This window comes from Melozone crissalis, unplaced genomic scaffold (assembly GCF_028551555.1).
Source record: "Melozone crissalis strain CALT ecotype California unplaced genomic scaffold, PUWL_Pcris_2 ptg000010l_1, whole genome shotgun sequence".
NCBI lineage: Eukaryota > Metazoa > Chordata > Aves > Passeriformes > Passerellidae > Melozone > Melozone crissalis.
This window is the reverse complement of record NW_026535788.1, coordinates 5,825,433-5,965,560: the sequence shown is the minus strand read 5'-3', so window position 1 is coordinate 5,965,560 and position 140,128 is coordinate 5,825,433. Positions and strand designations below refer to the sequence as shown.

Sequence of the window (140,128 nt, the reverse complement as noted above, 5' to 3'; positions counted from 1 at the left end):
GCTGTGCAGGTGCTGGGGTGAGGGACAGAGCCCTCACGGGGAGGGGCGGAGCCGCGGGGGCCGAGCTGGCAGCGATTGTTCCTCTGTGTTTGTGCTCCGCAGCTCCAGCCTGGAGCGGGGTTTGCTGGGGCTGCCACAGGGAGCCCTCAGGCCAGCCCTGCCCGCAGGCAGTGTCAAAATCATGGAATATCCTCAGCTGGAAGGACCCACAGGGAGCATCAGTCCAGTCCTGGCCCTGCACAGGCTCAGGGTCGTGGCCCTGCTGGTTCCCAACCCCACCAGGGCATCCCTGGCCAGCCCCAATCCAGCAATGGAGATTTCCTGCCCCAAGCACACACTTGCCTTTTGTTCCTGGAGCCTCTACTCCCTAGCAACTGCTCACAGGGATTTTCCCCCACCCCATGTGTGTTCTGACAGATAATTAACCTTTCAGCAGCTCGATTAGCCAGGAGCTGCTGCAGCCCTTCCAGATAATGCAGCAACGTCCCTGGAAAACCACACTTTTTCTCATCCCAGCTTGATTTTTAAAAGAAAACATCAGTCAATCAACACTTCATTCTTGATCACATGACCTTTGTGTGTGTCGATTCTGGGTAACATGAAGAAAAGACAACATTTGGCTTGTGGCTAGTGGCAATTTATTGTTTTTAAAAGCTTTTTATTTTTTTAAAATCACCTATAACTTGGGTAAAACTGACACTATTTTTTCAGAGCTGTGGAGGTATTTTAGTGTTCCTATTTGCAATGTTTCAGGGAAGTCTGCAATTCTAGTGGTGATTTTTTCCTTTTCCTGAGATGTGGGATACTTTGAGATAACAGAACATTTCCCTGAATGCATAGACCATATTGTGTTTGAGGGTAAGAACAAGGAGATTTGGCTCAAGATGAAGGGGCATAAAATGAGTAAAATCTGGATCTCTTTGCATGGTTGTAGGAGGAAAGAAGAAGGTGTGATACACATTTGTAGCATTAGGCTCAGACAGGGAAATAAGAAATAGGATTTGGCCTAAGGATGCTTCTGTAAAGCATTTAATCACAGCAGCCTAGACAGCCTTGTGTGTTACTCATTAGCCCTCGTTTTTCTAGCTGTATTTTTCCTCTCTGAACTCTGTAGGGTGGGATAAGCAGACTTTTAATAAGGCCATTTATACATAAATTGAATCTAAAGTTTGTCACAGCTGTCTGTGCTGAGTTTTTGTCTCTTGCAGGGTGCTGGTGGAGGCTTAAATATTCTGACCTATGTTGCTTCTGCCCCCCTTTGCTTTTCCCTGGCCAGGGAGCAATCACCCAAAGTGTTTGCATTGCCAGAGATCTCGCTGTTGCTTTCCCTGGGTTGCAGCTGTATTTACCCTCCCATCTCTGCCACTCCAAGCTTTGTTCCCAGAGGGACGTGGAGTCTCCTGGCTTTACCCAATGAGCAGCTTCTTGTGTTTGTGCTTTCCCAGGTGCTTTCCCAGCCTCAGCAGCATCTCCCAGCTCCTCAGAGTCCCTTACTGCCCTGAGCTTGCCATGGGCTGTTCTTTCACTGGTTGGCTGCTAAAATAGCTCTGCTTCAGAAAGGTCATTTTCCAAGAATTTAAAGGGAAAATTGCAGATATATTCTGATGGGTTAGAATCTGTGATGCCCTGGGCTTGCTGAGGAAGGTGAACTCCTTGAGATGGCTGCAGCAGAGCTGTGCCAGCCTTTGAGCTTCTCTGCTCTCAGTTTCAGCAGAGCAATCCAGGCTTTACCCCCCCTGCCTGAGGGTCTCTCAGGGCTTTAAAGTTCCTGCAGCTGAGCCCCCTCTTCAGTGGCTTCTTCTGCCCTCTATCAGGGTCTCTGTCTGACAAATCATAGACTGTTTTAATAAAGATCATCCAGCGCCACCCCTGCCATGGGCAGGGACACCTCCCACTGTCCCAGGCTGCTCCCAGCCCCGTCCAGCCTGGCCTTGGGCACTGCCAGGGATCCAGGGGCAGCCACAGCTGCTCTGGGCACCTGTGCCAGAGCCTGCCCACCCTCACAGGGAGGAATTCCTTCCCAATATCCCATCTAACCCTTCCCTCTGGCAGTCTGAAGCCATTCCTCCTTGTCCTGGCACTCCATCCCTTGTAAATTGTCTCTCTCCATTTTCTCGTCAGCCCCTTTAGGTACTGGAACACCCCAATTAGGTCACCCTGAAGCTTCTCTTCTCCAGGCTGGACAATCACAATTCTCTCAACCTTTCCTGACAGCAAAGCTGCTCCATCCCTCCAGTAGGAGGATGAGGAAACAAAGAAAAATTAAAAAGCAAAACCTTCTTCCTTCCCTGGATCACACCTCTGTTTCCTTGCCATGGAACACGTCTCTGTTCCCATGTGTCTGGAAATTGGATGCACAACCTGCACAACACCAAGAATTTGGGCCTCTGTGAGACGTCTCAAGTTGGGAATCTTAATTACTAAGCCCTCTTGAAGCCCTTGCTGTAAACACTTCATGGTTTTTCCTATCAGGATGGGCATCTGGCCAGTGGATTTCTATTGTGCCCCCTCCCTTTAACATCAGGATCTTCAGAAGAGCCCTTCCTGGCAGTGGTGGTGAGTGCTGGGCTGCTCTCAGCTGTTATTTCTAGGGTCAGCTGCCTGATTTGCTGATCCAGAAATCCCAAGATAAACAAGCAGGCTGGCAGGAGGGTGCTGCCCTTCAGCACTGCAGCTGGACTATCAGAACCAGCATTTCCAAACATCAGGGGGATCCACCCTGGCTGGAATGTGAGGCTGTTTGCTCTGGCTTGCTGCTCCCTGACCAGACTTGTGTCTGGGGCTGGGCTCCTCTTGAGTTTATCTGTGCTTGGGTGTTAATTCAGGGGTGAAGGATTGTTTTGTTCAGAATCCAATGGAATTATCGAGACCTGAAGGTTTCAGAGCCTCCCAATCTCCTGATGGGGCTGAGCTGACAGGGCTGGTCCAGCCCAGAGCCTCTGCTCTGTGTCTGTGAGCAAGGGGAAGGAGGGCACTGCAGAATGACTCAGTCTGCATGAATTGTTCTGGCAGGGCCTGACCCTGATGTATTCAGGTTTATCCAGGCATGGCTGAATGAAATGGAATGGTCTGGAGTCCTGTGATGATCTTTGCCCAAATTACAGTGAGGTTTCTTTCAGTGGAAGGCTGATATTTAAGTCCCTTCTATTTCTTTACTTTTTCCGAGGTTTATTTCCTTCCTTCCTCCCAAGTTTGAAGGTTGGAGGGCCATACAGGTGTTGTTTTAGCTTTCCACAAAAAAAAAAAAAAAGAAAAAAGAAAAAAAACCATAAAAAATTAAGACATAGAAGAAACCTGCCTGTTTTCATCATCCACAAAATTCCAGGCAAAACACGTGTACCTTCAGCTATTCACTGTGGAGTTCAGTAGAGACCATCAACCCCCAAAGTATTTTGGAAATAAATATGTTGTGAGGTGTATAGAAGCCTTGGGAAGATGATTTCAGAGCTTGCTTAGGATTCTCCTTTTCTTTCTCCACTAGAAATGCAATAACATTTATCACTAAGGTGGAAGAAATCCTTCTTTCCTCGCAGATAGGCTCCTGCAGGAGCATTAGTTCTTTTTTTTTAGTTTTGCAGTAAAGGAAGATACTTTTTCCTCAGCTGTGAGGAGTGAATGGTGAAGTGTGGCTGTTTGCAGTCGTTCCTCTTTTGGGATGACTTCCAAGGGTTTTACTGCTGTGCTGCCTTGAGAGAGGGGCAGCCTAAGCTAAAGAGGGAACATAAAAGGTCAGAAGCTTCAGTGGGTTAAAATACAAGGAGAGATTTGCGCCTGTCAAGTCAGCACAGCAGCGGGAGACAGTGTGAGGAAAACCCCATGTGGGAACAGCAGACACTCCTGGAGCTCTGTCAGCAGTGGCTGTTCATGAATTGGGGCTCATGATGCTTTAAGGGGTGCGTTGGGAGCAGGCTCAGCCTGACTGTGGGGACTGTCACCCCCCATGCCATGGGCTTGCACTTCCCATGGAGAGCACAAACAGCTGCAGGCAAAGTGTGGATATCAAACTGGTGGTGGCACAGAGAGCTCAGCAGGGCCTAGTTTTGGTGGAGAAGATATGTCCTCAGTCAGTGTAGATGAATAATTGTGGGCAGGCCCTGGCACAGGGTGCCCAGAGCAGCTGTGGCTGCCCCTGGATCCCTGGCAGTGCCCAAGGCCAGGCTGGACGGGGCTGGGAGCAGCCTGGGACAATGGAAGGTGTCCCTGCCCATGGCAGGGGGTGGCTCTGGATGACCTTTAAGGTCTCTTCCCACCCAAACAAGGCTGTGGTTCCAGGATAACTGCATTCTCCAGCGTGGTCCTGGCTGGAGGCTCGAGAGCAGCTGAGCAAGGCACAAGTGGCAGCAAGGCCAAGTGTTTGTCCACACAGCAGGGACAAAGTGTGGCCAGCAGCCACGTTACTCCCCCAGAGGGCCCCTCATTGTGTCCAGGACATCATCACAAAGGGGAGGTTTGTGGTGCTGAGGAGGGTGGGGAAAGGAGCCTGCTGCTGCGGTAAGTGCGTAAGAGCGATCAAAAGCTGGCCCTTCTGGATAATTGATTAATTACTCTCATTTTATTAGGCAATGTATTAAGTAGGGTTCAGTGCACTAAAAACTCATTAACTGGGGCAATCAGGGACAAGCACAAGGAACACATGCAATTTGATTTTCCCAAGGGTTGCAAAATACTCTCACATACACACAAAACCCCTTTGAAGTCCCAAGGCGTCCTATCCTGCAACCTGGAGGAGCAGCACAGCTAAACTGCTCCACCTAGGCCTGGCTGCCCTGCAGAAGGGCTGTCAGGACCCTGCCTTGGGAATTCTTGGGACTTTGACATTGTGATGGTCACAAATAAAAGATGCTTGTATAGTTTGCTTTAGGGCTGCGGGAAGAGTTGGGAGTCCTCTCCACAGCCCCATGGAGGAGCAGGGGTTGTAGAGAGTCCAGAGGAGGCACCAGGATGATCAGAGGGATGGAGCAGCTCTGCTGGAAGGAAAGGCTGGATTGTTCAGCCTGGAGAAAAGAAGGTTTGGGTTGACCTCATTGTGGCCTTCCAGTGACTGAAGGAACTCAAAAGAAAGATGGAGAGAGACTTTCCAAGGGCCTGGAGTGCCAGGACAAGAGGGAATGGTTTCCCACTGCCAGAGAGAAAGGTTAGATGGGATCTTGGGAAGGAATTCCTCCCTGTGAGGTAGGGAGGGGCAGGGATGGAATTCCCAGAGGAGCTGTGGCTGCCCCTGGATCCCTGGAAGTGTCCAAGGCCAGGCTGGAGCACCCTGGGACAGTGGAAGGTGTCCTTGCCCATGGCAGGGGCTGGAACAGGTTGATCTCTAATGTCCTTTCCAATCCAAACCATTCTGTAACTCCATGGTGTGAATGGACACAAGTCCATAGCCCAGGTTTGGAATACAGTTCTGCCAAACTTAATTTGGGTAGGAGGTTCTGGCAGGGTCTGGGTAGTACCAGAGTCTAATAACTCCCTAAGAAAGCCACCCTCATCCCCATCCTCCTCATCTTCCTGCCCAGCAGAGCACTGCCTGCTGCAGCACAAACCAAATGGGAGCTGGATCTCAAATCCTCTTAGCAAATCTTTGTCTGGCTTGTCAGGAATTGGGGTTGGCAGCCTGTTATCAAACTTGAATATTCTGTAGAGATTGGGACCCTTCCTGATGGGAGTGATGAGCTGCAGGGTGGCTCAGTGGGCTCTTCCCCCCTCGACACCCGTGCTCTGCAGTGCAGAACCATCGGCTTAATACACTGCTGAAAGGTAATTCTGCTGTTCAGGGTGCCGGATACAGCTCAGGAACAAGGGTAGAAAATGGTGTGTATTTATAGGGCTCTCATCAAGATATATGAAATATAGAATGAAATGTTTTCCCAGAAGAAAAGCTGAGTGTGAGAACTGCAGACAGATTGGAGCAGGGCCTGTGGTGGGGCATGGAGAGGCTGCAAAGGTGGATGCAGCAATTATGATGAAGGCAAAATCTGCTGACAAATTGGCTGGTTCCCCTTTTCCCTTTCAGTGAGGAGTGACAAATGGTTTCATTTATATTACTTCCTACATTAGACAACAGCATGGCCCAATGCCTGAAGATCCATCTCTGAATGGATTTTAATGTGTTTTCTTTTGAGAGGTTCCCAGTGAATTTTGCCTTTGGTTCTAGTCTGTTAGGTCCCTGCAATGTGGCGTTTGCAAGAAGGAAGGATTGCAGTGCAATTAAAATTCCTTGTTCTTTTTCTTTCTCCTTACTGGAACTCCTGTGTGAGGAGTGGATTGTTTCTGTTTGGAAGATCCAATTAAGATTCAACACTGAAAGCCTTAGAGGTGGCCTTTACAACTCAATAGAGGTGGAGCAGGAGTGCTGCAGGATATATTATTTATTCCATATTCTTAAAGAATTTTCACTTGATATGACAATTAGAAATATAATAAACATAGATAGGAATAACCCTTTGGTTTACAGCACTGAAAATGTTGTCTGTACTTTCCAAAAATGGGATTAACCAAATATAACTTGCTCTCTACGCAGAAGAATGCAGAGACTTTTCTCAGTAAATATTAACATTTTAGTTAGCTCTGATTCAATTCTCCCAGACAGTGTTGAAAATTTTAATCAGGCGTTATTTTTAACTGTGGCTACAAAAAATAGCTAATTTCTAGGAACAGGAGGGTAGTGAACAGAAATTGTGAGCATTTGGCTGTGTCTTCTTCTTTGGATTTACCCACTGACACATCCAAGTTTTCTCAATGTGTCTGTTCATCAAAAGCAGCCCGTGGTGGATCTCTGTGAGTGTTTTTGGTCTGTGCTGTGTTGATGAGTGTTCAGCACCCTGAACCCGCCCTGGTGTGAGTCCCTGTGCCAAACATCCCCCACCCCTTTCCGGAGGCCTGAAATCTGACAATCCCGGAAATCCTGTGTTCTCCCTCGGTAAAATCGGCACCAAGGGATTTCTTTCCTCCCTCGCCTTCTTTGGGCTTTGGAGATTTGGGCTTTGGGCCCATGCAGCACCAGTGATGCCCTGGTTTTAGTTCTGTCTCACCACTAATGGACAGCAGAGCTGTGTCAGCTCCAGCTCCTCGGGAGGGGGACATAGGCTGAGCTGAGAATATTCCCTTTAATATGTGCTTTATACATGGAAATATTTGTTTAAAATCACCCAAAACCCCTGTTGAAATGAAAACACAGGGTATCACTAACTCTTGGAGGGGAGCAGTACCAGGAGATGCAGAATTTCTGTTCCATTTTGGGCAAAACAGCCTTTCCTGACCTGGTGTGCTGGGATTTTGTTTGAAAGATCTGAGGTCAACTCTAAACAATTTGTTAAATAAAACTGAGTGAATCAAAACGTAAAGTTTCAGGTTGCCATCTGATAGGGATCATCTCCTCTGGAGGCCAAGCAGGTTGATTTGTACTTTTGTAGGATCAAAGGAAATGTTTGCAGAGAAAGTTCTTACTCCAAAATTAAGAGCCGCAGTTTAAGAATCACTTAACTACCTGCAAAGATAATTTCGATAAGTATTTTATAAATATTTGGATAACTTGAGTAAATTGATATATCAATCTTTTAATTCATTAATTCTTTAGTGATTAGAAAATTAGACGTGGGGATTAAAGACAAAAAGACATAATAACAAAATTAATTACTTAAGACGTCTATTGCATTAGGCATTAATTAATCAGCATCTCAAAAATCAGATTTAAGAAATATTAGTGCTAAGGCAGTTATTTACTAATAAGAACACGTACACAACTCAGCACCAACAGAATTACCTGAAATATCATCAACATCAGAAAATCCATGAAAGTGCAGTCAATTTGGTGGAGCAGGATTTTAAAGCACATAAGTTTTTGCTCTGAAACCTCCTTTGTGCCGAACTGACACAGCAGTGCATCCTCTGATGCTGGTTTTGTTCTTTCTGACGGGGATTTGTACAAGACTTCACAAATGGTGCACATCCAAGGACGTTTCCCTCAGGTTTTTATTTATTTAATTGATTCGTGTGAGAGCGGAAATTCCTCAGTAACACAGAGAACAGAAGCAATCCAAGGTGAAGGCCGATTTCGGGAGAGGCTTGGCAATGGGTAACCAAGGCAACATGGCCTGTTTGGAAATCAGTGCCTGCAGCAGCCCCCCCTTTTGTGTGCAGAATGGTCAGCGTTAAAAATTAGGGAAGACAAGGTGAGACATCTGAGGCAGACAAAATCATCAGGCAGGGTGTCAGTGGTGATTGTGTGGGAGCTGGACAAGCTGGGGATGGATGGTCGTTGCTGGTGGAGTTATTGCTTCACAAGGGGTGAAAGAATCTGGTTCTGCTAATCCAGAAATTAAAATAGAGATTGCAAGATTTTTGGGTAAAGTGGTCTCAGTCTGCTCTGTTTTTACACTGTGAATCTTTGGCAGAACTCAGGCAGCAACTGTTTATTAATAGAGGGGGGAAATGTAGCCCAAAGCCTTCCCTGAATGGGAAAATTCCTCTGGGTCTGATTTGAATCACTCAATTGGACATGGGGATAAACAGGAGGGAGACACAAGGAGTGTTTTAAGCCATTTCTGTATTCCCATCATCTGTTAAATGCCCCGGGGGTAAACAGGTATTGTGGCTGCTTTAATTTACATTCACACTGTGATATTCTTTGGCTGATCGTGTCTTTCTTTTCACTGAATGTCCCTTCAGCATCTCTCCTGGTCAATACAGAAGTTGTGATTTTAGGCTTTTAGGGAATGATCTGTGGAGTAGGGAGATGATCTTGTATGGATGTATCTGAACCAGACCTTAGCTTTGGGGTTTCTTACAATTGCAGGGGGTTGCTCTCTGTCCCAGCCAGTCCTTCTGGATCAGCATTCCCCAGGGCTTTCCCGTGTTTATGTGGGGACAATCAGATCTCCTGGGAGATGGGCTCAGTTTTGCTCCAGCACATATGGAAACTGCGACCTCTGGATCAGCAGCCAACAACGCTGAATTCATTCCACACGAGCCCCATCCAGGTGCTGCTGAAGCTGTGCCAAACCCAGGCCCAGGGGCTGAGTCAGGGACTGAGTACAGCTCTGCAGGAACCTCGTGGCCAGGTTTGGGGGTGGTCCTGGACACCTGAGAATCCCTTGTCACACCTTTGTCACACTGCTGGCCAGTGGGATTACATGCCAACGCCAGCACAGCTTTGCCCTGCTGGAAGTGGATAAATCCACAACTGATAAACTGCCTGGAAAAAGGCATTGGAGGAGGTGTCTGTACCCATGGATGTTTTTATTGCCAGGTGCTTTTTGTCATATAAAGTGAGCCCAATCTTTCATTGTGCAGGAATGGGTGACTGTTTGGCTGCTTCAGCACCTGGAGAGTGATGGGGTGAATGGTTGTGCTTTGTCTTTAGCTGGGCCTTGTTTCAGTGAGGTTTAAGCTGAAATTCAGTGATCTACAGTGAGAATTGCATGGAGAGGAGGGTCTGTTGGTGCAGTGGAGCTGATGGGAGTTCACACCCTGCAGGATGGGGACACAGAGCCCCGATGTCTGCAGGAGCTCTCTGGCCTCTCTGGAACTGCATTCTGCTGCCATTGCTATAGTAACTTTCTGCCTCCTGATTTTGTTATGAATGGCAGTGGGAAAGCCTCCTTGCCGGCTCCAGCTGATGCCCTGCTGTTCTAAACATCCTCACGGCTCGCTTTCCTTTTTAACCCCTGAGTGCACAGCGCTTTTTAGCCGGGAGTTCCTTTGTGAGCTTGTGCTTTCTTCCTTTGTCTCTGCACGCTCCGCAATGAACCGTATGTCCACAGCACATAAAGAGGGGAAATTTGGGAGCTTTGTACAGTTGGATCTTTGCAGGAGGGAAGGCTGGTGGGCATTCTGGGGAGGCAGCAGCTTACCGTGGTGTTTTTTGCAGGATGAACCAGAGCCGGTAGATTCCGCAGCTGCCGGTGCTCTGAAGACTCAGTGCTCCTTTATCACTGTGCAGACATCCCCTCTCCAGACACAATGCAGCTCTTTTCCTTCTGCCAGCACTGCTCTCCCTCTGGGAGCTGCTGCTGCCATGGAAAACATCCGAGACCAGGGATGGTCTGTCCTGTAACCAGTGGGAGCAGAGGGTCGATGTCCCACCGAAGGGACGGGGCTTGTTCTGCTTAAAGGAAGAGAGACTCCTCCAGAACTGGGGAAGGAGGTCAGAAATTGGCCCTTGCTGTCACATTAATGGTCTTTGTTTAGGACAGAACTCAAAGAACCTTGAAAATGACCCAGTGCTACAGGCTGCACACACACAGGGTCTCCCAAAGAACCGTGATGGGAGAGAAAGTCACAGGTGAGAGAGACTGAATCAGCTCCAAGGAGGGGACGGGTTTCCAGTGACCACATTCCTTGTGTTCTCATCAGGAATCGAACCCAGCTTCCCAAATTAATTATTCCTATAGATAGTGGTGGCTGATTGCTCCCAGCACCCTGAAATTTATCCTCAGTCAGAGCATCTTTTCTATCAGACCTGATCATTTATTCCCCCAGCAGGTATTGGTGAAACATTCTTCAATATTTGCCTTCACTTAGTTTCTACTGCTGTTTGTTAAAGTTAGAGAGTGGGAATATATTTTGGGCTCAGGGAATGTGTCCTGCCTTGAGTTGAACAAGAGAGATACACCAAAAACTTATGTGCTTTAAAATCCTGCTCCACCAAATTGACTGCACTTTCATGGATTTTCTGATGTTGATGATATTTCAGGTAATTCTGTTGGTGCTGAGTTGTGTACATGTTCTTATTAGTAAATAACTGCTTGCCTTAACACTAATATTTCTTAAATCTGATTTTTGAGATGCTGATTAATTAATGCCTAATGCAATAGACGTCTTAAGTAATTAATTTTGTTATTATGTCTTTTTGTCTTTAATCCCCACGTCTAATTTTCTAATCACTAAAGAATTAATGAATTAAAAGATTGATATATCAATTTACTCGTTATCCAAATATTTATAAAATATTTATTGAAATTATCTTTGCAGGTAGTTAAGTGATTCTTAAACTGTGGCTCTTAATTTTGAAGTAAGAACTTTCTCTGAAAACATTTCCTTTGATCCTACAAAAGTACGAATCAACCTGCTTGGCCTCCAGAGGAGATGATCCCTATCAGATGGCAACCTGAAACTTTACGTTTTGATTCACTCAGTTTTATTTAACAAATTGTTTAGAGTTGACCTCAGATCTTTGAAACAAAATCCCAGCACACCAGGTCAGGAAAGGCTGTTTTGCCCAAAATGGAACAGAAATTCTGCATCTCCTGGTACTGCTCCCCTCCAAGAGTTAGTGATACCCTTTGTTTTCATTTCAACAGGGGTTTTGGGTGATTTTAAACAAATATTTCCATGTATAAAGCACATATTAAAGGGAATATACAAGCAATTTGTACTCTTTTTGAAACACTGGTACCAAGTTTATGGGATGCTAAGGCAGCATCCTGGATCCTCTCATCCTCACTGTGGCCCATTCCAAGTGCTCCAAGTCAGCAGCGATGGAATCACAGGGATGTCTGGTTTGTCAGGAGTGCCATCTGCAAGGTTATGGAGAGGAAAAGCAGAGCCCAGGCAGGAGTTAACTCTCTGGGTGATCTGGGAGGCAAACTGATTTATGAAATAAAAGCTTGTAATGCAGTTTAATAAGATTAAATTTATTTAATAAGTGCAACATTGGTTCATTGCAGCAGCAACAGCAATGCCCCAGACTTTGTGCAGAGCAGCACAAAGAGATCTGAGGCTGCAGGGCTGTGAGTCTGTTCAGTCCCTTTTCTTACCACTGCTGCTGCTCCTGCCTGGAAATAGGGGCAGGGAACTGTGAGGGCAGAGCAGTGGTGGAGGAGATCCCCAAAGAGGGCTGGCTGCACACAACAGGAGCCTGGCCCAGTGTCTTGCTCTGTCCCAGGCTGTCGCTGTGGTTGGAGGTGAATTTGAATTTCTATGCCTCATTTCCCATGTGTACAGTGAGGCCAATAATGCTGCCTTTGTCTGTGGGACTGTTTAAAATGTAATGAGATGAGATTTTCAGAAATGACAAATGGTTTTGGGGGCTGTGTGTGAGTGCCGGGATGAAGGCTCTGCAGAGGGCCCTGGGCTCTCCTGCTGGGCAGCGTGGCCTGATTGGGTTTTCAAGCTGTGTCAGCAAAATGAAGAACCTGAGCAGTGCACAGACAGCCCAGGGCACATCACTGCTTGAAGCTGAAGCTTGAAGCTTCTTCTTAGCTTTAAATTAAAATTCAGCAACACTAAGGTATCCTTCCAGTTAGCACTAGCTCTCCCAGACATCACATGTGGAGAGGAGAGAAATCTTTGTGAAAAAAAGAGAGAAAGGGGAAGTTTTCCTGTTATGGGATTTAATGACTTGGTTTGATTTTTGCTTTGATATTTACAGCATAAAATTTTCAGCATGAAGTTTTTGTTTAACTGTTTGTCATCCCTGTTCTTCTTTCTGACATTGAACCAAATCCCAGTTCCCTGGCAAAGGAAATCTTTGATTGAGACCTTTGGAAAAGGCTGCTGCTTCTGTGTATGTTTATAATATTATACAGCTCATGACCTGCTGCAATAATGATCTGAAGCATATAGGAAGCTTTAGTTCTTTCTGTTTCTTGAAAATGTTGCACTGCTTGAAAATCTGTTTTGTGTAGTTATTTGCCATTTTTTCCAGTTGGAAAACAAAATGTACCTGTCTGGCACTGTGGACCAGTTTAGCCATAGCCATTGGATTTCCAGTGTAGCAGCTCTTTCTTCTCCGTTACCGCCTCTGGTTGGCACTTTTATTGCAGAATAAAACAGGACAGTCTGTTTACTTCTATTGATGGACTCAAGACACCTTTCCTCTCCTTCACCTGGGTTCACCAGGTCAGTGATGTGTGCATGTAAGCCAGCAGGGCATTCAGAGGTGTTTTACAGAGCCTACCTGTGCAGATAGGTGCCCTGTGTTTAAAATAGGCTCTAAAGCCATCCCCAAACATGAGGTGAAGCTGCTTAATGCAGCTTAATGGCTAAGATGCTTCTGCACTATGAACTGGTGGAGATTCCAGCCAGTGCAGCTGATAAACAGAACCATCAGCACAATCAACACCTGCTGAACCCACCTGGGCATTTTCATCCAGCATCCCTTCCTCCCCTGGGGCCATGGACCCTCCCCCTCTTTTCTTTCAGCTTGTGGAGTTCAGATATGCACAGTGAATTCCTCACAAGGGAGAGGGGAAGGATTTCTGTGCCTGTGTGAATATGTGATGAATATTCTCAGCTCTGAACCAAGTGTGGATTCTGTTGCTGCCTCTGGGTGCTCAAAACTGGCTCCAGTGCCCAAGGAAGCCTTCCCTGAGCCCAGCATGCTGTAATGTAAGTACCACATGGCAGGTGAAGTCCCAGGATATCATTATGTTATATTGAAGTATTTTTATTCCAGTAAAAGGCAAGGTGGTTTCACTGAATGGGAAGTGCTGCTCTAGAATTGTTAGGGAAGAGCAGGGACAGGAGAGAGGAATTCTAGAGCAGCTGAAAGGAAAGGTGAGGCTGAGCTTCACCCTTGATGCAGTTGCAGTATGTTAATCCAAGAAGAAATTTTTTTTTCATGAACCTGGGCTCCTTCTCCTGTTGAATTTACATCTGATTCTTATTTTTAGTGCTGTTGTGCCCTGTCCCAGAGGAACCCAGGGAGCTGCCAGCACTCAATCACAGGCCAAGCTGTGCTTTATGACCTTTGCTATTATTTTTGATTATTATTTATTAACTTTAGCACTTGGAAGGTGTGTGAAGTTCACATGGATGACAGCTCTGGCATGTCTGCAATGGGAAGACCTTATCTGGGGAGATGGGGAGCAGTCAGGAGATCCCAGTTACAGGACATAAACTGATATTCACTCACTCCTCTTTGCTTTTTGGCCAGAGCTCCCTGCCTTGGAAGGTCAGATTTTAAGCCATGTTCCAATAGTAAAGGTTGCCATTAAAAATTCTGGGTTCTTTTTGAGACAATGCTGGAAAAAAGTTCAGATAATTTCCAGTCCCCAAATCAATGGCTATTTCCTGCCCAGTACCAGCTCCACATGAATGTCAGTGATGGTGAGCCAGAAGCTGTCATATTCTGAGAGAGGAGTTCAGAGGAAATGTTAATATTTAATGTTGCTTTTTTGTGGTTAGAAGGGTGAGTTCTCTTAATGACAGTGTCTGGAAGAAGCATATCTCTGTCATCAGCTGTAACTCAGCTGTGGTGGGGCTTCCAAATGTCACAGGACATTTATGGATCTCAAGGAAATAAAAAATTTTGGAAATTCTGTCCTAAATATTGAACACTTCTGAGAGATTCCTGTTGCTTCTGTCCATGATCATCCTGGAAATAGCTGAGAAAAATCTGATTTTAGGGCGGGCTGGTGCCTTTCACATACTGGATTAGTGAGGAGCGATTTTGATAGCAATGAGGCTCTCCACTCCCTCTGGAAGTCACTGAGAATTGTGGGCCTCATTTCCATTTGGGCCTTTGGAAAATCCTCTGGTAATTGACCCAATATTTGTACTATTGCATGGACCAAAACTGTTTGCATGGACTAAAACCCACTGGCAACAAAATCTGAGTGGCAGAAATTTTCTAGGGCTACTTTATGTTAGCTGAGGTCGCTGAGGAAAAAAAACATAAAGGAAAAGTGAGGCATAGGATAAACAGAAATAAAAAGGACCGTGGAAAAAAAAGATCTTTGTCTCAGCATGTGAATGGACTGTATTCATTTATCAAAAGACTTTCTGCTGGTCTTTAATGTTCCTGAAATAATGTGTCTCGTCTTTGAGTGCTCACCGCCAAGAAAAGCCGTCAGCCACTCCAGCAATTATCATATCCCAAAGGGAAGCTGGTTAATGATTTCTCTGTGGACAACTTGGTCTTTCAGATTTTATGCTCTGCCACAGCAATTTCCAATCCAATGAAGCATTTTAGGATTTGGTTGGATTTTTAATACTCAAGGAGTATTCTGGAAATGGCAGTTATTCAGTGCCACCTCCTGATCATGAACCTGTGCCTTAGAAAACTCAAATCCAGGGTGGCATGTGGGGAGCAGCAATGGGTGAGGCAGCACTCAGAAAGAGGGAAGGTGGCTTTCCCAGCTTCTGGCCAGGCAGGGGAATCATTTTTGCAATGGCACATGCAGCAGGTTGATGCTTTTAAGGGCCGCATCATTTTGTAAGCAGCGCTGGTTGTAGAGTTCAGCACAGCCTAAAACAGATCCTGGCTCTGAGCATCCCTAAAATGTTGTTGATTTACATTCAAGGTTTGTTGAGCTTCTCTTTGAGAATCAGAGTGGTTTGGCTTGGAAGAGACCTTACAGATCATCCCCTACAGAGATCCAGGCTGGAGCTCTCTAAGCCATCCCTTAAATTGCCACAGTGGCTTGTGCCAGGCTCTCTTTGCACATTTTCACTGGAGAATTGACTCAGTGGAGTTCTGTTACAGAGTTCTGCTTCTGCAAATACCCAAATTTCACTGGGATTCTGCTTTGCATGATAAATCTTGCACCCACTGGAAGTATTAATAATTAATTATTTGCAATAGGAAGAGCCCCAGATTTGGAAGTAGTTGCTGTCATTTAGTTTAGTAATGGCAATTTAATGGTGGAATATACTGCTGTAATTTCTGTCTGGGTTCTTAATTGTTAAATAATGAAGAAAATTCTGGATTTGCAGCAATTATCTCACATAAGGATGGAAGACAAATAACACAACATAGAGCTTATATTGCCTTGTTTCTAATTCAAATCAAGTTTGATTGTTCAGCCTTGGAAGTAACTGTGAGAATGAAATGGAATAAAGCAACATTAGACATTTCATTCATGAGGAGTGGAATCAGAGAATCCCACAACAATTTGGGTGGGAAGGGACCTTAAATCCCACCCAATGCCCACCCCCTGCCATGGGCAGGGACGCCTTCCACTGTCCCAGGCTGCTCCAGGCCCTGTCCAGCCTGGCCTTGAACACTTCCAGGGATCCAGGGGCAGCCACAGCCGCTCTGGAACTCTGTCCACTCCCTCACCACCCTCACAGAAAATAATTTTTTTCCTAATATCCAACCTAAAACTGCTGTCTGTCAGTTTAAAGCCATTCCTCCTTGTCCTGTCACTCCAGGCTCTTTTAAAAGCTGGGATTTCTTGGCCAGATGGAACAGGTGATGAGAAATTGCTGGTCACCATTGGTGTGACACAGAGATCAGTCCTGTGCCCCTGAGTTTTTCCAGTCAGATTCCAGGGCTCTGTGCATGAAGGAGGTCTCGGTATGAGAGTAAAGAGACAATTTTCCCCTTGTTTGACAAGGAGCCAGCCCAATGCCTATCTTTGTGCTCACATTTCCTTTCTCTCAGTGTAAAGTTATTTTTGCAAAAGAAAATTGTGCAATTCAGGGTCTTCATGCCATCCTTCTCCTCGTCTCTGCCAAGGTGGGGATTGTCTCCTCTCATGGGGGGCTGAGTGCTGAAGGCAGGGAGTACTTATGGCACTCAGGACTTTTGTGCAGGAGCATAAAAGGATCTTAAATTAGGCCAGTTCTGCCACTCTCCTCTGCAGTTTCAGGTAAGCGCTCTATTCATCCCTTTTCTGGGGTGTTGTTCCTGGTGGAAATCACTTGCTCCAAGGTGTCCAGAGTTTTAGGATATTGAGAAAATCTAAAGATATCTTTCTACTTAGTTTCTCCCTTTTGTTCCTTTTTTCAATTAATATATCCATATACCATGTTATAAATTTAACCCATTTTCATGTGCTGCTAAATGGTTTATCTGCAAATAAGCATTCAGCTTATTCTGCTCTGCACACCCTATAACTGATAGAGCAAGAACTAATTAATGTTCATTACAGGAGCAGAATAAAAAGCTGCTGCATGGAGACTGAAACTACCAGTGTGATTCCAACTGCCCTGATCAATTTCTAAGTTTGTGTTTAGATTTCTGCAGTGTTTCCCCACCTTTGTAGGGCCGAATATGAGCAGTCTTCTGAGGAATTTTCATATAAACCAGGTTTATGAAATTCAAATCAGAGTCAGTGTCATTCTCAAAGTAATTCTCAGTGAAAATAGAAACCCTGTGGGATTATTAAACACATGGATTATCAGCTGCCAGTGATTTTTCAGTAAAATGTTGTTATTTTCATGCTTAGAGTATGGGCATATCCAGTTGCTGGCTTAATATGTTACTACTCAGGAATTGTTCTGTGTTATGTAGGTGTGACCTCAAACTGAAATATAAATTCCAACATCCCATATTCTCTTTATGATAGCAAAGTTGATGGGAATCTGATAATACCTTACTGGAAATTCTGGAATCTTAAACAAGGCTTGTGTGTCAGGCATTACAGAGGTTTAGTGGGACTCATGTAGGCAATAATTTCTATGTCTGGTCCCAAACTCAGTGATTTTGAGGGTCTGAGTTCTCACTGCACTGGCTGGTGCATCTTTACTCATGCTAAGACTTTTCCTGGAGGAAGAAATATTTGAGGAATAAAGCTGTGGAATCATGTAGACACATTTAAGTGTTCCAGTTCAAGTGTAACAGAATAAATAGAATTTGCTACAGTTGGGAGTTTTGCAAGATCTGATACTCGGGTTTCATAGGTGGAAATAAAAACTTTTTTATGGAATTGCATCCAGCTGGGACTTTTGCCTCAGCAGCATTTACAGAAGGCATCAGCCTGAAGCCATGGGAAACAGGACACTGAGGGGGGACACCGAGCCAGGTCACGGTGAGGAGAGTGGGGTCAGGGGAGCCAGGATGCTGATAGAACTGTCCTGCATCTGGTCAGGCTTCTGCTGCTTGTTCTCAGCTGGTTCTGGTATATAAGGTGGAGTTCTGAGCTGATGATTGGACCCTGCCCTCAAGGATCCCTACACCTGGTTGTGTTTGCCACGCCCCAGCTCTTTAGATCTTGCCCCTCAGACGGTGCAGTTTCTGCATTTGTTATCTTGCCATTAAAGCTCTTTAATTTTGGGCAAGTTCACTGTACCCATTGATCTGTTTTATGCCACACTTCCCCTGGCTGAGCCAGATTAGGGATCACAGTGAGCCGGACTGTGATACCTTTTTTAATTGCCTCCTTTGTTTTTTCAGTGTCCATGAAAGGACCATAAAAACAGAAGTAGTAGACAGACACTGTGAAATACCCAAAAAGGAGAATAAAGCCAAAGGAGGATGTCTTTTAGCAGTTCAGTAATTTTTTGGAATGCCTGAATTTCCTCTGGGTGATTGAAATCATCTTTGGTTTGATACAAGAGACCAGCCAGAGTCTCAGCAGATCAGCAGACACAGGTGAGGTCTTCAACAGAGTTGCCATAAGCCCAGCTGGAAATACAAACCCTGAAACTGAAATTCTGCTCAGTGTGTCCTCAAGTGCCTGTGGAAAGGGGAAGCACTTGGAGATTGATATTCATTGTGAGGTTATCTGTGTGTGGTAGGGTTATTGTAAAAGAGTCAGATCTGTACAGCAGGAAAACTCTGCCTGTGGAAGTGACTTTAACCATTTGGAGGTTTAGTCCTGTCTGCAGGATTTCATTCCTGTCTGGATCCCTGCACAGCCTCTGCTTTCCTGACAGATCCTTCCCACCCTTCCACAGAGCCTGTGCCTGTGGCCATCTGAGCATCTTCCAGGTCTGTGCCAGGGGATGAATGAGCTGGATTCCAGGCTGTCCCTGAAAGCCGCTGCCTTCGTCTCAGCAGATTTCAGAACGTGTCAACACAATCGCTCCACGGCTTTCCTCTTGCTGGAGCCTCCACCAACGCTTGCCGCAGCTCCGGTGCTGCCTGATCAGCAGTGCTGTGGCAATTAATATTTATAAACCTTAAATAAAACAGCACTTGTGTGTACCTGAGAGACCATCTGTTGGGCTCCAGTCCCCAGCCAAGCACCTGAGATCAGCGTGGCTGTAACCCTGCTGGGTCCTTGGGGATGATCCCAGCAGGGGAAGGAGGTGGGGCTGTTTCCCTGGAGAGCCCCTGGCTTTGGATTCCCCCCTCTTTCATTAGTTACCAGAGCACATCATCCTCGTCCTCCAGGGCCAAACTGCAGGGTTTTTTTTTTTTTCCTTTTAGTCTGGAGTCTTTTATCACTGCACTGTGCATTTATTACTGGGCTTTGCTCAGCTGTGACCTTGGCTTTGGTGGTTGTCCGCCCTTTGGATACAAATGCCTTGATTTGGGCGTGGTTTGCAGGGAGAGATGGCTCTGGGATTATTATTTTTTAAATACACCTCGATTTATTTCTTTTAGTAGTTTTTGGGGTTGTTTTTTTTTTTAAATCTTGCAAAGGTGCTTGGTAGCCATTTGAACACAGATGCCTCTCAATTAACAGTTAATGCATGCATGTGCAAAGATGCCTATCAATGAATAATGCATGGGAATAAGTAGCCTGGCCATTGGGTTTGGCCCGCACAAATATCACATATGGATTATCCTGAGGGCCCCAAATCACACATGAAAAACATATTAACATGCGGAGACGGCCACGTTCGACCTATTGTGCGCTGCACTTCTTACCTTTGTGACCAGACTGGCTCTCTTCCCACGTCCCCAGGGTCTCCCAGGCTCGCAGCTTTGGTGGACTCTGCTCGAACCAGCCCTTTGGGAATGACCCCAGACCTCCCTCCACCCTGCCGGCTCCGGAGCGGCTCGTTTAGGTACAAACCCTGGGGAATAAGTCCCAGGTGATGCCAGACACGCGTGGCAGGCGCTGGGTTGGAGCCCAGCAGCGCAGGGGCTGCGCGGGCAGCGAGCGCGGCCGGCCCTGACCCGCTCGGCTCCGGGCGGGTGGTGCTGAAGGGACAGCGCCGGGGCCGAGCCCAGCCCCGCCGGGGCCCGTCCCTCCCTGGACCTCATCCCCTCTCCCTTGCGCCCATCTCCCTCTTCCCCATCTCCTTTGCGCTACATCTCTGCTCGCCCTCTATCTCCGCTCTGCTCCCCACCCTCGCTGTGCCCCATCTGCTCTCCGTCCCCCATTTCCCCTTTGTCCCCCATCTTCTCTCTGCTCCCACCTCTCCTGGCCCCCATCTCCCCTTTGCCCATCTTCCCCCTGCCCCCATCTTCTTTCTACCCCATCCCTCCTTTCCTCCCCATCGTTCCTCTGCTCCCATCTCCCTTCTGCCTCCCTGCCCTCTGCCCCCATGTCCCCATCTTTGTCCCTTTGTCCCCATGTCCCCTCGCCCCTGTCACAGGGTCACGGTCACCACGGGCAGAAGCTGCGGGGCTGCTCTGTCTCTTCCTCTAGGAACCTGCCCCCAGCCCCAGCCGCCTTTGGCTGCCTCCCCTCATCTCCCGCAGGGAGGAACCGGGGTCTCCTGGCACTGCAGAGGCTTCACTGACTCGCAAGGTCAATAATTTTGGCTCCTGGAGGTAAGTCCCGGTTGCCAGCTCGTTTTCCTCTCTCCCCTGGTTCCCACATCCCTCTCCCATCTGTGTCTCTGTTTCATCCTCTCTTCAGTGCCATCCATCAGCCCTTTTCCCCCCTGAAGAGGGTCTGCACCCACGACGCCCGAGACCCAAAGAAGCTGAGTCAGCGTTCTGCTCCGAGCCCCACTGACCCAGCTGCGATCCCAGCTGCTGCCGCCCTCCGGCTCCGCGGCGCCGGGAAAGTGAGGAACAATGGGATTCCCGGAGCCCTCCACCATTGCTGGGCTGGGGGAGGCAGGGAACCGGCTGGTGGGAGGAAGGGAGGAGGGAGGGAGGCAGAGCCCCTTCCTGCCCTGCCCGGGCAAGGGGAGCAGCCGGAGGGGAGGAGGTGCCCGGTGCCCATCAGCCTCCTGGAACAGCGAGATCCGCACGCCGGGGAAGGGGAGGGGGAGAGGGTGGGTGCGAAGGGGGTTGCTGCTCCAACCTGATCGAGTCCATTTGCCAGTTCACCATTCGCATCACTTCCGGAGCAGTCCTCAGTTTCTGCTGCAGAGTGAGCTTTTTTTTTTTTTTTTTTTTTTTTTTTTCCCTTCTCTCTCTCTCTCCTTTTCCCTCCCTCCTCATCTGGATGCTGGGAACTTGAAGCCTCCTCCCTTTATTGCAGCAGGATCTGCCCCATCCTTCCTTCAACTTTGCGCTGCATCAAAGAGAGAGAGCGAGCCACAGGCTGGCTGGTGCCGATGGGGGCAGGGGACGTGCCGGGCACAGCCCTTTGCAGTTGATGTTGCCGTATCTCTAGGACCCAGATCTGTCTCTTTGCTCTCGCTTTCCTGTTCCCCCTCCCCATCTCTTCTCTCCGTGTGTGTGTGTGTGTGTGTGCAGGATCCTCCTGGTTACCGCTGTTGTTATTCCCCCTCAGCAGGGAGACCACCCCAGCCATGGCTGAGAGGAAGCAGAACGGGCGGCAGGGCGAGGAAGAAGAAGTGCCAGCCTTCTTCAAAAACCTGGGCTCGGGCAGTCCCAAGCCTCGGCAGAAATTCTGTGGCATGTTCTGCCCGGTGGAAGGCTCCCTGGAGAATAAGACCATCGACTTCGACTCGCTCTCGGTGGGCCGCGGATGTAACAAAGTCGTGGCAAAGCAGAAGGATGTTGCCCACCTGGGTCCGGATGCTCCGTCCGTCTATTCCAAGCAGAGCGGGAAGGGAGGGGAACCATCTGTTGAATTCGGGAGAAAGGTGGAGATCAGGAGTGCCACGGGGAAGGAGGCGCTGCAGAACCTGAACGACAAGGTGGGTGCATGTATATATAGAGATATATTTATATATATATATATATATTGTGTGCGGTGAGCTCGGGCACGCGATAGGCTGCAGAGGGGACGGATCCTCTCCACCTGCAGCCGCTGGCTTTTATGTCCCCTGCATCCGTGTGGCCGCCCGTGCCTGCCCCTGGGCAGCAGCATCTCTCGCAGAGCTTCACTCCAGAGCTCGAACGCTGTCCGTGTGCTCTCTGCAGGTGTACGAGAGGGGGGCACAAGAAGAAAGAAGATTCCCCCCCCCCCCCCCCCCCCCCACTCCCCCGCACTCACAAACACCCCGCCCTGCCCTCCCGAATGGGGAGAAACAGCGACTTTTCTCTTTCTTGGGCGATTCCCCCGGCACGGAGGTAGGGAAATGCCCCACCCAGGCAGGGAATGCAGCTCACGGAACAGAAACGCGATTGTGAGCAAAGAACATCAATGAGCCTCCACCTACCGGGATCAAATCCCTGCAGGCTTCTCCTAGGGGGGACTCTGCCCCTGCTCCCAGGGGAGCACAGGCACCGGAGCGACCCCGGGAGCTGCATTTCAATGCCAATTTTCATCAGGGCTTCTGGCTACAGTGGGAATTTTTGACTCGGGAAGATCTGGGACTTTCACAGGAATGTGGCATCCTCGTAGTAACCCAGAACTCCTCCCAGGATTTTAAGACTGCTGCAGATACTTCTCATTCTCTGGATTTGTCAGGGTGTAATAAAGCCCATCTTCTTCCAGAGGCAAAACCCACTGAACCTATAGATCTGCCTGACAATGCCCATCTGCTTTCCTCAATAGATCGATTTAAACCAGCTTTACTCAGCTGTGAGCCATGAAATACTCAGTGCACAGCCCTGACAGTGCTGGCAGAGGTTGGAAGAGCAGAAATGAATGAATGAAGTACCCACCAGCAGCCTGCTAAACTCCTGGCATAGGGCAGGAGTTTCTCTGAGTAGTCTTCCAGTGGGCATAGAGCAGTGCTTTCTTCTGGAAGCTGCTCCTAGGATATGCCTTCTGGTTTTTAAATCTGATCTGGATTGTGTATGATGGGCAGAAGTCTGCCTGGAATTCAGAATATGGGCTAGTTCACCACTTTCTCCTGCTTTCAGAAACATGAAGTATTACTGGAGGTAATATAAAAATAGAAATTAATCAAATGTATTAGTTATAAAATATGAACTAGAGGCTCATCCTCCCCAAATCAGCTCCTGCTGCAGTGACCTAAGGGCTCCATCCAGCCACATTTCCACATGTGAACCACTGCTGTCACAAAGAGCTTACAAAGGCAGGCACAGATTTTCAGAATTCCCACACACCAGCCCCAGTGAGAAGCAGGAGGAGGATGTGCTCCACACTGCTCCAAACCTGCTTTCCCAAGCCCAAACAAAAAATTGCCACTGCAGATGCCTGAAGTTTACTCTGATCATGGTGAAGTGTCTACTGATGGAGTAACTTTCCAGGATTAATTAGTCTTGTTGGACCAATCAAGGTGCATTTCAAGAATAAAGGGCTTTTTCATCTTGGAGAATCAAAGGTTCTGCAATTCATGACATTTTAAGAGCTAATTTTGGACAATCTGATATTCTGTGGGACATAAGTATAGGCAGGATATACATTAACTCTGAAAAGATAAATTATTTTCTGATTAAATGGTACCAGTGTAATAAAAATTTAAGTACAACATTGTGCAAAATCAGAATCCACTGAGAATATTAATAATATTTTTTGAAGTGTGGTTTTGGCTCTACTTTAAAGATTATTGTCTAAATGTTAACTGAGGGGATGAAATAATGGGATGGTACAAAACATTTGAGTTGTTTCTCATTAGCTTTACTTAACACTGATGCCAATGGATTGTGATGTGAGGGGTGGTGAGCGCTGGGGTAAGTGAAGTCTCTTGGGATAAATGTCATGCTATGGATTGGGAAATTATTTCAGGAATGTTTTAGCTTTGGTTTTCCAGATGACTGCACCCATAGCTTGAATCAATGGTTAAATCCTCAGCAACTAAAATTGGCTTTATGGGTTTAAAACTCAGTCATCCTTTCTGTCACATATAGAAAGATCTTGTCTTAAACCCCTTTGAAATAGTTAACAAAGCAATATGGACAAGCTATTTTTTATATTTTTCTCTGAGGTCTCAACTGTCAAGAGGATAAAAAAGGGGATGTAATTATTCCACATTAAATTGCAATATATTGTTTTGTGGGGCAAGATAAGGGCAATCAAATCTCTCTGTGTCTGTCTTGCCTGGGACATTCTGCAGCCATCTATCATGTGTTGCCCCTGGGCTGTGCTGCCTCATAATTCAGGGTTAAGATCATCTCTGGAGGCACCAGGAAGGCTCAGCCTCAGTTCCAGCAGCATTTGCAGCTCCATCTCTCGTGGCCAACTCAACAGGTCTGCAGCTCAGCTCAGAGCCAAGCTCTGCTGCTTCCAGCTGCCAGGCCTCAGAGAACTGGCTGTGCTTCTGTTTCCCATCTGAACTTTCTCATCTTCCCTGTTTGGGCTGTTCCTGTTCCTGGAGCTGTTGGTTCAGTGTCTGGGCCCTGTTCAGTGCTCTGAGGCCCTGACCCCAACCCTGGGATGTGCCAAGAACATAATCTTCAGATGTGGGATTCCTTAAACAAGGCAAGAGGCCCGTGGCCTGGCTCTCGGGAGCTGCTGTGCACCTGCAAGATCAATTTCTGCAGTGGGATTTACCCCCAGGACAATCCAGATTGGAAAAGCCGTCCAAGACCATCAGGTCTGACCTTGCCCAATGGCCACCCAGGCCAGAGCTCTGAGTGCCATGTCCAGGCCTGCTTTGGACCCCTCCAGGGATGGACACTCCAACCCTCCCTGGGCAGTTCAATCCCTGAGCCCCCTTTCCATGGGGAAATTCCTGCTGTGCCCACCCTGAGCCTGCCCTGAGCCCCCTTTCCATGGGGAAATTCCCGCTGTGCCCACCCTGAGCCTGCCCTGAGCCCCCTTTCCATGGGGAAATTCCTGCTGTGCCCACCCTGAGCTGCCCTGGCCCAGCCTGAGGCCGTTCCCTCTGCTCCTGTCCCTGTGCCCTCCTGGCAGGAGCTGGGCAGAGCCACAGGGGCCCCCTGAGCCTCCTTTGCTCCAGGCTGAGCCCCTGCCCAGCTCCTCAGGGATTCTGCAGCCCCTTCCAGCTCCCTCAGCCTCTCCCCAGCTCTATTGCCCATCAGCTCTGCTTTGTAGTCAGTGCAGAAGCTGGAAGGTTCCTGGTTTCAGAGCAGGGACTGCTGGAATGGCATCCCAGGGCAATATTCCCCTTTTCCTTACATGACAAGTCTTGAGAGAGGGGCATTCATCTGGGGTTCAAAAAACTTTGGCCATTGATTTCCTGAGCTAGGTCATTTCTCCTAGTTTATCTCTCAGATTTCCCATATCTGTAATTGCTATTCCTTCTGTCTTTCTGACCTATTGACATTTTTGGGAGAGAGACAGTATTTTAGGAAACATCTATGGAGAAAAGCAAGGTTTAATTGCAAGAGAGATCACAGGGCTTTAATCTGGTTTGCAGAGAGAGCCTGAGTAGCTGCTCACACCCTCCAACACCAGTACAAGACCTGGGATTCCGGATCTCTCCTTCATTTGCCATCTCATTGTTACTCCAGTGGTTCAGGTGTTCCTCCTGTGCACTTTTACATTCCTTTTTTGCCTCCTGGTCCTTTGGGAAGCACAGAGCACTGTGTATAAACTGCTGGTCCAAACCAACAAAGCCTATTGTAACAAATAGCAACAATGAATAAACAGACAGTAGGAAAATGTTTTTAGTTTGGAATTGATAGGAGGACTCACTTGCAAAACACTGTCATGAAGCTTGCAACATGACTGGACTTTTTCCTAAAACCTCAAAGCTCTCAGGATCATGGTTGTTCATTCCTGGAGAGAAATAATGAATAACAGGATGTTGTTGAGAGCTTGAATAATCACAGACTCTGGAACATTAATGGAACTGTTGTCTAAAACAAAGGAGCTGTTCCAGACAGCTGGAAATGCAGTCCTGAGTTTAATTTGTTACAATGCCTGCAATTTTTCTAGCCTTGTTTCGACAATCATTGTTTGCAAAATAATCATAAGGAAGGATGACTTGCATGTTCTTCCAATGGGTCAGGATGGTTTGTGGAAACAGTGAGGAGCAAAAATGCCAAAATCCTCTTAACTTTTTCTCAAAGCCATCATTCTGCACAGCTGCTGTTCTCTACATCCAATGGGTGTCTAGTGGAGTGGTTTTCTATGCAGAATTTACTAATACCACACTTCCAGGCAGGAATGAAGAAGGGGTTTTTATACAGGGCCAGCGGATTATTTGGGTTAAAGATTTGATGAGAAAATTTAAACACTTGGAGCCAGATCTCCCAGCTCAGCTTGGAGCTGATGCAGGCTGCATCCCAAGGGATAAATTCAATTACTGGCACGTGGGAGTGGCAGTTTGGTGTGCCACTCTTATGCCACCTCCCTGGACACAATTTAACAGGCCCCATCTGGTGTTAGTAGGTGCTGAGCAGTCATTTAGGGCCTGCCTGAGATTTTCTACCTGCAGGGCTGTGTCTGACTCCCTGTATAATCCATCTGTCTTGTGGCACATCAAATCCGGGTGTTATCTCCTGGGATGTTGTTGCAAAGTTGGAAAATGACGCTGTCAACAAAGTTCAGGTAGGATGGGGGCATGTGTCCCCATGAACTCTCTTAGCTTATAAAACAACAGCATTTGGGAGCAAAAAACCACCAAAACCCAAACCTCTTTGCACTTCTGTGTGATTATCAATGTCCTGTCCTGTGATCCCCTCCCAAAGAGCAGGAATGACTCTCAGGGTGGGAGAATACAGGTCAAAATTCCATTTTTTTCTCTGAGTCATGATCATCCTGCACCTCAGAGGAAGGCAAAGCAGGGACAGCAGTGGTTGAGAGCCTGATGCTTTGCCCTGTAGGTTTCTGGGGAAGGAGAAGAGATTATAATGTTAAAAACCTACAATCACTGAAAACAGACATTTCTTAGTACCTGCCCATGCTTCCCGTGGGCCTGGGGGTGCGAGACAATGAAAGGGAGAGGCAGTGACAGTGAGGCCTGAATGTCCCATGCCTTTGTTCCAGAAATTCTGCATTTAGCTGTGCTGCAGGTCAGGGCAGGATGTGGCTGTGAGTGGTTTGGAGAGAATAGCACTTTTTTTCTGTGAATTGTATAACCCCTGACAGAGCAATCCCTGTCTAGAACCCTGAAGAGAGCCTGGCTCATTCCCGGTACATGATGGGGAATTGTTTAATTGCTGCTGGGATTGTTTAAGGATAATTCACATCATGGCACTCAGGACATTTCCTCTAAGAAACACACTCCAACACTAACAGCCTTCTTAAAATGCTATTTTTGAGCCTCCTGAAGGGTTCTCTGGATTTTAAAAGAAAGAAAATCAATTGGAAGGTTAATTTTAATTTGCAGATCGAATGTACATTTTGATTGACCTGTTTGTGTGGCTAGAAAGTGAATCTTACCCTCAAAAAAAGTGATAGTCTGTATGCAAAAAAAAAAAAAAAAACAAACAAACCAGGTTGTTTCTCTGAGAAGCTGTATGATTTTCACCTCCTCATAGTAACATTTGACCCCCCATGGTCATTTCTGTGCTATGAGTCTTAATTTTAATTTTCTCCTCTAAGATAATAAAGCAAGAGATGCTCATTGTCAAGTTTAACTCCTCTCAGTAATTTAATTTACAGTGATTAAAAAAGGACAGTTCTTTCATAATCTTTTGGGAAGGACAGATGTAACTCCTCCTACCATGTATCAGTCTGGATTTAATTCTCCCTACACTTCCTAGGATACAGGACATTCCTGGATCCATGGAAAACTCCTTTAAAATCGTTGAGAGTTGCAGCTGATGCAACAATTGGCGTTGGCAGGATCATGACAGAAAATTAGGGCCTGATGAGTGAACTCCTGAAAGCTCTTTTGGCCCAGTTCATTTAAATCCATCTCTGATTCCTCTTTTCATTAAGTTTTAAAATGGATATTTCCATTTGCAGGTTTTTAAATTTCATGGCAAAATGCCATTGTGGACACACCTTTAAGTATTCAGTAGGAGTAGAAGCAATTTGGGTGTTGCAGAAATTCTGTGGGCTTTGTTGCCATTACACTAAAATTCCACAAAGGAAGAAACTCTTTTTAATACTACTTCTCCCAACCATCCAGTAACTTCACAGTGGGAATAAAATTCTTTTCCAAGTGCTTTATGGTAGTTCACAGAATCTCTGAGTTAAGATTCAGAGCTGATGTAAATTGATTTCTTCTGATGCCTGTGCTGATTTATTTCAGCATAGATTTATTTTGATGACTTTAGCATAGGTTATCACTGCACAAAGGCTCTCACATTCCTGTGCCATTTTCCCTCTAGACCTTTGCAGGATACAAATTTAGACATATATATGCTCCTTTAACATGAAATAAGTTTCTGCTGCCAAGAGCCTCACAAGTGCTGCAGCAGGATGGCTCAGGGACACTCTTGTCCTTCCCTTTATTAGCATTGATTAGACAGTGCTCATTTATGTGACACCTATAATTTTATCCTGTTCAGCCCCCTGTGTGCAGAAGAGACCTGTGGAAGACAAAGTGCATCAGCATTATTCAGATATCCCACCACTTCTCAAAATATCCTAGCACTGTATAGGGCAGCAGGGCTGCATCCAGCCTGGATTTAACAAGGAAGTTCAATTCTCTTCTTTTAACAAAGGACCCAACTCCTGCCTCTGATGTTTCATCAATAGTTACTTTTCTTCATTTAACTTGTGGGGGAATTTATGCAGGAACTAGAGATTTACCAGAAGAATTACTCAGAGAATCATGGAATGGTTTGGGTTGGAAAGAACCTTAAAGCTCATCCAGTTCCAACCCCTTGCCATGGGCAGGGACATCTCCCACTGGACCAGATTGCTCCAAGCTGTACCAGAACTAACCAAAAAAGATGCACTTAGGTAATTCCAGGCTGTTCCCCACTTGTTTTCGTCCTAACACTGTCAATTAGCTCTAATCCTCTCCTCTCCTTATGTGAGATTATACAATAGGCAATTTCCACTCCTTACCTTTTTTAAGCAAGGCTAAATAAGCCAGTTTGCAACTACAGTAATTTGAAAATTACTTATTTTGACGTTTTAGCTCATTGTTAAAAGCAAAGAAAATTGGGGCATATTGGTGTGCTGTAATGGAGCTAGGAGACATGCTTGGGAGCTTGTTTCTAGTCCTAAATCATGGAAGTTTTAAAAATTCGATGCTGTGTAGATGTTGCATCTTCAACAAGTGTGGTTTTCCAGCCCTTTAATCTCTGAATTTATTTCATTCTGAATTACTTAGGTTCTTGCAACAAGGTGATGAGAAAGACAAGCTAAGTGTCACCTTAAGATTGGTTATTGCTTTCTGACCCTAGTCACTGCTGAATCCAAGTTATGGAATACATGATTATGGAATACTCAGCGTTCAGGAACTGCTGCTCTGAATTAAGCCCATGTGCAGTAGGAAGCCTTTTTAAAATAAAAAAAAAGAAAAATTGCAAAAGGTGTATTTGGGCAGCTGAGCTGGGCTCTAGGCGTGTTGGTGATCCACTGCCCAAGGCCCGGGTGCCACCTCCCAGCCTTGGGCAGTGTGTGATCCCTCTCTGGTACCCTCCCACCTGCAAACAAAAGGCATGGAACCATTCAGATATTAAACTGAGGAGGAAAACAAGCATCAAAGAGAAAAAAAGAGGAACAGTTGCACTGTCTAAATTTAGAGACATGATGTAGATTCCTGGTGCCATGTTCTGAGCAAAAATATGCTAAGGTTTCAAAACTTCTTCAAGCACACATCAGAGGCTCAGGATAATTCATTCAGGGTTGTCTATTCTAATCATTAAATCAAAATAAACCCTACAGGCTGACAAATTAATCATTTTGTCACTGTAATAATGAGCCACTTTTTCATTTGTTGCTAATTGGATATTAACTGATTGACATATCATCTCCTTAAGTATTGTGGGATATCCTACCTATACCCAGGAAAAACGACTTTTTGGAAGGAAAAACGGAAGGAGCCGTTAAATCCTATATTCCTTAGAGCTTCCTGTGAAGAAACGAACATAAAAGGTCCTGATAGGAGTCTCTTTGAACAGATGATGTTTTTATAATGATTTATTGCTCTCCTAGACCAAAGGTTTCATTTCCTACTGGCTGTGCATGGTGTGTTTGGGTATGTAGAGATTACAATTTTGTGGCAGGCAAAGATGCAGTTTGTGTGATGTGAAATTCATCGTGAGTGACAGAAGAAGGTAAGTCTTTGATCGTTAATTATCAGTTATAATCTTCAAGCAGAAGTGAATTTGTGGTATTGAGTTCTCCAAAAATTGTGTTGTACCTTACCCCAGCACAGCTGATGTCAGAGGAACCTGCTTGGCCACGGATCCCACCTCCTTTTCCTGCACTGGGACAAGTGTATTGTAAACAACGAGGAGATATTTATGCCATTTAATGCATTTCTTTCCTTGAAGTACCAGCTTATGGAGTTCAGGGACTGAGAAATTTGACTCCAAGTGTGACTGAAACATGGAACACGGAGTTGGCAGCATTGGAGTAGTAAGGAATGGCCCGAGGCACCATGGAGAGGACCCCCCCGCCCGGGTGCGTAGCTCTGAGCCCACATTTCCCTGGCACTAAGGTTTCAGGTTAGTGACCACAGGTGTCTGTGGGGGGTTGGATCCGGGCTGCATTTTCTAGACGAGGTGTGGGAGAAGGCAGACTGGGAAAACAAAGCGTCGGGAGTGGCTTCAGATCTTCATTCCCTCCCCCGCCCCCCCCCCTCCCCAGTTTGCTAATTGGGAGCGCCAGAAGGGTGGGGTAGGACAAAGAAGATGGAAAGCACCGAGGTCCCCACCGGGCATCCTCTCGTGCGGGGCTCGGATGGGGGCTGTCCGCAGCCCCGGGAGCGGGCGTGGCTCCCGCTCCTCCGGGATGGGCACAGCCTCGGCGGGGTTGCACGGGGGTGTCCGCACACCGGGAATAGTGGGGCCGTTCCCGCTCCTCCCGGGGATCTCGCAGCCCCTGCGGGGATTAAAACGCGGCGTTCGCATCCCCCGAAGGGCGCATTTCGCAGAGCCCCGCGGCTGCCCCGCCCAGCGCTGCAGCTTCGCTAAGCCGGGGCTCGCGGGAAGCTTTGCGGTGGGAGCGGGGGGCCGGGCGGGCGGTGCCTGGCGTGTCCCGATGGATTCCAGTCTGTGTATCCCGATATATCCCGATATATCCCGAGGTATCCCGATATAGCCCGACGCCTTCCCGGCCCCGTCCCTGCTCCCGCGCCCCGGACCGTGGTGCAGCCCCTCCCATCGCTCATTTGCATTCCGGCGCGTCCCTCGCTCTCCCATTGGGCGGAAGCCGCCGCTGATTTGCATCCCCGCGGGCACTCAGCCAATGGCGCAGCGCGCCGGGCGGACGGGGCCCGGGAGCGGCGGGGGCCGCATGCGCGGCTGCCGCCCCGGCGCTGCTCGGGGCTGGGCCGGGCTTGGCTGGGCTGGGCTGGGCCGGGCTTGGCTGGGGCTGGGCCGGGCCGGGCTCCGGGCGCAGGGAAGAAAGGGAGGCGCGCAGGGTTGGCTGCCTCTGCCGTTCCGGCCATTGCGGCGAGCACCGATCACCTCTCGCACCGCGCCCCCCACCCCCGCTCCCCTTCCCTGGGATCGCCGTGATTTGACCTCGGGGGATTTATTTTTGTTCTGTTTTTTTTTTGTTCTGATTGGGTATTTTTTGTTTGTTTGTGTGGGGGTTTTTTTTTGGTTTTTTTTTTTTTTTTTGATCTACACATTGGTGAAGGGGAGGTTGCGGAGCAGTTGCTACGCGGGAGACAATAGCGGTGTAGCAGCCGCTGCGCTTCTCTTTAAAAAACATATAACATTACTGAATAAATACATCGGGGGTTGATTTCCCAAGATGTCTTATCAGGGGAAGAAAAATATTCCGCGGATCACGGTGAGTGGAGCGCAGGGGAATAGCGGCGGGGAAGGGGGAGGGGTGCGCGGGGATGGAGCCCTTTGTGTGCCGGAGCGATGCGGGGCTGGGGCAGGATAATGGGATCAGGGATAATGCGGCGCTTCCTGTGCTGCAGCGCCGGGGGGGCCGGGGTCGGCGGAGCTGAGCCCGGCCGGGGGCGGATTCAGCGGCATCGCCCGCAGCAGCGCAGCGCCGGCCCCGGACAGCACCGCGGAGCCCCGCTCGGCCCCTGGGGCTGTGCCCGCGGAGGGGTCCCTGCCTGGGGCTGTGCCCGGAGGGGCTCTCCCTGCCCTGGGGCTGTGTCTCGGTGCCTTCCCGGGCGTTCCATCCCCGCCCGCCCCAGCCCGGCCAAGGGCGGCCCCTGAGGGCATCAGCTCGGGACCCCAGTCCCCGGCGGGCTGGCGCTGGGGATTTGCCAGGATGGGCTTTTCTTCTCCGGGAAGCTTCTGGCAAGGCGCAGGTCTCGGTGCGGTCCTGGGGGAGCGCGGAAGGAGCCGTTATATAAACCCCTCCCTCGGTCTCCTTGTTGAGGGAGCCGATTTAGGGCAGGTATTGCAGATCCAAGGGTACCAACTTTGGGTTACGTAAGGTATCCTCGACTGACGGGCTGCTGGAGCTGCTTATTTTTTTGGACGCGGGAGTTTTTCATCCTTGGCAGCGCTTCCGCACCTTCCCCACGGACACACCCTTCCCCGTCCTCCTTCCTCATCCTCGGGGCAGGAAAAGGAGCTCTGGAACGGGGCTTTGACGTGTCGGGGTTGGGCAGGAGTCCCTGGATTGTACAATTGCAGTGCTTAAGGAAGGCAGGGGATGTGCAAAATGGTTATTGCTAAATGGTGCATTCTTCTTTTTTTAAATTATTTTTTCTCTGGAAAAGGGGAGTCAGTTTCCCTCCAAGAGCCCAATGGTAAAGAGTTTAAAAAGCTGCCTCTGTTTTAAGGGCGATAGAGGTTCCTGCTTGAATCCCTGTCACGGGCCAGGAGTAGCATGACGCATTTTTCTTCTGGCTGAACGCTCTGATTTATTTTCTGTGCACCCAGTCCTCCTGCAAAGGAGTAGGAAAAATCAGATTCTGCTGCTGTTTACTGTTGTGCAAACCTGGGATTATCAGCCGAGGTTAACGCTGGAAAAAGGAGGATAATGCATGTGTGGCTGCCCTGATTTCACTGCTGAATAGACACAGACACACACTTGGTGGCAGGCCCTTGCAGGGATGTGAGCTGCATGAGCTTTTGTCTCCAAGGTGGTTGAGATGAGCAAGAGGATTCGTCCTGATCTCAGAGCCCTCTCAAGAGCCCTGCAGCAGCCCTGGTTACTGCCAGAAGCATCATTAAAATCTTCCAGGCTGCATTTTGTGGCCACTTTACATATCCATTTTTCTCTTCTTCTTCCCTAATTGATGCCCAGTGCATGAAGACTTGAGCTGTTGGTGACATCCATGGCCAGGCTTTCCCATTTTAAAGGCATGAGGAGCCTGCAGTGGAGGTGGGCATCAACACTGCAGTATTTCTGGAAATGGTAAACATGTAGGACAGTTTGCTGGAGAGGCTGGTATTGAAAGACAAGTGGGTTTTTCACACCCCACATTAATTCACTCAGGCTTATTGGCATTTGCAGCAGCTCCTAAATTTAAATTTTGGGAGTTTCTTTTTATTTGAAATCAGTGGCATTATCCAGGGGAACTCTCCACTGCAGCAGGAGGAGGAAGGAGAAGCAGAAAAGGAGGGATGTTAAGCAGTGTTACAAAAGATGGATCTAATTGTATAAATCAGTATCTGATGCAATTCTTGGAGCCCTTTTGGTGTTAAAAGAGCCGTGTCAGTTGAGAATTGGGTGCTCCAACTCTTCAGTTTTATTATGAGGAATTTGGGAAAATGCCTGATTGTTCCTTCTTTCAACGAGTGGAGTTGGCGCTTCAAAATCAGGGCCCTGAGCATCCCCGTCACTGTTTTAAATGTATTTTTCTATAAATTCTTACATATATTTTCTCTAAGTCCATGGCATCTCTGAGTTAAAAGTCCAGCTTTTGATTTCCCCAGCCTTTGGCTGTGCTAGTATTGCTTTGTTCTCTTCCAAAGGTGTTTCTGTGAGAGGGGAAAAAAGAATCAGAGTAAGTACAAGCACAGCTCTGAGGGCCAAAGGTGTGGTTTAAACCAAAGATTCACAGCATGTATGTGCTTTGCTTTAAATATTCATCTGCTGTAAAAATGCATCTGTAATGTGGAGAATGAAGGAACCAGGGGGATGTAGCAGCCACTTCTAACTCTCCTCCCCATCAGGAGCTCTGCAGTGGGTCTCACTCTTGTTTATGACTACTGCAAAAAACCCCCCAAAAACACAAATAGCAACATTTTTTTTTAAACCTAAAATCTTGTGGAAGCAAGCTGTAACCTGGGCTGGGATAAAGTCGTGCTGCCTGATAGCTGCCTTTTTATAATTACCTTCCTGTTCCTGCCAAACTGTCTTCTATTTGGAGGAAATTTTAATGACTGTGTTGTATATCCTTCCCTTAACCCTAATTTGCTGAATACATGCGTATTTCCATCTGGTTCTGCAGTGGTGCTCTGGATCCACTGCATCGAAACATCACTGAACTGGACCAAAGGAGTTTGTTTGTGTTGTGCAACCCCTGGCAACAGACTTTTGGGCCGTTTCCCTGACAGCAGTTGACTCACATTTGGCCAGGCAGTGACTCCACTTTGTGGATGCGTATAGGAAATTTTGCGCACGACCAAGGCGGAAAGAAACAAGAGATGTGGTCCTAAGGCATCCCTCCAAGTGCTGTTCAGTGCTGCTGCTGCCGGTGATGGTGGCAGGCTTCAGGTGGGAGTGAAGCTGCCAGAGTAGATAAGATCACTGGAATCCACCTCTTTCCTCATTCTGATTTTTGGGTTTTTTTTGGATCATCAGTGATGAAAGGCCTTGCAGATGAAATAAAGCATTTTATCTTTCCAGTTGAAAGTGCAGCAGTTGACTCGTGTTTTGATGTGTGCTGGTGAATAATGCAGGGGTTGTTGCCTTCCCTCCTCTTTCATCTCTGGAGTGACACTGCAGGCTGTCAGCTCTCCCATTGAATAATTGTGTCTTGTGTTGTGCTTCTTTTGTTGTAGAGCGATCGTCTTTTGATCAAAGGTGGTAAAATAGTTAATGACGACCAGTCCTTCTATGCAGACATTTACATGGAGGATGGGTTGATAAAGTAAGTGAAGCCTCATGGTGGGATTGGGTATGTACAGAAATGCACTGCAGATTGGCTGGAATAGCTTAATCTCAGAGAGATCTATTCAATTACAGTGAAAAATGAATATTTCCACGTCCATCCTGGTGTTTACTGAAGGAGCTTTAAAAGCAGGGTATTAAATAAATAAACAGCCGGGCCCAAACCCTGCTGGCTCCAAGGAGGTACTTACATGTGCTTAACTTTAGCCATGAGAGCAGCCCCATGCTGAGATGACACATGTGTTTGAAGTTATCTGTGCTGTAAAGTTTCACTGAGTTATGACTTCAGATATTTTGAATTCAGAGTTCAGCATCCTAACACAATTCTCTTTTAGACTTGGAGGCTGGACTTGGGTGACCTCTGGAAGTCTCTTGCAGTGCTGACTTCTCTGGGTCTGTGATGCAGAGATCACTCCAACCCCCCTTCAAGTAAAAAAGGACCCTGAAGTGGAAGAGGTTCAGACTTCTTTCTGTGTTTTCAGGCCTGGAACATATGTTCCTGGCACGTTAAATGTGTTACAGATTTCTTTGGAAAATTATTCCTAGGAAAGAACAGACAAGCTAGAGGTTACAAACAAGGAATTTTCCTGTTCTGGCTAAACAGCCAGCACATGTGCTTTTTCAATCAAGGTTAAAAGTTAAAGGAGCTAGCCAGAGACAGCTAATTAATTGCATCCACTACTGCACTGCTAAAAATAGGTCTGTGAAGAGCTGGACTGGAGAGACCTCTGAGGGTCTCACCAGGAGTTTGGTAACCAATATCTGCCCGGATTTAGGTTTGTGTAGAGACTCCGTAATACTTACATAGGAGAGGAAGGTAGAAAATAAAGAAGCAAAAATTCTTTCAGTGTTCCCAAACCAGTAGCTGTTAGAAAGCTGGAATCCAGTGTTGAGCTGCTGCTTTCAAAAGTCCAGCCCCTGGAAAGCTGTGTGGGGTGCAGTGATCATCCGTGACCTACACGGCCCCTTCCAGAGGGGCTCCTTCTTTTCCTTCCTTTTAATGTTATCCCAAAGTCCTGAAGGAATTGCACACTGAACTCACCGTGAGGCAGCTGCTTCCACGGGCAGCATAAAGCACCCTGAGCCCTGTGCATGCTGATCCTGTGCCCTGCTTTATATGGAAAATACAACTGCAGCTCAGCTAAGTAGCACAGGGGTGTTTGTTTACAGGCTGCTTACCTGGCTGTGCCTGACCTGCTCCTCAAAACCTCTTTCCCCAGGCAAATAGGGGAGAACCTGATCGTGCCAGGGGGAGTGAAAACCATCGAGGCCCACGGCAGGATGGTGATTCCTGGAGGCATCGACGTCCACACCCGCTTCCAGATGCCAGAGCAGGGGATGACATCTGCTGATGATTTCTTCCAAGGGACCAAGGCCGCATTGGCTGGGGGCACCACCATGATCAGTAAGTGCCTGTTTTCCTCTTCCAGCAAAGCTGGGCTTTTCTTTTTCCCAGATCAGAACAGGAGCTTTGGGAGTCACCTTGTCCTGAACCAGTGGGTGATGTCTGGCCAAGTTGCTGGGCACAGCTTGTGGGAATAGGGGTGGAAAAGCAGGACCCCAGGATTTCCTCATCTTGCACTTTTCACTCATTTCATTTGTCTTCCCTTGCTGGTGGTGTGACTTCAGCAGGTTTTGGGTCTGCTGCTGCTGAAGCCAGTTGTCTCTGTGACGCCTGGCTCCAGAGTGAGGAGCAGATCCCCCACATTCCTGTGCCTTGGTCCCTTGTCTGTGGAAAGATATCTATTGTGTTTCTCATACCCAGAAGCCTGATGGCAGTGTTCATTGTGTCTTTGAAATCTGGACCACTTATTTCAGGATCTGCTTTAGCCACCAGGATTTTTTTTAGTGTAGCTCCACTTGGGCTCATCTCCTCCTTTGGAGAAAGAGAGGAATTGTGAAGTAAAAATACCTCAAAATAAAAAAGACAGGCAGACTGACTGGTGTGCTGGCAGCAGGATTAGATACTTTTGGTGTCTAATCTAATCCCTTCGGCCTCTAAAATGCCTCAGGAATTACTTCCAGACTATCTGTTCCTGCTTATATTTGCCACAGGATCTTAAAACTCCACAAGCAAGTCATAGTCATAACCTTGTAATGTTGTTTGAGCCAGAGGAAAAAACAAACCCCTCTGTTGCAGGGCAGCTGATCAGGTGTAAAAATCTGCCATGGTGTCCCAGGCTCGGTTGCTGCCTGTGGTAATGAGGGATAAAGATGTGAAGTGATCCAAAATCTGAGCATCTCACAGTCTTTCATGTACTCTCAGATGCTGCCACTCCACAGGAGGGGAGTTCAGATACAGAGGGATAAAAGAAGCTGTTTCAGAACATGTGTTAGTGTCTGTTGTCCAGTCTGTGGGTATAAGGAGATCTTGGGTACAGCCAGAAACCAGCTCAACTCTCCTCAGTTCCAGCCAAGCCCTGCATGGACTGGAACATCCTCACCCCCAGAGTGTGACTGTGAGCAGTCCTTGGTCCCTGGACTTGAATGGGTTGAGGAGGCTGGAAGTTGGTCTTAGTTAATGCTTCAAAGAAATAATCTTAAAATAATTCAGGAAATTATTTTTCATAACATTTGCACTTCAGAGTGTGAGGTTTTTGTCTGAAGATAGCCTCACCCACACAGGGCATGTGGCTGTGGATGATCCCTTTGTGCACACTAATACTGAATTCTCCTTCAAATCTTTGCTGTCAATTTAAACCAATAGCACTGAAATGGTTTTTTATTTTCAGCCTCACTTCATTGACTTTGTTTCACTGGTTGTTCCTTTGTTAAAGTACCTGGTTCACACTTGAGTTATCATTTTGTTCTTCGTTGTTAAGTTGAATTAGATCAAAATAACATTCTCTGTCATCTGCATCATCTGCATGTGACCTTTCAGCAGCACTGTTCCCCTCGGTGGCAATTTTTGAAAGTAGAAATTGGTTTGGCAAATTTTTTATGGAGTAGCCCTTTACTTTGGATACCTAATTTTACCTCTGCAGAGCCTCCTGTTTCAGAAATCCTTTATGTGTGTAAATATTTATTGCCTTTATGGCTGTGATATCTGAATACTTCACTAATGACAATGTAATGCTTTTCTGAGTTAGGGAGGTGGGAGGAGAATACCCCGTTTTACAATTTTTCCTTTTACAGCTGTGAAAATGAGCATAATTTGGATTATAACCATGAGCAAACCATTTAGAGGAGACTAGGGATTAAACTTTACCATCCTGAGTATCTCAGGTAACGACACCAAAATACAAAACCATCTCTAAACAACAAAAGAATCCTCCTGAGATTGCAGCAAGGACTAATTGTACTAAATAGGATGATGGAGAGACATTTCTGGTAGGTGAGAATCAGCAACTGGAACAGCAGAAAGCAGGATGAATGATTCAGAGTAGACTTCAAAGCCTTGGAGCCTCTGCCCTGTGTCAGCTCAGCTGTTTCTCTGAGCAAAATTGCCGCATTTGGAAAAGTTCTTCCACGGGGAAGCTCTGGTGGGTGGCCCTTGGGCTTCCCCAGAGCAGGTGGGAGCTGTGGTGGATGGCGACATTTTTGCTCTTATGATTAAGAGGACAATATTTGGTGAGCTGGATTCACAATATCACAAATTGCAGCCTGGAAATGACACTCTTATCTCATTGAAAGTTTTAAATGCTGGGATTTTGCAAAGGGAATCTGCTCCTTCCATGGACTTGTATCCAGCTGTGTCTCTGTTCTTCAGTCTTTTTTAGGAAAAAGCACCTCTTTTTGGATGTGAGATCTGTGGAAAAAAACACCCAATTTACTCATTAGTGCTTTTACCAAACTTGGTATGATTTATTTACAAATACCTTTACTCCATCTGTTTCTCTGCTCTATGCATAACCCTCACTTTGGGCACACAAATAGCTTCCTTAGCTTCATGCTTCAATTCATTTCACGTTTTTGTGCTGGAGGGCACTTTAAGGCTGTTTACTTTACAATCATTTTAGGGAAATATTTATTTTGCATGCAGTTTTCAGTGAAATTGAACCAAGAACCTTGGATAGGTTTCCACTGATGGTTGGTTTATAAAAATTGTGGGTGAAATTCTGACTTTGGTGAGTTTTGGCATCAATCTGCAGCGCCAGGAATCATCTGGAGGATCTGCTTTGGTGAACCTCATTTTCAGCTCAGATCAAATTCAATGTTGCCCCTTTAATTCTCATGGCAGACACATCCAGGGGATGCACAGGAATGTAACCTGTTTTATCCCAGCCCTGTCCTCATTTGCTTGTTCCCCTCTAAATTCATCCCTGCAGCATCAGGGAGGGGGAATCAGATGGGTCCTGCTGTCAGATGGAACAATTGTACGTTTTCTGTGGCACCAGGGGAGATTTTTCCTGGTGGGAAGCAGATCTAGCTCCAATCCAGGAGCTGATCAGGGAAAAGGGGCTGGGGGTGAGGGTACAAACCTGCCCTTTTGTCTCTCAGTCCCTTGCTTTGCTGAGCCCTCCCTCGGCTGCTCCGCTCGGGAGTTAGGGCTGATTGCTTGTTCTGCTGGCTCCCCTGAGGCCATCTGAGCAGGAATTCCAGCTATGATCCTTCTGTCTCTCCCCTCTGCAGTGCCAAAGGCAAGGCTCCAGCTGACTTTGCTAGCAGAGGAACAAACAGAGTTGGTTTTGCCTGAAATGACGTATTGTGATATCTTTGTTTTTCTGCAGCGACAATTTGCACAGTCCTTTTCTTGGTCCCCACCTTAGAAAAATACTGGTGTGGGTATGTCAGCTGAAAAGCCCTCCCTCTGGGCTTTAGGATAACATTGCTCTGGGAAAGAAACTTGGATTCTCGCCCTTTTGAAATGTCAGAATGCAGTGTTTGGGCATTAAGTTGAAAGGAGAATTCCAGAATGCTCTGCAGAGGATTTTGATGGAGAGGAGAGTATTAGATATGCTCCAACCTGTTCTGGTTGCTTCTGTAAACTTTCCTGTATTCCATGGAAAGACAACAGTCCTTCCAGAGTTTTGGAAACGGATTCTGTCTGAAGTTGCCCTTACAAGAGGCTAAAGTTTTGGTGAGCTAAAAATGGCATTTTCCATGGACTCACAAACCATCCTGAGTTGTAAGGGATGGTCTCCAAGGATCACCAAAGCCCAATGCCTGCCTCTGCACAAGACACCTTTTTTGAGTCCCTGTTTTCCCAACCTGAGCTAGGTTAATACCCCAGGATATAACCCAGTCCCTGGAGCTGTTAGAGGAGGAAGAATCCCTGCTAGGAACAGGGTGGCCTCTTGGAGCCTGCTGATGGTTTGGTTGCTGATTAACTGTGATGGGTGAAATCCCCATCAAAATCAGTGGAAAAACTCCCCCTGATTTGAGCAGGGGCAGGATTGCCTCTGTCTGTTCCCAGCCCTGCAGAAGGGATGAAAAAGTTAAGCTCTGTATATTTACTGGCTCTCTGATCCCTGAGCCTGTTTAATGTCCCAGGGAGAGCTCCATCCATCCAGGCCAGCTCCCACACACATTTGAGCCCCTCCTCCCAGACTCTGCTTCTTCTCTGGTATCTGCTGTCCTTGGGTGAAATCTCTTGCTGACATTGCCTCTCTTGACTCAGTCAACCACTGTTATAATCATAGAGAGAAATTACAGTGAGAGAAATTATAGCTTTTTCTGGCCTGGTGGCTTGGAAGCCAAGAGCCTTTTGAACTCGAGCAGCAGTTATCCTAATGACATGGGGAGGGAAGGCTGGGGAGGGGAGCCTGTGTATCTTGGGAACTTCAGGAAATGAAGGGGAGCCTCACATGGGCTGCTGTTGGCTCCCTAATTCCTGACCCTGAATTAAAGAGCTCCTGTGGGCCGCATGGCAGGGGTTTGGGCTGCCCAGCCACAATCCGACTCAATGTGAGGTGACACCAGGTCTCCCAGGTCATTCTGAAGATCACCACCTTGCTGGAAGGAGATGTTGCTAGTCAGGAATGATTCTTCACCTTTTGGGTTTTGATCTAAGTGGGACAGAGAATGCCCCAAAGGAGATGAGACTCTGTGACAGTCTCAGCGTAAAGTGGGGTTTAGACAGGAGGAGGGTGTGGGGTGGTATTTAAACCCTCCAGTGGAGATTAAATTCTATTCTGCCTGACTGCGTGCATTTATTTGGTGTTATTAGGGTTAGTCCTGTGCTGGTCTAGAGTCTAAATGGTGAGAGGAAGAGGAGGGAAGCAGAGACAGAAGGGGGTGACAGCAGTGGTCAGGTCGTGGCTGAGCTGCAATTATAAAACCGAATGTTTGCATCCAAGAGCAGCGACCACAGAGCTGCAGTGTCTCCCCAGGTCCCTGGCTGTGTGCACACAGCACTGCATTGTTCCACAGGCACCAGCCCCAGTTTTGTTTCCCTTTGCACCTAGGGATGAAAGAGGAACTGTGCCCTGGGAGCAGCCCTGCAGATGGGCTGCCCTAGCTCTGGAACTCGTTTCTCTTTCTGGCAGCACTTCTTCTGCCCCAAAGAAATGTTTAACTCTCCAGAAACATAGTGAAAATGTCTACACATTATAGGGGATTTCTATGATTAAGAATCCTTTCTCTCTGTGACCGGAATAATGACATCCCCACACAGAGGTGCAGAGTCCCTCCTGCCCTGTCCCTCCTCTCTCCAGCTCCCCTTGGTCCTTTTTACACCCCCAAAACCAGCCTTGGCCCTGATTCACCCTAAATCTCTTTGCTTCACCAGCTCCCAGCTTCCTGCTGCTGTGTTTGTACCTTTCATTCAGGGCAGGCTTAAAGTCCTTAATGAGAAAGTGGGGCTGTAAGCAGAGCTGGGCAGTTCCCTGGTGTGAGCTTCTCTTGCCGAGCTTTTAAACCCCTCTAAGTCCATTAGGCTCTGCCTGCAGGGATTGTGCAGCCTCTGTCCAGGGCTTGCTCCGCTCCCAGCATCCCAGCAGTGCTGGATGGGATCCCCATTGTCCTGGGGGGGATTCCAGTGGGGGCTTATATGGAGATATGCCAAGTCCTTGATGTCCCTTGCCAGAGAGCACAGGAGGAAGCAGCTGTGCAGATCAGATGTGTGATGTGTTTCTGTGTGTGCTGAGGGGGCGTTTTGTGACCCATTGGGCCGTAGCTATTGTTTGCCACCTCTCTGTGCTGCGAGAAACCAGCTCCTGTGGGAGCACACAGGGACTCAGGGGCCCTTCGGCTGTGTCTGGGATGGTGCAGGAGACCTGTGGTGTGGTGAGGTGTTTAACTCTGGTGTCACACGCGCAGCTGGGCCGTCATCCCCCTCAGTGCTGAAGGGTGGAATCATTCGCCCTGATGTTGGGCTGGAGTCCTGTGAAACCTCTGTGCAGTCTGGCCTGGCTTGTTTTTGAGTCAGTCAGGAGATTTTTCCCTGTTTTCCATCTTTTCCTTCCCCAGAGCTGCTGGGCGTCCTGCCCCTTTCTCCTCTCCATCCTTCTGCCTCTTGGTAGCACTGATGTTTTTAAGGAGCAGGTGAGGGGTCCCTTTCTCTGTTTGTTTTGACCCATTCTGCTCCAGCCTCTCCCTGTGCAGGAAGGAGGGGATGGAATCCATTCCACACGTGCTGGAGCTTGGTTTAGTTTGGAACACACAAGGGCTGGAGTGGCAGCAGTTCTGACAGTGCAGATGTGACTGACTCAGATTTTTTTCATGCATCCAAAAAGAGGGATTTATCTCAGGAGAAATTAACCTGTGTTGTCTGTTGATGCAATAGCACTTCATCCCTCTTATTCCATTTAATGGTGGGGATCAATGATGCTGCTTTCCCACTGCATGGAGAAGAGTTCTTTTGCTTGAAGAGCTGCTTTGAAGTGCTTTCCTTACAGAATCACTGAATGGTTTGGGTTGGAAGGGACCTTAAAGATCATCTTGTCTCACCCCTTGCCACGGGCAGGGTGCCTTCCGCCACCCAGATGGTTCCAAGCCCTGTCCAGTCTGTCCTTACACGCTTCCAGGGATGGGGAACCTGAGCCAGGGCCTCACCACCCTTAGAATAAAGAATTTCTTTCTAATATGTCATTTAAACCTGCCCCCCTTCTGCTTAAGGCCACCCCATTTGTCCTGTGACTACATGCCCTTGTGAAAAGTCCCAAAAATCCCCAAATTCTTGCTTTCTTTGTCCAGTGCTGTCATCCCCAAGATGAGATGGGGATGATTAGAGATGACACAGGGGTAAAGAGCTGGTGGGTCTCTCTGATGGGCTGTGTCTCACCCCGCTGCTTACATCCATGGGAAATGTACGTGATGTTCTCATGGGGGCTGGTGTAAAAGTTGGCTCCTCCAGGTCTGGTGTGGATGGAAAAAAAATCTTAAAAAAAAAATGTAATTATCCCCCTTGCTTCTTTTAACATCATTAGCTGCTTGTGATAGGTTTTCAGAGCGTGTGTGTTAAACCTTGCTAGCTAAAGTGTCCCAATCACCTTCAAGTGTCCTAATCACCTTCAAGTCTTGCCAAGGCCTTCAAGGCAGCAGCAGGAAGTGGTGCCCCCAGCTCTTTTCTTGGCCTGTTCTTGTGGGCAGGGAATTTTTGCCTCCCCACCAGTGTTCAACACCTTGTTCAACACCTACTTTTGCCTTCCTGTGAGCTTGGCTAAGCAGAAAATGCCCTGGTCAGGCAGGAGCTTTCAGCTCTCCACATTGGAAATGAGCTCTGTGTGCCACGGGAGGGAAGCAAGTGGAGCCTGAAAGAAGCAAAGGCTGTAACCAGCTGCAGGATTCCCCACTTGGGATGGATTTGGAGTGCTGCCTGTGGAGTGGGATTTGATGTCTTTGATCAGCAGAGCCTTTTTTCCCCTCTTTCCTTCAGCCCCAGTGCCTTTAGAGTTTGTAGATCCCATCTGTTTTTTAGAAACTGGATTTATTTTTTTTTTTTTTTAATCTTTCTGGTGAGAGGGGAGAATTGTTTGAGGAATACAAATGAGCTCCTCCTGTCTGGCACACTTTAATCACCCTCAGGAACTGCCAGTTGTTAGCAGCTTGGGGCTGTGCCTGCATCTTTTCACAGCCCTCACTCCCATGGAAGCCCTGTGCGTTTGCAAGGAATGCAGGGATGGACATTTACAAGTTACGGCTTCTGGGAGAACTCTTTTCTTCCCTGATACCCTGCAGTTGGTGTTGGGACCTCCTCTGTGACAATGGGAATATCATTCCATTTCTTCATGCTGGTTGCTGGCTGTCTTTAATGGGAGGTGGCTTTGTTGCTGAGGGGTTGTGGTTTTAATTCAAATTCATTAAGCTCACCTAGAGCCTCATATCATAAGTAAAAAGCGATTATTTTCGTGAAGAGCTACCTGAGAAGCTGGTGTGGGCAGCACTGGAAGTAAGGAGATAATCCCTATCCCTCCCACTTGATATCTGCAGATCCAGAGGAGAGTGCTTTTGGCTTCCTATGTAGGTAAAAGAAGGAACTTGTAGCTTTCACATGCAAATGTGAGCTGGGAGATGCTTTGGTTGGTTTTCAGAGCCCACCAAAAAGGGCTCAGCTTTTGGAAGCTTCCCTTCCCATTTGTCCAAGTGTGTTTCCACCACAATTCTTTTGTCCCTAGAAGCAGCTACATATGTACAGCGTGGATATTTTTGGCTCTGGGGGATTGATGGTGGTGTTTTACATATGAATGAAATTCCCTTGCGCGGTCTCCAAGCAGCAGGAATGGGGAAGGAGTTTCTGGAGAACCCTCCCAAATTATTGCACAGCACTGAGTTGGTGCAGGGAAGGGGAAGTTCCTAAACTGCAGCACCCTGAGTGGTTTGTGCCCCCAAATTTGGGCTCTTCATGGGCCTGGCGAGATTGCAGACTCCTTGAAAAGCCAGGCAAGGCCGGTTCAGCAGCCAGGGACTGTCACAGGATTCTCTGTTCAAATATTCCAATATTGCTTCAAAAAAATCTCATTCCAGAGTGGCTGTCAGTTAATGATACTTTCCAGCAGGCTTTTCTTTGCTTCAGATAAGATTTCTGAGGATTAGTATCAGTGTCCCAAGAGAAGAGTTCAGCTACTGATGGGCTACAAAGGACTTTTCAGCCTGATGGGCAGAGACTCTTTCCACTGTGAATGCAAAAAGTTTTGGAAAGTTTTTGTAGCACAGCTGAGTAAAATGTAGGTGTGCAATGTGTTCCTAGAAGCAGAATTGGGCCATGGAACCAGGACCACAGCTGAGGGCTCTGAACCAGTCAGTCCTGCTGCAATGCAAACACTGTCATACAGGGGAAGGTGGCAGCTGAATGGAGCACCTTGCACCGAGCCATCCCACCCGGATCCAGGGGCAATTCCAGCTGTTCATGGAATCCCAGGATGTTTTGGGTTGGAAGGGACTTTAAGTCCATCCAGTCCCACCCCCTGCCGTGGGCAGAGACTCCTCCCACTGTCCCAGGTTGCTCCAACCTCTGTCCAGCCTGGCCTTGGACAGGAATGGGGCAGCCACAGCTTTTCTGGACAACCTGTGCCAAGACCTCCCACCCTTATAGTAAATAATTTCCTTCTAATACCACATCTGAGACAGGAAATTAACCGTGGTGTAGAAAGCAACAGTTGCCCCTAAAGACTTGGTGCATGGATAAAACAAAAGTCACATCTTGTGTGTAGGAGTGTCCCAAACCGGTTTGCCACAGGATGGGTGTCTCTCTTTGGGTGGGCAGCTCAGGAGTGATGCTTTGTGCCCCAAACCTTGGGCTCTTCACAAGTCTAGGAAGACACCAGACAGCTTGTGAGGCTGGGCTGGCTCAGAGCTGGAGGAGGAGGTTCAGGGCTTGGGGAACGTGCCACAGGAGTCTCTGTTTAAACTGGGGATAATCTCGTTAGGACCTCCCACAGGTTAATGATTTTAGCAAGCACCAGAGCTAATTTTCAGGCGATATCAGTGCCACAGAGTGGAGAGAACACCCGCAGATGGGCAGGTGTGGTCAGGAAATGGCTGTGTGAGGGACGGATGTGCTGCTTGATCCTTGTCCATTGGTGGAAACCAGGTTCTGCTGCACCTCCCACCAGGATTTCTCCATGAACATTCAGGTCTCATTCAGTGCTCTGCCCTGCCTGCAGTTGTGTGAGAGCAGTTTGAGTGGGAGCAGGATGGGGACTGCTGGTGTTGGAGCAGAAGTGGCTGTGGTTTGGCAGTGGTGGGTGACAGCTTCCTCCTTGGAACATGATGTCACCTTGTTACAGTCACGAGGAGAGGAAGGAGGAAGTGTCTGGTTCTCATCCAGGCAGGGGAGATGTTTATTTGACAAATACAGGGTTTTTCTTTTCCCCTGTATTAATACAAGCTGTATTAATAAAAAGTGCTTGTGTAGAATCAGAGCTCTTCACATTTAGTTTATTTTTTGAGGGTAAAAAACCAACTTTTCTAATGCCAAACACACAAAGCCCTCTCAGAACCACTACAAATTTCCATTGTAAAAACATGTTCGTCTTCATCTCCAACGCCCCTGAAACAGCCCCAGGCCATGAAATGAAGGTGAGAATCCAAAACTCGGTGAGAATAATGCCAGTCCAGAACTGTTCCAGCTTCCCAGCGAGTGGAAAAAGCCCAAGGGGCAGCACACATCTCCAGTGACCTGAGAGGGACAGAGTTGGCTCATGGCACGTGATCTTTTGTCCTCCTGTGTCTGATCAGCTCTTGCCCCTTGGATGTGTTATTAATTCTTGTGTTTTGTCTTGACTTGAAAGTCATGGCTACAAACCGAGGCTTTTTTCCATCTCAGTCCCTCAAGGTTTACAGACCAATTAATATGGAAGCCTTGGAAGCCCTGTGTGCTCTTTTCATGGCCTTCAAGTGTGGAGTAATGCCTGAAAGAAGTGATAAATCTTGGAACCACTTCCATGTCTCTTTTGAACTTGGTTCCCCTCCTTCTCTGCCATGGTGACCTCCTGAGATACAATAAATGCACAATAAACCTGTACTGGGAAGAGATGGAGCCTTTTTTTTTGATCTGACCTCCATATGTTGCCATGCCAGCTGCTGAGGGGTTATTAATAATTGTGTGAATTCTTTATGTTTGTGTCCAGCTGGTCTCAGATTGTCAATTGTATTTTGGATGTAATCAGCCAAAAGGGCAAGTGAAATATCTGTGTGACATCAGTGAGGGAATAAGGGAATGTTGCAGTCTGAAAATGCAATCAGTGGAGCACAGATGTGTCTGATTCTTCTGAGCCTGGTCCAGCTTCTGATTTCTCCACATTAGGTCTTATAAACTGGATCTGAACTGACAGAAAACAACATGTGATGTCATTTAGGCTGCCTTTACTATGGATTTGGCAGGCATGTACGGGAGACCAGCCCTTGGGTAGTTGTATTAGTACCATAAATGCTGTTCTGCGCAGGGCTGTAGCTCTTCAGAGTAATCTCCTTATTGCAGTATCTTTTCTTGGGGAAGGGGGGCAGGGGGGAGGGAACAAGAGTAAAATATTGTGGGAATAGATCCCCACAAATACACAGCTGAAAATCTGGTTGCTGGAACCAGGATGTGAAGAAAATCCTTCATTTGATTTCTCTTTAGCTGAGGTGCATCAGGTCCATGGAGCAGTTTCCTTTGAAGTGATTTTGTCGCTGTCCTTCCTTTTCCCAGATCAAACCCATGACCCAGAGTGTGGTTTAGAGGAATCAGAAAAAAAGGAGGTGTGAGGCTCTTCTGGATTGCTTTATTTGGGATTTTTGAGCTCAGAGAAGGGTTGTGGTCTCTGGATGGGTGCAGGGCTGCTTAGCTGGAAATTGGGGTTTAATACTTAAATCAGAATTTTTGCTGCTGAAAATGGCTTTGTTACTGGATGGGACAACTTTTGGTAGCTCAATTCCTTGACACATAAAAGGTAGAAGGAATTGTGGTATTTTACCAGCTGAGAATTTGAAGCCTCTGGATGAAATAAGGTCTGTGATGATGATGATATAATCTATGGGTCAGTCAAGGGCCTGACTTTCAGTTCACAGAGATTGATTTTATTCCTCTTGCTTTCACAGAATTACTCCTGCTTCCCATCAGTGCCAGGAGAATATTCCTGCAGCCACAGCCTGACAACTCCAGACTTCTAAGTAGAGACCTGTGCAATTACCAGGGCTGAATTTAATTACAGCCTCTCAATAAAATGGCTTGTGACAGAATGTACAACTCAGTAAATTCACCAGATTTCACCACACGCAGTTGCTGTGGGGATTAAGTAGTATTAAAAAGGCAGTTGTGTTTGTAGTGATCAAGTTGCTATTTAAAGTTTTGGGTAGGAGAGATCTGCCTGTTAACAGTTAAGCTTAAATGTTGAGGATTTTCACCTTATAAACTCCTGTTAAACAATAGGCACATTTAATGCTGGTAGGAGCAAGAAATAATGTGTAAAACTGCAGTCTGTAATAGCAACTGGAACCACCCTGAATACATGGTTTTTATTACATACACAATTTTGGTAATATCTGACCCTAATTCATGTTTATATTGTCCATTTCAAACAGTTTTTCTCCTTCCTGGTAGTGGCATTCATGAGCTGAAGCCCCAGAAAATTTTCATGCATGCTTTGGATGACACTTAATTAAACCAGCTGAAAAAAATCCTTTCCAGTGGAAAGCTGGAAGCATGGGCTATTAATAGAAGCTCCAGGAACGAGTTGTTTGCAAGCCAAGGCTTGCTCAACTGAGGCAGGATGCAAAAAAGAAGAAAAAATGCACATGCCACAATGGCAGGAAGCTATAAAATCCATTAATCCCCACCCATGAGCACATCCATCCCAGAAGCAGAGTTCTGTTTTCAAGGCAAGGCAAAGAACTTGATCCAGCTCTCCCTCTGAAGCAATAATTTCTCTGGAGTTTAGCAAGGGGTCAAAAATATAAAGGCATTGCTCTTCATCTGCCTTTTTTTTTTTTTTTTTTTAATTTGAGAGAGATTCCAAGTGCCAGAAAGAGATCATGTGGAATTTTTCTGGCTCTAGTCTCAGAGTATCCTGCAGGCTGTTGGGTAATTCCCCAGCTTTCTGTGCTGGATCCCTCTTGCCCATCTCGCTTCTTGCTCAGGGTGCAGGTCCCACTCTGCTCCAGGAAAGCTCTTCAGGAGCAGAAAGCCCCAGAAAGCCCCAAAAGGGAGCCAAGATGTGATGCAGCATTTCCTAAAGCCACCATTTAAAGCTGAAATTGGCACCATTTTCAGTGGGCTGTGGAAGTGGTTTTAAAGTCTGGGAGCAGCTGGATGAAGACAAGGAGGAGTTTGAGGCCAGCCTGAACTGTGGCTCAGCTTTTAGGCTGCCCTTTCTGGAATCAGTTGTTGGACTTGATCTGTGCAGGTCCCTTCCAGCTCAGGGTATTCCATGTTTCTGTGAATTGTGCAAAAAAGCAGTAGGAGCGATCTGAACTTTGAAATTACTTGTGTGGATGGGATTGTGCTGGGATCTGATTTTAGTACAGGTTTTATGTTAATGCATGATAAGAATGTGTTAATAATGGGTGATGCTAGCACTCTATATAAAGTGCTGCTAGCACTTCTAACCTTTTTTTCCATGATTTTTCCATGCTTATGTTAAAACAACGCTGCTTTATTTTCCCCGTCCTTGGAGCATTTCATCCATTCCCCTAAGTTTTTGCCTTCCCCTTTCATTTCACACCCAATTATCTCCCCACCAGCATCTAACCAGTTTGGCCCATGAGATACAGAATATTCCAGCACGGCTGGGTGCCAGCTTTGGTGCAGAGGAGCCACATGGATCACCCAGTGTTGTTGTCTCACTTCAGCTCATTGCCTGCCTTTAATCCTGAGCCCATTAATCCGCCCGAGGAGGAGGAGGAGGAGCGAAGGCCCCTGAGCTGAGCAGAGCAGGCAGGGAAGCAGCCCTGGCTGGTGGTGGGTGGGAGCTGGAACACTGGGCAGCAGGAGCAGGTGCACCTTTTAATCCTGTGTGTAATGACAGGAGAGCCAAACCAGGAATGGGAAGGGTAATTAAGAGTCTGGATGATTAGGGCTGGAGCTTGTGTGTCCACAGGTGCTCGAATCCCACTGCCCTCAGAGGGAGCTTAGAACATGGGTTGTCTGGGAGAAAGACTGTCCAGGTGTTTTGGAATCCTGTCCGTGTTTAGTAAGGAAAAAATTAGAATATTTTTAATGTATAAAATAGTTTTTCTGATTTTTTTTTTAAAGAAGTTCCTTTGCTGGTGTAACGGCCTTGTTTGCCCTCAGCCCTGGGCTGCTGCATTTTGGGTTTTGCAGCTCAAAAGGTTAAAAGATAATCTACAGAATGTTTTCTGCTCTTAGCTGAGAAACCAGTGTAACCCTGAGCTTGGCTTTGCCCTGTGCCTTGCTGAGAATGTGTTAAATAAAGAGAAACATTTGGATTAGACCTGAATTTCACTCAGATTCAGGGAGCCACTACGAGGCCCACAAAGCTATTTAATTTCTTCTTTGAAGAATTCAGCACTGATTAAAGGATTCTTACATTATCTTTTCCTTTTCTTTTTTTTTTTTTTTTCCTTCTCTGTTTTTTTTTTTCTGTTTTTGGAACAAGCTTTTAGTTTAAAAATGAGCTGGCAACTTCCTTCTCAGACTTCAAGCAGCTGAATTCATTTGCACTGCAAAAAAACCAACAACAGGAAGAAAACATCTGGGCTGGGAAGCAGAGCAGATCAAGGCTGTGGTGGTGGAGGGAATGAAGGGGTGACAGCAGCCTGTGTCACTGCAGCTTGTTTGAAGTGTGCCCTGCAGGCGTGGGGTCACCCAGGGATTGAACATTCCTGGTTCCCGAGGCCGTGGAAGGAAAGATGGGGCAGTGGGATGGGATCCCAGGGAGAAGGAGCATTGTGGGGTCGGGACAGCACTGCCTTTCCCATGGGAAGCCTCCTGGGAGTTCTCCAGTAGGGAGATTTGCTGTGAGCTGGGGTAGGTCAGCCCTCGTGTCCACGGTCCTGGGACAGATCATCCCCAGGGCTCAGCCTGGGGCTGTGGGAACGTGGTGGGATGGAGCCTCCATCAGTTTCTTGTGCTGCTCTGGAGCACAGGGACCCGAAAGAAAAAGCTTTTTGTTTTACTCTGAGCTCTTGAGTTGTGCCTGAGGGCTAGAAGGAGCTTCTCTAAGCTGCATTTCCATCTGGCCATCTCAACAGGCAGAAGCAGTTTCAGAGCTCAGTCCGTTCAAGAGCAGGAAAAGAGTCAACCTTGACTACTCTCCTTTCCTGGATCTGGGCTCATTTTTACTTATTTGGTCTCCCCCAAAGCCCACCCTTTCATGGGGGGATGTAGGCTGTGATCTTGCAATGTGTTGGCCCCTTTCAGTGCACAGAGGATGGAAAAATCAAGGAGACTGCCATTTGTGTCTGAATTGCCTCCAGACCAGGATATGGTGTTACATCCACTTTCTCCATTTCAAAATTCTCAGTTCAAAATTAGCAATATAATAGATAATCCTAAGCTTATCCCAACTAATGTTAACAAAATTACAATGGGATGACACAACTTATTAAAGATTTCATTTGCAGTTGGTGACCACCTAAAGACCACATCCCACCAATGATGATCCACATTTTGTTTTATTCTTTGTAGAACTCTGGTTATTTCTTTTGTATGATGTTGGACAGTGTTTGGCCCCTTTCATTGCACAGAGGATGGAAAAGTCAAGGAGACTGCCATTTGTGTCTGAATTGCCTCCAGACCAGGATGTGGTACTACACCCACTTTCTCCATGCCTTTTGTGCAGCATCCACTGCTCTGTGGCAGCATAGCTTCCATCCTGCCCCAGGGTCAGGTGCAGGACACAGGAGCCCAGCTCGTGGGCCCCTCTGCAGGGATGTCCCTGTCACCATGACTGTCTCTTGTGTGCTCTGCTGGGACCTCCCCCTGAGCCTCTTCAGACCAATTCAGTCCCAGGGTGCAAAGGCTGTCGCTGACCTTGCACTCTCAGGCTGCTTTCCTGCTGGGTTCTTCCATGTGGATGTGGGGAAGTGGTTGTTCACTGATGTTTGCCTGGCAGAGCTGCTGTAGGGACAAAGTGTGCTGTGTTTTGAAGGGGCAGGGGAGTGATTTGGCTGTCAGGGAGCTGTGGGGTGCTGCCACAGGAGATGTTCCCAACCCCTGGGGCTGACTTCCCTGCGCACTTGCACCAGCACTTCCATGCCTGACTCTTGTTGCAGCCAACTGTGGTTTGGCTTTGTCAGAGAGCTGACAGAGCTCCCTCACCCCTGGTTCCACTGCCTCCAAAAAATCCCATTTGTCATCCTTGGGCAGTGCATGAAGTGAGGTGGTGATAAAGCTCTGATCCCTGACAACACAGTCATTCCTGGGAGCTCCAGAGCATTCCCAGGGGCTCGGTGCTGGGCTTTGGGGACTCTGTGTTAACCCCTTGGTGCCTTCAGGCATGATTTCCCAATGCCCACAGCCCATCCATCATCTTGGGGCTGATAGAACTCTGAGGGCACCTTTAGTCTCAAGTGGGGATGGATTTATTCCTGTGATGTGTTAGAGATTAAATGGACTTTTTTTTTTTTAATTAGACATTTGTGTAAACCTGGGCTTTCTCCACATCCCATTGGAAAAGCAAAAGGAATGTTATTTTTCTCCTTGTTGTTCATTCTACTTAAGCTAAAGATTAACTTTGACAGAGCAACAAGGGCTCTGGATTGGTCAAGAAACAATTCAGGCTGGAAGTCAGTGGAAGGTTACTGACCACTGGGGTGGTCAGATCATGGAACAGAAATGGGATGATTTTTTAAAAAACAGGTCTGTTTGTTGTCTGCTTATATTTGGGCTGCTTTTTGCAGTGGTGGTGAAAAGCACATCTTTGGTGTGGTGCCAGACGAGAGGCAAATTTCCAAGTTTTCACTCATAGCACGGATTTCTGTGATGGGTACTGGGGGAACAAAGAGACCCCCAGCCACTCCTGCAGCTCTGGGCTGATGAAAGCTGCAGCTGCCAAGGCAGTGAGGATGTGCATATCATGTCCTTGCCTTGGTGTGATTGCTTCCAGGGGAAAAGCCTCTTGGAAAGCAGAAATATTCTAAGCTGTCTCCCTTTCCAAAGGGGAGAGGGTGGGCAGCGCTTTGCCGCAGGGATGTTGTTCTGGGTGAGCTCTTGGCTTTGTGCAGTGTGTGCACAGCTCAGGCAGCTGAGAGGTCTCTGCTGACTTCAGGAGAGCTGGGCTGCCTTTCCCAGTGTGAATCTGGTTCCTTAGGCAGTGCAAAGCCAGTAAATCTTGGCTGCTGTGTCTGTGTGGGGGCAAAGCAAAGCTTTGTTCTGCCCTGGGGGAGAGTGGATCCCAGGGGCTCTGTCTCTCATCCCAGCTGTGACTTAGAGCAGCCCTGATCGTCACCATAAAGTTAAAAAAAAAAGCTTTTTTTTGGGATTGGGATTTCTCTGCTGATAATTGAAACAACTTTTTATTTTTCTGGGGGTTTAATGTAGATTCAAGCCGGACCCTCTCCTCCTTCCCAGCAATGCTTCCCAGTTTGTGACCCCAAAATCACACAGGCTTTTCCTGTTCTCACAGTTCAGTATTGGAGATGCTGACTTGCTTTTTTTTTTTTATTTCACTGTGTCTTTTGAAGAACTCAGAGACTCCATGTGCTCAAATAAAAACCAGGAGCACTGAGCCTTCAGATCCAGGTCCCTTGTATCACCCGCTGAGGCTGTCCTGCAGCTGCAGCTGCCCGTGAATCCAGTTGCTGCTGGATTTGGTGTGAGGATCAAACTAAGCAGGTGCCAGAGGCAGCAGGACCTTCTCAATGTCAGAGAGATCTCTCCAGCCACACATTGTTGGTCCTGCTTCCTCCAGTCCTCTGGAAGGTGCTCCTGGTTGGGATGTGTAACACCAACAGCTGTAGTAAACAGGTTGTAATAACAACTCATTTTCCTTCAGCTGCTGCTCCATAATCGACTTCGGTGCTGCATTCTCTAGAAACTACTGAGAAATTGCAAACTTAGAAATACTTTAAGGGGAAAGAGGATGCCTTGATTTTGCAGCAGCCTCTGCACAGCTGTGCTTGCTGTCCTGGGCACCCAGGAAAGCTTCTGCACTGACCGGTCCAGCCTTTTGTCTCTGCCCGGTCACACGTAGGATGGCCCTGGGACAGCCCGCGCTCCAAAGGACGAGTCTGGACTCTTCAGATTTTCAGTCTTCCATATTGTTTATTATTTCGTCTCTACAAAATTTTCTTCCAGCCTGACAGAGGTCTGACCAGCAAGGCAGCCAAGGGCATTCTGACCTCCCGCTGGGCGGTCGTCTATTTTTATACTAAAAACTACATACATCATATTTACCTTTATTTCCCAATACCTTTCACCCATATCAGCAAGTGCACCTTCACCATGGACCAATCCCAAAGTGCCAACATCACCACAGAAAGTGGATGACAAGAACAAGAAAGAAGGACAAGACACGCCCTGATTCCTCCATCTTGTCTCCATAGCCCCCCTGTACCAAAATCCTAAAATCTGTATTTCCACCCTGTGAATACTTAATTCTTACATCATTTATCCCCAAGTGATTCTCTTGTCCTCAAACAGGTGGCACATCCCGTGCAGGGTCAAAATCCAACCACCAAGCACTCCTGGCAACATTCCAGGATTTCCGAGCCCCCCAAGGGCTGTCTCGGTAACTCTGGACATCCGGAGCGATGTGCTGAGTTCCCACACTGCACCAGCAATTTACCAGTGCTTTGGTTGTCATTCCCAGTTGACCACGTGGTTCCCGAGCCTGGCACCAGTTTGCTGACGGCGTTCGACCAGTGGCGAGAGTGGGCGGACAGCAAATCCTGCTGTGACTACTCCCTGCACGTGGACATCACTGAGTGGCACAAAGGTGTCCAGGAGGAGATGGAAGCTCTAGTTAAAGATCATGGTAAGCCAGGGAAGCCTTGCCCCTCCTTGTTTTTCAGGATCCCCTGTTATTTAGGGCTGTTTCTCATGCAGTATTTTCCTTTTATATCCCAATAAAGCTGTTTTAGGCCTATTCTGGCTCCTTGAGAAGGTTTGGGCAGTTGGGATTGCAGAGGGCTCAGGGGTTGGGGCACACTGGTGTTGCAGCACTGATTTTCCTGAGGTGAATCTCCTGCTTTTCCCATGCAGAGCAACTCCTGTGTCCAGTGAAGGGTCCATCAGTGCCCTTGATGATACCTGCAGCCATTAAAGTGCTGTAAACAAGGGAAATAGGAGCCCCAGGAGGACCAATCCAGCTCTGGATGCTAAAAGTGAAGAGCTGAGTAAAACGACCTCATAGGTTTTCCCCCTCTTTATTTACCCTTGGCATTTCATCCTCAGGCTGGAGTAATTTTCCATCCTGATTGTAGTTTGAAAACCCAGCATTTTATGCCATAATGGGAGCTTCCCACATGTGCTAAATGCTGTAGAGGAAAAGCCAGCTTAGGATCAGTCAGGGTCAGTTTGGACACGTCACAGACACAGATTTCCCATTGTTCTCCCTGGAGGGTGAGGGGGATCAGCCATGCAGGCCCAGTCTCTGCTTTTGGGTGAGATACAGTTTTGCTTTTATTTTGTTACTCAACCTCCTACAGTGAATTCATGGAATTATTGCTGGCGGCTGATTTAGGGATTGTGGTCCATGGCTTTACTGCAATGTGCTCTCTTTCCCCAAGGTGTGAATTCCTTCTTGGTGTACATGGCCTTCAAAGATCGCTTTCAGCTCAGTGATTCTCAGGTAGGAAGGAAGCTTTGTGTTTAATTTGTCACAAATTAGTGTTTAAGATCAATATCCTGGGATCTGACACTCTATCCTGGTTCCAATCTTTATGTGTGTAACAATACCTAAGATTGCCAACACCACCCATAGCTCTGCTGTGAAGATTATATTTTTAATTAAAAATAAAACCTAACCAACAGCAAACCCTGAAAGGCCTGGCTGAGGGAAGCCATGGTAAAACTCATTTTGAGAGGTTGGAGGTTTTTTCCCAGCTCTTTGGGGTAGAAGCAGTGGCAGTTCTTTGAATTGCTGCTTTATGCCTCTGCACAGGTCAGGACAGGGAGATCTCTGGGCTAATTATAATTATTCTGTTTAGAAGCTAAAACTGATCCTGGTCCAGAGGTGTTTTTTTGGTGGTAGAATCACTGGGACCTTAGAAAGGAATTAATTGCCCTCCTGTTTGCTGTTCTGGTGGGGACATTTGGGCACATTTAGCTGTTCAGAGGAGCAGTTTATGTTTCTGAAGGCGTGGGAGGAGAGGAATGCCTGGGAGTGTTGGTGTGTGAGTTATCTCTGAGGGCTCTGGAAACATTTTGATGAGGGAACATTGATGGCGCCACTTGGGGGTTATTGGACCTGAGCCCTCTCAAGTGGCTGCTGGAGTGGGAAATCACACTGCTCCTACCTCCAGACACTGGATTTCCATGGAGAACATGCCCCCAGCACTCAGATATAAGGGATGTTTTTCGTGCCAGGCACCAGTAAATGAGACATCAAACTCAGAGGTACAACTCTGCAAGTCCTTTAAAATCATCCAGCTGTGGGGCTTGAGTTGTTGCTGTTTCTTCCTCCTGTACTCCAAACCTGCCACTGGATAATCCTTCTTTGCCACATCAGCAGCATCCAGCTGCAGAATTGGGAAATCCAGTGATAGGCATGAAAATGATTTGCTTCTCTCCAGCAAACCACATTTTATATTGCTTGGTGCTTGTCTTTCTCTTTTCTCCTCTGCAAAATTGTGTTTTCTCTGTGGATCTGGGGTGTGGCCTCACCAGCAGGTGTGTTCCTGGTGTGATGTGTGTTCTCTGTCCCCCAGATTTATGAGGTCCTGAGCGTGATCCGGGACATTGGCGCCACGGCCCAAGTGCATGCTGAGAATGGTGACATCATTGCTGAGGTATGGCCTGTTTATTCTCTGAGTTATTGGCTTCAAATGCTGGGAGGGGTTTAAATTCTGGCTCCTCCTTTGCAAACTCAGAGCCACCCAAGCTTTTGAGAGCATGGCAAAAGCTTGGGTGGGAGCTGGGGTTGTTCAGCCTGGAGAAAAGGAGACTCAGGGGTGACCTTATCACTCTCTTCAGCTTCCTGAAGGGTGGCTGTGGTGAGCTGGGGGTCGGTCTCTTTCTCCAGGCAACAACAGACAGAACAAGAGGACACAGCCTCAAGCTGCGCCAAGGGAGATACAGGCTAGAATTAAGGAGGAAGTATTTTACAGAAAGAGTGGTCAAATACAGAAATCATCCACCCAGGGAGGTGGTGGAGTCACCATCCCTCGATGTGTTTAAAAAAAGACTGGATGTGGCGCTTGGTGCCATGATCTAGTTGAGGTATTAGAACATGGGTTGGACTCGATGATCTTAAAGGTCTCTTCCAACCTAGAAATTCTGTGATTCTGTGCATGGTTGTACCAAGGGTGTGAGTGGGGCTGTGCAGCACTTTTTAACCCCTTTGACACTGATAAAATAGGTTTTTGTGGCAGCTTACAGTTTGGGGTGGATATTGGGCATCTCTGTCTCTCTCCCCAAAAGTGAAAAGCTGGGTGTGACTGTCACTGTGTGGAACAAATTGTTCTGCAGGAAATAAGAAGAGGGGGAGTGGGAAGGGATGTAGCTTCATACAGTACATGGGGCGCTGATGTTTGGGGTCTGTTTATCCTTCAAACAGCAGCAAGGGAGAAATGTTAATAATGTATTCAATTTAATCTTATCTCCAGCTCATTTTGTACACTGTGTCTCAAGCACCCAGAGGATTTCTGTGTTCCTTGACTGGGCAAGAGCCTGCTCCAGTCCTTGAGCCCAGCTGCAGGATGATTTTTTCCACGAGTTATCATTTTGCCACATCTTAAAGATGATTTTATAGACACAAATGAGTGCGGAAAGTCGAGGGGCTATGAGCCCAGTGTGAAAAGAATCCAAATAAAAGGTTTCCTTGACCTCCTGTGAACAAATCAGCAAGGTTTTGTGAGCTCTGGTTATTCTCAGCAAGGGGAGTTGGACAGGACTTTCTTGCAGGGCCCTTATGCAAAGCCCCATGTGATTTTTAGCCAGCACAGATGCTCAGGATCTCACTCATGCCCCTTTCCAATAGCTGTGTGTACTGCAAGAAAAATTCCCTGTTGCTTTAAATCTCATCCCTGCTCTTTTTTCTTCTCTGCCTTAGGAGCAGCAAAGGATCCTGGAGCTGGGGATCACAGGCCCTGAAGGGCATGTGTTGAGCAGACCTGAAGAGGTGAGAACTCCCCTGCCTTTGCATTTACCCCCTCCCCAGTTTTGTAATATCTCTCCATTGCCATTAAATGCTTCGTGTTGGGATGAATGTGGCTGGAAACAGGATTTTTCTGCATTTGGGGTTATGTTGGTGGAATTCTGCTATTGTCCTTTCTAGGTCTAGTGTCTTGGGCTTCTCTCTTGGTCATTATTTTGTCAGACTTCCAGTGAATCAGCAGAATTTTTAAATATATGCCCAAATCTTAACATTGTTTTATGTACTTCCATAGCTTCCATTACTGTGATATTTGATATTTTGATGAAATTTTACCAATGGGGTGGGTTTTTTTACAGCAATGGATGAAGTGGTTTGCTGGAGGCACAGAAAATATGTACCAGAGAGAGGAGGTCATGCTCAGGCCTTAGCGCAGCACTTTAATATAGTTACCCTTCTATTTCCCCATGGATTTCTCCAGGGACGAGCACTCCAGTCCCTCTAAGCCTTTGAAATAAATCCCAGAAGTTTTAAAGAGCCTTAAAACTTTTCCTTTGAGGTTGTTTCCCATTGCATTCTTCACTCACAGTCCTTCACTGTCTCTAAGCCGGACACCTCACCATGGCATTCCAGGTTTGTGGGGTTCATCTGTTCTGTGCAAGCAGCTCTTTTTGTTCCTCCAACATCCTGGGGCTTTGCTGCCTTCCAGATGTGGCAGCTGGGAGCTGGGGCTGTGAGATCATCCACACATGCCCCTCATGCTCACTCTGCATTTCCTCCCCTGGATTCTGACAAACAGCATCCAGAGGCAGTTCAGTGGGAACATAAATCATTCTGTTGCCTAGAGAAAAAAAAAAACAAGCTCCACTTGTAAGTGAATCAATACAGAATCTGTGTGTGGCTCCCAGAGCTGGAATCTTTTGCTTCCTGAAATTGTGAGCACTTTGCACTGAGCTTTCCAGTCAGTCATCCAATTTGTGATTTTTTTAACATATTTTTTGGCCTGCATCAGGGGAATGGGAACAGATGTTGGTGTGACACTTCACGGAGTTCAATTTGTGTTGTGTTCAAGGGAATGCTGCTCTTACCTTAAAGGATCTGGACATCAAACCAGCCAAGCTGTGTCTGGCTGTTTAAGAGCTCATCCTTCATGGAGCAGGAGCTTTAAAGTGTGAGTTGTGTGGTTCCCAGGCCTGGATGGATTGTTAGTCTGTGCAGGACTGTGCTCTACCTCGGTGCAGCCTGAGGACGCGTGGCTGCTGCAGATGAGGCTCAGTGAAGCCTCTCCCTGATGTCATATGGGGCAGCCTCTGTGCAGCTGAACTCAGCTGTGCTCTGCCCAGGCTTGGGAAGCATTTGGTCCAACATTCTCCGCCTTGAAAGTCATAGGAAGCAGAGCAGGAAACGATGTCATCTGCTTCCCTCCTCCCCCTCTCTGCAGCGCGGGTGACTCTGCTTTAAAAACATCCAGCTCCCCTTGGGCTGGCTGCTGGAAGAGGCCAGTTTCCAAGGGTGGCAGCAGATCCCTAATTCCTGTTGACTTCAGTGAAGGGGATGTTTGTTGTGTCTCTCTGGGGTGCTGTTGGCACTAGAATTGGTTTTTCCTGCTGTCCTTCGGGGAATGCAAAGCCCATCCTAAGGATGGTTGGCATCTGACTGGACAGCTCTGTCATTCAGTGGTCCATCTACAGCAAACCAGCAGGATTTGCCGAGCAAATCTAAAACATTTATTAACTCAAAACTCCTACTCATTTCAGGTAGAATACATCAGAGTGAAGCATTCAGGGGCTGGCCACATGCACTTGTGTCTTGGAGTACACACATCTGAATTCCCAGGCTGGCAGGAGGCTCAAATTGAGGCTTAAGTTTCACTGCTGACTCAGGGGTTTAGCTTTGCTCACCTCAGTGTTCAGCACATTATTGCAGCCACAAAACAGGGCCTGAGTTAAGACAGCACCATCCCAAGTCAGCCTCACCCATCACTTTCTGGAAAACTCTCCCCCTCACAGCTCAGTTCATTCTGTGATGACTTTTCAAGCAATCCATCATTTTTTTTGTTTTTATTTCAGCCACAAAAATGCTGGAAGCACAAGCAGTTGTAATGCTCCAGGAAATGTCTGTCTTCTTTTTTGGTTTGTTTTGTTTTTTTTTCCAAGAGAACTGCTGTGCTAGGGCTTCTAATGCATCCTGGTAATTGCAAACATTCCGCTTTGGACTACTTGTTGGGTTATTGTTATACGCCTGTCACCATAGCATCTGGGCACAAGGCAGGAATTCAGCAGCCTTGTTCAGGAAATATTCTCCTGCTGCTTCACAGTTGCTCAAATGCCTTCTGCCCAAAAGTCTGGAGGTGTGTGTTGTTTCATCTCTGCTTTGCCTGATGGGAAACGGAGGCACGGAGTGGAAATGTGGTTCCCAGGTGCTGCAGAGGCAGGGCTGTGCACAGACCCGCTCTCGTGGGGAGTTTGCAAAGGGAGGCCATGGCCTGGAAGCTCTGGCCTGTCTGAGTCCTCCCCCTGTCTCTCAGGAGGGACAACTGGGCTTTTCTTGGCTCTTCCTTTCAGCCTTTGTGAGTGCTGCTGGCTGTGACGCTTTGGGTCCAACATCCTGGAACAAAACCCTCCGTCACAGCCTTTCCCGTGCGTCTGGGGCATCTGGGCGAAAAAATACCCTCTTGTGAGCATCCCCTGCTGGGGCTGTAACCACCCTGCTGACTCTGGGGGCTGGTTTTCTGTAAAAACTCCTGGCTGTTGTTTTCCTGGGGCATTCTGGCTGCACACAGGGCATGAGTGCAAGTGGTGGCATTGCTGGCATGAGTTGAGCTGTTCAGGACACTTGGACATCAGCCTGGCCATGGTTCCCTAAGCTGGTGGTTCTTTTCCTCCAAGCACAGTGTTGAGAGCCAGCAGTGACAGAATCCCAGAGTGGTTTGGGTTGGAAAGGACCTCAAAGCCCACTCAATCCCACTCCTGCCATGGGCAGGGACACCTTCCACTATTCCGGGATGCTCCGAGCCCCATCCAGCCTGGCCTTGGACACTGCCAAGAATGGGACACATTCCTGCAACCTGCCTGGGCAATGTATTCTGGGGCAGGTGATGATGATTTGAGGCACTTGGGCTGTGATCAGTCACTGCAGGGCAGATTATCACAAGTGCTAAGTGTGTGTCAATGCCACCAGAGTCCATGGAAGAGGTTCTGGGAGCCTCTTGCATTGAGGAATCTGGTGGGGGATTGCTCTGGGTTTGTTTCCTCTGTTGTTCACTTGGAAAATGTCTGTGGCATTGCTGGCAGCAGGCACAGTGAGCATCACCCAGCTGCTCAATCTGTCCCTGGATCCTTTGATTAGGATGTGTGATCCATAAAGTCAGAGTGATGCCCATCACCCTGAGGCTGCAGTTACAACATGACCCTCAGTTTGGCTGAGGTTAATTCTCTGTACACATGCAAGGAAGAGCAGTTGATTTATGGGGTGGTTCACACTCTCTCAGATCCCAAGCCAGAGATTGTAGTGGAGAGTACAATTTAGGATGCTTGTTTGCAAATGTGGTTTACCAGAGTATGTGGTGCAGCATCTCCCTTCTGCGTGGGCTGGAGCAGGTCTGTGGAGTCAACATTTAGTTGCTTATTATTTTGTAGGTTAAAGAAGGGGCCTAATCATTCTGACCCTGGGCACCTAGAGTGTTTTAGTTCAGGCAGAGGGGCTCTGAAGTGGCCTGGGAGAAAAGGTAGTAATGAGAGGGAACTGCAGCTTGATGTCATTTAACTGCTGTGATTACACTGTGCCTTTTCAGGCACAGAGGTGGGAAATACCTTGTCACTCCTTGTTTTCTGGGAGACCAGGGTGTGTGACTTCTGAGGATGAGTGGGGTGCTGTTGGGTGTCCCTGACCTGCTGCCTCTGTTTCTCAGGTGGAGGCAGAGGCTGTGAACCGGGCAATAACCATTGCCAACCAGACCAACTGCCCCCTGTACATCACCAAGGTGATGAGCAAAAGTGCTGCTGATGTCATTGCTCAAGCCAGGAAAAAGGGTAAGTTATTTCCTCCTTAGCTCATGCACCTCAGCTCCTGCCAACATCAGCTTCATCCCTACGGGAAAGGTTTCTTTTTCATTTCCAACACACGAGGATTCAGTGGTTGGGTCAGAGCCAGGAGCTGCTTGTTCTGCTCAGCCCTGAGCTTGTCTATTCACACTCATCCTCCCCCACCAAGCCATGTGCCTTCATGATATCACAGAGTCATTCCATGCTCTCTCCATGTGGTGAATTCCCCCAGAGACTGCAACTGGGTCCTCCTTCCAGCTGCTGTGGTTTTCCCTTGGTGCATTCTGCTGCGCTTCCTGGGGTCAGCAGTGATTCCTGCTGGAGTTCTTGACTCACAAGCTCTGTTGTATTTAGCTGGAGTAGCCAAAAGGCTCACCAGTTGTAGCTGTTGGGCTGTACTTGTTGTTTATGGAATAGGCTTTTCATGTGGTGTAACTCATAGCCTGACATCCGCGCAGGGATGAAAATCAGCAGGCTGGGTTAGGTTTGGGAATTGTGACTGCCTCTGATATCTCTGCTTGGGGATGCTGCAAGAAGCAAGACTCAGACCCCCTGTGGATGCTGCTGCTCATGTCTCCTCTCTGACTGAGGCTTGTGAGGGAGCTGAACTGCTCTGAGGGATGCAGGAGCTTCCCCCAAGCCCTTCCCCTGTTGCCTGGCCCTCGAGGAGTCAGGATTGCCCACAGAGTGAGTGCTGTCTGCTGCTTTATCCTGTGACTAAACCTTTCACTTCTATTTAAAGCTGCTCAGGTTGGGTGAGTAACCAGGAGGGATGATTTGCCCCCTTCTTTCCTCACAAGGCTTGGATTTAATTTTCTGCAGCCTAAATAAGCCTGGATGGGTATACAAATGACATCACTTTCCATCTGGGTGTTTGATGTGAGAGGAGCTGATTTCCAGCAAACAGATTGGTGTTTGTGCATCAGCTCGGGAGTATTTTGGTCCCGTGATTCCTGTGAAAGGAATTGGTGAGGAGGACTGATTTTCAAGGCTGTCTGTGAAAGCAGCTCAAGCCATTTGGAATGAATCTTTCTCTCCCAGCTCCATCAGAGGGGATCATTCTGAAGGAAGATGCATTGACCTAATAATGTGGCTGCATGCTGCATCCCCCCAGGAAAGAACTTGATGTCGTAGTGCAGTTGTATCCTGAGAGCCAGGGAAGTCTCTTTTCTCTTTTCCAGATAAAAATATTGAAGGCATGTGCCCCACAAAGGTGGAGCATCAGTAGAAACATCTTCTTGCTGCACTCAGTGTCCTGAGACCACCAGTTGAAAGTGGAGTGGGGCTTTGGGATGAGGGACCACACACCTGGATCACAGAAAGCCATAAAACACAACTTGGCTTGGGTGGATGTTACCCTGCCTGTGAAAGGTGCTGGGATTGTCCCAGATGAATGATCAACAGGAATCGCTTCACTCAACCTCCTGAGTGAGCCAAAACATGCAGTTTTCATTCAAAATGTGTTTTCTCCTTATAAAGAGAATTTGGGGTATAAACAGTGCCCCATCCTCTGTTCCTTTATTCAAATAACTCAAGTTAAATGCTGTGCAGTAACCCAGAAGGGCCACACGCACTGGTCTTGCCCTCCCAAACAATAGAGGAAATATAACCAAAGACTATCCAAGGCAAAAACAATCAATCCAAGGATTGACTTGCTAAATGGCAAAGAACAGACATTATATAAAGCCAGATGTTCCCAGTGGCTTTTGTATGGAGGAGATTCCCTGTAGACTCCATTGCTGGCAGATTAGGGCCTGAAAACATCACTCCCTGCAGAACAATATTGCCAGTGTGCTGGACCACAAGAGGCCTCCCATTACTAGCCAGCATGTGTTTGGCCTTGTGTTGATTTCAGAGCCCTGTTTGGGGCCAGTGATGTCAGGGAGCTTCTTCTTTTGCTCCTGGAAGCTCTCTAGCAAAGGCTGTTCCTGGACCTCCTGCATCAGCAGGGTCCTGGGAGCAGCATGGAGCCAGTTAATCATCATCCTGCCTCAGCCAGGAGGCTCTTTCCAGCTGTCTTGAGCCCCCAGAGATGTAACAGTAGCTCTGGCAATATAGTGAAAGAAATCTTATGTCTTTTCATTCTGCATGGTGAGGTGTGAGACCCTGCTGACCAGCTCTGGTTGTCCCTCTGCCCATCTTTCCTGACAGAAGTATTTAGGGTTGGCATCTCAGCTGCCCACATCTTTGGTGGGCAGATCCAAACCCATGAAGTGCTTGGGGAGGCAGGGGGGTGGGCACAGAGCAGATTTTGGTGAGGTTGCATTTGGTAAGCAGATCCCTGGGACTGCCAGCTCGTGCTGCTTTTGAAGTTGCAGCATGTGCTTGGTGTGCAGATGGTGCTGGTACATTCGAGCTTGCAGAGTATCCTGGCCTTAAGGATCTGCTGTTCCTTCATGTGGTTCCAAAAATGTTAATGAGGAGGAAGGATGCACTGGTGGTGAGCGCACTGGACAGAGTCAGGAGATGCAGTTCCATTTCCCAGTTCTGCCACAGATTTGCTGTGTGCCTTGGGGGGATCACAGAGTTCCCTTGCATTGCATTTGTGAACCAGGAACTCTGATATTTCCCCTGTGATGGGTTTTCTTTGTATGTGGAAAAACTTTCCTGCTAGGAGTTTTCTCTCACCTGGTCTATGCATAGACCCTACTCCAAGAAACCTGGCCTTGTTAGAAGGTCTTTAATTCAAACTATAATTTATAAAAACTCTTTTAAAAATCCTTTTTCTTGCACATCTCTTCTAGATCAGACTGAATCTCCTCACTCCCTTACAGTTGCTCTCAGGTTCTTCCAAAGTTCTTGGCTCAGGATAAATAAATAATAAAATGAATATAAGCAATAAAATGAATCTTTACAGTAACCATTTCAAGACCAATTAATTAGTGCCAACCTCTGCAGTTGTGTAAAGGGTTGTGCCCATTTTGCTGCTCCCAGCTCTGGTCAGTAGCAATATCTTTATTTAATGCTTCAGAGGAAGCATCAGGCAGCCCTGCAGCATGTGTCCTTTCCCAGGAGATGCTTTCTGCCAGGAAGCCAGGCTGGAAGTGCACATTCCTTGGCGCTCACAGAAGGTTTATGTGTGTCCCTGTCCCACAGGCACTGTGGTGTATGGAGAGCCCATCACAGCCAGCCTGGGCACCGATGGATCCCATTACTGGAGCAAGAACTGGGCAAAGGCAGCAGCTTTTGTTACATCTCCACCACTGAGTCCTGACCCGACCACTCCTGATTTTCTCAACTCACTACTGTCCTGGTGAGTGAAGCTTTCTGTGTTCAAACAACATGTGATTCATCATGAGGAAATGGGTGATAAAAGGGATGTTGCTGCCAACAAGCAAAAAGCTGCTTTACCTTCAGGAGCATTCCTGTTACCATAAAATATCTTGAATACCTTTTGTTTTTCTTCCAGTGGAGACCTCCAAGTGACTGGCAGTGCCCACTGCACCTTCAACACTGCTCAGAAAGCTGTTGGGAAGGACAACTTCACCCTGATCCCTGAAGGAACCAATGGCACCGAGGAGAGGATGTCCATCATCTGGGATAAGGCTGTGGTAGGTCACACCTGTCGTGGGTTTACATTTCAGCTGGACATTGAGAGTGGAAGGAGCTGCAGGAATGTGTTGTTTTCTTGTCATGGTCCTTCCACTTGGTGTTTTTAGCCCTGTGGAGATCCTTGGGAATCTGCTGCACTGCCAGCTCTTTGCTGGCTCACGCATTGACTCCTGTGGTGTCCCCCCAGGTGACTGGCAAGATGGACGAGAACCAGTTCGTGGCTGTGACCAGCACAAACGCGGCCAAAATCTTCAACCTGTACCCGCGCAAGGGCCGCATCGCCGTGGGCTCCGACGCCGACCTGGTCATCTGGGACCCTGACAGCGTCAAGACAATCTCTGCCAAGACTCACAACATAGTAAGGATGTTCCCTACCATTCCCTACGTCCTTTACCCCTCTCTTCCTCAGTGCCAGGCTGTGCTGCCAGCAACGGGAGCTTGTGACAGCCCTGGGGTCATCTTCCCTGTGCCTGAAGCCCTGTCTGGTCTCACTGTGGAGCTCAGTTGTGTGAGCAGGATGAGTCCATCTGAAATCACATGGAGCAGAGAGCATATCTGCTCTTCCTGAGTGTTGGGTGCATAGATCTGAGCTCACAGAAAGCTCTTTAAATCCTCTAAAATACGCAAAGGCCTCGTAGGACTATGTGTTGTTTATGACATCCAGGCTTGCCAGTGGTGGGAATGGGAACTGCCCCATTTCACTGAAGTTTTATCAGCTCACGGACACTTTTTCTGGAAATCTGGCCCATATCCAGGGTCTGAGTGGATTTATACCACCTACTGATCTGGCACATGTGTGTGGAGTCAGGATTTTCCTGGTGGTGACCCCCAAATTAATTGGCAAAGGGCAGTACCCAAAACAACCAGACCTTCCCCTCAGCTCTTCTGCAGCTTGTCGCTGTTAGCTTCTGCAGTGGTGGCACTCTTAGGGACACTTTTGCTGAGTCCCATGCCTTACACCTGGCCCCTGCAGTTATCAAGCTGTCTCAGCCTGTGGGAATCTGCAGAATGGTTCCAGTGCAGGGGCCTGGCTAAAGTCTCTCTGTGACATTCAAGCCCTGTCTCAGAGAAAGCAGCCACTGTTTGCATTTGTTGACAACTTGTTTCGCTGCTGACTATGAACCTATGGAATCTTTCCCTGGAAAAAGAAAAAACTGCTTGTTCTTTTTCCCCATGAATGCTTTCATTCACTCTGGAGCTGAAGGAGCAAAATTTTCTTCCACACTTGGATCCCTGGGCACATTCACAAGGAAACATCATTTTTTTAAAGGTTTGGTTCACTTCCCTGTGACTTAACTCTTTGTCAAAATTGGTCACAGATGGTTTCGCTTCATCTTGCCTCTGCTTAGGCTTCTGACAGAGGAATTCCAGGAGTCTGGTCACTTCAGTCACCTCAGAGGTGCTTCCAGACTCCTTCCAATCTGGAGAGGAATGACTTAAGAAGACAGAACCCAACAACTCACTGCTTTTAGGTGTCAGAATTCACGGTCTGAACCTGGGCATGTACTTATGCATAGCTCAGAGAGCTGGAAGTAGTTTGGGTGGAGTGCTTGAAAGTCATTTCTATTTAGTGGCTGTTGTCTTTGGGAAATGAACTGGGCTCTTTCAGTTTCCTGACACAGAACTCATAGACTTTCTCTTTTGTGGATATGCCCAAGTGCAGTCAGGATTGGTTCCACGATTTTGGCATGGATCTGGGCAAGACAAAGGAGAAGCAGCTCCATTCAGGAGTATTTTTGTCCGCTGAAAGCTGCACATCCCCCAAAACCCTGACAGTGTGTCAGAGGCCCCAGCACTCAGCTGTGGCTAAAGGCTGCACCCTTGAGCTGTGCCAAGAACATTGAGGAGGAAGGGCTCTCATTCCCAAGAGTTTGAAAAGCTGAGCAATCACATCTTGTTTGCTTACAAACACATCTCTGACCTCGTCCCCTGTCATTGCTCTGCCTGTTGTACCTGGCGTCACACCTGAAGCTACATCAGGAGGAATTTCTCCATGGAAAGGGTGATTAGACATTGGAAGGGGCTGCCCAGGGAGGTTTGGAGTCCCCATCCCTGGAGGTGTCCAAGGAAGGCAGTCTGGACATGGCACTCAATGCTCTGGGCCAGTGACAATGTGGGAATCAGGCACAACTTGGACTCAGTGACCTTGGAGCTCTTTTCCAACCTTAATGATTCCCAAAGTCTGTAATTTTTTGGGTCTCACGATGCCTTGTGTTAGAGGAGAAACTGATACAAGTGATGCCCTTGGAGTCCAGATATCCTGGTTTGGCCAAGCAGAAAACAAAAGGCCCCTTGACAGTCAGGCGCAGGGACACCCTCTGATTATGTGGCCTTGGACGATTGCTACTTTTTTAAATGTTTGAGCAACTTACGGATATTTTCCAAGAATTCGCACTGCTCTTGCCACTCTCTGGCAAGGAAGCATCAGGAGCTGGAGAGGGAGGTGGTGTTGTTCTTGGAAGCAGCCTAACCCATAAGCTCCCGACCCAGCCTCCTCCTTTACCACCCCAGTTTTTTTCAGGCTGGACCTGGTTCAGACTTGGTTTAACCACTGCTCTGGCTAATTGCAAAGCTGCACTCAGGCCTCCCATACGTATAACACACTTCAAGGGCAAACTCCATCATTAACTCGGTAAAACAGACCTGCCTTTGACTCAGAGATGGTCACTAGAGTAACAGTCCCCAAATGACATGGTTGCAGTGCATCTCATTCCAGGATGTTTCACATTTGCAGTGATTTCTTTCAAACTTGCCTTTTTTCCATGGTGTGATGTTTCCAATCCAGTTAATTGAGGATGAGTAATCCCATTAAAATAAAATAAGATTGTCGTGGTCCATCAACCAAAACACTGGTTTGAAATACAGATTTTTCAGAATTATTCTTTTTAGTAGGAAACTCACATAAAACTTTCTGTGGCTCCTAAATCTGCCCCCAGCTCAACAGACATAGGTGCCTAAATATATTTAAACAGGGAGGCTCTCATTTGAAATTGTTTTTTCTCAGAGAAGAGAAAAAACAATTTCTTCTTCAGAGAAGCTGTGGCTGGAAGTGTCAAAGGGCAGGTTGCATGCCACTTGGAGCAACTGGATGTAGTGGAAAGGGTCCCAACCCATGGCAGGGGGTGGAATGGGATAAACTTACAGCCCAAACCATTCTGGGATTCTTTATGAACCTTATTTCAGTGGAAATTTTGCATTAATAAAGCCCTAAAGTTAGACTGATAATTTATAGCAGCCTTTATTAAATCACAGCAAATAGAGCTCAGGTAAACACTGTTGAGTTTGCTTCCATCTGTCCTTAAAATTTTGGCAATTAGCATGGCCAGTGATTGCTAATTAAAGCCCAGCAGGCTCTGCTGGGTGAATATGTTTGCCTTATGTGCTGGTTTTCTCATTGCAGTCTCTGGAGTACAATATCTTCGAGGGCATGGAGTGCCGTGGGTCTCCCCTGGTGGTGATCAGCCAGGGCAAGATCGTGCTGGAGGATGGGAATCTCCACGTCACGGAGGGCTCTGGGAGGTACATCCCCAGGAAACCCTTCCCTGACTTTGTGTACAAGCGAATCAAAGCAAGGAGCAGGGTGAGTGTCAATGCTTGGCTGCACATTTGTTCTCTCCCTCTGACAACACCGAGTTAAAGTGGCTGGAAAACAGATGCTGTCCCCTGGCTCAGGCCACACTGCTGTTTCCTGGATGGGAGCCACATTTATCTCATTCCTCTTTCATTTTTGCTGTTCACTCAAGTCATTACAGGAATATACTTTGGATTGAGCTTGGGTTTTCTGCAGGTTTTAATTTTTCTCTCTCTGAGGAGAGCCAAACTGAATATGTGTCCAGGAACCCTTGAATTTTGCCATTTTGTCAAACTACCCAGAACCCACCAGGTTTCTCCTGTCACAGAGGTCCTAGGAAAAGTTATCATTAGCATTTATATATGAAAGCTCTCAGCAGCAATTTAGAATTGTAATTTCTACAGATATGTTATGCTGCTTTCCCTTCTGCCAGATACGATCAGATGCTCTTGTCTGGTGACTAGTGAGTCACAGGCACAGCCTACAGACTGCTTAAGAGGAACAATGTTCTATTTTTAAGAGGCTAAAATAGTTGGAGAATGATTCTCTAAAATGCACTCATTCAAAACTGAACCTGTCTTTTGATATGCCTGAATTTGCCTGACATGGGAGATGACACTGAACTCAGTTGCTGGGAATTGAAGGAGCTTATTTATAGATGAAATTATTTCTGGGGAGAAATTATTTTGCTGTTTGAAGTGTTGCCTTCTGCTGGACAACTCCTGACCTTTGCTGGTTCTGCTGGGCGCAAGTGATCCTCCCACTCCTTGCAAATCATCTTTCTTTGATTGTTCTTTTGAAGAAATTGCAAGTTATCAAAATTACAACCTGGCATAATTTAGCCCCATGGAGAACAGATCCCTGTTCCTGGGGTCAGGAACTGTGTCCTCCCATAGAAATACATGTCTGACCTATAAATCCAATTGGGCAGCATCTCAACTGGAATAATTGCATTTATCCCAATCTGCAGCTCCAGGGCTGGCCACTGAAGCCAGCCTGGCTCCTCTGGGCTGCCCTGCTGGTCTTAGCACTGCTTGGCTTTTTGGGGATGAGTAATAAGGTGCGTTTGAGACCTGTCAGGAGCCTTTAATCCAGGGGCACATAGGTTGGGATCATTAAAGGACAGCACCTTTGGGGCAGGGGACAGACTGGCTGGAGCCACAGCACATTCCATGTCACATACTAATTAGTAGGCATCTTGTCCTGCACAGAAATCTAGAGCCAGAGTAGGAACCTATGCTCTTCCCAACTCACAGTATTGCACAGCAAGGATGATCCAAAAGTGGGAGTTTTTAGGAGTGCAGAGCAGCCAAGTCCATATTGCCAAGGAGCCTTGGGGTGCCCACGGACTCAGGGAACCTCAGCTCTCCATCATGGAAGGTGTTGAGCTGCACCAACATTGGTTTTAGCTTGTAGGAAAATAGTTGTTTGCTGCAAAACTGTTTGGGTTGGACAGAGACACAGACATGTTTATAAAGATAGATTTGTATAGATATGGATATAAAATAGGAATAGCTGTAGATGCAATACAGATAGAGATATAAACATATAGATATATAGATATGATATAATAGAGATATAAAATAGATATAGATATAATGCAGATATGGAGCTACGTATTAAAGAGAAATAGACATGATATAGATGTAGGTATAATACAGATATAAATATGTTACAGATATAAATATATAGATAAATAGATATAGATATGGATATAATATAGATGTAAAATAGATATAGATAAAATCTAGATATAGATACAAGATAAATATAGATAGAGAGCAGCTCCCCAGGGATGAGTATAGAAGAGATACTGTGTGCTTTCAAATTTTCTTACCAACAGCCAATCCCGAAATGTGTGTCACTGGCTGAGCCACATCTGAGCAGCTGAGGGCTGTGTCGTGGCTGTGTTTTGAGGCTGTGTCGTGGCTGTATTTTGAGGCTGTGTTGTAGCTGTGTTTTAAGGTTGTGTTGTGGCTGTGTTTGAAGGCTGTGTTGCAGCTGTGTTTGAAGGCTGTGTTGTAGCTGTATTTTGAGGCTGTGTTGTGGCTGTATTTTGAGGCTGTGTCGTGGCTGTATTTTGAGGCTGTGTCGTGGCTGTGTTTTGAGGCTGTGTTGCAGCTGTGTTTTGAGGCTGTGTTGTAGCTGTGTTTGAAGGCTGTGTTGTGGCTGTGTTTGAAGGCTGTGTTGTAGCTGTATTTTGAGGCTGTGTTGTGGCTGTGTTTGAAGGCTGTGTTGTACTGTGTTTTAAGGCTGTGTTGTACTGTGTTTGAAGGCTGTGTCGTGGCTGTGTTTTAAGGCTGTGTTGTAGCTGTGTTTGAAGGCTGTGTTGTGGCTGTGTTTGAAGGCTGTGTTGTGGCTGTGTTTGAAGGCTGTGTTGTAGCTGTATTTTGAGGCTGTGTTGTGGCTGTGTTTTAAGGCTGTGTTGCAGCTGTGTTTTGAGGCTGTGTTGTAGCTGTGTTTGAAGGCTGTGTTGTAGCTGTGTTTGAAGGCTGTGTTACAGCTGTATTTTGAGGCTGTGTTGTGGCTGTGTTTGAAGGCTGTGTTGTGGCTGTGTTTTAAGGCTGTGTTGTACTGTGTTTGAAGGCTGTGTTGTACTGTGTTTGAAGGCTGTGTTGTAGCTGTGTTTGAAGGCTGTGTTGTGGCTGTGTTTTGAGGCAGTGTTGTGGCTGTGTTGTAGCTGTATTTTGAGGCTGTGTTGTGGCTGTGTTTTAAGGCTGTGTTGTACTGTGTTTGAAGGCTGTGTTGTACTGTGTTTGAAGGCTGTGTTGTAGCTGTGTTTGAAGGCTGTGTTGTAGCTGTATTTTGAGGCTGTGTTGTGGCTGTGTTTGAAGGCTGTGTTGTAGCTGTGTTTGAAGGCTGTGTTGTGGCTGTGTTTGAAGGCTGTGTTGTGGCTGTGTTTTGAGGCAGTGTTGTGGCTGTGTTGTAGCTGTATTTTAAGGCTGTGTTGTGGCTGTGTTTGAGGCTGTGTTGCCCTCTCTCCCTCAGCTGGCTGAGCTGCGGGGCGTGCCCCGAGGCCTCTACGACGGCCCAGTGTGTGAGGTGTCGGTGACACCCAAAACGGTCACACCAGCGTCCTCAGCCAAGACCTCTCCTGCCAAACAGCAGGCACCGCCCGTGAGGAACCTGCACCAGTCTGGGTTCAGCTTGTCTGGTATGTGATTTTGGGAATGATTGATTGTTGAGTGATTTATTGCACTGAAATCATGGCTGGTTTGTGCTCCCATGCTCTGAGTTCATTCTTCTGGGATAGGGATGGAATGAGAGAGGCTGTGGGGGAATTTCAGCTGTGAGCTTTTCCCTTTAGGGAGGAAGAAGAGTAGTACAGGAGCTGTCCTAAATTCCTGCTTCTTCTCATGATGTCACATGAATGCTCCAATGTATTCTGGGCTCAGTCCTTGGCTGGCTGTCTAGAGAGGGCAGATCATAGAATCCTGGAATAGTTTGGGTGGGAAGAGTCTTAAAGCCCATTCATTCCCACCCCCTGCCATGAGCAGGGACATCTTCCACTATCCCAGGTTGCTTCAAGCTGCATCCAGCCTGGCCTTTGACACTTCCAGGGATGGAGCAGTCACAGCTCCTCTGCAAATTTCACCCCAGCCCCTCACCACCCTCAGGGAGGAATTTCTTCCCAATATCTCATCTAACTGCCCTCCTTCAGCTTGAGACCATCCCAACTGTGTTTAGAAATGGGTATTTTCTGGTTTTAAGAGGCTTTAGCAAAAAACCCTTTTTTTTTTTTAAGATGACACAAGCTTCAGGAGAACTTTGCCAGCTGAGATGGATCTGGGATGTGGCAGATTTGATTTCTCAGCTGGTGCTTCAGTTGCAAGAAGGGCGGACTATAGAAAGGGATAGTAAAGCTGGCTAAGAGATAATCATTCATCCAGCTCTTACCTGTGCAGGACTGGGTGCTTCAGGTGCTCAGACCAGAACAGGTTTCAGCAGAAAAAAGGCAGTGTGGGCCAGTGAAGGCTTTTCCTCCAAAGACACAATCACAGAATGGTTTAGGCTGGAAAAGCCTTCTAAGAGCAAATCCAGTCATTAAGGCAGCATCAAAGTGCTACACCCACATGGATTTTAAACGCTGGCAGAGTTGGTGACTCCTCCTCTCTCTCCTACAGGGGCACAGATCGATGACAACATCCCACGCCGCACGACCCAGCGCATCGTGGCCCCGCCGGGTGGCCGTGCCAACATCACCAGCTTGGGCTAAGGACCAAACCCTCCTGTGCCCACCGGGTACACCTTGGGGGGACTGGGGCACCTGGAGACCCTTTTTGATTCTTTTAGAGCCTGTGACAGTTACTGCGGGCACCCAGTGTGGGGAGGGGCTGAAGTAAACGCACCTCTTTCAGTCCCCTCAGGTTCCTTCCTCATCTTCACCAACCCCTCGCACTTCCCCCCTCCTCAGCCCCTTACACATTTAAAGAAATAAACCGTGTTTTGACACCTCTGACATGAAAGAGTAAATGTAAAGAGGGTATTTGAGATACATGGTCTCTGTCCTATTCAGCATCTTTCTTTTAGTAAAGGAAGGATAAAGTGAATTTCCCAGGAGCTGCCTTCAAGACACACACACACAAAAAAAAGGAAAGAAGTAAAAATAAATGCATAGAAAAAGCTTTTTTTTTAATGTCAAGCAGAAGAGTAGTTCAAGGGTTTTAAACTGGATATTCTGTAGGGTTCTGTGTTCCAACAGAATTAGCTAGGCAAGCACTAAGAACCAGGAATCCCAGCCTGTCTGTGGCCATTTTCCACCACCAGTGCTGAGGTCACTAGATGCTGCCAGGAGAGAGAAACAGGACCCAGCACTAGGAATGGCAGAGAACATCACCCCATCCAGTGGCTGAGCCAGAATCCTTGGGGACTTCCATTCTGTTCAGTTGGTTTTTCCTTGGTTTCTTTTTTTCTCCTGGATTTTGCTGCAAATTAGGTCCTTGAGGAAACTTTTTTTTAATGTTTGTGTGTGTGTTTTCAATATGTTTGTATCATTGTGTTTATGAAGCCTTACCTGAGAACTGGGAATCTCCCTGTTCTTCCCAAACCTCATCCAAGTCACAGATTCCCACCAGTGTCACTGCCACTGCCACCCTGGTACTTCAGGTGTCCCTTAGTTGCATTTTCCAGACATTTCTTGTCATGTAGCTGCAGTAAGGGCATGGAGCAGGTCCATAGGATCTTCAGTCCATCAGGTCTTGAGCTGGTGCAAACAGAGGAACTGGACACCATCTGAACTGCTGGGATGGAGTATCTGGAAGAGTTTGTAGCAGTTAGTTTTTCTTCTGTTCCTGAAGGTGGGTATGGACGGGCAGGGAGCTGTGGGCAAAGAGCAACACGTTGCTTGAAAGATTTTTGTAGCAGAAACTCCCTCCCTGGCCATCAAGGAGAGGTTATTTAAAGCTTTGAGGGCTTATCTTTAGTTCTCAAAGGGCAGTCAGGGAATGTGTGCTGAGCACCTGTGGCAATTCCAGTCCAGGCCCAGCTGCTGTAACTGGGAGCTGGCTGGGTCCCCAGCAGCTGAGAATCTCTTGTACGAATGTCACAGCTATCCAGCCCTGCAGGAATCCTGCACAGGGGAAGGCCTGGCTGTTCCCCACCCAGCCTCACATGCCTAGGATTTGAGACACCATCAGTGGTCCTTAAAGGAATGCCTCAGCTTTGGGGCAGCCAGCAGGGTCTGGGTGTTTAACCACCCTCTGGGACTGAAGGTCTGGTAGCTCTGGGACTGGAGGCTTCTTGTTTTTGGGACATGGAGGATAAACCTGCACCCTCAGATTCCCACTTATGCATAGCTGGAGGGCTCAGCAGTCCCAAGGACTTGTCTTAGCACAGAGCTTTTATTACCACAGTGTTGCCTCCACTGCCTGCCTGCCCTTGGCTGCATCTTCTGCTCCCTCTTCTCTTTGTGCTTTGCCACCTCCATCAACCTTGTTTTTCCATAGTTGTATTTTCTTAAATGGTGTTTACAGGTTCTTTTAGGAAAAAAAATATATATATATGAAGGCTTTCAAGAAATTAGTACCAAATTTGTTGTTATGAGGTATCAATGCTGGGATCTGCAGAGTGTCTGGAAGCTACTTAGCTACCCAAACCCTCCCAGCTGCAGCACCTAAACTCTTTAGGCCACTTTGAACACGAAAGTTAAGAAAAACTTTGCCATATTCCTCCACGTATTTTGCATTTAGGTTCAACTCCTGGGTCTTCTAGTTTTGCATAAAGAGTTTGCACTTTGTTTGTTAAGTAATCCATGAACTTAATATATATATTGCAGCTATTTTCATTTTTAAATTTTTTCTTTGTCACCTGTATGTTAAAATCAATTTGAACGAGTTGGGGAAAAAAAAAAAAGAATTGTGGATCTGTTTCAGTTCTACGAAACACTTGCGGCTCTTCAGTATTCACTTAAGTCTTCCTTTTTTTTTTCCTTCACTGACTCATGATAACTTGTTAAATTTTAATTTGTTCTTGAAAAGGAAAGAAAAAAAATCACAAAAAAAAAAGTTTTTTGCAGGCTATGTAAGCATGTTTTTTCTGTGAGAGCTCGTCCGCTTTGTGTCTGTTTAATGAATGTCATATGTAAATGCTAAAAAAAAGATGATGACTTAATGAATTAATTAATTAACCGCAGTGACTTGAAGCTCTAAAAATAATAAAAGAAAAAAGTAGGATTTAATACTAGCTGGATTTAACCCTTGGATTTGTGATTGTGAACCATGAGTGGAGGAGCTGTAAGTGCTAAAGCTGATCATGTGTGTAGACAAAGAGGAGTACTGATATTTGACCATTGTCTCAATGGCAAAAACAACCCCCCCATCCCAACCCCAAGTCTTGTGTTTTATTCCTTAAAAACTCTGTGTTATATTACCATGGGAACTCCTAATAAAGACAAAATGTTGTTGTTCCAGTAGGTGCACCTGTGTCTCAAGGCGCTGTGTGTTGTGTGTCGCTGTGTTCTGGGCTGTTGCCTTCAGCAGGGACAAACAGCCCTGAAAACCAGGCAGGGGTGGGCTGATGTGGAGATGTGCAGGGGCACAGCTGGAGAGGAACTCCCATGGTGATGGTAAAGATGAATTGATGGGCCACAGAGTCATTTCCTCTGGAGAAAGTGAGCTGCGACTGAGGGCACTTGGTTTAAAACAGCATTTGGCAAAGCAGAGGCAGTTGCCTGAAAAATCCTGGCTCTGCATTGCACGGATCACTGCTGGAATGTGAGCAAAAGCCCCTAAAAGTATCATCATAGCTCTCAGCCCCTCAGTGTGGATGTGCTTGGACCTTCTGCCGCCCAAGGAATGGGGAAAAAAGCAGAGTTGTAAATAGCAGCTGAGTGGGGAGATTTGGAGCTGGCTGGAACAACTCCAGTGGAACTTGGGGTGGTGATGGTTGGATTTCACTGTCACAGGGACAAGCATCCCTGTCAACTGCTCAGAATGTTGGATGTTGCATTCCTACACCCACCAGCTCAGCCCTCTGGGGGATCTTCACCCAAATCTGAGCACAGCTGAAGTTTGTGACTGACTTTGTGAGGAGTTTTAGCTCTTGTTCCTCATCTGAACAAATGCAAATGTTGGGGCGCTCTGCATTGAGCTTCCTCTGCACAACTTTAAACCTGGCACCCCACGGAGTGGCTTTTCCTTATTCTGTGAAGGGGTCAGTGGTCATCCCCTGGTAAATAGTCCTCTGGTTAACATGAGGATCCTGGCTCTGGCACCAGTGACATGCTGCTATTTGGCTACTGGCATCATAAATTAAATATTACTATCTGTGCAATCAGGTCCCATGGAGCAGGGTTGGTGGGTAGCTGCATATAAGATTATCTGCTAATCCCAACCATAATATCCCAGTGAAAGATGCATTAATCTGGTACTCAGTTAACACACACCTGCAGAGCCTCCATTTGGTTTTATTCTATCATTATTTTTTTCCTCTAGCACTTGAATTGGAACAGTAGAAACCTCTTCCTGAGGAAATAAATGTCAGGGACTCAGGGAAGCTGTTGGAACTGGCAGAGTAGAGAAGGTTTTGAGGTCAGGAAGAATTGCCAACAGCCAGATCTAACCCAAACATGTGCTGTGGGACTGGGGCAGGGAGAAAGCTCTGGAGGCTATTCAGGTCAGTGGGGCAGCCCTGATTTGGTGCTGCACAGGGGAACAGGAATCGTTGTATTTGGTCAGCCCCTTAATGCAGGTAATTCCCATTCTGGCAGCCCACAATGCGTTAATAGGTGCTAATTTGGTTCTCTGCCGGCCCATTGTGTAAGGCCCAAATTAGAATGAATCGGACCTTAACACTGGTGGAGTATTCTGTGGCTGAAAGGAGAAGAAATAAAGTAGGTGAGGAATGTGACTCTGACCTGGAACAGGAACTTTCAGTTATCAAAGATGGGGACGATGCAGCCTGACTGGCTTGGTGGCAGAGCAATAAATGTCACTGTACTGCAGAAGCTTTAGGATCTGTTTTGCTCAGCGCCATCAGGTGGCAGCAGGACATGGAGAAAGGTGAAGGTCCAGCTCCCTCGAGGCACATGGATCATCTCGGGACTGATCTAGGATGTAATAAATGTGGAACATGCACAGGGCTTATGATTGCTGTGGCATGACATACACATCCTGTCGGTTGTATTAATATATCGGAGGGTATTTCAATATTAAAGAGATATGAATCACCTCTGTTCACTTCTTGTTAAAGCCTCACAGGACACTTGTCTCAAATCAGATACAGAGCAAGTGATAAACTTTACCCATCAATTTATTACATCAAATAGCCCTAGACTTTCAAGAGATCTGGAGAAGGACTTTTGACAAGGGCCTGGAGTGCCAGGACAAGGGGGAATGGCTTCCCACTGCCAGAGGTAGGGTAGATGGAATATTGGGAAGAAATTCCTCACTGTGAGGATGCTGAGGGGCAGGATGGAATTCCCAGAGAAGCTGTGGCTGCTCCATCCCTGGAAGTGTCCAAGGCCAGGCTGGACAGGGCTTGGAGCAACCTGGGACAAGGGCAGGTATCCTTGCCCATGGCAAGGGGTGGGACAAAGTTCCCTTCATTAAAGAGATAAAGTAAGCAATTAGAGGAAATTACTTTTTCTCTTCTATAACCCAGGCCAGAGGAGGTGCCCTCTGCTAATTCCTGTAAACTGTGACTGACTTCCAGCTCTGGCACTCCAGCTGTGGATTTACCACTTCACGCTTGAATGTGTTGTTCTTTCCACAAGCATTTTTTGACCATTAACTACTAAAACTTGGCGAGTGCCTTCCAGTGTTGACTTGAGAAGCCTCAAATGGTAGGAAATTCCTTTGGTAGTTTATTCCACGGATTAATCATCTTCATGGTTCATTTTTATCTGCTTCTGATCTGAACTGGCCTGCTTTGCATCTCTCACCATCAGTTCTTGTTCTGCATTCCCACAATAAAGGGAAGATGCCCCTGAGATGTGTGGGGCTGTTCCCTAGGATCTCTTGGAACCTGGAGGCTCATCTCTGGAGCCATCCTTCCCCCACCTCCTGGGGCTGTGTTCCATGGAATGATGAGAACAACTGATATCAGGGAATCATGGACTGGGTTTGGGTTGGAAGGACCCTCAACACTCACCCAATCTCACCCTCTGCCATGGGCCAGGACACCTACCGCTATCCCAGAGTGCTCAAACCTGGCCTTGGACACTTCCAGGGATCCAGGGGCAGCCACAGCGTCTCTGGGAAATCCCTCCTCGCCCCTCACCATCTCCACAGGGAACAATTTCTTCCTAAAATCCCACCTAACCCTGCCCTCTGGCGGTGGGAAGCCATTCCCTGTGTCCTTTCTCTCCATGTCTTGTCCTAAGTCCTTCTCCATCTCTCCTGGAGCCTCTTCAGGCACTGCAAGGGGCTCTGAGGTCTCCCTGTATCCTTCTCATCTTCAGATGAACACCCCCAGCTCTCCCAACCTGGCTCCAGAGCGGAGAATAATTCACCCGGTATTTGCTCCTCTCATTTCCCACAGGAGGGCACCAGATACCCGTGTTTAAATCGAGTTTTGTTCCTTTTCTGAGACTCTCGTTTGCCCTCCTGTTCACACCACTTCCTTCCCAAAGCATCGAGGCCTTGGCATTTTTGTATGATGCTTTTCAACACCAAAATCCGCCATATTTCCCATCATCCTGGATTTGATAAATGCTGGTTCATGCACATCTGAAATAACCTCTTTCACCCTCTGTGCCCCAACCCTCCATCAAGTTTGGCCGTAAGTACAATAGGGAATGCTATTTATCACAGCATTTTTTAATTTACACACAGAATTCTGCAGCAAGTTTTACAAGTGATTGTCCCCATCAGAGCCACCCCCACAGGATTTTATACAGACTCTTGCATGATTGTTTTACAAAACAGTCCAAGCAGGGTGAAAGCAGCTGCACCCCTCTCCCTTAACATCAAGCAAGTAGGAAAACATCCTGGTTTGTTTATAAATATTCCCGTGGCTTTTTTTTCCTGCAGGACAAAGACAAATGTACAATGGGAGAGGTAGAGAGAGGAGGTGGATGTCACCTGGGTGTTTCTGACACAGGGAGGACAGGCCAGGTGCCAACTCAAACAGCAACAGGGACCTGGACTGGGACTGAGTGACATTGAACTGTCACAGCTCTGGACAGCACTCAGGCTCCCAGCTCCGAATTCCTGGCAATTCCCAGGAATGGCTTGTTTTGGGTGATACCTGAAAGAGCAGGCACATCAGGGGGTGTAAATTGTCCTCCCTTTCCAGGCCACATTGCCCCTTGGTTAAGGGAAATCGTCCCAGGGACAGAGCATGGCTGAGACCAAAATTATCCAGGGATTGACCAAAGCTCTTCAGAAACTGCTGTGGTTTCCTCCCCTCTGATTCCCTGCCCTCCCTGAAGCCTGGCTGGTGGTAGAATCAAGGTTTCCCAGGCTCTGGGCCAGTGGTGTAATGAAATAATATCCCACACGTGCTTTAATCCAGTTTTATTTTGTCTTTTCCTCTGACAACTCAGAGCAGCCTCACTGCTTGGGTGCAGGGGGGACCCTGTGGGGGATGTGACCAGGGTTTAGCAGTCAATTTAAAATCTCCTGGGAATTTTATAGTGTAAGAAACAGAATGAAAAAACTCTCACAAATCAGGCACGGGGATGAGCCCTTCTAGCACGAGGGGCTTGGAGGGATCACCATCAATTTTCCAACCTCCCTCCTCTTTAGGGACACCTTCCACTACCCCAGGATGCTTCAAACCCCATCCAACCCAGCCTTGGACACTTCCAGGGATCCAGGGGCAACCACAGCTGCTCTGGGAATTCCATCCCAGGCCCTCCTCACCCTCCCAGTGCTCCCAAGGTTGTGTCCCTACAGGTGACATCCTTCCTCCTTGTGTGCCAGGGAGGGATCTGTTTGTTTGCAGCAGACTATTTTTACAGCACCTGAATTCATTAATCTCTCCCAAAATAACATTGGAGGCACGTGAATAAAAATATTCCAGCTTGTGATGGATGGGACTCAGCACCCCAGTGAGTACTTTATTCACTTGTGTTTTTCTGGCAAAAATCCTCAAACAATGCCAGCAACAAAGTTTTTCTGAGAGGGGGAACGTAGGAACCTCTTTTCCCTGAGCTACTCTTGATTTACTGCAATGATAGTTTTAATCAAGCCCTTCTTCATTTAAGCCATAAGTTCTTGGAGCAGAACAGGAACTGCTCAAGTCTGAGGACTTGCTGACAGAAATTCTGAGTTTTCAGGATTATTACTCAAAAATGGGGTCTTGAAGAAGGTTTTTTGGGGGTTGGGATATTTATTTCATTTTTTGCAGGTACCACTCAACAGCCAAATTATGTCAGATGGTGGAGGACAATGTGAACCCCCACTGAGATCAGCTGTAAGTGTGCCTCATAAATTACTCCAAGGGTTATAATCTCCCTCCTTTGTGTTCAAATTTAATTTTACTTATCTGGTTCCTCAGCCTGTACTGTGTGGGAACCTTGGGTAGAAATCAAGGAAGGGACAAGGCTGCCATTCTGCAAGGGAGTTTTCCACAACAGGCACAAACCAGTGCTGCAGAGAGACTCTCAAACTAAGGCCAGAATTGATCCCCTTGAATATCCCCCCAAGACACCTCTCAGTCCACTGACTGGCTGGGTTTTGTAGTTTTGTACCTGAAATGAAACACAAACCACGATGGGCCTGTGGAGAAAACCACAGGTTCTTTTTCTCCCCTGAATGACGGATTGGTTTTTTTGAAGATGCTGGAGGGAGGGGATGTTTCTGGCTCAGGCTTTTAAGAAGAACAGAAGGTTGAAGACAAGCAAAACCATGACATGGAGGGGAAAGTTTTTTCCTGGCATCCCAAAATAACTGTAGAACAACCAGAAGTACAGAGGGACTGTTTTTGTCACAGAGTGTTGGTTCAAGAGGCACAAACCAGCCAAAAAGGAGGAGGAGGACTCCGATGGTGGGTGCTGCGTGGGTCTCTGTGCATGTGTGAACACACAGCTTCTCGTAAAGCTTAAATATTTGGCCACCCCAAAAAATTAAAGCTTAAAATTTTGGCCACACCTGTCTCAGCCAAAGCAACAAATGGCACGGCCCTGTTGGCTTGGAGGGGTCTCCGCTTGTGTATAAACATGGCCATGGCTAAAAATGATGAATTGACAGAGTAGAAATGTGACCCCGACAGGTATTTATTGTTCTGTGTAAAGAACGATGAGCCTGGATGAGGATTCACAGCCCCAGGTTTAGGGTAAATTTGGGAGAAATCCCCTAAGGGGCTCCTCTAGAAAACAGATTCAACTGGCCCCTCCCCCAGCTCGATCGGGAAAATATTTCCTTGGAGAAATGTGGAAAAAAGCCCTGTTTATTTAACAGGCAAAGCATTTACCAGCACAAAAAAATGAACACTATCAAACAATAAAACCTCTGGCCACTGCGAAGAGATGACAAACTCACGAAGTCCCTCCGCGGGCTGTAGCTCAGCTCCTCAGTCTCTCGTCAGTCCCTCTGGTGCTGGAGACGCCGCGGCCCAGGCCCGGCCCGCTGGGCCACAGGAGCGAGCTGCCGGCGCTCCGCTGGCGTTCAGGCCTGAGCAGGTTTAAACCGCTCCAATTAAAAGTGAAACCACAGTCCAGGGAACTTCTCTGCCTTAGCTATCTAAAAACTAACTACAAGCAAAGGAGAACTCTGTCCCGCCGCCTGTGTGTGCTGCAGACAGTGCAATCCAGGAGCTGCAATGTGGAGGAGTGAGTGCAGTTTCTAACAACAAACCGTGCGCCTCTGCTCTCCCCTGCTTGGCTCTCAGAACCAGTCTTAAAGGTGCAAAACTTATTGCTGAGCTAAACACACAAATGGAGATCCAAACATCATAAAGTCACCCCAGGACACCTAGCTGGCTTTTTTTTTAGGATTTACAGCCCCAGCCTGGCCACTGCCATGGTACGACGGGTTCTGATGGAGAATGATGATAATGCTGCATCTGGGTAAATCATGTCCATCACCTCTGGATGTCGGTGTCTCTGGAAATGGGACCTTCTGTGCAGCTGTTGCCTCTGACTGAAATTCATGTGGAGAAGGATGGGGAAGAAAAATCCAGGGGATAAACAGAGCTGAAGAGCCAAGAGCCTCAAAAGGACAGGGGCTGCAAGGCACCTGTTCAGCTCCTAAGAGCGAGAGAAGGTGCTGGGCTCAGGTACCCTAGCAGCAGCAATTTAGGATGGAATCCCTGTCCTCCTTTCCCAGCAGGAAGTCTGGGTTAAGGAAGAGCACCTGCCATGAGGATTTTGCACCTGGAATACCCATAGGAATGGTAAACACAGAGTGCCTTGCCCTAGACACCACCTGTCCCTCACAGAACCAGTGTTAAAATTCAGGTTTTTTATTATCTTTTACAGAAGTGGCCAGGTTGAGTTATTAATTTTAAAATGATTTAAAATACTTTATTTTAATGTAATATGTATTATAGTTAAATATATATTGTAATTAAATATAGTTAAATATATTAAATCTAAATATATTTAAATACATTACATTTAAACACATCTATATATGTTATATACACTGTATAGTACATAAAATAAATATTAGAAATAAATATAATATGAATCATTTGAAATTTTAAAAACTCATAGTCTTAAAAGAAACTGAAAATGAAAAGATCTCTTTTCACCTCCCTTCTCACACTCTGGTGGTGATTTCAACAACACAGACTATGTCTTTGATGGCCAAATTGCTCTGTCTTTCACCAGAGTTAAAAAATCAAGGAGTACAGAAGCTCTCTTCACCCTAACCAGCAAACCCAGGAGGAACCCAGCTCCTCCACAGACCTTTTCTGGTTTTTGGGATCTCCAGGCAATCAGTCCTTATTAAACATCATTTTTGTGGTGCTGCAGAGTTGTGTTGGGCAGGGTCTTCTGAGCTGGTGAATAATAGAGGATTCATCAGTGCAGCCCAGAAAAATCTCCCACTTTGTGTAGCTGAACGGGTCAACACAGAGGGAAAGTAGGGAAAAAAAACACAGAGGGAAAAGTAGGGGGGAAAAAAAAAAAGTTCTTGCCCTTTTTGCTCCAGGGCAGCTTCTCCAGTGCTACCAGACACGTCCTCTGTCACTGCAGGCTCACCTTCCCCGCACACTGAGGTTGGCTGGTGGGATTTTTTTCCTAATCCAGCCCTAGAGCAGTTTTTCCTGATACTAAATTTCACAACAGCCACCAGAGGGCAAGAGTCCTTCATCCCCAGCTGGAGACATCTCCCTGTGCATCCATCCTGGAAAAGACGCTCACCCAAACTACTTATACCAATGAGAGGATTTCCATCCATTTCAGTGCTCTTTGGATTGGGTCCTAGAGTTCTTTAAAAACCACAAAGCAAAGCCAGCAAGATGTTTTATATAAACTTAGAAACAAGGTTTTATAAACTGCAAAAAGTCCCTGGCATTTATACACTTTGGGTTTTGCTGTAACCTGTCATTTGGCTATGAAATGGGCCTTTTTATTTATAATAAATTTATTTTCTAAATACCCAACGTGTTATGAACCAACCACGGCAACAGAGGAGACATAATCCAAACCCCTGCAATTTTTGTTTTAAATCTTCTTTGAAGAGCTGTGTCAGCCTGGTGCTGTAATGGGGCTGGCAAAGCTCATTAAAGCTCCCATCCAAAGGCAAGTGCCTGCATGACAGCTTTAGGACATAATTTAGTGGAATGTGTTGGCTTGTGCTGGGTTTCAGGCATGGAAGCAGCTCCCTGCCTGCAAAGTGGCAAAGGATGGAGCCTTAGTGTTGAAATCCCAAAGCCCCTCTCCTGATCACAGAATCATGGAATGGTTTGTGTTGGAAAGGACCTTAAAGCTCATCCCTGCCATGGACAGCAACATCCTCCACCAGACCAAAGTCTAAGTCCATCCAACCTGGCCTTGGACAGTTCCAGGGAGGGAGCAGCCAGAGCTCCTCTGGCCAAATCCCACCCCCAGCCCTGTTTGCCTGCCAGCTCCAGCCCCAAAGACCTGCAGAAAGAGTGATGGACAGGACCCTGGACACACCATTCCCACTGAAAACACCAGAACCTTTATTTTGCATAAAACTGAAAAAACCACAGGTTACCCTGAGCACCCTCAGTTCTATGTCAAGATTATTTCAGTCTTTAGGGCTGCCAAAACTTGCCCTAAACCCACTTTGCTTGGACACCTTTGCTTGGGGAAAAGCTGAGGAACATCTGAGCAGATAATATTGGGACATATACCAGTTTGGAAGGGCAGTTTGCTCCCCACCATCATGGGAGAGGGGAAATTCCCATTTTGAGAAAAACCTCCTGCCTTCAGTCCTGTCCCATGAGTTCAGAAATCAGATGAACTGCATATGCCACAGGTCTGTGTGTGCTTTGGGAGGGAAATCAATTACCCCTGGCTTTACGCAGGGTGAAAGTATTCCCAGAGACAAGCATTCATGGGGGAAGGATGTGACAATGACCAGTCTGACATCCAAAAAAAGGAGAAAATCCAAGGCCCTGGGAGAAAAAGGGAAGTTCTTCCTTTCTGGCTTGGAGATGAGAATGAACTGAGATAACATGGCACAGACAGGATTTTGACTGGAGAACCTTCAGTGAAGGCAGCATGGATGGAAGTGTCAGGGTGAAGGCACAGGGAGATTTCCCAGGAAAGCTCCCTTCTTGTGTTGCCTTCCTTCTCCAAAGAGATTTAATTAATCAGGGACCATGAGTTGCCAGGGCACGTCCAGTCCTGTTGCTGCTGGTTGCTGCACTTCTCTCTGGAATAAGCTGTGGTTTAAGGATAAAAAGAAATACAAAATGCTGTGGCAGCAACTCTCTGTTTGGATTGATTGACCAATTAGGTCAAAACTGTATTGGACTGTCTGTAAGGGTTACAATCTTCTTAATAAATATAGTAGAATGTAGTATGAGATAGATAATAAAGCAATTGATCAGCCTTCTGCCATCATGGAGTCAATGCTAATTATTACCAGCTCGGGGTCTGCGGTAACAAAATGCTTCTTCTCATTAGAAGAAAAAGCCTCAAATAATGAAATATCTGCCTGGAAAAAAAATTATGCGTGCTTTGTGCACTTTGAAAGGAGAAAAATATTTCCAGTTTTGTAGCTGTCAAAGGCATTTGGATTTCTAAATGTTTAGTGTTTTTTAATAATTTATGGTTCTTTGGTTAATTCCCTGATTTTTTCTGACCGCAAGTCCAAGATTTTGAGTCTGAGCTGTCATATTCTTTAGGCACTCATCTAGTTTCATTAAAAGTCTTTTGGAGATTATGTTAATTTGGCACAGACTGGTTTTTGGTAGGGGGTGAGGGCAAAAGAGCTGGTTTTTCTGAGAAGCTTCAAAGTTTCCATCGTGTCCAACAGAATCAGTCTCTGATGGCTCTGAAGATGGACATGCTACTGAGCCAATTAAGGAGGTTGGTAGTGCCTCTGGGATGACATATTTAAGAAGAAAACCAAAACAGTGCACGGGTTTTTTTCTGGGGGTGGTGAGACATCACTGCCAGGGCCATGCCTGGAGCCACCACAGCCACCTCCACCTCGGTGCAGCCTGTAGCAAGCCTTGCCTGCCTGGCTGCCCCTAGCCAGCCGTGCCACGGGCAGAAGGGCAGGGTGGCAGAAGGGCAGGGCAGCTTCTCCTTCCCAGCGCCCTTATGGAGAGACGCGTTAGACAGTGCCAGCGTCATGGTTAAGGGCAAATTTGGGAGAAAACCTCCAAAGGGGGCCCTCCAGAAAGCAAATCCACACAGCCTCTACCCTCAACTGGGACGGGAAGGATTCCTTGGAGACAGGTGGAAAGAATCTGTTTATTTAACAGGCACAGCACCCGCCAGCACACAAAATGAACAATACCAGATGACACCACTCTGAAAAAGATGAAAAAGTCAGAAAGTCTCTCTCAGGGGTGGTCACTCTGTTCTCAGTCCCTCTGGTGCTGGGGCAGCTGCTGCAGCCACAAGGTGCAAACTCTCGGTGTTTCCCAGGTCCCAGTCTGGAGCAGGTTTGAGTGGTTCCAAGAAAGGGAAAGAAAAACAGCCCAGGGAAAAATTCAGACTGCTAAGCTAAACTAACTAATGAACAGAAGCAAAAAGCAAGAGCAAAGCAGGAGAAAAGCAGAAGCAAGAGCAAAGCAAAAGGCAAAGCCAAAAGCCAAAGCCGCACTATGTACTGCCCTGTCTCTGTGTCCCACCAGCCGTGGGGGACCGGCTGATGGCAAAACCAAAACAAAACATTCGCTCTTCAGAGCCAGGCTTGAAGGCACAGAACATGATATCCAGCACTAACAGAACACATGAATGGGTATACAAGCATCATAAAATCACTCTAGGACACTGACACAAACCTACATGAGATCAACCTCTCAATACTGCGAGATCTTGCAAGAATTTTTGCATTAGTGGAACTTGTACCTACAAGCAGCAATTTTTCTTCTAGTCAGAGAGGGAAGTGTGAACATGTGAGGGAAAACAACATGGTGGCCCCAAGGTCAGTAGAAAAAGAGGGGGAGGAGATGCTCCAAGCATCAGAACGAGATTCCTCTGCAAGCTGTGGTGAGGACTATAATGAAACAAACTTCCCCCCGTAATGAATGAAGTTCACGGGGAATGCAGAGAACCACTTGCAGCCCATGGGAAAAGTGCTCACACTGGAGCAGATAGATACTAGAAAAAGCTGTGATCGAGTGGGAGATGCGAATAGAGCGAGAGGGCCCCTGCTTCCAGAGATAGAAAGAGAGGGCCCTTACTTCCAGATACAGAGAAAGAGAACCCTTGCTTTCAAACTAGAGCAGCCTATCTTTAGAGGACTGCGCCCCATGGACTAGGCACCCACACCGCAGCAGTTTTGGGAAGACTGTTTGCCCATTGGAGGGATCCCATGGCACAGCAGAGACAAGACTCCTCTCTCTGAGCAAACAAAAGAAGATCCTGAGCGATGAACTGACCAAAACTCCCACACCCTGTCTCCCTGCACTGTCCATGGGAGGGAGGGGCTGGGAGGGGCAGAGGGGCAGTGTTTTAAAGGCTCATTTTACATTGGGATCAATGGGATGGGATGGGATGGGATGGGATCAGTGGTATCAGTGGGAACAATGGGATCAATAGGATTATCCTCCTCTGACTCTGTTAATAATAAATTTACCTTTTAGCTTTAAATTTGGACCTTAGAGTCGAAGTCCTTATCTCAACTCGTGAGCCCTTTGTTAATTTTTTTCCCTCTTCTCTGCCCAACTATGATAAACTAAGGTAAGCAAACGACTTTCATGGGTGCCTAGCATTTGGCCAGTGTGAAACAATGACAAGATGAAGAATTTGTCATGGCTCTTGGCAATCTGTTTTGCTCTCCCCAATACACAAAATGCCTCTCATTTCTAATTTGCCTTTCTAACATGGGCTTTTAAAAAAATGAAGCAAAAAGTTAAAAATATTCTGTTTTTTTAAAGACGTCTGAGTGGCCGCAAAGAGAATAGAAATCCCATTGCTGTGGTTTACTGCTTGTCCTGAGCTGGTCTCAGCTTGCTGGAAGGTGCTAAGTCGTGTCACCAAAACAGATCCCAAAGAGGCAGATTCTTTTACTTTGACCATCTTAAAAAAAATATTTCTGGGGGTTTTTCAAATGATTTTCCCCTGCTGTGGCTTGATTCCTTTGTCTTTGTATCATTCCAGCCTTACCATTTACCCAGGAGTTCTCTCTTCTAAATTCAGACCAGACTGTTATTCCCTTTCATAAGAAGTGCTAATATCCCTTAGGTTAAGAATAATTAGAAGGGAGAGCAGGAAAATAATCCCAGCTTCATTTTGCTTTCCTGATTTCCACATGCACACGTTATCCCTTCACAGCAACTGAGTTTGGACCCCACTGAAAAGTCTCTCCAAAGATAATCTTCCTCTCCCTCAAAAGAATTTCCTCTGTTTGAATAAACAAAATTAATCCTAAAACAATTGCAGAACCTTGGTTGTATAAAACAGTGAGAAGAAGATACACTACAAACTCACTGCAGTAATCAGAGTTTCATGGGAAGGGCTCATTTTCTGTGTCAGTCTCAAAATTTCCTCAGTTAATTTCAAGCATTTTCTGCTGATGTTTCTGAGACTGAAGCTCTCCAAACCTGCTCCCTCCCTGCCGCTGCTCTGGCATCTCCCAATCTGCTGTGACCTCTTTGCAGAGCCAACACTCCATGTTCCTGTTTGGGATGAGGTCATGGATGCCTGGACCAGCCTGCACATCCCTAGCGGGAAGGGAGATTTTCCTCCCTGGGTGCAGCCATTGCTCAGCAGCAATGGGATCAGAAATAAAATCCTCAAAGTTCACTGCCAGGCATAAATTGGTTGTGCAGTACATGGAGCAACATCCTGGTGTAAAATGGAATCAGGGTAAAATGGGAGGGTAAACTGGTGAGGGAAATTCCCTGCCTTCTCTGACTTCTTCCCCATTTTCCTGAGTTCCTGTAGCGCCACTTTCTCCTCCCAGATCCTCTTGGCCCAGCTTTGCTTCCAGACCGCCATGAGATGGCAAAACTGCCCAGGACATTCCAGGGGATACAGTACATGTGGACTGGCCCATTTGCTGTTTGCCACCTGTCTCTGTAGACCTTGAATTGTATTTTTATACCTGGCTTTCAGCAAAAGAAATATCCCCAGGGAGGAGAACGGGGATTGTGGGGTGTTTAGGCATCATCTCTTTGCAGCAATATGGGTATATCATTCTCAGGAATCATCAAAAGCCGTGCAATATGTCCAGATCCATATAGAAATATAGCTTGAGATGAGATTTGTATTCAGATATTTCCTGTGTAGAAAAAGCAGGCATGTCACAAATGAAACAACATCCCAACCAAGCCTTGTAATTTAATTTAACTGCCTCTCTTTGGGGAATGTGTCATGCATTCAGAATCAGGCAGCTGAATTCCCAATCAAATGTTTCTTGGATATAACAACAGACTGTAAGGCATAGAAGTGCCTGAAAATAGCTTGCTAACAACCCCATGGAACCTGTGCTTTTGGCAAAAAGAGGAGGCAATTTATGGGTCTGGGCTCAGTGCTCATAAAAAAGTACATGTTCCTTTCCCTCTGCATTGGCAGGGGTTTGGCTGTTCAGATTCTCTGTAATTTCTCATACACACTATAAATTCTCACACAACTCCTCAAGCAGTTGATGGGAATGCACAGACTTTTTGGTGATGTGAATTTATCCTGTTTGAACTGGCACGAGTTCTCTGTGTGTACCTTGTGAGGAAATTCTTCCCGTGCTGAGTACTCCAAATCCACTTCTCCTTCACCAGCCTGAGCCCAAACAAGCTGCTTGTTTTACTGAACATGCTTGAAATATTGTTTTCCATAAAGGAAACAGCAGCAAACAAAAATTTTTGCTTCTCGCCTTCGTATTTTGTGATACCTGGTAGCAGCAAAAGGTCTTTTTGAAGTACATAAACAGTAATGGAGTAACTGAAGTAGATAAGTCTGGTGTGAAGAAAAAAATAAGAAAAACAGCAGAAACACTTTGAATTTGGTGGCTAAATTCAGCTGCCTCAGTGCAGGCCACTAGGCAGCAGTGCCTGAACTAAGTACTAAAAGAAAACAGAATGAAAAGTTCTTTTTCTCTGTGATTATTCTGTGATGGGGGTCTGACAGAGTAACACTGAAAGCAGAAAAGAGTCAGTTTTCTAGGAGTGTAGAGAAATGTAAGGCCAAGGGAATAGGAAGAAGAATAATAGCAATAATAATGATAATGATCACAGAATCACAGAATGGTTAATGTTGGGAGGGGTCACTAGTAGTGTTACAATAGTAATAATAATAGTAACAGTAATTTTAATATTAATAATAACCCCCAACTAGACCCCATTCATCTCTGAAATGGATCTCTTTCAGGATTTTTGAGAAAACCATGTTTCTTGCAGGTCAGCTGACACACTGGATAATTAAATACGTGAGGAAAAGACAGGTTTTTATAAAAAATCCACCTCATGTTAAAAAGTCCACAATGAGTGTGAGAACATCAAAGCTTGAATACAAACAAAATCTTGGGGGTTTGTAAGTGTTAGGGATAGGCTGCTCATTGCAGAGCTGGCTGTGCTCTCCCTGCACACCAGGACATCCCTTTCAGGAATACCTGTTCTCCTAAGGGGAACAGCTGCCCCTGGGATCCCTTTTACACAATCCCATTGGAGTTCAGGGATGGGATACTGCTGGACTGGGCATCCTCAAACTATAAAAAGCCAGTGCAATAAGTTCTCTTTTCCAAAATAACTGATTTTCTCTAATTTTTAGAATTAAAATTAAATTTAAAAAATATTAGCAGGGGTTTGGTATCTTTTGCTTTTGGGGGTTTAATTAGTGATCCCGGGCTTTAACAATAATTAAGTTTGTCCTCCATTTTCCAAGTGCTCAAGGAAAGAAATGCTTTTAAACCCTGGCAGTGCTCCTCCCTCATGCCCCCTCCTGCACCACAGCTCCAGATAAAGCACCATTAGTTGGAGATTTTTATGGCTCTCAGGGGAAACTCAGAACATTCCTGAAACAGAAGTAGCATTTTGGAGTCCCTGAGCTGGAGTTCAGCCTCTTTCAAGGATAAGTCATGGGAGCTGCCAACAGAGGGGATACTTGGTTTAAGTGGCAGAGGGTCAATAAACACCAATGCTCTTCCTTGAGTCATTACTAAATACTAAATGTTTCACCTCAAAGTAGCTCAGAGTGATTTCCAGCAGTGAGTTAATGATAAAGAAGCGTCACAACTGGAGGGAGGGAGTGGTGGCAAAGAGTCCACTTGTCAAGGAGGCTTTGCTTGCTGCCATCTGCCTCTATCTCTGCAGCTGGAATGGGGGGAAAAAGTCCAGGGAAGGAGCAGGTAGCAGCTCTTCAGCTTTGTGTCAACACCAAACATCACGGTGCAATTGTGGATGTTGATAAAAAAAAGGCTTTTTAGTGATACAAAGCTCTCAACCAGCAAATCAAATCCTTTTAATATAACACAGCCCTAAAGGGGCTGAAATACTGCTGTGGGTTTTGTTGAGTGCAAGTGGAATTGCACCAGTTTTCAATACTGAGGAGCTCATGAAACGCTCAGGAGTATTTTAGGGGTATTTGATGGGAGGGAAATACTGCACTAGCCAGAGAATCTGTAATTGTGCCCAAATATACTTTACTCCTCTAAATTATTGCTCCTGCGATGGTTTAACAGGAAAACTGGGCAGGAGGTGGGCTCAGCAGTGGGTTGTTACTGACTGACTGACTGCTCCCCTTTCCTACTACAGCTCAGGACTAATATTAGCAGTATTATGTAGAATTAAGCCTGTCTAGCCCTGTTGCTTTCCTAGGGAAACCCATTTTTCTGTGAGCTAAAGCCTGAGGAAGAACACTAAGATGTGAAAGTGCTGTCTCCTGGGTGTCACCCAATGGAGAAATGGAGAACTTGTCACTCCGAAGGGATGCAGCTGCAGAAACCCCCCCTTTCCACAACCTCATCCAGCTCCACCAGGAAAGGAGAGGAAAATCAGGCTTTGTTGTTGGGAAGGAGGGAAAAATGCAGAGCCATGGGCAAATGTGAGATTAGGGTTGTCCATGGGGAGAAAACCACCAACAAATGAGATATTTAATGAAGCCCTCCAACATTATCTTCGCTTTGCTTTGAAGGAGTGAAAGAACATGTTAGGAACGTGCAGGATCAGGTGTACACATTTAGTCAACAAGTTCAGGGTAGGTTTTTCTGTGTGAAAATAAGTCTCTTACAGAACTCCCTTTTCTAAAATAACCCTTTGGATCAACTGCTTGCAGGCTGTATTTTTGCCCCCAGTTTTTCCAGTCCCAGCTAGGCAAATGCCTTCAGACACTGAACAGGGACTCTGGGCTAAAGCTTAGATGGGCTCTGGGTGTGCACGCAAAGGATAATGTGATGCTGAGTTGGCTTCACTCTTTCTACTTTACCACTGAAATGGTTTCCTAATTGCTGGTAATTGTTTTTTTGAGATTGTGTTTGCTAATGCAGAATTCTCCAGCTTCATGTTGAGGAGCCAGAGGTAATTCCACAGCAAACTCCTGTGACTGACTGCTCAATATGGATAAGGAATGCTGGATCTGCTTCAATACATATTTTTAATTGAGTTGAGGGGAAACAGAATTAGACCTTCATTCTTTTCATTATGGGAGGCATTTAATTTTTTTCCTGATTTTTTTTTTTCCCCTTTCTCTATTTTGTCAGGAAGAAAATGCCAAAGAAGAAGAAAACATACCCAGAAAGCTTCTATCCATCATATACTGTGTTCCTCTGAAAACATACAGAGCACTTCAGTTATAACAAACTGTAAAAGATAAAAGATGTGGTATGGAAGTGTATTTGGGAACCATCCTCAGCTGAAATTAAATCCTAGTCCTTATTTTTTTACCTCTCTTTTCACAATTTCAATTAAATACTTGGAAATATTTATGCCGAATTTCTTACCCATCTCCCTGATGCAAATTATGCAGGTTCTCCTTGCTTTGGGAGATGGATTAATATATTATAGGAGCATTTCTAATTGTATCTGGAATCTGTCCCTGATGGAGCTGATCATTATAGTGAGAAACCAAACTAGCCATGCCACATCACTGGTGGCCTGTCCATGAAGCTGCTCCAAATCCATTCGTTTCATACAAAAGATCAGCTGCATTCCCAGGCCAAAACTGGGGAATCTTGGTGTTAATGTTGATATTAGGGAGAAAAAAAAAAAAACCAAACAACATTTTTCCACAGCTACTCTGACATTTCTACAGCTTCTGATAAAAATCAGGATCTGGTAATTGGCTGCTAATTCATTATATGAACCAGTGGGTCTAAACAAATCCAGTTTCAACAGAAATTTACCTCAAAAACTTCAACAGCATTAGGCCAATAAGCAGCTGAATGAAAAACTGGTTGTTTACTTCTCCTGTAATTGCCACACGGAGTCACTTGTGTTGACGTATTGAATCTCAATAAAACTCCCGACTGTGTTGACCTTTGCCTCCAGCTCAATTAGCACAACAAAAGATAAGATTTTTATCGTGCAGGGATCGTGATTATAACTGTCATAGAATTTCTCTTGAGGTCTGAATCTTGATGAAAAAACCCTTAAAAATCCAGTAGACTTGAGAGCAGAATCTGCTTCATGGAAATGAAGCAGTGCCATCATCACCAGCTGCTTATGGGTGGGCAAAGTATCAAAGAAATCTGAGGAGCCAGAAAGAGGTAAATCAATGGCAAAATGCACAAGCAGAATTGGATTAATTCATGACCTTGTAGTGAAATTAAACAAATACACCAAGATGTTTTATTTTTCTCCCTGACATCTGTCAGTTTTTCAAAATCATTGATGGTGTTTTATGAGACTCAGCATTCCTGGGCCAGCTGGGATAAATTACACCCACTGCACAGAAGGGAAGTTTGGACATTGAAAACGTGGTGACTTGCATAAGGTCAAACATTCACTACCCTGTTAGGAAAACAGAATCCTTATCCAAAATGCCGGAAAATGTGACTCCTTCCTCTCGTCACCTGGCAGGATGCAGCAAGAGAGGGAGACCTGTAATACAAGGAAGGACCTACAGCCACCTTACCAAGACTGATGATGATGATGATGATGATGTATAATCTTAACTGAACTGGATTTAAATTACAAAGCCAAGCAAAAATGCATATTTTTATTTAAAAATTCTTCTTTTATCTGACAGCAAATGTGGTGGTCACAAGGGGATTCTGACACTCCAAGTTATTCCTTAGAGTTGCAACAGGTTTTGTGGCCAACTGTAAGTTCAGGAGGGAATTTTTTAGAGCAAGGTCTGTGTCTATTAAAGACCAAATCATAGGCCTTCGCTGAAGCTCCCAGACTCTACTGCAGCATGAAATTATTCAGGATAAATTCACGTTTTAATCCAGAAAGAGAACAGACCTGTGGAAGAAGCAGGAGAGCAACTGAGGTTTGATTTTGTTTTTTTTTTTTTTTTCCATTTAAAGTCTTCTCCAGAGTTTCCCTGGAAGAAATTTCCCAGGGTTTCACTAGAGGCAACCACAGACAAGTCTTTTGAGGTTCCTGATGCATCAGCTGTTTTTGAAATCTGTCTTTTCCTTCCCCGTGTCTCAGTTCTCCCTTTATAAATCAGGAAATAATAACTCAGCACTTGTCTTTCCCATTTACATTCTTGGGTGGATGAGGATTGTTCTGCTGGTGTTTGTTTATAAGAAATACAGCAAAATGAGCTGGATTTCATCTGGGACCTGATGTTTTACTGTAAGCAAACTGAAAGAGCAGAGTAAGGACCTGCGGCCCAAATGAAATTGTTCAAAGTTTTTTTTAAGAACTTCGACTTTTTAGAGTGGAAATATAATTCCTTTATTTGCTTTGCACATTGCTCCTAATAAACCCAACTAAGATCAGAAGTATTGGGAAGAATCTCTACCTGATCCTCTGTCTGAAATGCTTGTTGAAAATGAAAAGACAAATCTGTATGAATAATTTGGAGGAAAAACAAAAAAAAAACCCAAAGTACACATTCCCCCCAATAATTTATTTGTTCATATTAGCAAGATTTTGTATACATTCGGTATTTTGTTCAGGGAAATGACCAGCATGAACAGTTCAAACATGATAACTCTGGAAAACAGCACATAGAAAATCCAATGACACAGGAATACCACATTCAGAAAATGCAGTGCCTGTTTCAGGAGAAATCTTTTAAAACCAGCCAAACTTGTACAACATGCAGGCAAAAAGCTGCTGCAGGCAGAAGAGAAAAAAACCCATTTTTTTGTAACCAAAGACTGGAAAAGCAAAAAACCAAAAACAAACAAACAAAAAAACCCAACCCAAATCAGCTTGTATACAATTCCCACAGTTGTACTGTCAGGAAGAATTGAGTATTCAGGGAAATTCAGAGAGGTTTTCCATCATTGGCTGAGTGGACTTGCTTTGAAAGTGGAAATGTACTGAAATGCTAGGCAGGTTTGTGTTTTCCTACTTCAGAAAACAGTTTACTAGGGCTGAATTTTGGCACCTGATAAATTTGGATTAATGCAAGAATGTCTCATTCTTTGGATGAGATGTTGAGCACTGTAAAATCGTGTTTATTTTTACTATTAACATGTGGAGGTTTTTGACTCTGAAAAAGACCTTGATGTTACCATGATGATAAAGGAGAGGCTGTTACTCATCCTGGGTTTGAGCCCAGTGTTGCTCTGAGAGTGAAATGCTCATAGAGTGGAGCTTTGAGCCTGTTGTGGGACTGACAGATGTGTTATTTCTCACGTGATGGTTGCCATCCATAGCTCTCCTGCTCAGCAATTCATTTCCCCTTAGCTCACATTTGCTATTTTCTCCTTCTCTGTCAGCATGAGAAATATGCAGTGTGCTCTGCAGAGAAGGAATGACATTTCACTCCAATCCTTGAGGCAAATGCTCCATCTCCTCCTGGGAAATCAGAGATTCGATTGCATCTGTCAAGCTGGGGGAAGATCTGTATTTTAAAACACCACAGGCTACCTCTGCAGTGTCTTGTGGTTTCTGTAGCACTGTCATACATGAAATGCCTTCACAAATATTTGAGTGTGTGAGAGGGGCAGGCAGAGAGCAGATGCTGCTGTGAGAGCAGCTGTCTCATGACCTGCTGGATTTTTCTGGCAAAGGATAACACTGGTGCAGGTCCCAGATTTGCCTGGAGCTGAGTGCAACACTTTGAGGACCAACTGGCTTTTCTCTTTGGCTCTGCTGTCAGAAGAGATCATCCAGGAAAAATTGGTGTCAACAGCCTGTCCCCTTGAGTTTGTTTTCCACATTGTCTTGCTTATCCAAACCATATTAAGACAGGAAAGAGGATCAAGGTATCTCTGAGTAGGATGTGGAGTTAATTACCCAGTATGGATTCAGCCTGGGACAGCTGAAACCTTGCTGGATGAATCACTGAGTTGCTCTGTGCCTCAGTAGCTTTATTTTAAAATGCAGTGCCTAATAAAACCCCACTGAGCCATGAGCAACAGTAGCTCAAGGCCAACAGGCACGCCTAGAACTGAGCACTTCCACTTCAGCAAAGCAGTAAGAGCTTTTTTAACTGACTTCAATCCATATAAGATGTTGCAGCCTGCCAGTGTTGCCTTTCAGAAAATTGAAAAAGTCAGGCAGGGAAATTTGGTAAAGAACCTTTGTGAAAGGCATTTTTGCTTACTCCAAGTAGAGAAGCAAGAAATATTCCTGCCTTAATCTTTCTTCTTTTCAGTGCTATGGATTTCCAGTACATTAAGGCCTGGCAAAGGAGAATATTCTTTTACACAATGCATAATGTATCCTTGGAGTTGGCAGAGAAAAATAAAGAATATAAAAATGAGAAGACATTTATTTGGATAGTGGGCAGAACTTAAATATTTTGGATTTGAAAAATCTGGCAAAGTACACGAAGCCTCAAAACCATCAGATAGAATATCTGAATTGACTGTGGAAACTGGACTTTCCCTGCCCTGGGATGAAGAGGGATTGGTGATCTCCTTCACCTCAGGCTGTGCAAGTTAGGAGTCATCTCTGTGATGCTCCAGCTCTCAACCCTTTGCAGCAGAGACTGCTCCACCCAACATGGCTGTCAGTCCCAACAGAAAACCCTGACCCAAGAGGATGCTGAGATGTCAGTCATCCCTCAGAGGTTTCAGGCAGGACACATCCCCTGCCAGGTCAGGTGTGGATCCTGGATGTGGCTTTGAGGGGAACTCCTGGCACTCCACTGTTCCCACTTCCCATCTGGCCACTCTCTGATCTCTGCTTTGTGCTCCTGCAAGGTTTCACACGACAGAATCCTTATGCTGGGAAGGTTTTACAAGTGATGATTGATGTCCAGCCTCTGGGAAAACCTCTTGTCCTGTTCATGCTTTAAGACAAACAGATCCATTCAACCTCTGTGACTGCAGCTCTTCCACCAGTGCCAAGTTCACTTTAAATAACAGGAAAAAATGGGCTGCTTGAATCTGCACTCCTTTTTTTTTTTTTTTTTTTTTCCCCTGTTTCCTAGAGCTCCTTCTATAGTTTTTGAGACTTCTCAGTCCAAATATCCACCGAAATGACAAGTGCCAATGACCCTTCTTGAAACAAGGGCAGGGCAGTTTTCCTGCAGAAATTCACTGAGGGAGCCAAACAAATTTGGTGTTTGTTGTGTTTGTTGTTACTGGCAAACCTGGCAGCAGCAGAGGGGTGGCTGGGACCAGGCTCACCTGATGCTGAGGACTAGAAGCTTTTCAGAGTCACTGCACACAGAGACATTCTTTAGAATCTGTTTGGTGCAAAAAAAAAAGGATGAAGGTGAGACCAACACTTCATTATTCCAATCTCTGTCTCTGCCACGCAGGAGAACTGTGCTACATCCATGTCCATCCTGACACTGCCAGCAGCAGCTTGACTTATTTATCTTCATCTTACAGGGTCAGATTATATTGCTGCATCAGAATTGCTCTGCAGGTAAATGAATCCAATTGTGAAAGCCTCCATGTGTAGCTCCACAACAACTCCTTGCCTGACACCGTGAAACCTCAATAAATCTAAAATTACTGCAGCAACCCTGTGTAAATCTCCCAACTCCAAAGAAGATATGGCAAAAAGGGTCTTACTGGTCATAAAACAAGTCCTGATTGTAGGATAAGACAGGGTTGGGCACCAGGAGTGTGCACTGAAGACTTTAAATCTTGCCTGTCTTGCTCAATTTAAGGAGTGTTTTTTTCAAAATGTTTCAAAATTCAGGTTTTGTCCAAATACACATCCCACATATCTGAACCCTGTGAGACTGGAAACCTCAGCCACGAGTCTCACGTGACTTTCTTATGAGATTTCCAGCTTTTCTCCTTCTGCTCTTGGCTTGAAGTACCATGAGAATATTTTCTTATATGGTATTTCCACACTTTTAGCTTCAAATTCTAGGCCTGAAGAACCTTAAGTGTGAGGTGGATTTCTTATTTAAGCTAAAACTGGGATTGTGCAACAGATTTGTGTTCTGTGCATTTATAAACAAAAGACACAGGAGACAAATCCTCTTTACATTGGGGATTTAATACTGAGTGAGAGATATACAAACAATGATTTCTCATCAATGCCACCAAGGTATTGTTTCAAGACCCTGTCCTGTGATAATGAACCTTATCTTGAGCTGTTTCCCTTTTCAAGGCAGTGGATCTTCAGCACAGCAGCTGACACAGACAAGAGTAGGGGCTCATGTGCTGTTTCAAAGAGCTTAATTCTTCCTTGGCAGGCTCAGGAGGAGTTATGTCAAGAGTGGCTTATTTCTAATATTGTACTGACAATTCCTCCCACTATTTCTTCCAGATGCTGGCCATCTCATTTATTTTTTTATTTGGATTAGCTGTATTAAAATATAACATGCTTCCAAATGCTTTTCTCCTAAATTCCCAAGGGAATGGGAATTCCCCTTTCTCGTGGGGATGGACATCCTTAAGCCTTTTAAAATGTTTAACTCCCCCTGCTTAAAAGAAGGAGAAAATTCCTGACTCTGGAGTACCAGGATCTCACAGAAAGCTTTGAGCACTTGGTCACTTCCCAACTTGAAGGAGTCAGGAAAAGGAAAGTAGCAAAACACTGGGCAGGGAGACAGGAAAGATCTGTAGTTTTTCCAGTGACTGTGGCACTGATCTGGCTATTGAGTACCTGAGCAAAGAATTACTGAGCCTTTCAGCAGGTTCCTGATGGACTCAGAAGATAAAAAACAAAAGGATAAATGCAAGTGAGTTTTGAGCCTTGTTTGATAAGGACTTACCTAGTTTTGAGTTTTATTAGACCTGCATCAAGGCACATGGATCGTCGGAACAAACCAGGTACACATGCAAATTTTCATTTGGTATGGTGTGGAGATAAGGGAGGCTGATTGTACAAAAAGGAAAAGTTCTCCTTGGTCTCTGAAGCTTGGTGGAGTGCAGTCACTTGGATCAAGTTTTCCTTGGCAATGGAGTTGACTGAAATCCAAAGGTGAGGTTTGGCTTCAAGGGGAGGCGTGGAATCACAAAATGGCTCTGAAGGTGGAGCTGCCAGAGAGTGTCAAGGCTGAAATCAGCACAGGGTCTTTGTGGTTCTCACTTTCTCCTCCATTGCCTAAATGAGAGCAGTGGGAACTTCAAAGGAGGAGAATAAAGAGATAAAGCTTTTAAATGCCAAGGAAACACCTGGCAGATGCTGGACTCTCAGAATAACATCCACTGAAGCCATGCACTACCTTTGAGGGGCTCCATTCATGCTCCCAGCACTCACAGACATCCTTCCTCTGAAGATTTGGCCCTGTTGCACCTGTTCATACCTGGATCCTTTCAACTATCATGCCTATTCCTACTTCCCCATAAAAAGTGTGACATCCCATGAGGTCCCCAAGCTGCCAGCCTGGTGCACCCAGCTGGTTATACATCCTCCCCACTCTCACTCAGGGAGATTGAGTGGATTTTGATGGTTGGCACTTTGCAGTTCTCGTGGACAAGACTCCCTGAAGTGCCTGCACAGCAGCATTCCTGCAGGAACCCTTTGCTCTTGGCTTTGGCAGCTGTGCAGTCTTTGGAAACAGCATTTTTGGTGGGCACACCCTGCACGGCGGAGAAGATCTTCCACTCGCAAACCCCGTCTGACTTGGAGATCTTGTAGAAGGTTTCTCCTGATCCCACAGGGATCCGGACCACCCCTTTGCCACCCTCCATGCTCTGGCCTGCAGGATGGTTGAGGTTGAAGCTGGGTGTTTGCTTCACTGCTGGCTGCTTCCGCAGGAGGCACTGAGCTCTCAGGACGTTATGGAATGCTTTCTTGAACTCTTGACTTGAGCATGGATAGATGATGGGGTTGATGCAGCTGTTTAAATATCCCAGCCAAAATGTTATTTTAAAAAGAGTGTCCGGGGGTTTGATTGCAGGAAAGAAAGAGCCTAAAATGGAAAATACACAGAGTGTTAGGGCAGAGGCAGTGAGGAATTGCAGGTAACCAAAGAAACTAAAACACTGGAAAAAATAAATAGGATTCTGTTCCGTCTTGAAAAATTATGATTGGAAACACAATTCCTGCAGGAACAAGTGTTTCAGAATCTGTGGTGTCATACAATTACATGGATGTTCCATCAGAAACCAAGTCAAGAGAGCTATTTTATAATTACAAGAATTATATTCCCATTTACAGCTAGAGAGGCAGCCAGAGGGCTGATTCCAGGGATAGAGGAAAATTCCTTCGGCAGGGACTCCTAATTGAAGATTTATTACCCATATGACAGCAATATCTTGTAGGTCATCACAAGGGGCTTCAGATGGCAAGAAAATCCCACCATTTCAGAAGGGTTAGAGAAAAAAGGGATTAGAGTTGACAGTGTCACAGCTAAAAGTCTTTGAAATTATGAAGTATTGGGTACTGATATTCCCTGAAACCTTCAGAAAATTTAACTATCCACACCCTGCCTCATGGAATGCATCTAAAATTGAGAGAAATTAAAAGAAAGTTTCCTTCTCATATCAAGGAACACTGGGGAGTGTCTCATAGGCAGCCATGAGATGTGTGTATATATTTTTAACTTTAATTTTAATATTTTTATTTATTTATATACACACATATTCTGATATATACTTGCAATGTTACCTTCCAAAGATGATTCAAAGAGCACGAACTTTCTTTACTGTTTCCTTAGTAAAAAAAGTACTTTGGCATTGGCATTTCTTTTTCTATAGAATGATGAGTTATCTGCTGATTTAAAGTCTTGAAAATGTTTTTCCTGATGTAAACCTTTAGTTTTATTAAAAAAAAAAAAAACCAACAAAAAACAACCTCGTGGAAACAAAATTGGCTTGTTTTGGAATTTGTACTCAAATTTATAATAAACAGGACTTTTAGCACTGATAAATGCTTGCCTTCATGCTTCCTCTGGAAAAACTGTAAGCATGTGGAAGAAATAGTGTGGAAGGGTCAGACATCAATGCATCCATGATCCTCTGCAGTTTAACCATGTCTGGGAGCAGAGTCTGAGCTTTACAGGGATCGATCTGTTCCCTGGACCTCTCGTGGCCGAGGAAAAGCTGTTAATGCCCTCTGAGGATGTTCTGATTGAAATCTGAGAGCTGCTCAACCGCTCTGCCCTTTTTCCTCAGTCTTTGTCAAACAAAGCTGCAGCACTTGCAGCAAATGCTTTCGAGTGGCCACAGCAATTCTTAGGGTGGTTTTGCCTGTGTGGGAATGCATCAAAATCCTGCCTGGGCTAGAGACACAACTGGTGCAGGGTGATTAATGTGGGATGCAAAGCTGTGTTTCGTGTCAGGTACAAACAGGCAACGTGTGTATTTGTGAATGTGAAATGTGTGGACCCAGACAATGGGAGAGCTGTGAATTCTAATAATAACTGAGGAAAATAAAGCATGGAAAAAGGCCTTTGAACCTATCTTTTGTTTGCAATTAACCCTAGTTGATTTAGGAGCATTGGAATTAAGGTGTTAAGGATGTTGCTTTTTGCTTGCATTTAATCCATAAAAAGCTCTGCAATAATAACCTTTTGAAGTATAATTTTAGAATATTACTTGTATCCTTGAAACTATAGCTTTGGAATATATATAAAGGAAATGTGCTTATCTCACGCCTTATTGAAGCAGAGAAAAACAGCTTGAGGAAAGAAGATGAACATCACCTCAAGGGTTTATGGTTTTGACCAAAGATAAGCTGGACACCACTGTTACGAGATTTATAGTCTCTGCAATTAAAAGGTGGACACACATCTGGGGAGCTGGACCCCACCAGATGGGATTCGTCTTTCTTCTTTCGGAAAGTGGACCGTCACCATCTGGGGATTCTCCTTTGAGACACATCCTGAGAAATTAAAATCACAATAGTGTATAGAATTGTGATGTAATAATTTGGAATAAAAATTGCTGATGAGTAAAAGATTGGAAATAGAAACTGCCAAAAATACTGATGAGTACCCCTATAAATACCTGTAACCATCAATTATCGGTGCGCAGTTGGAGGGAAAATTTCTCCCACTGTAACCAGCGCTGTATTGTTCATACTTTGCCATATTAAATAATAAATTGATTGCTGCTTGAATATTGGCCTAGTCAAGCTTCTTATTCATAACATTAATAACCTGCTCTTCTTGCTGAACACGGGATCTGAGGGGAAATGTGGAGCGATCTTGTGGTGGCAGCAGCTGCTGCACCCTGAGCAGAGCACATGGACACGGGGCAGGGTGAGAAGCCCTGCAGGGGTCTCTGACCTCGGACCAGACTGTGTGTGTTATGAGTAGAAAAGTTGCCCATTTTTTTTTAAAAGTCGCAGAGTTCACATGTTGAGCCAGTTGCTGCCAGGGTGGAGTTCTAACTGTTTGTTGTTGTAATCACCTGTTGTTAATAGTTTTTTGTTAACTGTTGTTGATGGTTGGGAATTCCCCTTTTTGTCCAGTGGCACCCTGCTGCTTCCTGGAGGATGGCACCTGGGACGGTGAAGAGGAGGGGACAACGAAGTTGGCATGCAAATGACATCGGGGTTGACATGCAAATGAGGAAGCCCCTCACCAAACCTAGCCAAAACCCCTAAAAACCAGCCAACACAGAATTGAGGGGTCGAAGTGATGTCTAGACGTGAGGAACAGAATCAGTATCTGCTAAGACCCTTTTAACCCCTCACCCTAACCTGAAGATGTCAGCTGGAAAGAGAACCTCAAATGTCAAACCAAAAATGGGGGGAATCTCCTGATGCTCTCGTGAGGACAGAAGCCCCAGCTCTGCCTGCAGACCAATGCACTTTTCCTCCTCCTCCATGCCACTCTTGGAAGCAGTGGTGGCATGAGCACAACCCATCGGTTCTTCCCCCCCGAGCTGATTTTTAATGAAGGTATTAAAAAGGAGAAAGATCTCCTGCCCAATTAATTTCAGAGTGTGTGTGCTACAGCAGCAGCAAAGTGACACCAAATCACAATCATCACAGGATGGTTTAGGTTGGGAGGGACCTTAAACCCATCCAGTGCCACCCCCTGCCATGGGTAGGGACACTGTCCACCGTCCCAGGGTGCTCCAAGCCCCGTACAGCCTGGCCTTGAACACTTCCAGCCATCCAGGGGCAGCCACAGCTGCTCTAGGAATTCCATCTCAGCCCCTCTCCACCCTCACAGAGAGAAATTCCTCCCCAATATCCCCTCCATCCCTGCCCTCTGTCAGTTGAAGCCATTCCCCCTTGCCCTGTCCCTCCAGGCCTTGTCCCAAGTCCCTCTCCAGCTCTCTTGGAGCCACTTTAGGGGCACTAAGCCTTTCCCAAAGCTGTCTCTTCCCCAGGCAGTGCAGAACATGCCACAGGAGCTCTGTTTCTGTTCTGAGGCAGCTGAACCTCTGATTGCAGCCTCAGACATGACCTGGGCACCAAACATGGTTCTCACTGCCTCTGTGGTAGCTTCTGGTTGCTCCAAGCTGGCTCAGGTAGAGTAGTTTCATTATTACTTTCAGTATAAACCAAATTTTAAGACCAAAAAGATTTTGCTAAAGAAAACAAATGCTGTTTTGCAATGAAGCACAAGTAAGCACAGATATCCACAACCTAATTTTTTTCTCCGCAAATTAATGCTTCTCTCCTTTAGTGAAAAACAACTAAATAACATTCTCAAAGAACTTTCTGGCTGAAATCATTGGCAGATGAAAAATAACGAAAGGCTTCTAAATGCCCAAATTATGCTCATTTTTTTGTCTGTTTCCTCATTTAAATGCCATGTATCTGCTGCTTTCCCATTTTGTGGTGCGAGAAAAGGTGAACCAAATCCCAGCTTATGGATTCAGCAGTGTGAGGCCAAGTGTAAAAATGGGTAAACAATAATAATTCCTGTTTGCTGCAACTCCCGGCTCCCTCCAGATGGAATGCAATGGCTGTGCCAAAGTCTGATAAAAATAGAAAACAGCCAGTGTCAGAGTCTGTCCCTTGCTCTTTTTTTGGGGTGGGATCTGCATGTTAATTTATTAATGTAGCCTTTTTTGGTTCATCAGTGGAGACACTCGTGTTGCCTTGGAATAATACGCCGTGAAAGAAAATGAAGGAGCTCTAACAGCACAGAGACTTTGCTATCTGCAGATTCCACTACACACTGGCTTTCAGATAATCATGGAACGATTTGGATTGGAAGGGAAATGAAAGATCATCTAACTCCAGCGCTTTGCCATGGGCAGGGACATCTTCCACTATTCCAGGGTGCTCCAACCTGCCCATGGACACTTCCAGGGATGCAACAGCCACAGCTCCTGTGGGAAATCCATCCCAGCCCCTCACCACCCCCACAGGGAGGAATTTGTTCCCAATATCTGATCCAAGTGTACCCTTCTTCACCCCAAGCCATTCTCCCCTGTGTTATCAGTGCATGCCCTGGTAAAAACTCGCCCTCCAGCCTCCCTGTAGGGTGTGTTTGACACTCAGGGGCCACCGAAATCGCTGTCCTTCTATTGCAGCCCCACAGTTACCTCTGTAGCTCAGAAATATTCCCTAACATTTCCTGTTGGCTACCTGAGTATCTAGGAAAAGGGGAAAAATATCTTATTTTCCAAATCCTTGAGTAATGGTGTTCCTCCCCACAGAATCCTAAGAACGTGTCCCTTTCTTGCAAACCTTTAATATTCACTGATGTTGTTGTGATCAATCTCAGTGGCTGATGGATCTGTTAATGAGCAGGAGGCATTTTCAAACCTGGTGACAAAGTAGTTTGTTCAGTGCTGAGCTCTCAAAATGGACAGCTCAGGTCAGATGAACTCAAAGGAGAAATAAAACAAAGATTTTGTGGGATTTTTTTAAAACAATGACCATAATTAATCATGAGATTAAACAAGTGTGGTGAATTATGTCTTTTTTAGGGTGTATGGTACATGTTCCCTACAAAGCAGTGAGCACAGGGAAAGCAGGTAGAGCTGGGATGAGCATTTCCATTCAATCCTTGACTATTTGGTGACTGCCAGTTCATGTCAGTTAAAGTTTGGACACCTGGACACCATCATCCAGGGCTGAGAAAGCAGAATTTTTGCACCTAATTCTCAGAGCAAATTTTTCCAGTCCTCTCACTCCATACCAGGTGGAATCACAGGTGCCATGCAGGTGTCCTCTAGGAGAGCTGGAGGGTTAACAGCAGCTAATATATTAAGTTTTCATCCTTGGAATTAATCCTCTGTGCTATTCACTGGCCTTAATATCTTCCTTTGCACACTGTCAGGAATTAAGTTGTAAGTAGCAGCAAACCTGATTAAAATTTAAAGGCTTCACCTTACAATGTCCCCCTGCAGTCTGTGCTGGAGGAACAGTAAAGAAAGCTTCAATAGATCTTTTAATGCATTTTGAATCATGGATTGAGTAAATGACACTGCAATTCCTGCTTTGTTTTCAAAATGTTGAGGAGACTCAAGTGTCAGTAGCACAATACAATTGCTTCTTGTTAGAGTAAATGAAATAAAATGTACTATGAGCCTCCCAAGATCTTTTGCCATTAAGTATTTCATCACTCATCCCTGGAAATGTCAGGATTGCATTTTGTTCCCACATCTTTTATTTTCCAGTTTTTCAGCTGGAAGTTTCTTCAGCTCTGAGAGGTAAGCTTGCTACATCCCTCCTGGTGAGTAAGTGCTAATTCATTCTCACAGCTGTTATTTGACTTTGTCATTTGTCACAAGAGCTGCCTGATTATGGGTTGTTTAAAAACCAACCCTGATGCCATGCGTCATTTCACTGATGGACAGCAGAGAGGGTTTTGGAATCTGCCAGACTGTAAAAACATGTGTTATTTACTCTGCATCATTGCTGCCAGCACCATAGGAATCAGATCCCGTATATTTGTGTGACCCATGAACCCTTTGTGGTGTTAAAAACCATCTCAGCTACAAACCCATCTGTGCTACAAATCCATCTCTACTACAAATCCATCTCTGCTACTGAATCGTGCAGCTCTGTTTAGGTTTGTTGCTTTTTCCCCCTCTTTTTGTTTTGTGGAGCTTAAATATGGTGACTGAGACAGAGCACAGAGGTCAGGTGGGGGGGATGCTGCTGATGTATGGGGGAGATCGGGGTTGTGTCCATAGAGAATCCCAGAATGGTTTGGGTTGGAAAGGACCTTAAATCCTATCCTGTGCCACTCCATGCCATGGGCAGGGACACCTTCCACTGTCCCAGGCTGCTCCAAGCCCTGTCCAGCCTGGCCTTGGGATCTGGGGCAGACACAGCTTCTCTGGGAATTCCCTCCCAGACCCTCCCCACCTCCCAGGGCACCATCCAAATCCCATCCAACCCTACCCTCTGGCACTGGGAAGCCATTTCTGCTTGTTCTGTAATTCTCTTGTCCCAAGCCCCTCTCCAGCTCTTGAAGCCCCTTCAGGCTGGGAACAGGAAGAGTGCTCTGGTTACAGGGAAGCAAAGCTCAGAACTCAGGTCCTGGGATCTGTCTTGAAGCAGTCAATCCAGAGGGCATCACATCTTCCAGAGCCATAAAGACCCAGAGGATGAAGCACAGAGGAGCAATGATATTCCAAAGGGAATTAACTGTGTACCATGACCTTCCTAATCTCTCATGGCTCTACAAACATTGATAAATATGCTACATTTTGTGTTCCCAAGCCCAGTGTTAGCTCTAAACTTTATTCCCTAAGTGTTCTATGCTGCATCTCAGGTCATGATTCAATCCACCCTCTGGAAAGTGTATTTATAGAAAATAAATACATATAAGTATATATAAGATATACATACATACACACACAGATATATATGTTGCTGCAGACATTGAAAGCTGCCCCCTGTACACACATGACCTCTCCTACAGGCCTTCATTATTCTCTTATGGGAAGTATTTTTTTATGGAATAAAAAATGGTATCAAGGAACCATTGGACAGTAGGAAATGATCCTGGATTCTGCACAATCCAATTAACACAACCAGTATAGAAAAAAAGCAGTGATGTGAGTAAGTCTTGCACTTTCTAGCTGTGCCTCCCCAGGGCCTGGAATGTTTTGGCTATTCCTGAGGGAAAATGAGAGGGACTTTGTGTTTGGCTATTGCTGATGCATAATAAACAGACATAGAAGGAGGACCGAGTTGGTTTTCCCTCCCAAACCCCTGAATTCAGCTCTTTGCGGCACCATGAGGGTGTCTGGGCACAGGTGAGAGGTGAAAAGGTCAGGCAGCAGGAATGGGTCAGTCTGGGAACACTGCTCTGATGATTTGGATTATTTCAGACCTAATTTATGCTCTGTTTCATATTGTACCCACTTAGGATGGATGATATTTCTGGGAAATGTCTCAGCAAGCAACTATTTCCAGATTTGCTGTGGGCAGCTGCAGATTTAGAAAGCTGATAAAAAACCATGGGAAGGTAAACTGAGGTTTTGTTACCCGTGTGAACCCAAACAATCGCATTGTTTCACAAATCAATGTAATTGTCACTCCAATTCCAGTTCCCAAGCTCCTACTGCAGTGGAATGGGTCTGGATCTCATTGCTGACATTTTGGAGGTACTTGATATTTGCCCTGAAGCCCTCACTCTTGAAGTCATTCACTTAAAATCAAATAGTAATTTTCCTTAAAAATTAAAAAAAAACAAACAAACAAACAACCAGAGAATAGTTTGAGAATCTGAGTCAGTCTCAGGCTGCCTCATGAGTTTGTTTTCTGTCATGATTTTGGAATCCTTGGAGTCAGAAACAAGAACTTATCTCCTTCAGCAAGAGCCAAGTACCTCTCCCGTTATCCAAATTGCAGACAAATCCTGACATTTGCTCAGTGGGGTGGGAGAATCACTCACCACGGCCTTTCCATCACTCCCCAACCCTGAATTGTGCTGGGGCATTTGAGAGTGAGTGAAAAATGACGCTCCTGTTTCCTTTACTTGGGGCCTGCAAGGTGGTGGCTGCGTGAGGAGGGATGTTCTGAGACAAGGATGAGGCTCCTGTGACAGGGGACACACACAGGAGCGGCTCTCAAAGCAGAGCACAGCAAATCAACCTTCCCTCCTTTGTTTTTAGTACAAATGGGTTTTAATACTGATTCCTCCCCTCCTTTGCTGTGTTTTCAGTCACTGGGACACATTTCAGGATTTGGGAATGGTGGAGAAATGTTAGCCCAGGGATGTCCATGGGATCTTTGTCATTAGCTGAATTATCAGCCCAGACCAACAGTGCCTTTCCAGTCTGTGATTATGAAAAATGCCCCTTGTGATCAGCAAAAAGCCTAAAAAAACCCTAGCCATGGAAATATCTTGTCTGTTTATCTTCCTGGCTGAAATTCTCCCCATTCAATGGTTTAACTCGCACACACACTTGTGCTCCGTGACTCAAGGAGGGCAAGCATCCTTCCTCCCCCTCAGCTGGGATCCAGAGAAAGAGCTGGGGCTTTATTCTGAGGGTTTTCTTCCACTTTTATATCTTTTTTTTCTCTCTCACTAAGAGAACGCTGAAATATTAATGTGGGGAGTCTGTGTTGATGTGTGTTGCTGCTCTGAGCCTTGTGACCCTCTGAGAGGTCATGTTGTGTCAACAGCAGAGACGGAAAAATGCACTTTATTTTTCTGGTTTATGTCTAATGAAAGTAGAGTGGTCCTCTTTGACTCTGTTAAAAAAAATTACCACAAAATAGTAAATAGAAACCATCTGCAGACAGGATTAGAGGATTCCCTTGACAGTGTTTGTGTCAGTTCACAAGACTAATTTACTCCTAGACCACAAACACAGACACCCTCCAGCAGATCCTCTTTTTTGCTTTCTTAATCATGAGAATGATTGACAAATGCTAAAACCCTTCCTCTCCCTTGCACAGTTTAGGATTTTTTCCCCTGTGGTCTCCTAGCTCAGACTTTCCCTTTTTATTTCTTCCAGCTTTGGAAAGCAACACCTGCAAGTTGATCCACAGAAAATAGACCACAAGCAAAGCTCTGGGAACTTGTTCTCTTCTGAGAGTTTGTTAAGAAAAATCATTAGTCCCAGGCCAGGAACCATTTTTGCAACACCCCCAACCCTTTTTTACATCAGTTCTGTGCATGTTTCACCTCAAAACAACCTCCAAGCACTGTCTTTTATCTTGCTGAAAGGAAACCTTTTGAAGAATTCCCAGAACAACATATAAATGTCTTCCAGTTCCACGACAAGGTCTGTTCTATCACTTGTGACATGAAAACCTTCCATCACTGGGGGCTTTCACTGATTTCTGGGCTCTTCCAGCTCTGAGTCTTTCTACATCTATCCATCTACCTACATATATCCTATATCCCTTTCTGAAAATTGCAAGAGGAGAACAAAAAGCCAAAAATGCAGGTTGCGACTGGGCATGCCAGAGCCCAGCAAGCCCTGATTGCCCAGATGAAGCTGCATCTGAGCCTCTCCCCACAAATCCCCTGCCCCTTGGCTCAGGAGCTGCAGATAAGCTCAGGCTCTTCTCCATAACCCTCTCTGAGAGATGCAGACAGGCTCAAAGCTGCTTTTTCCTGTTTTTTTATTTTGTGTTTGTCTGGTGGTCACTGAACTGTCAGTTGAAGCTGTCACTGATGTCAGTTCTGCTCACAGGAATGAAAACCTGACTTCTACCAGTGGAAACCAAAGCTCTGACAACATTGTGTGTTACAGAAGTTTTGAAAAGCAAATATTGGCCTCACTTATTTTCCTGCAACAGGATAATAATTTCCTGGTTTTTTCCACAAACCTCAAGCCAAATGAGAAGAAGGTGTGTTGGATTATTGGGTTGAAGGATTTTGCACAGAACCTTTGGAATGAAACTTAATCCAAGGTACTAAGAGAAAAAACATTCCTTACACAGACTGCAACTGGTACATTTACACTCCAGTTTCAATTCAAATAATTTATTATGGCAGGGATACTTCAGTTGTTTCTCCAGTTATTTTCAGCAGCATCAGCCAACATGGATATTGTGCCTTTCTCAATATCTTTCCGTCCCTCTTGGCCTTCCCATGCCTACACCTCAAAGGCTTCCACCCTGCTTTATGATGCACTTCAGTAAACCTAATGTTTCTTGCTTCGAAGCAGTTCTTGGCTGGTAGAGTGGATATTAACAGATGTGGAAATCTTGAAGGGGATGTAGATTACAGTGAAATTAATCTAGGTTTGGGGAAGTTGTGCTGCATGGAATGATGAGCACAGTTGTCTGAAGAGGCTTCTGTAGCAGTTTAAGAGTGTCTGTCTTGTGGGCAATCTGCACTGGGAGTGGTCTGGCTGATGGAATCATGGAATTATAGGCATTTAGGTTGGAAAAGATCTCTTGGATCATTGAGTCCAGCCGTCCAAGTCCACCTATAAACGATGTCCCTGCATGGCCCCTCCACATCCGTCAAATCCCTCCAGAATTGGTTGATGGGACCATGTTTTGGTCTGTCCCATGGCCACAAAGCCCCAGAGCTGGGCAAGTTCTGGTTGCCTAGCCATGGATGCTATCAGCCTCCACCAGGGTTTCAACAAAGGATTTTAAACATCTGGAAAGTCAGACCCTGACAGGACCCCAAGACCCTGTCAGGATCACTTCCCTTCCCTACCCCAATTGGGCCTGGGTACAGGACAGACCTGAAAGTGGCTGTTATCTTTTGGAAAGTGCCCTGCATCAAGATGAGTCCTTGGCTTTTTTGAGGACTTTTTTAGTGCCACTCATTTGTTTAATCAGGTTTTTTTTGTCCTTAGACGAAAGCAGCAAATAGGTTTTGAAAGCCCTATAATATATGCTTTAAAAAGACCCAGTAACCTCCCCAAAAAAGAGGAAAACAACCTCCAGAGTTTCCTTACATGGGATCAAAGGAGGATACAAAGTAATTCTGGAGCCGAGAAGATTTCTTAAATCCAAAGCAAATTAATTAACAACAGCTCTCTGTGAGCAATCACATTTGCAGATGAAAAGTGTGTTTAATGCATTCTCTCAAACCCTTTTTGAGTATGTTTCAATCATCTTGGCAAGCAGCATTTCAACGTGCTGACATCCTGGCCAGCACAAGCCAGGCCCTCGAGGGCTTCTCCTTAGGAAACAGTTCCAATCAGCACTTCCCAGTATTGACCAAGAGGAAAAAATTCTGAATTTTTGGGTTTTTTCACATTAGCAACAGGTTTTTGTGTGTCTTGACAAATCTTGGTAAAGCCAGTAGGGATTAATTGAAAAAAAAAAACCCAGTTATTTATTAAAGTTTGAAAAAACAGAATTAAATAAAAAAAAAAAGAAAAGGAAAATAAAATCCCCAAATCTTTCTTTTCATGTTTAGGTAAGACTGTTTTACCATTTCTGAATTGTCCATATTGTTGTCTTACTACGTGAAGCTGCCATAAAATCTTACTTTATTTTTCTTGTACAGCATAAGCCCTTTCCATAAGAAAAGCCCTGAAATTGAGTAAGTCACAGATTTTAGTTTCCATGTTTGAAAAACCTAATATTTAATGGCAGAGCCCAACCCAGTGTGATGAGCTATGTCCTTCACCCTCAGCTACAGGTATGGAATTAGTATTCTGCTTTTCCATCCTCAACTGCATCAAAGGTAACTGAGCAAGGTTTAATTAAAATTCTAATTACTTCTTTATATTCCAGCAAAGCAGAACAAATCCCCAGCTTTGCTCCACTTTGGAATGACAACTGGAGAATAAATATTCACCTCCAGCATGGTGGCTGAGCCAGTGTTTGGCTGGTGGGCTCAATGAGTTTCCAGAAAAGCTGCAATCCAGAGCAGTATAAAATTAGTCGGAAGGACCCTCACTGCTGTCTCCTGACTGGTCATATGAAAAATTGGATTAAAAGATTAACTTTGTTTGGAGTTATGGTATCTCACAGGATGAATTTCCTCATAGGAAGCAGATACTTTTTTCCTTAGAGTGGGAATCATCAATGCTGGGCACTCAAGGAGATCTGTGAACAGCTACTTCAACCCTGAATGTATGTAAATTGTGACCTTTTACATGTTTAAGTCACCTGGCTGCAAACATAAATACACAAACACCTAAAGATCCTGTTCCTATAGTAGAGATGGTCACAAATATATGCTCTACTTCAGAAAAGAGAATTTTCTATGTGGAGGAAGTGCAAGATTGCTTCCCTGGTTTTCAGAATTTTATTTCTCATCACCAGAGACCAGATTTGGTCGAATTTAACACTTGTGTTTTTTCATGGTCCCTGCTTTGTGGTGGTGAGTGTTTTGGTGTTTTGACAGCTTTGCAGCACAAAATTGTTCCCTCAGAGCTTTTCTGATCAGTGTTACTACACCCAGCCACGAGCACAGCCCTCCCTGCCCAGAAGGTGCTGGAAGACACACAGGGGTTAGCTCTACTTACCAAGAGGCATTACTACAAAAAATGGGAGCCAGCAGAGAACGAAGCATCCCACAACTATTCCCAGGGTCTTGGCAGCTTTCTTTTCCCTGGAGAACTTGAGCAGGCGCACAGAGAAGTGGTGCTTGCTCTTGGGGTTGGCTGCAGAGCTGCTTGCACCAGGGATGTTTTTGCGGTGGATGCGGAGGGTCACCTCCTCGGAATGGGATTTCTCTGTCTTCAGCCCAGAGGTCAGCCCTTTGTTTTCCCTTTTGGCCACCACGTAGACCCGGCAGTACATCACCAGGATGATGATCAGGGGCAGGTAGAAGGAGCCCAGTGCTGAGAACAAGACGTAGCCAGGCTCCTCGGTGATCTGGCAGATTGTCTCATCCTCCGGGGCTGGCTCCTTCCAGCCGAAAAGGGGCCCAATGGAGATGACCAGGGACAGTACCCAGACACACAGCAGGGCCAGGAGGCCCCTCCTCTCTGTCACTATGCTGGGGTACCTCAGTGGGTAGCTCACCCCGATGTATCGATCAATGGAGATGATGCAGAGGCTCATGATGGAAGCAGTACAGCAAAGCACATCGACAGCTGCCCAGATGTTGCAGAAGATCCTCCCAAAGACCCAGTAGCCCAAAATCTCCATGGTGGCTGAGAAGGGCAGGACGGTAGAAGTCAGGAGGAGGTCAGCTACAGCCAGGTTGATGATGTAATAGTGAGTGACACTCTGGAGGTGTCTGTGGCAGGCTACGGACAGGATAACCAGGATATTACCCAAAACCCCAAAAACAATCAGCCCCCCTAGAATAACACCCAGTAAGATGGCCTTGGAAATGTTCACGGGCTCCACAGAGTGGGTGCAGTTGGAGCACTCAGAGGAGTTTCCAGGAAGGAAAGCCATGGCTGATAATGTCCATGTGAGGCTGCTGAACTTCACCCCCTTTCCAGGCAGGAACAGTGACAAGATCAGGAAGGTCCTATAGGAAACATTTGCTTAGCCTTGCTGGGGAAAAGAGTTTTGAAGAGTGTTTTAGGACTGCAGGACCAGAAGCAATGAGAAAAATCCAGAAACATATTAGAAAACCTACCCTTTCTCCTAAGCTTTCACCAGAATAACATGGTTGATACTCACAAGTTCCAAGTCTAATTTAACTCCTCCTGCATTTTCCTTGGGGTGCACAAGTGGGGATACAAAAAGCTGAGGCCGTTTGTCCCACTTTCCAGGGCTATGTGATAAGAAATACTGGAGCTGAAGGTTCAAATAATTTCTGTCTTTTGGGGAAGGTTTTCTGTACTTAAGGAAAGTAAATATTCCAAAGGGTCTCCAATGTAGCTTCTCCTGAGAGGAAATCACTGATCCTTTTAATTGCCTGGTGTTAGTCCTGATTCTGCCTTAAAGTTGGCTTAGAAACCTGACTGGGTGGAGGTTGCTGCTGTGCCTGCTCAGCAGTTTTGTTTGAGATACCCATCACTCCCCATCCAGGGTTTAAGCTGTCAGTCAGAGCTTTCCATACATGGAGCACTCATCAGTCAAGGTCCTGGGCTGCAAATTAAAGCTCATGTACATCAGCTCCTGGCTTGCTCTGAGGGGAAGAGTGGAGTTTGCCGTGTGCACAGGGCCATGCTCTCGTGCTCTCTGCAGATCCTCACCCCCCTGGAGAAGACAAAAACAGGAACAATGCGATTCCCAGAAGCCACACTCGCTGCTAGGGTTCCCATATATGAATAGAGCAGGAGTCTATTTTAGGGTGCTTTCCTCAAGCTGGCTCCAGCCAGTGGAACCAACCATTTCCAGCCCAGCACTGTTTAACAGCAACTGAGAGATCCATGTGTGTTTTCCTGCCTGAATTTTCCCTTCTTTATGGGGCTAGGCATCAATCCTTATTATTAGCTCACCTTCAGAGACCAGTTCTAGGAAAGACAGAAGCCTGCAGGACACAATTCAGGACTATACAAACTCTGCAGCAGATTTAGAAACCCAGAATTCAATCTCAAGTTTCTTTATTAAGCGAGACTTTTCCCCACTAAAGTGTTAGTCCAGCTGAGCTGCCAATTTTGAAAATCTATAAGGAAAAGCAACTCCAAAGCCAAGCAGAAGATGTTGCAAGGAGCAAGCCTCCTAGTGAGTGACACAACATTTCAGGGTATCTGGAAGCCAAGCTCAGCCTTTGCTGACTAAATATGGAGAAAAGGTACCTCAGATGGAAAAGTGGGGATTAGCCTGGGAACCGAGACCTGGGGGGCACGGAGAGCAGAGCTGCAAGTGGGAGCTGCAAAACCGTTCCCAATATCTCCATGTGGATATAGAATTTCTGTCCCAGTTATTAATCAGAGGTGAAAAACCACCACTAAGGCTGTGGCTGTAAAACCCCAGATGAGGAAGGACTCTCTAAGTGTCCTTTGGGATGAGTCCCTCAGGTCGCACTTTAAGCAGTAACAGCTGTCCTATTTTCCAACCTTCATGCTGAACTTTCCTGTAGGCAAAAGCATTTCAAACTCTGAAGCCCCAAAATTCCCAGTTCACAGGCAGGGAGGAGGGGGGAAGGGAGAGATAGGTAGGTATCACACTGTGGGTATTTTACTTCAGTACACTAAAATGGAATTGGATCTTATTTTCTTTCCTACCAGATAGAACAAGTTGAGGAATAATCCCAAGGAAGAAAAGGACAGATTATCTAAGCATATACATGAAAAGTGAGTGTTGCATCAAGCATCTCTGAGCATTATAATTGTGATCATTACCAAATAATGCCCAGCCTGTGGAGATAGCTGATGCTGGGAAGAGCAGACTCCAAGCTGCTGTGTCTGCCCCACACCCACCTCTTCAGTCTTCAGAAGGCAGCACAGCTCCTGTGAGCATCTGGGAAGGAGATTCTCAGCGCAGCAGGCTCCTCTTTCATGCGGGGATGGGGCTCCGTGCCTGGAAATCCTCGGCTGTGCTCCCTTTATTGCCCCGCTGGTGTTTCAGCCGCTGGCAGTGGGGCTGATTCCCCGTATCCCGCGGCTTGAGGGGCTGGCTCCAGGCTCCCTGGAGGGATCCGTGCCCTGCTCAGAGCTCAGCTCCACGCTGCCAAGGAGCAGGAGGAACTTTGCTGCTCTGCTATGTAGCAGAGCATTAGTCTTACCATTACCCTAATTCACTGCCACTCCCGTATTGCCCAGAAAGAAAGAGCACTCTTTCTTTCTGGGCAACATGTGGTTTTAAATATTTTCTTTCTTTTCTTTTTTTTTTTTTTTTTTTTTTTCCCCACTCAAACTCCTGCAGAGATCAGAGAGTGGAAGGCAGATAACAAACTCCTGTTCATGAGTTAACACAAAGTTTTTGGGATCTAAAAAAGAGAATTTCCTGCAGGGCAAACAGAAGAAGGAGATGAAGGCAGGACACACTGCCTGGAGATTCTGCATGATGGGACAAAGCACAACTGACTGGAGACGGGGGTTTAAGGAAGAAATTCCTTCAGAAGAATGTGCTGTTGAAGGGAGATTGATTTTTCACATGACTTTTAATTGCAGATTAAAAAAAAGTGTTCAAAGTCCCCAGTGAAGAACAGATACAAAAGTGATGTCTCCTGAAGTGAAGGGGACGTAGAGTGGGATTTCATAGCCAAAGGCCAGCAAACCCTGTAGCCACAATGAAGAAGATGAACCATGTGCCTATTCTTGCTTGACAGACTCTCCACCTCCTCCTCCTGGGCAGTAACTTTGAGAGGGAAAGTTTGGGGTTTGGCGTTCAAGAGTTTCATAGACAGAGGTAAATTTGAGTGATGCTCAGATTCCCCCAGGAGAGTACTGAAAGCAGATCTACGCTTGTCAGCAGCCCTGATCACTGGTCCAACAAATTCAGAGTGCCTGCTTGCTTCTGCAATAGCCATTGCTGTTGGAGGAAAAATTTAAAAATGTGCAATTTGTGCAGGTAGGGCAAAGAGTTTGGGACAGTGTAGTCACCCTTGTGGCAGCTCCAGCTACACCATTTGCTGTCTCTTAGAGAGTAAAAAACCCCATGAGAAGAAACGGCAAAGTGAGGGGACATAAAAAAGAATAAAAAAGAATAGAATTCAAGCTGATTTTGAGGAACTTGCAAACTGCAAAAATGGGGTGCTTTCTAAATGCTCAGCTGCTGTTTCTCCACAGTTTTCTTGCCACATGCAGTGCCTGTTCTGTTGTACATCTACAGAAGTTAGATGGTTTTTGGAGGCTGCTTGGAGGTGTCATCCTTCCCTGGGTAGCAAAGGGTGCTGGAAGAGAGCAAATCCTAAATGGATGAAGGGAATCCTGAGCAACTAAAGATGCTTAAAGGCTGTGATTCAGCAGGTTTATTTTAGATGCCTATCTTCAGATGAGGCAACTCTGTTTCCATCGATTCATTGGGAAATGAGTCTAAATGACTGAGGGGAGGGAAAGGAACTGAACCCCACTCTGGGTTTTTTTTTTTCTACTGGTACATAGACCTTGCCATACTGGTAGCTTATTCCAGGCTCTTAAATGCACCATGGAAATAAATACATATATATACATGACTTTAGTCATTAATATACTCAATATATCAGCTCATCTGTGAGCAATACCCTTGTTAAGGGACATCTCTCCAAAGTGGAGGGAAGCAGAAGGAAGTGACAGCAGATTTTGTCCTAAAATCTTCAGAGAAGAATGAATTAATGGCAGTGAAGAGCTTGTACACCTGGAGACCACCAAGAGCCTGAGGTCAGGAGGGTCATTAAACACAGGGCAGAGTGTCCCCAGGCAGGGACAGACAGGTCAGGTTAGTGTCACATCAACCTTGGTGAAGCAATCTTTGTGCTTGGCTCTGGCAAGATGTGCTGGAATTGTCTGTGTCCAGTGTAAAAGTTCTGGATTAGTCAAAGTTTGGGAGAAAGCAGTGAGAGGGATGCAAGTCTAGAAAACAAAAAGAGGAGCTATTTAATATCAAAGTTTGCACCTCTAAAGACAGGCAAAAGCTTGTCCATGGGATTCTGAATACCCACCACTGGAATTTTGTAAGAACATATTAGGCAAGGATCCATGACAGGGTTTTATTTGGCTTTCATCCTCTATTGAGAAAGCATGAACTGTCCCCTGTTGTTCATGGTGTCATTGAATGGTTTGGGTTGGAAGGGACATTTAAAACCATCTGATTCCAACCCAAAGTTTTTTGCCACCCAAAATGATTTTCCAGACAGAGGCAGGTCTCTGAGTCATGTAAGGAAGGAACGCAGACCTGGATGAGCTCCTCATTCCATCTTTGATCTTTGGCAGGTCCATTTCTGGGTGTATCTTTATCTGTGACATGGAGGAAATAATGCTTTTGTCCTCTTTCTCTTATTCATTTGGATTTCAATCCTTCTGAGTAACGTTTGTACCAGACCCTGCCCAGTTAACATCCACAAACCAGATCCTGTTGTTAATTATACTCATTACCATGAGAGGGTCCCTAGAGAGAGCTCCCAGCAATCCACAGCTGCTCAGCTATTTCTGAGCTAAAAAATGTTAAAATCAGAGCCTTAAACCCTGAATTTTGGGCAGCAATTGTGTTTTCATTACAAATATCTCATCAAAAGGCCCGAATCCCATTGTTTGTGTGTCTGAAGGCATTTGATGAAGTGTCATTGGTAATCTGATCAGCTCAGTGCCAGACCATGCAGGCAGCTGAACAAGGAATGGAGGAACTTCTCTTAGGTGCTCCAGGCTTTGAAATGACTGTTTACTTGCCCAGAAAGAAGTGAAAAGGGTTGTTTTGATGAATCATCCTGCAGATTTTAGCGAGGGTTTAACTTCTGCTTGAATAAGACAGAAGACCCACCCAAAGGCAAGAGATGTTAAATGTTGTCTATTAAACTTGGAGCTGGACTCATTCTACTGTATTTTAGGACTAGGACAGCCTGAAGGTTTTAGCATGGCTGAGTTGAAGATAAGCTGGAAAATTCTGAGTGTTCAGAAAGGAAAAAACCCAACCTAGCATAGGGATTCAGAGTGAACATCCAAAATGTGGATTAAAAAAAGTTTTTTAAATAAAAAAAGGCTGAAATTTTCAAACCAGGTAGATCTGTCTGTGATCTCATACTTAATTATAAGATGTCCAAGTATAAGAGGTTTCTTCATCTTGGTATTCATAGGGACTTTTCTCCATGTTCCTAAATCGCTTAAGCACAGGCTGGCTAAAAAGATCCATGCTTTTGCATAAATCAAGGCAGCCCCATTAAAACCTCAGGGTATCTTCTTAATTCTCCACAGATGAAGATTTGGGCCACTGGATTTTGTGTACAGCTGCAGATCTGAGAGGAGCTATTAAATGTTTATTTCTATGTAACTCACAACAAATTTCCTGGTTTGATTTATTACCTGGATGATCTGATAAAATTTGACCACATATGGAGGACAGGGCTCTTTTGTAGCCTCAGAAAGACTGATTTTACCTAATGCTGAAATAAATCTACCCAGAGATGAGTGCTTGCCTCAATTTTTACCCCTCCTATGTCTCGCTGCGTCCTTTCCCATCCTGGCACTGCTGCTTCCCTCCGGTGAGAGTTCACACCACTTTTCTGAGCTTTAGCTCAACATTCATCTTTAATATGTAAAATAGTTGGGGGAAATTTAAGATGTGTCTAAATCATGCTTTCTTGGACTCATTTAAATCCTTCCTTCCCTCTTTTATCTGCTGCCTGCCCACCTGTGAAAAGCCACAAGATCCAATGCACTGCAACACTTCCTTCATCCCACTGACTTGATTTCATCACCAAAGCATCTCTCTTCATCTCCCTTTCCCATTACAATTTTTGGCAAGGCTGAGCCCCCCTTAGGGCTGGAGCTCTGACTGTGTGTCCTGTGTGGCACATCCAGCCCTTTGGGCAGTGGAGTTCACAATCCATATAACAGAAATAAACCCAGAGTTCTGCTTTATCTTTTCTGGATCTGAGCTAGATTGAGGTCTGAGGGAAACACGGCTCTGAAAAATCCCAGGGAAGAAATTCCATCTTTATTCTTATTCCAGAGGGGCTGGAAGCCACTGTGAGTGTGTTGTGCCCTGTTTCGGCTGATTGTCTAGGCTCAGACCTCTCTTGCCATATGATTTTGTGTTTAATTCTGTCATCTCTGCTGAGCCTCCAACTTCCTCCCATGCTCCAACTGCAGCTTGTGTTTAAAAAACCCTCGAGGCAGCTCAGCCCATAGTCATGCTAGATAGATGTTTGATAGATGGAGCCTCTCATCTCCAAGGAGCTGTGGTACTTGGGGACTGTAAATGCAGAGCTCATGTCACCCACTGCCATCCCTGGGCAGCAACTGTTAGAAAAAAAATTATTTAGGGAAAGGATGGGAAAGAATGTGCTTTTAGCGATGTATCAGTCTTTCCATAGGCACATATTTACCCATTATTTTCTTATCACCATATCTTGTCTGAGATCCCCTTGGAAGGAAAGGGGCCCAAGCTGATGACAGCAGAAGTCAGCAGCTTGGAAAGGAATGTGGCAGCAGAGTCCTCTTGGCTGTGTGTCCCAGGGAGCAGCACTGGCGTGGGCAGGGAGGAGATCCAAAGCCCCCCAAAGTCAGAGTCAGCAGCTGGAGCTCCAGAAGTGTCGGCTGAGCTCACAGTGCCCTGTCTTTCTCATGGATAGACACTGCCATGCCAGGAAAATCAGGCTAATTTAGGAGCCTGTCACACAGCGGGAAGCACAGGATGTTCCAGACTAAGACACATTTGTAGAACAAGCCCACAAATCTACAGAAGACCAGACAATCGATATTGTACCTGTGCAAGACCTCTGGAGCTGCTGCTTTAACCTTTCCCAGGCCAACCTGTAGCCCTGGCAGCCTCCTCAGCTGACTAGTTTGGCCAGACAGAGGACGAGCCACATCATTCCTGGCTCCTGCTGCACTCTCTGCTCCTTCACCCATCTGCTCTGTTCTGTCTTAAGCACAACCCCTTTTAGCTCAGCCCTGAACAGAACAGAGCACTCTTTGTTCCAAATTAAGATATTAAGGTATTGCCATAACACCAACAAAGAGCCGGGCTTTATTCTTTCTCTTCTGATGAGTCTTTCCCTCAAGAACCTCAAATCATGAAAGGAGTCAGCAGCTTCCATGAACCTTGTGCTTTAACCAAAACCTTTGTCCATTTCTTCCTTAATTTGCACCAACTGACCTAAATTAGGGCTGTCTGTAGAAATGTACACAGTTTGTATAGTCGGTGGGATGCCAGCAGACATAGGTGCTGGAGAGACACCAGACAGATTTTTATTCCCTTAAGGGAACAAGCTGGAGCTTTCTTCCAGAGGACATGAGCATTTTAGTGATATGTTTTCTTCTTTTTTTTTTTTTTCCTTTCCTGACTCTCTGATGGTTATTACTAAAATACACACACCAACAATTCCCTTCCTCTGAGGCAGGCTCTCATGGTTGCAGAATGCAATTACCACAAATTAGCATCTCATGAAAAATGAAGAGACAACAAAAAGCTCAGAAAACCCAAACAAACCTTTCCAGGTGCTTGGGACTATGTTTAAAACTCTACTGAAAACACCAAACAGGCAAGGGTGGTAATGAGATTTGCAAAGCAAAATGGTTTACATGTTAAAGAATTTAATTGAACACCACCAGGGAAAGGGATTCTCCTGCTCTGCCCCGCTCAGGTAAGATGTGTCCTGCAGAGCTGCCTCCAGATCTGAGGTCCAACATCAGGAGGGTGTGGAGGAGAGAAAGAGAGTCCAGAGGAAGCCACAGAGATGCTTCCAGGCTGGGACAGCTGGGAATGCTCACCTGGGGAAGGATCCAAGGAGAGCTCAGAGCCCCTTTCAAGGCCTAAAGGGGCTCCAGGAGAGCTGCAGAGGGGCTGGAGACAAGGGATGGAGGGACAGGACACAGGGAATGGCTTCCCATTGCCAGAGGGCAGGGATGGATGGGAGATTGGGAAGCAATTCTCTGTGATGATAGTTATAAATACTACCTCAGGCGGTTCCATGTGTATGGATGGGTTTCTGTCTAGAGGAACAGAGGGTTTCGTGTCTGGACCAGTGGTATTCAGGTTCTGATTTCCTGGCAATGGAGAGTCAGCCTCAGGAGTTGTCTCCTGGGTTCTGCTCCCAGTTCCCCAGCTGACATTTATGTCGCCTGGGTTTTAAGATAGAATTTATTGCTAATGAAAACACTTTTTCTTAGCATTTTATTGTTGTCATTGTTCAGTAAATGCCTCCTTATTTTAGAGTTCTAAGATGTCAGTCATTCCCTTGATACCTTTTACTCTCTCCCCATGGCCTATGGTATTTTTCACAGCCCCTAAATGTATGGGGTTTTGTTTTTTGTTTTTGTGGGGTTTTTAGTTTTGGTTTGGTTTGGTTTTTGTTGGTTTGTTTTTATTTTTAATAAAATTGTCTCCGAGTGCAGTGAGGAACTCCTTTGGGCCTGTGGCAAAGTGATTTGTAAAAATGTTCCATGGTCCTTTGTAAGCTGACACATGGTTGTTGGTGTTCACACAGAACTGGGCTTTGAGTTGGATGCTCTTCATCGCTCTTGGAAAGATGACTAAAATACCAAGAGTCTTTGTCAAAGTCAAAGTTGGGTTGGAGCCTTTTCCCTGGTTTATGCTGGTCACTAGAGAGGGCCACTTCAAAGGCAGATGAGTCCCAATCATATCCTTGTGTCAGAAAATTCTCCTTCCCTGGAGTTTCAAAACCCACACATGTGGAAATATGGATTTCTCAGACTGTTCTGTACCTGGAAACTGTCCCCACCAATGCTCCCAGTCTGGCTGGGGTCAATGTTTTGGTCTTTATATACCAAAGACTGGAACGAAACCGAAGATTTACTCTCCAAAAATTATTCAGACAAACAATACACAGAATTCCTGTGACTCAGCTTGAGAGAAACCCATCTCAAGTGCTGAGTTTTGAAAATAAATCCTGTCCTAATGTTAGTGCAACACAAGGAAGGGAAGGAAGTGGTCGCATCTATTATTTTTAATCCCTCATTCTAGGCACAATACTGAGTACCCGGAGGAAAGGACTAACTGCTGGCTTATTTAAGTTCTTGTCTCATAAGCAAAAAATCTCATGCCAAGGACAGTGATCCAGCAGAGGTTTGAGTTTTCAAAGTGTCTGTGTGGATTTTCTGAGCCTGTCTAGGGAGTGTTGCTCCTTTTGCTGCTTATTTGACTATTGGTTGATCAGGCTGAGGAGCTGAAAAATATCCCTCTTGCCTAATGTTTGAGCCTGGTTTGATTAGGATTAATGCTACCACTGCTGCTACTATGACGACTACTACTACTACTACTACGACTACTACTACTACTACTACTACTACTACAACTACAACAATAAAGTTCCCAGTATCTAGGGACACACCTTTTCTAAACCTTATGTCCAAAATCTGGGCTTCAGACACTGACTTATTTTAGCAAAAAGACACAGGGGAGAAAGTAGAAGCAGTTGAATAAAAAAATGAATGAATTAATTAACTAGTTAATTGATAAGCCTGTTCATTCATTTAATTATTCAGGTAACGAACTTGTGATATCTCTATGTGTGCTTTTCTGCATCTGAACTTCCTTACAAAACCAATACTCAGGATAATAAAAAGGCCATGCTGATTTCCCATTGTGAGCACCAACCAAGTAGTATTGCCCTGGGAAACATAAAAACTCATGTTAAATAATCTGATTTCAAATGAAAAGAGCTGTATAACTGTATTTTTCTCCTTTTGTTCAGTATGATGAGGGAGACTGTCTCAGTGAAGTGAGTTTTAGACATTTTGGTGATGGAGGAATCAGAAATTGTTGTTCAGTGCATTTTTCCTTCCCACTGAGCATGCCAGGATAGAAAAGTCCCAAGTCATCAAACCTGGCCAGAAGCACAGCAATCCTCTCAGAAACGGGGTGTCTGCAATGATGCATGGTCTGGAGGAAGAACTTTTTTTTTAAAAAACAAAAAAAGGAACATCAGGAAGAAAATACAAATTTTTTCTCAATTCCAAGCCTGCATGAAGGGTAATGTAAGACACTTTAGAGACAAGGAAGAGAAGCAGGAAGCCCTTAAGAAAGGAATTCGTTATTGAACTGGAAAGGTAGGCAGCATCCTCATGTTCCCTCCAGGGAAATTGAGCTAGGAAAGATCTCGCTGGAGTGAGTTTACACCTCAGTGAGTCAGGGCCAGAGAAACCCCTGTTTGCACTAGTGCAGTGCCATCGTCCATAGGAGGGAAGCTACCCACTACCTGTGCTGCCTTCCAGCACCTTCTTTTGTCCTAAAGGAATGTTCTGGATTATTGAAAGCTTTGCGTTGGCAGCTGGCCATTGCTAAGGAATAGCCAGAGAAGCCGGAATTCTCTCTTTAGAGACCTCAAATTGGGCTGTGTGTCCTTCCTGACCTCTGGAAAAATATTCTTATCAAAACCACAGAATCACTGAGGGTTGAAAAGACCTCTAGGACCACTGAGTCAAACCTGTGTCCAAATCCCACCTTGTTCCCAGCCCAGAGTATGGAGTGCCACATCTAGGCCTTCCTTGGACACCTCCAGGGATGAGGATTCCAAACCCCCCTGGGCAGCCCTTTCCAAGAGCCTTTTCCTACTGAGGGAGGTTAAATCCCCTTTTTTGTAACCACTGAACTCCCAGATTTCATCTTCACCCCACATAAGAGCAGAAGGAAAAGTTCTCTCCAAAAGAGAAACACATCAATCCTCTGACTTGGGGATTGCACCAATGTTCCCATGCAGGCCGAGCCTTGCCTTAACTCTAGGTCCAGAAATACAAACCCAAAAAGCTCTGGACAAAAGCTTCTGCGTGTTAAAAACTGTTCAAACAAGCATATCACTGCATAGGAATTCACTTTCCATATTCCATTGAGCTGAAAATGTTCTGAGAGCTCTAATTCACTCCCTACTTCCATTCCCCTTTGGAGCATCACTGCCACACAGTGCACTGCATGAACTCAGGACTAATTCTAAGCAGATGGACCTGATTTCAGTTGCTTCTTTTTTTTTTTTTTCTTTTATTTAATTTTTTTTCCCTGCCAGCACCTCCATTTCAGTGCCAGCAAGAAAGCCAGCCACACTGGATGTTTTCCTCCTTTCACTTCTATACAAGGCAAACGACCAAAGCATTTCTGCTGGGGCATCTCTTTTTTGGCCCCTGTAAACTAAATTGATGCTTTCAACCAACAGCACAGCCTTAACTTTAGGTCAGTGTTCAACTGGTTCCCAAGCTTTTCTGCTGTCTCTCATTGAGCAAACAGTGGATTCCTATTTCCATGCTGAAAAAAGGTTTCCTGGCACTCACTGCTTTCTGTAGGATTGAGCTCTTAAGGACAGACAAGTCCGGAAGTTCCTACTACACTGAGCTGAGAAGTCAAAGCACAGACAGCAGAGTGGATCCAAACATTTGTGTTGGACAGCAGGTTTTCTAGGGAAATTGCCAAGTTGGACATATTAAAACAATAATGCCAGCAAAATCAATGTGGAGAAGTTTCAAAGCGGAGAAGAGCAAGGTTATTTCAAACTGCTTGGGCTGCAGAGAAGTTAACATGACTGAAATAAAAATAAAACTTTTAGTACAATTAAAAGAAATGTTTCAGCTTGTACGACTCATTTTTGTCTATGATTGATTCCTTAAAACTCTTTGAATTTGGAGGTTTTTTGGTCATCTGGCTCTGGGGTTTGTGATGTGCAAGTTCCACATACTGAGGAAGAACAAACACCTCCTACCGCTCCCTGCATTGAGGGCAGAAGAGGGTACAGCTGCCACCAAAGCATTGCATCCTTGATGCCACCCCTTCTCCCTTCTTGAGATGTCTGTATTGAGGACACCCCTGCTGTGTCATGGTTTGAATTACTTTAATTTTCTGAGTGTGGTATAAGCACAGAAACCCACTCCTTTAGCCTAGAAAACGTACCCTGCTCTTTGGGCTGGAATTTTCCATTTGTGTCCCAGAACCAGGATAGGAGTGCACATCGTCCCAAACCTCCTGGGCTTTCACTGCTCACTTGTTTATGCTCAAATACTCTTGATTCATTGTTCTTCTTTGCAGGAGTTACAGAGTTTCTGGAATAACTATTGGAAGCCTCTGCTTTTAAGCAGAGGTCCAGTTTTGGGGGTTAAAGATCCAGGGAACTGATGCTGAAATGCACTTAATTTTGCTTATATAACCAAAATTTTGCTTTATATAAGTTGCCTTAGTTTTAGCTTATATTTTGAAAAATCACACCTATCACTCATCTCTCTTGTGCCTTGCAGGAAAATAACAAATGCCATTAAAAAGTGGGGGCAGCTCCCGCTTTGGAATATCAGAGACTCCTCAATATTAAGATAAACAGCCCCTATGAAATAAAAATTGACAGGGGGGTGGGGGAAACCTGAGATGCAGAGATTTAATAATGTCTTCCATGAGCACCAAATTGACCCCAGACTTATTGATCCCAAATAACGTCCTGCTCTGCCCTCTTGGCTTTTCTGTTCTTGCTGGTGCCGCATATCTGAGCCAGCTGCAAAACTTCCACTGCCTTGGGTTCTCATCAAGACTCAGAGCTGGTCTGCCCGGAATAATGACCCTGTCCCAGACAAACGTGGTGCCTTTAAATCCAGTGCTGGTGACTCCTGGCAAGGTACAAGGGACACTTGCTGCTGGAATTACTCCTTGGATATGTTTGTGTATTTTTTTCTTCCCATATGCTACAGCATATTTCACAAATATGACATTTATTTGAGATCGAGGTAAAAATAGTACAGGAGTATGGGAAGAAAAGGATGAATCATAAAATGAATCATGGAGTGGTCTGGGTAGGAAACAACCTTCAGGATGATCTATTCCTACCCCCATGTCATGGGCAGGGACACCTTCCCCTATCCCAGGTTGCTGCAAGTCCTGTCCAACCTGGCCTTGGACACTTCCAGGGATCCAGGGGCAGTCACAGCCTCTCTGGGAATTCCATCCCAGTCCCTCACCATCCTCACAGGGAGGAATTTCTTCCCAATATCCCACCTGTCTCTGCCCTCTGGCAGTGGGAAGCTCCTTGCTCTCTAATTCCCCTGTCCCCAGTCTCTCTCCAGATCTCCTGGAACTCCTTTAGGCACTCCAGGAGAGGAAGGGGCAGTTTCTGTGAGTGTTCACTCAGGCTGAGGATTTCTGATTTATTCCATGTAGTGGTATATTGGGAATGTCTTTGTTTTAAACAAAGTTGCTGCCTTGCATTTAGCTCCATTCCAAGTAATTAAAACCAACTGCTCAGTTGTGGTCAGCATAAATTTCACTGTAATTCCATTAGGAAAAGAAAAAAAGCACAGAATGAGAAATAATTAAAACTCTTCTAATGTGTTAAACGAGAGTGTATGAGGGGAAGTGGAATATCAGTGCAATCTTCTCCAGGTTTCAAATTAACTTTATTAATTGGTGCAAGTGAGAATCCTGTCTTTAACGAATTCATTAGAGGTCCTGGTGATCCCTGAATTCCCTTATGCTGGTGTGACTGCACTGCCTGGCTGTGGGAAACAATGAGCTCTGATTCCTCAGATGTTCCCCACTGCCTACAAGCCATCCAAAGCCCATAGAAAGCAGCAGCAGCATAATAAAATCAGGGTTTGTTTTGTACAAAGCATAATCCTGATGGGTGCATCATCAAAAACAGGACAGCTGCTGTTTTGTTCATAAAAACCTCAGATGGAGAACATCTCCCAGCTCTGTTTGCAGCATTCCCTTTGGCTTAATCTTGATTTTGCTGATGCTTATGAAGCATTGCAAGAGGCAAGAGTTCAATGCCTCCCATATGAAATAAGACTTTTCTCTTTATTCCCAGCTAGTAATATTCCCAACTTCCTGGGAATGTAGCCTGCACACCAAGGTAGCGCATCTGACAACAAATCTCCTTCTCAGGAAGGCTGCCTCCTTTCCTGGTGCTCCAGAAGATTGCATTTCATCTGCAGGAGGTCTGGAAGCAGCATTTGGATGTTACAGTAAATATCTCTGTGGTTGGAAAACAGTCCAAGCAAATTTTTTCCTTGTCTGCAGTCAAGCAGGGACTGGATCCCTTAATTTACCTTGAATTGCTCTGGTTTTGTAATGCAGGTTTTGCTGCAGGAAACAGGTAAAATGATATCCACAAGGCACACAGGAGAGAAAAGTAATGTACACATTTTACATTTTCATGGATTTATTACTAGTTAAAGATGCTCTCAGGGTGCTGGTGTGGTGGGGAATTATGGCTTTTCTGGTATAGCAGCCAGGCACAGCAGTGAACTCGGATCAGCCTGGCTTACCAGGGAGGCAGACTTTCATGATTATCTCAATATTTTGTTCTGCATTCATAGAGATTTCCCCGCACCAACTCATCAGACTGGGAAGATGTCCAGGAGTCCAAACATCAAGGTCAGGAAAGCACATGATGAAGATGCTTGTCAAGGCCTCATGCCTGAGCTGGATTTGGCTGGGAACCCCTTAAATAAAGCAGTAATATCTCATGGAATCAGAATAATTTCTACCTGCTCAGGCCTGGGTCACACCTTGTGGAGTCAAAGTGGGTTCTGCTGATTGGCCAAGGGAGAGGGGATGGGCAAAGCACTGCAGTTATGGATCTTCAGACCTGAGGGGAAAAAATCTGGTTCCAAAGTTAACTGAGATCCATCCCTGACCTGACTTTCTCTCACCCCACGGACTCTTCCCTTGGGTGGAGCACGGAATGGCTCAGTTTTTATTCAAGTGAAACAGTAGAGAGGGATAACAGGGCTCAGGGGGCAGAAGGGACTGTTGAGTTGGCAACTTGAGGAGTTTTGAAAAGCCTGTGGTTTAACCCCAGATGAATTCACATTTTCTGAGTAATCTTCAAAGGCAAAGCTTGTTGCCATGCAGCAGCAATGCTCCCAAATCCCAGTCTTCCACAAGTACCAGTGACTGCTGCCCAGCTCTGCCTCAGCCAGACCCTCCAGGCTGCACCAAGACAAGGAGCAGAGCCCTGTTCTGGAAGAAAATCTGGAAATCCAGACAGCCTTGTGTGACCATGGTCACAGGAGTTTTCAGGTGAAAGAAGAGACTAGAATGTTGACTCCATGTTCAGAAGGCTTGATTTATTATTTTATTATATATATATTGCATTATAACTATACTAAAAAGAAATAGAAAGGAAAAGGTTTCCTCAGAAGCCAGCTAAGCTAAGAATAGAAAAGAAAAGAATGATAACAAAAGGCAGCTCTCTCAGACTCTGTCTGAGATAGCTCCATCTTGATTGGCCATTAATTATAAACATTCAAGATGGCCCAATCAAAAATCCACCTGTTGCATTCCACAGCAGCAGATAACCATTGATAACATTCTTTTTCTGGGGCCTCAGCTTCCCAGAAGGGAAAATCCTAAAGAAAGGATTTTTAGAGAAACAGATGTCTGTGACAGCCTTGAAAATCCTGGGAGGGAGGATCAGGCTCCATTGCAAATGTTGCTTGTGATAACCCTATGGCTTTTCCAGTTTTCAAAGCAGCTCCTGGAACAGGACAGAACGACAGTCATCACGTCTTTGCCTGGAGGATTGTGCAAGACCTCCAATTGAAAGTAGTTCAGTATGGTATTAATTCCTCAGAGGTAATGCAATTAGTACGTGTGATTAATGCAGATTTGCTTGCACCTTATGACATCACTCATTTTGCTACAATTCTATTCCAGTTACATTCTATTCCAGCTACATTCTGCAATCTGCAGAAATTAACTATGGATTTCTACAGTGACACTGATTATTTCTCTTGTTCAAACCATGGGTTTGAGAGCTGCTGCAAAGGGAAAGGGAGCTGTGAAAGCCTAAAGCTTTTTGCCTGCAGCAAATTTATCCAGAGGATACAGTATATCCAGGGTTTCTTCCTTCAGATAATTTGTTGGCAAAGCAAATGCAGCTTCAGCAACCTTGGACTTTTGTTCTCAGTAAAATAACTTGGCTGGTAGATCAACCTTTGACTGTAAGTGTTTCTGTCATCCCTCAAAATATTTGAAATAAAAGGATGCTGGGCCATGCTTTTAGAGTTGGGTCCAACAACCAGCTCCAAACCGGAGCAGTATCTGAGCTCTCAAGTGAAAGCCTGGCTCGGTCACACCTCAGATCTTTAAATCTTTCTGGGGCTGACTTGGTTTTTCCATGGTTGCTCCATGTGCTGGTGCCAGCCAGGGAATTGTATTACTGTGAATAGTGATGTGCTTTTGGTTGTAGACCCTAGTCCAGGGGAGTTTCTACTGCAACAAAACCTTTTCGCACAGTTTTTCCCAGGGAAAGGAAATTCTTGAGCTCCAGATGAGGGAAATGACATGGACAGTAACAGTCAGTGACATGGACAAAGCCTGAAAAAGATTAAACCATACTGTGTTAACATGAATTGACAGTATTTTTAAGAGGAGGATGGGAAAGAATTAGCTATTTTGAGGAAGAAATTATAAAAATATGTGGAAAAAGGGAGAAAGGGCATGGGTTGGACTTGATGATCTTTGAGGTCACTAGGTCGCTTCCAACCTAGTTATTCTGTGAATTCTGTGGAAGTGTTTAACTATGTGTAGTGAATGCAAATGTGCATGCAACACCAGAAATCAGGTGAAGGAGAAACTGCATGTTCTTGAAACTCATAGGAATACTGCTCTTGGAACTTCCCTGATCCACCCAAAAATAGACTGGGCTTGGAGGAGCACAGGAGAGAACAACACCACCCATTACATTTCTGTGTCACTGATTTCTGACAGGCTCTGAAATGTATCGATTGATCCACCACACCCTGATTCGGAAAAAGACAGGAACTGACAACAATTGAAAACTAAACCCAGTCATTTTGTATTTTGCTTAGTAATAGGATTTGTGGAACGGGCAACCTTGACAGGGCCAGGATTAGGAACCTGCTCCCATGTAATTAAGCTATAAAAAAAATCCCTTTTGTCGAGACTGAAGGGATGTTCCTTCCAAATCAACCTGCACTAAGATCCTCTACAGCCCATCCCTCTCTGTCCCATCTTGGTGGGATCTGATCCCAGATCCCCATTTGCTGCTGGGGCAAATCTTTACATCTTAATTGTTATGCTGTCAAACAATTACATTAATTAGCGCTCCTCACCCTCCCACCTCATGTTCCTGGTACATTTCGACCAATAATTTCAATGTGTAGTGAAGTAAAAAGGGCAGCTCTGAGACAGAGAATAAGTCCTGTTGTGCACAGATTACATTTGCTGTAGGTTTTTCTCTCCCAAATTGTCAGCTATCTACAAACTGTTTGTATTCAGGTTTTGATGAATAGTACAGCTCAGCTTTTAAAATGGCTGCATGATGATTTCAACCAACCTGTTTAAGGTGGGATCCCCCTTAAAAATTGGCCAAAGTTTCTAATAATTTCTAAGAGCAACTTCCTTTCTTTAAGCAAAGAGAACTATGTTTCTTCCAAACTCTTTCCATCAGTAGATATTGATCACTTAACCAAGCCAGCCTTTCAGCTGTGAAAGGCCTTTGATTAAAATTTCCCTTGGCAGTGCCTTGGGTTAGATATTTTATCATCATCATGAATACTAAAGCCCCATAATGTAAAAAAAGGAAATTAAATGAGGAGCAGTAACCTTATGAAAGCAGTGGAAAATTGTGTATGAAATGCCAGACACACTCTTAGATACTCCTGGCCAACTTTACATTTTGTACAGTCAGTTAAAAGAAAATCTCAGGGCTGAAAAAATTCTATTTAATTTAAGCATTCTGAGTAGTACCTATAAATCTCACTGAGTTTGTTACGAGGTTGCAGATTTTCTGCTGTGTTCTTGTGATAATTGGAATTCTCTCTCTGCTTCAAAAACCTGGGAGTGTTCAAAAAGTGTCAGCTTTCTCTCTTGTTTTTACCAGAAAACTCCCCACCACATGGGTCGAGAGCTGGTATTCCAGATAAATCTCACTGCAGATGAGTCAGCTGCAGAGGAGGGGAGCACTGCTCAAGTATCTTTCTGTAGAAAGCAAAAAAATTTAACAGGATTTGAATTTTTCAACAAAAGGATTCAACAAAAAGGCAGAAGGCAGTACTTTATTTAGCAGGGAGGCAGCAGTGATGATCAGAGCTGATATTTATTGGTGAGGCAGCAGTGATGATCAGACATGACAAAGGATGATGCGGTTTTTTTTGTTATAACCAGGAAAACGTATCTATTGCAAGTGATCCATTCTGGCCCTGAAAAGTCTATCAGTGCCTGGTTTAACCCTTTCTTATGATGTTCTTTAATCTGTTTCAGCAAGGAACTCTTTGGAAGACAATCCCACTAATGCCCCAGTGGGTTTGATTGTATGTTTCTCCAAAACAACACCAATTTTTGAGTTAATGATGCAGAGTTGCAGCCACAGTCTTTCAGAGAAAACGAAAGAGGAAGAGCAGCAGTGCTAAGACCAGGTGGTTTCAAACCCATGAGATTTAATGCTGATTTATATGTCCCCCTTGGCAGCAATAAGAAGCCAACAGCTGACTCAGGGTTTCTTGCTAAGCAGCATTTGAGTCCCTAATTCTCATATTTGTGGATAAAACTTTGTTGTAAAAGAAGAGGTCAAGGGATGCACGAGCCAGAATTTCCTATTTGATTCCACTGTAAGGTGAGCTTTAATTAGAATTATGTCTGTAGAATGGCTGTGCCTAGGGGCAGGGTATTTTTGAATCCCACTCCTAGCGAAATTACTCTCTGTGGGTTTTCAAAACAGATGGATGGAGAGCTGTGCTGGCAGAACTACACCCCTGAAAGGTTAAACCTTGTCAGAATGCAACCTGAAACAGAGAGCATTCACTCTGCCATTTATTGAGGTAAATATTTATTGGCCCCTGCAACAGTGACCTGCCCAGGGGGCTCGCAAATTCCTGCAGAAGATGTAGAAGCAGCAACAACCGCAGGAGCAGAAGCTGCCCAGACTTTCATTGGTTCCTCTCCCCATTTCAGCTCCCAGTTTACAATGTCTTGATGATAGCCCAGCCACAAACAAGCTGGCTGTTCATCCAGCATGAAATGATTTTTTGAATTTGTACCCCTTATCTGAGGCAGAAAAAACCCCCCACTCTCCCTGTTTACTGTGCCAGCAAAGAGCTTCCAGTAACACCAGGATGATTGGAAAAGAAAGCTGGATCTGGCTTTGTTTTGCTAACTCTGTGAATCTGCTTTGCAGCTTCTTCAGGATGTTTGTTGGCCTCATTTTCTTTCAGCTAATTACTTAAGTATCATGGTCTTGCCTAAAGCATCTGAATAAAGAGTTTAGAACTCCTTAACAACTGACATTCAATTGGATTGTGATTCTTTAGCAGGAAAACCAGAGGTGCTGCCGGAAAGAGTCAGTGGTGTTTTTCGATGCCTTTCAGACCTCAATATTCTTTGAGGCAGCAGAGGATGCAATTCCTGCATGCAGCCACATTCCAGCTGAAGACACAACTGGCAGGTACTTCCATGTTTTCCCATCCATCCTGAATGGATGAAGTTGGAAAGGACCACTGGTGGTTTGTAGTGCAACCCTCTGCTCCAGATCACATTTCTCAGGTTTGTCACAGGACCGTGGCACAAGACAAAGCCTGGGTAATGACGTCACCTTGGCAGTGTCCACCTCAGATAAAAGACGTCTTTAGACAAGGAACTGACTTTTCAAAAAAGTTCTTCAATTCTATTCTCTTCTATTTAATTGCTGCTTGCACACAGATGAACTTTTGGTTAATTCTTAGTCCTGATGATGGCAGTTGAATAATTGTCCCCCTCTGTGTGTGTGTGTGTGTGTGTGTGTGTGTGTGGCGACTTGTCCTTTGAGGTTAAAGCATATCAGTAAGGCAACTATAACCAATTCTGTTTTAGTGGTTATTTTCAATTGTTTTTTACATTTTAAATGTAAAAAACCCTCTTCTTCTATTGATAATTCACTTAATGGCAAGCCATAGGCAAACCTATTAATGCATAATGTAAATTAAAATAACACTTTGATTTCCTTGGTTGGAAAAGGTTGATCTAAACATGAAATTTTAATCTTATTTAGAACTATGGATGACTTGATCCTGCAATTAAATCCTCTTACAACCTCATAATCCATCAGCAATCCATCCATCACTGACTTGCTATAGACCAGGAAACACTGCAAAATGCCAGATGTTTGTGAAACTGCCAGAATCAGAAGGCTTTATCAGCCTTTAATAACAGAAATCCGAGAATTCCAGAAAGGTTGGGGTGCAAAGGGATCTTAAAGCCCATCCAGTGCCACCCCCTGCCAAGGTCAGGGACACCTTGCACTGTCCCAGGATGCTCCAAGCCTCATCCAACCCGGCCTTGGACACTTCCAGGGATGGGGCAGCCACTACCTGTTCCAGTAGTTCCCCCTGGATGGTTGGGTTGTGGAACAGGTTCTTTCCTGAAGATGGAGAAACCCAGGTACAGCCTCAACTCTTCTGCAGCAAAGCAGGAAGGAAAGTAAACTTCATCCCCAGTGCCACATTCTGATTTCCACAGCGTGCTGTTCCTCAGGATCCTCTGGGACCTCTCCTGGTGATATGAGAAGATGCCAGAGCCCGGCTGGAGACGTTGATTCCTTTCACTGCTGACAATAATGAGATGAGCAATGCTTGTCCTTTACAGGAAGGGCTTTCCCCAGAGCTCCTGTGGGACCAACAGAAGCTTCCAAGCGCTGAATGGCCACACCTCTCCCATGTCCCTGGGTGCTGATCAGCCCCCACCACACTGGGAACAGGTCTGTGCTAGACCTGCAGGGGCTGGTGCCTGATAAACCAGCAGAGCCTAAATGATTCATGTCCTCTGAGCTGCCACAGAACAAACACTGTCACCCACAGAGCCCTGAACCAACAAAAGGGATTTTTCAGAGGCAAAGGACATCTGCTGTCAGTAGAGTGGGACACAGATGGGACATATTGTACCCAGGCTGCCTGTCACTGATTGCAGTGTGTGCTGTTCTCTTTACATCCAGATAAGCTGCCTTTTGGTGACAAATATTCAAAGCCTCTTCCAAGGTCCAGCACTTCATTCTGTGGTTTTCACAGGGATCCCACAAGCACAAAGTTCTGAAATAAGCAGGGTTCACCCTGGCTCTGAGCATCCTGCAGAGGTGAAGCCCAGAGGGACTCTGCAGGGAGCCAGAAATTCAGAATTTACAATTATTTAAGATGGACTGCCTCTGCATTAGATATTTTAGCAATATGTGATAAGAACTCCTTGTTCTGGCAAGACTAAAACCTAAAGGAGAAGCCAGATGTTAATGTAGATTCACATTATTTTTATTTTATTGCTATATTTTTATAATTATTTTGTATTATTCTCACCCCAGTCTCCTTTGCAATAGGAGGAGCTGCACCCTCTTTTTTCCTACATTTTGTTCATAATATTCGTTAAAGTGAGAAAAACCATTGATTGAACTAAGTTACTTCCATGTGTATCTCTGTACAGCTCCTCAAGGATATGCAATTCAATTTTTCCATCGCTCCCAGGGATGGTGCAACGTTTCTCCCTTTCTACAAATTATTTGGCAAGTCTGAACGTAAACATATGAAGGAGTTTTAATTATCTTCTCTGAAGCACCTTAGAGCTTGTCCTAGTCCAGAGAGATGGAGGAAGCCCATTTTGAGAACAGTAATAGAACCAATTAATTTTCAGCCTACACTTGTGGATCTTTGAGGACTGAAGTGTCCAGAAAATCCAGTGCCTCATACAGAAAATTGGCAGGGAGATTTTCCTTGTTACTTAGATCAAATTGTTGACAAGATGAACATGAAAAAAATCCATTAAAGGATTCAAAACCAGTTTGTTGTCCCACTTTTACCTCTGCACTTTGGTATGAAGCTAAAAAATTTCTGATATTGCTTAAGAGTCATGGCTTAATTGGAGGAAGACTGAAGTTGAAAATGGAATTATTTATCTGCAGACCTTAATTGGACAGTGTAGAGGAATCCTTCAAGTTGCAAGGAAAAAAACAGGAAGCAAATCCTGGCAAAAAAACAAAAAAAAAAAACAAAAAAACAAAACAAAACAAAACAAAACAACCCAAAAAAAAACCAACTAAAAAAACCCAACTTTTGAGGTAGGGAGGGAGAGCAGACAGTAATACTTTCCAATAGTGTTTGAGGAGGGATGTGCTTATGGCAAAATAACTTCAAGGCATCACAAAAGGCAATTACAGGAGCTATTTTTGCATCTCTCATTTCAAAATCTCCATCACAGCACAACCTATTGATGTATCTGGGTGGTGAAATGCTCTCAAAGTCCACCTCACTGTGTTTCCCTGAAGTGGCTGAGTAGAGGTGCTGTGAATGCAGTGGATCAAGGCTCTGCTGTGGGGATTGGGAAAGATGAATGACGGGCTGGACTTCACTTGAGAGAGCAAAGAAAGAGCTCTTCAACAGATATTTTACAGCACACTGATGTCTTTTTAGTGGGAAGAGGTTTAAGTAAACATAAATGCACTTTATGATTCTTTAATGCTGCCAGTGTATAGAAAACGTGGAAGAGCTACAGGGAGAGATTGAATATGTTCAAACAGGGAGAAAAATGAGACAATTTTTTTTCTCCCTACTCCACCAAACAACCATTTTGCTCTTAGACCTGCAGCGTGTTCCTCCTCTGGCCTCCAACCCACCTCCAACCTCTTCTAGGGAAGCCTAATTTGGTTTTTTGCAGTCTGACCCAAAACAAGCCCAAGTTGAAATCTTTTCCCTTTGACTTCAGTAAGTGCTCCGTGAGATCCTTCAAACCCAGCCCTGCTCGCAGTTCTGCTGCACTGATGGAAATTCATAGACTGCAGTGGAGTTAGGATAATGATGCTGTTGTAGAATAAGAACTAAGTCAAGGCATCAGTGATGAAACTGCAAAAATAAACTTTGACTTCAAAGTCCACTTCAGGCAAGGATTGTGCAAACATTCTCACAAAAAGCAAAGCATGGAGGGAACAAGGAAAATAAACTCTCTAACGGTTGTTCCAGCAGTTGCAGGCACTGGTCCTGTGATTCCATGAATGACAGAGAGCCAAAAATATTTACTCATCTCATTTTGAAGTATTTAGTTATGTTCAGCTGTGATTTAAAAAGAACACACTGGCATGTAATTTCTCGTGGAGGGAAAAATCTACTCTTTATGTCACCAGCAGGTATTTTATTTTACTTCCCTGAACCCTGTGTCAGCAGCAAGAAGACATTTCTGATCCATAGAAATTCCCAGGAGGAGTTAGTGACACAAACAGCGGGAGCCTGGGCAGCAGCAGGAGCAGGGGAGTGGCGTGCTCTTCCCACGTTCCATTGGTGGCTCTGATGACAAGTCTTTGGCACACTGGGACACTCATTGGAGCCAAGAGACCATGGGCAAACTTCACCATTTCTATTTCTGTGATCTGTAGTTTATTTTTTATTTTTTTTTTTAACAATTTCATGCTACTTTTTCTGATGGAGCAAGGCTTTGGTTTTTTTTTCTAGTCAGACTTTCCTTGTCTGTTTTCTGGAACATGACATGGCTCAGGCAGATCCAAGTGCTTACAATGTGAGCTCCATTATTTACCATAAAACAAGAGGAAAAGCACATGTGACATCCCCATTCCCATGGCAGTTCTGGCATCAAGGGAACCACAGATAAATTATCAGACCTCCTGACTGTCTGAAATTAAAGTTCTCAAGAATTACCTTCTCCAATAAATTATTGAAATGTGAATTTTATTTGCTATAATCTCAGAATGTCTTGGCATTGGCAATATAAAACTTGATAGTAATTCCTTGCGCTTTCTGTTCTGTGGATGAGAGATGCTTTGTAAAAGGACATTTATTTCCAAAGATCTCCATGTGATGAGTGCAAGGCACCTCTCAGGCTGGAGGGCCCTAGATGCACGTTTCTTTTCCTTCTGTGGCAAATATATTTTCAGATTCTCCTGTGCCGTGTTTCAAAGACAGTTGTCTGCCAAGGAAGGTGGGAACCTCCCCTGGAATGGAAAATGTGACCTCCTTCCCTCCAAATTATTATAATTCTGAAATTAAGGGGCTTTCGGCAAAGACATGGGAAAAGGAATAAGCGTTCTATAGTAATACATATATGTATAACAAGGCAAAAAACCAACAACTGCGGCATTAACACCAAACAGAACACGCCGTCTGTGTTCATTATGTTCATTCTGTTCATTAACACCAAACAGAACACACACCCAGCACCAGCTGTGTTCATCGCGTTCATTCTGTTCATTAACACCAAGCAGAGCACACCCCCAGCACCAGCTGTGTTCATCACGTCCATTCTGTTCATTAACACCAAGCAGAGCACACCCCCAGCACCAGCTGTGTTCATCACGTTCATTCTGTTCATTAACACCGAGCAGAGCACACCCCCAGCACCAGCTGTGTTCATCACGTCCATTCTGTTCATTAACACCGAGCAGAGCACACCCCCAGCACCAGCTGTGTTCATCACGTCCATTCTGTTCATTAACACCGAGCAGAGCACACACCCAGCACCAGCTGTGTTCATCACGTCCATTCTGTTCATTAACACCGAGCAGAGCACACCCCCAGCACCAGCTGTGTTCATCACGTCCATTCTGTTCATTAACACCGAGCAGAGCACACCCCCAGCACCAGCTGTGTTCATCACGTCCATTCTGTTCATTAACACCGAGCAGAGCACACCCCCAGCACCAGCTGTGTTCATCACGTCCATTCTGTTCATTAACACCGAGCAGAGCACACACCCAGCGCAGCCCACTCCCGGCTGCAGGCACTTTCCCCTTTGGTGCAGTTCCGAGCACAGCCACCGGAGGCGCTGGTGGCTCCCGGCCTGGTAGGGTGGCTGCCATGATTCCTCCGCGAGTGCAGGGGGCGCTGTGGCGCAGCCGCCTCTCTGCGCGTGGGTGATCATGGGCGAGACTGCGGGGCAGGTGGAGCAGGGGCTTCCTTTACAAACCCACCCCAGCAGCTGGTCCCAGTACCCCTCTGGATGGTGAGATGGGCTGCAGCAGGAATGTCAGAGCAGCAGCTGGAACAGCAGAGACAGTGTGAAAAACACCAATCACCTATTTTTAAAATTTAAAGTTTAATAGTAATAAAATGGTTATAAAAAGAGTAATATAATTAGAGTAATAATAATTTGGACCATTTGGATTAGGACAATATGAGACAATAGAAACAAAGAGTTACAGATGTCCAGGTACCTTTTTCTAGGCAAAAAAAGCCCGAAAAAGACAGAGGATAAACCCTTAAAAACAACAGCCTGTTGCATATTCATACACCTCATACATGATGCATAAATTCCATTCAAACACAGGATTCTGTCTGGGCAGTGTCAGCTTCTCCCTCTTAATCCTGACAGCGTCTTCAAGGCTGAGCAAGGCAAGAAGAAGCTAGTTTCTTCTGATAATGGAGCAATAAATTCTCTTTCTCTGAAAGATATAGGTGTTCTGTGACTGCTATCTCGCTGCGAGTCCTCTCTTAAAAGAAGTATTTTACATAGCATAATTTCTATTTTAACATTATGTTATAACCTAAAACTGTATTTAACACATTACTTAGCAAAATTAATACAGCAAAGCTTTCTAACATAACAGATATAATATTCATTTTAACATTTGCAAAAAGCCAATCATAAAATATACATTTTTCACAGGCAGGCACACCCAGGACAGCAAACTAAGCGTAGCAAGGACTACTCACCAGAGTGGTGACAGGAGCCGCTGGGACTTGGGCAGACAGGGGGTGTGGAGTGAAAAAACAAAAAGCAGCGACAGAAAATAGTGGGGCTGGGCGGGATATGGCTCCTTTGGACAGCCCACCAAATGGGCAATGGGTGTTCCCAGGGCAGTCCGCTGCGTGGAGGGCAGCACTCCAGGTGCAGCACGTGCCGGCCCTGGGCTCCCGAGCAGCAGAGCAGCACGGAAGCAAGCTGGCAAGCCCTAGTCACACTGCCAATGGTAAAAGAAAAGAAAGACACAGGCAAAATCTGCAGGACAACAGTATTTTTGGCAGACTCCCACTCTGCATGGCTCTTGACTCGATCACCCACTGGAAGGAAGCAGCAGCTCGTGGCCTTCAACCCTCGCAGGGTCCTGGACTGTCCCTCATCCATCATGATAATCCTAGAGCAGTGACCATTCCGGACACAAAACAAAAAAATGAACATGGGTTATAAACTGTTACCAAGGCATCCTATTCCTGATTTCACAATTGTTGCCATTTCTATGACATCTTTCAGTTGTGTTGATTCATCTGATTGTGTGGCCATGATTTAAACGTAATTTTGGGAACAGCTCTGGCTGAAATATTCATATCTGCTTCATGGCAGAGTTTGGACAAGGGTGTGGAGTGATGATGGGGCAAGGGGGAATGATTTTTTTACTGCAAGAGGCCAGGATTAGAGGGGATATTGGGAAGAAATTCCTCCCTGTGAGGGTCGTGGGGAGCTGGGATGGAATTCCCAGAGCAGCTGGGTCTGCTCCTGGATCCCTGGAAATGTCCAAGGCCA

General features: G+C 45.7%; 2 protein-coding genes across 3 annotated transcripts; one reads left to right on the top strand and one right to left on the bottom strand.

Moving 5' to 3' along the window:
- Positions 1-21,234: 21,234 nt before the first annotated feature.
- Positions 21,235-75,941, top strand: DPYSL2 (dihydropyrimidinase like 2). 2 transcript variants are annotated; one of them, XM_054270551.1, is made up of 14 exons: positions 21,235-21,612; positions 34,736-34,824; positions 36,065-36,249; positions 54,416-54,580; positions 55,335-55,396; positions 56,475-56,555; positions 57,818-57,886; positions 61,770-61,890; positions 64,999-65,155; positions 65,312-65,453; positions 65,642-65,812; positions 68,855-69,034; positions 72,014-72,179; positions 73,150-75,941. In XM_054270551.1, exons 1-14 carry the CDS (start codon positions 21,262-21,264, stop codon positions 73,239-73,241), a joined length of 2,031 nt encoding a protein of 676 aa, XP_054126526.1. In that variant the 5' UTR covers positions 21,235-21,261; the 3' UTR covers positions 73,242-75,941. The 2 variants fall into 2 exon arrangements, with proteins under 2 accessions (XP_054126526.1, XP_054126527.1); XM_054270552.1 differs by lacking the exon at positions 21,235-21,612 and adding an exon at positions 31,412-31,604.
- A 23,935-nt stretch (positions 75,942-99,876) lies between these two features.
- On the bottom strand, positions 99,877-113,623 carry ADRA1A (adrenoceptor alpha 1A). The gene is made up of 2 exons (XM_054270543.1): positions 112,741-113,623; positions 99,877-100,388 (listed from the first exon to the last, which is right to left on the bottom strand). Exons 1-2 carry the CDS (start codon positions 113,621-113,623, stop codon positions 99,877-99,879), a joined length of 1,395 nt encoding a protein of 464 aa, XP_054126518.1.
- Between the last annotated feature and the right edge of the window lie 26,505 nt (positions 113,624-140,128).

Excerpts from the sequence above, each read along its gene's own strand:
- DPYSL2 (XM_054270551.1), top strand. The coding sequence starts at position 21,262 with ATGGCTGAGAGGAAGCAGAACGGGCGGCAGGGCGAGGAAGAAGAAGTG. Across the intron at positions 36,250-54,415 it reads TGGGGGCACCACCATGATCA|TTGACCACGTGGTTCCCGAG; the intron begins GTAAGTGCCTGT and ends TGTCATTCCCAG. Across the intron at positions 56,556-57,817 it reads ATGGTGACATCATTGCTGAG|GAGCAGCAAAGGATCCTGGA; the intron begins GTATGGCCTGTT and ends TCTCTGCCTTAG.
- ADRA1A (XM_054270543.1), bottom strand. The coding sequence starts at position 113,623 with ATGGCTTTCCTTCCTGGAAACTCCTCTGAGTGCTCCAACTGCACCCAC. Across the intron at positions 100,389-112,740 it reads TTTTGTAGTAATGCCTCTTG|GCTCTTTCTTTCCTGCAATC; the intron begins GTAAGTAGAGCT and ends TTTCCATTTTAG.